Below are 144179 nucleotides of genomic sequence, written 5' to 3' on the forward strand. Positions count from 1 at the left end.
CAGCACCGAGGTGGTGGAGGAATCGCGGTGGGAGGAGGGGGGAAATTTACAGACCTCGGGCTGGGTAACTGGTTTCTATTTTTGCAATAGCTTTATCCTACCGTGCATCCCCTCTACATTCTTATGATTGCGGTTGTACTAATTCTTATTTCGCCATTTATAATGTGCAGCTTTTTTCTTTCTTGTTTCTCATTGTGGAAACGTAAGGCAAGAAATGTATATTTTTAAAATCAAAATGCCACAAACAGTGGGATGTAAAAAAGAAAAAAAAGAACAGTGTACAGTAGCTGCTGATACAGTTCTACAGAGGAATTATTGAGTCTGTCATCTGCACCTCCATAACTGTGTATTTTGGCTCTGCAACCAATCAAGACAGACAAAGACTTCAAGGGATAATTACAACTGCAGAAAAAACAATTGCTACTAATCTGCCTTGAGGACCTGTATACTGCATGAGCCAGAAAGAGGGCTGTGAAAATATCTAGACCTCTTGCATCCTGGACATAAAGTTTCAACTTCTACCCTCAAAACGATGTTATAGGGCAGGGGTCTCCAACCTTGGCAACTTTAAGCCTGGCGGACTTCAACTCCTAGAATTCCCCAACCAGCTTTGCACTGTAGCTTTGCTATACAGCTTTGCTATAGGGCACTCTACCTCAGAACAACTAAACACAAGAAGAGTTTCCCTCCCCATGCCATCACTCTGCTAAACAACTAATTCCCACAACACTGTCAAACTATCTAAAACGGCAATATTACCATCATTATTTTCATCTTCCCTATTCCCTCTCTTTTTTCTTATGACTATAACTTTGTTGCTTATCACTATTGTTGTATGTACATTGAGAGCTTATGCGCCAGAAACGAATTACTTGTGTGTCTAATCACACTTGGCCAATAAAGAATTCTATTCTATTCTATTCTGTTCTGTTCTATTCTGTAGTTAAGGACAGTTAGTACTTTTCTATCCTTTGCTGAAGTCTAAATGAAACAAAAACTGCTTATACAGCCAAACTCACTAGTCATATAGGACCTGCAAATATTGATGAAAACATCCCTGAAAACAGACAAAAAGTTCTTTCTGTAAACAGCCTAGAATGCCACTTCCCTACAAAGGAAGGAAAAGGTGCTGATGAGCTGACAGGACAATCAGCTTACCTATCTTGTTTTATTTTATTTACTTCTCTATCTGTTAAAAAATAAAAAATAAGAGAGTATTGATGCAGAAAAACCAGGGCATTTTACAAAACTACCCACTCAGGTTACTCAAATCTTGAGAAGACCACAGTGTTCTATGTTATTTATTGGCAAATAGTTTTTCATTCTTATTCATTCATGTCTTCTTTCTCTCTAATCTTTGCATTTGAGACATTGTGAAGCAGATGGTTCCAGCAGATGGGGGTTTTTTTGCTTGTTTATTTGTGGTTGTTTAAATTTTAAGCACAAAATGTCCTTAAAATTCAAGCAAAGCAGATATATGTGTAATATACATACAATGTACATATTTTACATGCTTTATTTATAATTACACCAAAGCAGGAAAGCAAGAAAATGAAACATACAAGAAATTATCCAAGTATTCTTTTGAATATTGTTGGGCTTTTGCTTAAATTAATTGTGTGACTCAAGTGTCTTTCAAGTCAGCAGTTGTGCTTTCATATGACTTTTATTGCACAATCAACTTGTATTATTCACAAGATGTTATAATGGCATTAGATTACATAAATAATGTGAAATCTTTCTGTATTTTTCCCATATTCCTGCCGTCCCTCTAAGAGCTATTCCCCACAGTTGACTAGGGGATGACTTTATTATATAGTAATTTGACAATATGTTCATTGAACATGAAAGTAAGTCAAGTTTGCCTTCAATATTATAAGCAGTCATGCCTTCAAGTAAATTTTACACACAAACTTGCTATTGAAGCAGTGAGGCCCTCTGCTGGCTGATCTTCCTAAGAGCAAATTGTTAAGAAATTTTTACAGTTTTACAAATAACTTGATTTGCACATCCCAATAAAACTAACCAATACCATAATTAGATTATGTAAATAGGTAGATTTCACCATAACCTTATCCTCCTCCCTTTAAATTGTTTACACTAATTTTCATAAGTGCATTTTTTGTTTTAATCTTAATTCTACTTTAGATAGAAAACCCTTTAGCTGAAAATTATTTTGGCATTGAATAGTATATGCATGAATTCTAGAGCAAAATGTTATTTTGGTCAGGGTAATTATTCAGAAAACATCCCTTTCCAAATTTCATGACCTCAATAAATATTAGGAACAATGCAGGTACAAAACATATTTTGATGTTTCAGCAACTTCTATTAACCAAAACCAATTACTCTTAATAAATATCATAGGATTTTTTAGCTTTAAAACAAAAGATGCATACAAGAAAAAATAGTATGTGAAAAATTATTAAAGAAAAAATGTATCTGCACAGTACCTACAATTAAGGTGTTAAAAATATCACCTTATATAATACTTCCAACAGATTTTATGAAATGAGCAGCATTCTTCTTTAACCAAAATTTGTTTCACAATTTTACAAAAGAAACAGTATTTTTGAATAAGTACATAAAACCTATTCTCAATTTTAACCAAGATATTATAAAGGATACATTGACAATTTTACAAATTAAAATTTGTTATTTGATTATTTTGTTTTCATATACTTATACAAGGCACAATTAAACATATAAGATTTATATTGTGATACAGTATTTGTCTGTAAAGAAATAGGAGCCACCCAGAGTTGTGTTTTGTACAAGATGGGTGGCCATATCTTTTAAATGAATGAACAAATAAATAAATAAGTAAAGACAGAGGCTGTCTATCTTGACATCAGTGGGACTAATGCTGGGGTAAATGTATATAGAAAGAGATAATTGTTGAGAGAATTTACAATATTTTTAAACTCATAATTAATTCTAATATAATAATAATTTATTAAACTTATATGCCACCTGATTCTCAAAACCTCTGGATGACTCACAACAATCAAAGAAATTATAATAGTATCAATAAAACATAAAAGATATAGATGATAAAAAATGTTAAATGTAACTGATAGATGAATATTGCGAAGGAGGCAGATATTACGGGAGACAGGCAATCCCACAGGTAACTGGGCCTTATGCTATGTAGGGTTTTATAATGTAGAAAGAGGCCCCTTCCCAGAATAAAATATTCCACATAATAAGAAAAGAAGCAGAATAGAATATTTCCCCTAAAGGAAAAGAGGAGAAAAATCTCCTTAACAAAGGCAGACACAACCAAGCAGAAAAAGAGGTGTTCAATCTAAAAGCAACCCAGCAACCTGAATTCACAACAAATTAGGATCTAAGTTCTTTGAACTATATCAAAGGTGGTGTTTACAGTAAACAGTACCTTTAGAAGGAAATTTCATCTCCTGGAGGCACTTTTCAGCAAATTCATATATTTAGCTATGAGTCAATGATAATAAAGTACATATGCATTGATCAGTCCACTGACACATATTGTCACACTATTTCTCAAATGCTGAACCTGAAGATTCATCTATACCAATTTCTCTTAAATTAGGACCTGCAAAGTAGATTCCTCATCTTCAAATTTAAATGTTTCATGAAGCATGCAGCCCCCTCAAATTATAGTTGAGAGGCTGAGCAGCCTACATGGAATTTTTCAGTGACTCACTCATAAATACCAAGTAAATCCAAGAGCTCAGAGTATCTCCTATCAAAGTGTAACCCGCACCTGTTCGGTTTAGGAACAATTTTTATATAGTAGTTAGTCTGCTGTTTAGGACATAATATTGTGCATATTTATGCAAATTTCAAAGTGATTTATGCTGTGACAGGATCTATTCTAATTGTTTAGGCTTGTAGCTTTAATATTTTGCTTGCTAATATTATGAATGAGTAGTTATAAGCTATTATTTTTATTCCTAGTATAATTGGCAGTTTGAAATGGTTTTTGGTGTATAAAAAAACTACAAAATGTCTTAGTTTTCCAAGGTGACTGTGAGAGATAAGGTTTTAAAATGCCTAGGTTTTAAAATAGACAATTTCTGATATTAATAACAGCTGAGAATGTTTAGAAAATGTACTTGCAATATGAGCAGAATAATCCATTTCTGTATGTAATAAAGTACTGTTTTTTATTTGGTTGAAAATATTACGTATCAAGAGGTTAGCTGTCCTTCGTTCTTTGAGTAATATTCACATCTGGGAATATATTGACAACCGTAACCCTCAAAAACTTGTGATTCTAAAGCTTGCCACTAATATAGTCCTGTTTTTATAACCAAATTTCATAATTCTCATATTTTTTTTATATCCTAAAGGTGCCTATAATGTATTACAAACAACAATCTTATTTTACAAGCTGAAGCCGCAAAGCCAGAGCTGCAAATGCTGCAACAGTGGTGCCCACATGTTTGCCTGACATGTGGCAGAACATTTCCTGCCTGTATAGGCCTTACCAGCCACCTGCGGACACATCGTGGACAGCCCACAACCTATTACATGTCAAGGTCCTTTTCGAACACAATGAACATCATCACAAGCTAAATTTAAAAAAAACAAGATAAAGTGTTTTATCTTAATTTTATGTTATTTTATGTTATAAAATTATGTTATGTTATAATTTTATGTTATAAAATTATGTTATAATTTTATGTTATAAAATTATGTTATAATTTTATAACATAATAAGAATGCTCTTTTAAATGTGCAGTTTGGTTCTGGCAATTATCCTTCAAAGCTTAGGTGAAAAAACATACTTTTAGCACATCTTTTACAGACAATACCATAGTTGGAGTGCTTCTCCTGAGACAGGGTTTACTCCTAATCATTGCACTGTGAGGAATTGGAAGCAAGTCACCCCTGCTGATCTCAGGACTCAGGTTGGTGGTAGTGACAGCAATAACACTTTGAATACTAATGCTGCTTGTAACTTTATATGAATATTTCCAACTTTTATTAACTAGATTAGTACCTGTAATTTACACTATCCTACTGTATTTGTTAAGACCAAATAATTATTTTCTTTCTATTTTATAAAAGAGATATTTTTTATAAAATATCTTGCTATTTTATAAAATAGATATTTGCAAAGACTCCAGAATCCTATTCAGTTCTTCTACCATTCATCAAAATTGTTTCACTGAATTATTTATTAACTATTACTTATAAAATCTATATGCTACTTATTGTGCCAATAAAGTGACTTTGGGTGGCTTATAAATTGGTAAAAAAGCTAAATATAAAAAGTTAAAATTAATAAGACTTAAATAAGAATTGATAATGAGATCTGATAATGCCCAATAAGCATTCTGATATTCCCTTTATTAATGAGCATCAGCTAAGGAACAGCTTTCACAAATATAATCTATGACCAGTGGTTCTGGAGAAGTTCTCAGTAAAAGGTGATTAATGTCAAAATTTGGGAAAACTTTAAAGATGGGTGTTTGCCCTGTGTGCAAATTAATGGGGACCAAAATCTCAGTGATATAACGTACATGCATGCCATCAGAATTTTCACCACTTTATAAGGAATTGAGGTCCACCATGATGCAGCAAATACTACTTGTATCATAACATTTAGCTAAAGGATAGAACATAAAAATGTAGATACTTGGTTGAATGTATATAAAATTACTTAGCTCTGAGCAAACTGAAAGCTGAAAATGTCTTCATCCTGAAATATGTATTGATGTAAACGAGTATTTAAACTCATTAAAGTTACCTCATGTTAAGTATTGTACTTTTGTTAAATTATACCTTGTTCAAACTTGTTATAAAACATCTCTTTGCTAACTAGTTTTAAGGGAGAATGAACTGGTGCCAAACAAATCTGTGACTGAATACTTTCCTTCTTTTACTAATTTTAAGCCCTTTAAAAATGGTACAAAAGTCTAGACTTGCCTTAATGTATTTGCTTTCAGGCTTCCTTTAAAAAGAGTATGTAGTTTGGCTCTTTCTTTGGCCTATTTAACAAAGCATTTCCTTTAGACCAGGACATCTAATGGGTTTCATTGATTGCAAATCAATTGTAAAAGATAATGGGAAAGGTTTCAGCTTTCAGTTTTGAGAGATAGGATCTTTCTAGATAAAAGCGCAAGAGAAATTTATATTCATCCTCCAGATGTGTTACTGAATGTGACTCACAATTAGACACTGTACTATAAAATAACACTAAACAACCATATTAAGTGTGATGAAGGCAGACAAGGACTATTACAGTAGCCTGCTTAGATGGACTCATACCTTTCTTTCCCCTCTCCTACTCCCCCAAGCCCTTATTATTAGCCCTGTCAGAAGAACTGTATTTGTTATGAGATAATATTGGTTGCATTTGATATTGTTTGTAATTGTTACTATATAAAGCAAGATACAAATAATTAAAAATAAATAATTCAGAGGGAAGGGACTGAAAAAGTTCTACCTCTTGTCACTGCTTACCAAACAGGAGCTCTTAAGCACATATCTTTCTGCTCACCTTATTTAGTTTAAGCAGGCTGGCTAGAAACATCAGAGCTCTGTTCATGTTTTCTTTTACTTCTGAAAAATGTCCAAGGACTGTATAGGATTCAGAGGCATTCAGACAAGAGAAATGAACAAGACAACTTGGACATTAGGGCTTCCAGTCATCCAAGAGTATGGTTGGTTGAATATATTGAGAAGAGAATATTTATTAAGGAACAATTTAGGATTATGTCCTGTCCAATGTTTTATCATTCCTAGTTCTGGATAATTGGTTTCATCCAATGGTGAAATCCCAAAATTTTCCCTACCGGTTCTATGGGTGTGGCTTGGTAGTCATGTGACCGGGTGGGCATGGCCAACTTGACGTTACTCACGTCACTTACTGTTAGAGCCAGGAGCTGCACATTCTGCCCTTCTGAAGCACTCAACGCTTTGAATTTCCCTCCGCCATCTGGCTTGACTGCCCAAGCGAATCTCGGAGCCTTCTTTTGCCCCGCTCTCCATCCCAGAGGCCCGCACACCCCCCCCTGCCAATCCTCCATACAAGCCACCTGCCCTATTTCTGCAGAGCCCCCCCCTTGCAGGGTGATCCAAAGAGGGGATGGAGATGCTGCAGAAAAGGCTTGGGGGTCCGAAACAACCTACTGGCTTCCCACCCAGCCACCTGCCTGCTTTCTTTGACCACCGACGCCACTCCGGGAACTCAGCCTGTGGAGTCCGGTGCTCTGGGGGAAGGAGGCTCAGCCACAGTGCCACTTTCCACTGGTGAAGTGGAGCGAGGTACAGAAGCGGCCGGTGGGGTGGCAGCTCCCCCATGCGGGAGAGGGCCAGGCCCTGTTGCGGAGCCCGTGGCACTTTCCCTTCAGCCTGGGCAGCGGCACTTACCCAGGCAAGCCAGTGCGGGTAACCCTTCATCTTGGCGCTCCCTTGCCCGCCACCTCCCTGAGCTGCACTTGGAAAGGGCCGCCGCCTCTCTCACTGCCCTCCCTCCCTGCCTGGCTGCAGACATCCGCCTTACTGAAGCAACCCCGCTGCTGTTCACTTTCGTTTTGTGGCGGGAGAAGGAAGAAAGCGAATGGCGGTGGCGCAACACATGCACCTGCGCATGTGCAGCAGCCCTGGGACGTCTGAGGCCTGCCTGCCCTCCCAGAGCACCACTCTGCCATCGCACTTTCTTCCTTCTCCCACCGTGAAACAAAAGTGAACAGCGGTGGGGTTGCTTTAGGAGGTTGCTTCGGGCAGGCAGATGTCTGCAGCCAGGCGGGGAGGGAGAGTGGTGATAGCGGTGGCCCCTTCCACGCGCAGCGCATGGAGGTGGCGAAGGCAGGCAAGGTGGCCCCGGCGCGCCTGTTGCTGGGAGGCGTGGCGATCTCTCAGCCAGGGTGGCCTCGGCAGGGGCTGCATCGGCCTCTCTGCCCACGCCATGTTCCGCTCCGACCGGCCGTGCGACGACCTGGTCTTCAGCAAGATGAAGGAGTACCCACAAGGGTGGGGCTCTGCCTTTGTAGAAACGGGGTGGGCGACCGGGGGACCTGTTCGGGGGTGTGGCCAACCAGTGGTTCAACAACCCAGACCACATGTCCGCTACTGGTTCATCTGAACCGGTAGCATTTCTCCCCTGGTTTCATCCAAAAAGTCCTACTCTCAATCAACACTGCTGTTTAAGTGGCTTGCTAACAGATGGCAAATTAGAAATCAATCAAAAAGTATCCATTAAGCTAAGAATCAAGATATATTTTTTCAAACATATTTTACTGTATATTAATGTGTGGACTTCAATTTCCAGAATTTCCCAGTCACCGGTGCTGATTGGGTATCTTGGAAGTTGAAGTCTATATATCAAAGTTTACAAGGTTGAGAAACACTGCATTAATGTTTAATTTCTGAATCATAATGATGAGCCCATGATTTATTGGCTATCACAATACTGTGACTACATTCCTTACCTTTCGCCTTGCTTCAGATGCAGTATGAGTACGCTGCAGGCTTCCATTTTACATACAACAGCAACACTTTTTTCTCATAGCAACATCTGCCAACTGAAGGAAAAGAACAGATGCTAAAGTATGCTAACCAATACCTCAGGGCTTCTAGCACAGCCTTTTTTCATCTTTTTCTCTTTGGAAGTATCCTTGAAATAATTTTCATGACTTAGGGAACTCCAATATAAAAAAAATAACAAAAACGCAAAATCTTCACAATACAATTAATTTCTAATCTACATAACCCATACTTTAATTAATTTAATTAATTAAATTTATATGCCGCCCCTGTCCGAAGACTCAGGGCGGCTCACAATACATTTTAAAAAATAATTATAAAAAAACATTGAAAAATTAAAAACATTAAAAACTCATTCACGCCATTCATGGCCGGATCTCGCCAGATCACAAGAGCGAGATCAACGGCCCCAGGACTGCCGGAAAAGCAAGGTCTTCACCGCTTTTCGGAAGGCCAATAGGGTGGAGATGGTCCGGACCTCAGGAGGTAACTGGGAGCTATGTGGCAGAAGGCGGTCTCGAAGATAACCTGGCCCTGAACCATGTAGGGCTTTAAAGGAAATAACCAACACCTTGAATTGTGACCGGAGGCCAATAGGGAGCCAATGCAGCTCGTGGAGAATTGGTGTAATGTGGGTGTACCTAGGTACATCCACGACAGCTCGCGCGGCTGCATTCTCGACCAACTGTAGTCTCCGAACACTTTTCAAGGGTAGCCCCATGTAGAGCATGTTGCAATAATCTAACCGTGAGGTGACAAGGGCATGAGTGACTGTGAGGAGAGCCTCCCGGTCCAAGTAGGGTCGCAATTAGTGCACCAGGCGAACTTGTGCAAAGGTCCCCCTAGCCACAGCTGTCAGATGTTGCTCTAATCTAAGCTGTGAGTCTAGGAGGACACCCAAATTGCAAGTCCTTTACAACATTTACAACAACAGAAAAGCAGCATCTGAGTTGTGGCACTAACAACTACCGGTATCATCACTGCAAGTGCTAGCATTGCAGCCTGTGATGGTTAAAAAGGGTTTTCTTTTAATCACCTCACACAAAACACTAATCCCAGTTGCTAGTGTAGGAAGTTAGCACCCATCCCTTTCCTAGAATGAAATATTTTAGGAAATATTAAAAGGGCAGAATATTATATTTCCCTGGATGAGAAATGGAGAAACATGTTTTAAAGACAAAGCAACTTCCTGCCTCCCCCCCACACACTTTTGTTAATGGGCCAGAGGCAGAAACTCAACCCTTTGTCAAAGGATCATCATTTGCAACACAATAGGACCCATCTAGGACAGAAACTCACCACATGGCACCTGGGAAGATTACATCAGCCAGCAAGGCTAGCTAAGACCCCCACCCCCTGGGAGTCTGACAACCAATCAGGATACTCTTTTGGGGCCCCAGGAAGTTCAAAGCCAGAGAGCATAAAACTCGGGGACTCGCTGTACCTCGCCCCTTTTTCTGTTCAGGAACTCAAGCCATGTGATCCTGTCCACCATTAAACCATCTTTCCAAGCAGTCTCCATGTTTCCAGTGTCTTTTTCCCCACTTGGAGCAGAACCCAGAAGGATACTTCTTCCTACACTAGGGCATCATAATTTCTATCAATTGACAATGCCACTGACTGAGGCATTATTTTTCATTCAGCCCTGGAGATGGGATGGAGGTGGTGCATTCATCCTTATCTCCTTGATCATTCTGCAGGTTCAGAAACTGTCAGCTGTGGTATATTGGTTGTCACTGCGTTCTTTTATTTACCAGCTGAGCTCTCATTTCTGGACTATCAGACTTTCCGTAGCTTGCCAAGAATCCTTATCAGTAACCTAAACCGCGCATGTACTCCACCCACATTCCTTCACACATCTTTCCTTTCTTCTCTTGCCAAGAAAGGTCTGGCTGAGAAATAGCCGGCACGAACTTTTTCAAAAATGTAACAATTAATTTTCTTAGTTAGTGAGATGTTTTATTCTCTTTATAACAAATAAATGAGTTTTCTTAGAAGATATATCTTTGGGTTTTGTTTTCTTAAAGTATGCTTGCAAGGAAAAGTCTCGATCCACTCCTCTTAATCAAGGTGCGATTATCCCAAAAGCAGAATGGGATTAATCAGCGCTCTGACACCTGGTAGCAGAGGATGGTTGAATTATGGCTTTTTCCTTGTTTGTTACTTTAATAAGACCTCTAGGTTAATTAGACAGATGATTATTTATTTTGTGACCGAGGAACGTTAATTGTCTGCTAAGATGCCGAGAAAGAAGAAAAAGGGCAAAATGAAACTCAGACCCGTGGGAGCCGTGGGAGGAGAAGAAACAGATGAAATGCTCTTACAAAAATGCTCTTTATCTTCAGAAGGAAGATAAAGGCGAAACACTACGACTGAGGTCAGTAACGCCCCCTTCCAATTATGCAGTTGCCCCAGAGCCTTCTGATTTTGTAATGCTTGGTCCAGAGCCAGATTCTCCACAAATGGCAAAGCCTTTTTATTCCCATGCAGAGAGAGAACCAATTTATTATCCCTCTCAAACCTTCAGGGTCACTCCTAAAGAGCAAGCTATAAGAAACTATCGTGACCAGATAGAAATTTTTGAACAGAAGGTATCCCAGGCAAAAATGGATTTATTTATGCTTGAGCAAGATAAGGGAGAATCTCGTGACTTCAAAATCTCTGAAAGCGCCATTTTGGCTCCTTCTTCTTCGGAGCGAAAGACACACCCCTTGGTGAATTTTGTGTCAGGCCAATCAGAACAGAGAGCTGTGCACATGTCACGTGAAATTCTCACTGATAAGATTAAAAGTGCCACATCTGCAGAAAGAGCTGAGCTGCCCGAAACTAAAGGTGCAGCACCATCTGCTGGCGAAAGTAATTTACTAGAGAAAGCTGAAATGCATCACAATTTGAGAGAGCAATTACAATTACTGCAGAAGACTCTGTTAGAGATGTCTTCAACTCACTCAGAAATTCAGGCTGCAATGCCACAAGTGTCTCCACAGGCTCAATCTCCAGCACCCCCTAGTGGTGCTGGTGTCCTTTTAGATGGAACACAACAAGGCTTAATGCAGCAAAGACAAATGACTGCGTCTCCAGCAGGTCATGCTAATATTGCAGCAAATGGCAACTGGAACACAGCAGATTCCAGTGCAACAGCCAGCATACCAAATGCATGTTCCTCACCAGGCATTTTCTGTTGCTCCACTGGCTGGTGAGTCCAAATTAAAGATGTCAGGACAGAATTATAAGGCCTGGGTCAGTGAGATTGGATTGTTAGTTCGCAGAGAAGGCACTCACTGTATGATTTTTAATCCGCCTGCTCAGCCATGGTCTCCTGCAATAAGAGATTTAGAAACTAAAGCTTGCACAACATTATTGATGTCCATGGATACTGAACTGCAGGTTACATTTTCGCCTGATGCAACAGCCCAACAAATTTGGGCCTAATTGGAAAACTGCTACAGGCCTGTTTCAATTGAATTTTCATGTTTGCTCATGTCTGAATTCCATGGTTCGAGATTGAAACCTGGTGAACGAATTGGAGGACATTTGACCAAACTGAAAGGACTGAGAAGAGAATTGAGAGAAAGAGGCTATAACATTGAAGATATTCAAATGATCAGCATTATAATTAACTCTTTGAACTATGAATGGAAAGATGCCATTGCAAAGATTAACCAAGTCCCTATTGCTCAACGCACAGTGGACAATGTTTGCAGACTTTTAATTGAAGAAGAAGCACTCATGTTAGCCATACCACACTTGAGAGGACCACCCGCATCAAGAGCTCCAGCCCCTTCCGAGGAAGGACCTATGCTCCAAGGATGCCAAGATGCTACATCTGTAACCATGTGGGACATGCCAATTGGGATTGTCCCCAACGAGTTCCAGCTCCCGTCACGTACCAGCCCAGAGGAACAGACTCCAGAGGCAGAGGCAGAGGCGGAAGACAAGGTCATCGTGGTCCCCAGCGTGATCCACAAGCTCCACTCGCCAGATTGGCTTTAACCAATGATCCACAACCTCAACCAGAGTACGACAGACGGCTCCTGTGGACTTTGGACAGTGGTGCAGCATTGCATGTTACCTACAAAAAGGAACTTTTTACAGAGATGCACGAGCCTGAACCTGAACTACGTGAACTTTATTCTTTTTCAAATCATCCTTGTCAGGTCAAAGGAAAAGGAACTGTTTATGTTGAAGAGCTCGATGCATTCATTCCTGATGTTTATTACATACCAACAGCAACTAGTAATTTGCTTAGTCAGTGTCACTTGTCTAGAGCATTAAAATTCCAGGTTCACCACCTTAAAAAAGCAAGTTACATAGTTAAAGATGGAGATATTGTTGCTGAAACCATATTAATTGGTGGTGTTTATTACTTAAAGCCAAAGCCTAAACCGCAAACACAGGCAAGTATACAAACTCCAAAAAGGGAGAGCACAGGCCCAGAGAGAGGTGTTCCAGTGAGAGATCCTGTTGCTGCTCCAAAGGCTCCTAAAGCCAACAAAAAGAAAATTAGGAAACAGGTTGCTCAGAGCAAGCCTGAGGTTCCTCATAAAACTGTTAATGTTGAAAATTCACTAACTGGTAAACCTTTGCATTCTAGGTGTATCCATAAGTGGCATAGAAGATTGGGGCATGCCAGTTTCCGTGTTCTTAGGAAGATGCCGGAGTTCGCAAAAGGTTTGTATCTAAAGGGGTGTAAGGTGTTTTTGGATTGTGCTGTCTGCAAAAAGGCCAAATCCAAAGCAGCAGCCATTTTCAAACGCGCTACATGCCTGTCAACACGCATTTTTGATTTGGTTCACACTGACATAGTTGGTCCTTTTCCGCCATCATTTGGTGGTAGAAAATATTTTCTAACAATTGTTGACAATTACTCTAGATATGGATATGTATATCTTATGAAAGAAAAATCTGAGACCTTTCAGATCTTTAAAGACTTTGCAGCCCTTGTTTCTACCCAACACCAAGTTCGCATCGCCAGAATCCAGTGATCGTGGTGCTGAATTCATGTCTCAGCGTTTCCAGGACTGGATGCGTAAGAATGGAATTCTTCATCAGACGTCGGCTCCTTAACACACCGGCTCACAATGGAGGGGTACTGCAAACCATGATGCATTGTCTCCTAGAAGACGCCAACCTTGATATGATATACTGGGGTGAAGCTATAAAATATGCAAATTACATTGTCAACCGTACTTGGAGCAGTGCAATGAATCAGACTCCTTTCATATTGTATGGCTACAAGCCCGATCTCAAAAACATACATATTTTTGGTTCATATGCTATGGTGAACATTCCCTTAGCTCAAAGAAGAAAAGGAGGTCCAGCAGCAAAGAGACTGAGATTTATGGGTATTGATGATAATTCAAAATGGAGCAAATTTATTGACTCTAAACATGTAATTGTAATTTCCCAATCTGCTAATTTTGAGGAAGATGTTGACTGGTCCAGGATTCATTCCAATGATCCTGGAGTTTATTTTCCTAGAGATGATACTGCTGATGCTACGCAGGTTGATAATCAAGATTCCACTGGTTCTTCTCAACCCGATGTTCCATCTTCACAAGCTGCGAATGCTGACGCTAGTGACGAATGTGAGGACGAGGACGAAGCAGAAGAAGAATGGACAGTTGTCCCGAGACGTTCCAAGAGGGCCACAAAAGGAATCCCTCCACAACGATATTCTTGGCAACTGACAAAAACACCCTTTTCCTTGATTTGCAATGTTACACTTCCACCTGATAATTTCACACAAATCAAACAGCTTCCTGATTCAGAGCAAGACAAATGGTATGATGCAATGCAGGTTGAAATGGACAGTCTAAAGAAACTTAAAAGTGTTTACACCTGCAAAACCTCCAGCAAACAAAAAGGTCATTGGCACTCGATGGGTCTACAGAATCAAAAAGAAACCAAATGGTGAGTCATTGTACAAGGCCAGACTTGTAGCTCAGGGTTTCGCTCAACGTTATCCTGAGGACTACACAAATACCTATTCACCAACAGTTCGAATTGAGGGTGTAAAAATTGCTTTAGCAACTGCAACTATTCTTGGTTTAGAAGTTTTCCAGTTCGATGTTGACACGGCTTATCTACATGCAGACCTAAATGAAGAGATCTACGTGAGAAGTCCTCCAGGATTCCGACAGCAAGCAGGGGATACCTGGTTTCTAAACACAAGTCTTTATGGTCTGAAACAGTCTGGTTTAATGTGGTACTTATGTCTTACTGACAAACTAAATTCAATGGGCTTTATTAAGTCCGAAACTGATGAGTGCGTGTTCACAAAAAGATCTAACAATGCATATGAGATAGTTCTTGTTTATGTTGATGATATTGTTTATATTGGTCCAAATAAGCAAATGAGTGAGATTTTTGCCAAAGCTTTGCAGAGATACTTCACATTGAAATCATTGGGTCATATTAGCATTTATTTAGGTGTCCAGATTGAAAAAACACAGAAGGGGTTTAGTCTTTCACAAGAAGATAAAATTGAACAAATTTTGCATCATTGCAACATGAAAGATGCTAACACAACAAAGACACCCATGCAAACAGATTTTCACAACTTGACACAAGAAGCAAGTCCTGAGTTCGAGGATCAAACGCTTTATCGTTCAGTTATTGGATCACTGTTGTACATTAGTAGTTGGACCAGATCCGACATTGCACTTAGTGTTAATCTCTTGTCTCGACACGTAGGTAAGGCAAAACAGTTTCATTGGACATGCATTAAGAAATTATTGAGATACCTAAAACACACCAAACACATGAAATTATTGTTAGAACCAACACATACTGATTATGCAGAATTATGTTGTTACGCAGATTCTGATTGGGCAAGTGATAAGAAATCACGTAAAAGTACTTCAGGTTATATGATGTTCTTAAATGGATGGTACCAATGCCAATGTTTATTGGCAAGTATGTAAACAGAATTTTGTTTCTTGTTCATCTACTGAAGCTGAATATGCTTGTGTTTCAGATGCATGTAATTCTCTAACTTGGTTTGATGCTTTAGTCACAGATATCTGGACACACCCGATCCAACCGATCACCATGATGGAAGACAATGAATCGGTGGTTTATATTTCTGAATCACATTTCACAGGTTCTAGGTCCAGACACCTTGACATCCGTTATCAAAACACAAAACATTTAGTGAAAAAAGGTTTTGTTAAAATGCAGCATATACACATGATCAAATTGCTGATATGCTCAACAAACCACTTCCAGCAGCTCAACACGAGTATCTGCGTAAGCAGATGTGCCTTATTTGATGATGTACCTGATATTCGCTCAACTGGCAAAAGAAGGGGATTGTCACTGCGTTCTTTTATTTACCAGCTGAGCTCTCATTTCTGGACTATCAGACTTTCCGTAGCTTGCCAAGAATCCTTATCAGTAAGCTAAATCGCGCATGTACTTCACCCACATTCCTTCACACATCTTTCCTTTTTTCTCTTGCCAAGAAAGGTCCGGCTGAGAAATAGCCGGCACGAACTTTTTCAAAAATGTAACAATTAATTTTCTTAGTTAGTGAGATGTTTTATTCTCTTTATAACAAATAAATGAGTTTTCTTAGAAGATATATCTTCGGGTTTTGTTTTCTTAAAGTATGCTGCAAGGAAAAGTCTCGATCCACTCCTCTTAATCAAGGTGCAATTATCCCAAAAGCAGAATGGGATTAATCAGCGCTCTGACATTGGGCAGGTCCTGTGCAGTGCAAATTTGGGGTACCATTTTCTCCTTTTTGGTACCATTTTATAGTGGCTCTATTCCCTAGGACTGGTTTCAGTGGTTGTTGGTTGAGGGGGAAGAGGTTGCTTTCTAGGCCCTTCCTTTGTGTTGCAGGATATACTCTCTCCTCTTATTCAACAGCTACATGAAAGCAGTGGGTGAAGTTATTTGTCAGTCTGAGGTCCAGTATCACCAATATTCTGATTTTACCCAATTTTATCTTTTGACCCCAAACTAGGCTAACCTCATCTTCATCTAGTGTAGCAGTTGTGCTCTATCCTAGATTGAGAAGCCTTTCAGCAGTCACTCATGCTCTAATCACCTTAGCTCAATTATTGCCATATTTATCCACAAGGAACTATTCTTGAAGACCATCCAGAAACTTCCATTGTCCAGAAAAATAATATATTTCCATGAATATTTTTTTTGCAATTTTTTTTATGCAAGAGTAACATTGCATAATATCACGTTAGATCCAAGATGCAAAGTGCTACCTATTAGTATGCCTTTTTCTTTAACGGAAGACGATAGTGTTTAGGAACATTTGGTTGCATAAATTCTCTATTTGCGATTACTGACAAAACTTTTTTTGCCGGAGCAATTGTATAGTTGAATCCTTTGATTCCACCTGCCTGATACCACCATTGCACAATCGGTTTCCCAGACCATTCTTTCATTAGCTCCATGAACTGGGTGTGCAACTGCTTTTTTACGCTTTGTTAATTAGCATCAGGTGGGAATTACAACCCCTGAAGTGCTGCTCGAGTTGACCTTATTTCAGTAAGTAAACGATCCTCTCTGCATGGGTTTCCAATTCCTACCGATCTCCGATCAGCATTTAAATTTGCCTTGTCCCTTTTATTTGCCCGCAAAGACGTCTGAAGTTCGGATTAAAACGTCGCAAATAAACTACGCACTAGATTCGAAGAATCTATACGTTTCATTTGTTCCGATGGAGCGCGAAAGCCGTTAAGAAAGCAAAGTGAACTTGAAAGGTTGTGCTCGGATATTAATAACAGCTCATGCCTCTTTCATTCCTCCTCTCCCCTTGCGTTGGGTGGGCCTAGGCCACGGTCTAGTGCGCACGCGTCAGTTTAGTCCGGCGGAGATCAAAGAGATAAGGAAAATGAAAGGTTCAGGCAGCTATTACTACCTGGTTTCAGTAGACACCAGTATAAGCACGGCGAATGAAAATGGGGAAATCTATTCTTTCTTAAAAAAATAAAAATGGATTAAAAACTTTCTCTTTGACAAATTTTGAAGCAATGTTTTCTACTGTGACGAAGTTCCCACTCCTTTCTCTGCAGTTCAAGCTAATTGAATGTCCGCTATTGGTAATTAGAATGTCAATCAAAAATCCAAGAAGCGAAGCATCCTATATCTACCTATGTTGGCCGTTATGATGCATTTAAAATCACGCTAATTATGTTAGGGGGAGGAGAAAGCTTTGAATCCTGTGACATAGCACATTCTTCTTATGCATTTCCAGCCCCCAACATGGCGGTAATTGCCAACGGCAGTAGCGGAACCAGAGTTCTAGTCGGGGAACCATTAAGACTATATCCCCTGGGCGGGGACAGAAACTCGGCGCGTGGGTAGGAAGCGGCCACGGCGGGTGTTGGAGGAGCAAAATGGCGGCGGCCACTGCCGCGCAGCTCACCGATGAGGAGCTTTTCACTGAACTGAAGCGACTCGGTTTCTCGCCGGGACCTGTGACGGAAAGCACCAGGCCAGTCTACATAAAAAAGCTAAAGAAGCTGCGAGAGGAAGAGCGGACGTCTGGGGCCCACGGCGTTGTCGCCAACAAGACCCGGAACAGTAACAACAATACACCGGGGGCTGGCGGTGGCGGTGGCGGCTTGGGAGCTTGGTTGGGCAGCCCCGACCTCTCGTCTTTGTCCGGAGTAATTGGCGGGGGTGGCGTCCGGGCCCGCGCAACTCCTTTCGGCGGAAGCGGTGGCAAAGTCCTGCTGGGCTTCAGTTCTGACGAATCGGATGTGGAGGCCAGTCCCAGGGGCCAGGCTGGCGCCGCTGCCAGCCGGAGGGAACGGGGTTCAGCCTCACGTCGGGACCCGAGGCCTGCAGGCGCGTCGGGCGCCGCCTGTCTCAATCATAGTGCCTTGGCAGAGTCGCCGGCTCGCAGGAAGCCCAATGCCTGGTGGGGAGCGACGGCTAGACGGGTGACGGTCACGGCGGGGACTCGGGAGCAGACGGAGGGCGGGAGAACGACCGGGGACTCGGAAGACGCCCAGAAAGAGGAGGCCGAACCGAGGCGGGAGCGATGCAAGAGCCGAGCAATGAACGGGAACAGGCTGCTCACCTCCGGCAGCGCAAATATGAGGGACAAGTATTCGGACTCGGAGGAAGAGGACGAGGTCGCGGCTACCCAGCAGGGGCTAAAGGAGGAGCCCCTTACTCGCCACTATGTCTGCAGGAAGAATCTTTGTAAATCGGTCAGCCCCTTCTCCGCTCGCAGAGGTGTTGCAGCCGGCGACGGCTTGCTGGAGGCGGGTCAAGGGCAAGGCTCTGCGGTTGGCAGTGGCTTTGCGGGGAATGCCAGGGCCGCCGGGGGTAGTAAAAACGCCGAAAGAGCGGACAGGCGAGAGGACGAGGACGAGGAGGAAGAAGAAATACTATCAGCCAGAGGAGACGGCGATTATCTGGACTCGAATCCACTTAGCCCCCGATACCGCGGCAGTTTTTCCAAGAAAGCCAATCAGCTGTTACTGCCGCCACTGCTACCTGACATAGATCATAGCAAAATAACTGATCCCTTAAGCAGTGGTAGGAAACCAGCCAACAATCATATTCTCCCTGATGCAATCGGGGGCTACAGTATTGAACCAAGCATTTACAGTGCTACCAGCAGCCTGGCTTCATGTGCTACCAGCTCAGCATCCACTAGAATCAATCACTCCAATCATACAGGTTCCAATCATACATATTTGAAAAATTCTTACAACCCAAAGCTTTCGGAACCTGAAGAGGATCTGTTGCAGCAGTTTAAGAGAGAAGAAATATCCACCACAGGAAGTTTCAGTGCTCATTATTTGTCCATGTTCCTCTTAACTGCTGCATGTTTGTTCTTTCTGGTGTTGGGATTCACTTACCTGAGAATGAGAGGTTCTGGAATAGCTGAGAATATGAGAATTGAGAGTAAGTATTAGGATGGAGAGCAATAGTTCCTTGCGACCTTACTTGCCATTTGAGTAAATACATGTGCTAAACATTAATTGGGAATCCTATTTGTATCCAAGTTACATATTTTATTATACTGACATTGACTTTTTAAAAAGTGTATATATACACAAAATATATATATTTTGTTGATGGTCTGCTTGGATCAAATAATGTGATCCAAAGATTGTGACTTTTTGACACTCAAAATATATTGGTTAATGTCATTTAGAAAGTTTTTCTTCATAAGATTTGCACTTGAAATATTTTAATTTATAAATGTATGAAAGAATTACATAGTATACATGTTTACATTGCAGTTGTATAATCAAACTACCAAAATCCTTGTACTCCTTATGTAGCACTTTGTAATGCATTAAATGATCTAGAAGCTAATAAGTTTAGAACTTATTCCTCTGACAACTCTCTATCCTTTGAAGTGCATTTTCACATAATTTTGATCATTAGTGACATAAGTTTGATTTTATTTGAAGGGTTTTAACAATGGAAGTTCTTGAGCAAAATGAACTACTTAAGTTAAAGCAGTACTTATATGTGTTTCGAATAAAGCACAGTTGACTTCAGTATATCTGAGCAGAAAAGTGTTTTCCTTTTCCCACTCAAGACAAAGCAGTATTCTCAAGTGAATTCTTACAATTGAGTATATTAATGGTCTAATTCTTGGTTTTGAAAATAGTAGTTTGCCTTTGATTTTTCCCCATGTGCTTTGCTTTATAATTTCAAGTTTTTAAATGTTGCTTCCTGATTAGGAAAATGCCTTGCTTCATTTTTAAATTTATGATTAGCATAGTGGAAAGATGACATAAAAGTGAAAGCACAGTTTTTAATTTGCTGTTTGAGTCTTCAGGTGCATAATTATTTACAGAGATGAAATTATATTTGGATTTTGCATTGCTATAAGCACTCACTTTAAATTATTACATATATCTTTCCTTAATCTAGAATCGCCTATCCAAAGTATTTGGTTTAATAAATGGGGTTTTAGAACTGTATTTGAATCTCTGTCTAGTTCAACTATGTCAGTTGAGACATGAAAATATTGTCTAATGCAGTAATGGATATTTATTACTTTCTTTCATGGGCTCTCCTCTGTTGTACTTCTTTCCTCCTGTCTGCATTTGAACTTATTTCTGTTTCAAAATGAGATATCCCCATATCACCACCTCCTTTCCCCCCCTTTCCTTTCTCTTATCTTGTGCTGTTATTACCTTCCTGTCTGGTGAATTGTTCTTTGTCCACTGGCAGTTTCCGAGACTGTTTTAATATTCTTTTTCATGATTTCTTGAAAGAAATGTTCTTGGATCCCTCTTTAACTTACTGTGCTCTTCCCCTATTTTATCCAGAGCTCTTAGTTGCCCTTCACAATTGATTTGTTATTTATCTTCTAGCGGCCTTCTGTCATGTTAGTCATGGTTGGACCAAGTCATTTAACTGAAAGCAGTTTTTCAAGTTCTTAATGAAGTTCTGGTGGCTGAGACCAGACACTTTATAATGGCCCTAATCCTTTTAGATTTGATTCACTTAAGCATCAGATATTGATGCCTAGGTCTTTGGAAACAATTGGCTAAGCACTTGAGTAGTTTGTCTTTGTCTTCCCATTTTTATTTTTTGCAGTACTAGGAGGATTAAATCCCAAGAATTTTATCTTGTAATGGGTATTTCACAAGGATCAGTCTTATTTCAATTATTTTTTATATTTTTGATTGTCCTGATTCATGATAAGGATTTTCAGTCTCATTCATACAGTGAGACTGTAACAGTGTTCCATTATGGTCAACCATGATGGTTTCCAAGATTCAACCAAGGTGAAACTATTTTACCTTGGTGCTCTCTTATTGCCTCCAGTTGATTATGGAAAATATAGAGATTATTGTCTTTCAACTCTTTCTCATTCTTTGCCTCAATTTCGTGTCCTCAATTTGTCTCCAGAACTCCTGGATTGTCCAATTTGTTTTAATTGAGATCTTGATTAACAATCAGCTGACAATGAAAGAACCAACTGAACAAAATCTCCCATACATATTCTTAACACACACACCCACACACAAAGTGGTCTATCCCAGCATCCCCAAGGCCTAGGGGAAAGGGGAAAAGTCAGGGTTTTTTTTAAAGAGACAATTGCAGTTAGGTAATGTGAGCAGTATGCTAATCTCCAGAGAAATGCTATTTTAAGGAGCAGGTGAAGCATCAGGGAAGGCTGTTTTCCTGGATCCCAATAGATGACATTTTGTCAGTGATGGGACACAAAACTAGCCAATCATATATAGGATGGATGGGTAGTGCTATGGGCCAGAGTAAATCATTCAATAGCTAGGCCCTATGCCATGTAAAACTTTATACATTATAACCAACATACTGAAGTCAAATGGTAACCACTGTAACTCATATAGCAATGATATATTGACATATAAGTAGTCTTCACTTATTGACTGCATTTGGGAGCAACAACTCAATCGTGACAGGGTTATAAAGTGAAAAAAAAACCTTGATCATGCCTGATATACATCAATCCCATTGTTAAGCAAATCATCATCATTAAGTGATGTCTTGTCAAAACTGGTGACTTTTCCCTGGCTTTCTCATTGACTTTGTCAGAAGCCAGCTGTGAAAGCTGCAGAAGGTGAATACATGACCATGGGATGCTGCAATCCTTATCAATGTGCACTAGTTTACAAATGCCCAAACCACAATCACATGACCAGAGGAATGCTGCAACACCTGCAAGTTCAAAGACTGGTTGTAATGTCCGTTTATTACCATTATAGTAAGCGAAGGCTACCTGCAGTGGGACTGCTAATGCTGCAATATTTTTATCATCTGTCACTTTTGAGTGGTTTTCAAAGGCAGTTCCATTTATAGATTTTTTTTTTTTTAATTTGATTTATATGCCGCCCTTCTCCGGAGACTCAGGGCGGCTTACAATGCGTTAAGCAATAGCCTTCATACTTTTGTATATTTATACAAAGTCAGCTTATAGCCCCCACAAACTGGGTCCTCATTTAACCTACCTTAGAAAGGATGGAAGGCTGAGTCAACCTTGAGCCTTGGCGAGATTCGAACCTGCAGAAATTGCAGGCAGCTGTGTTAATAACAGGGTGCATTAAACCACTGTACTACCAAGGCTCCATAATACTACCATATTGAAGCAACCCAACCATGGGGTGACCAAGTCATGAGTCACCATGAGGAAGGCTTTAATGCTGGAATGAGCATAACTGATAGAAAAGATGTACCTTTACAAGGCCTTCCTAGAATCCAGGAAGATTGCCAAATAGAGTCCCAATTCTAGAGTAGTTCAGAACCAAAGATGAAAGGCTGCCAGCATCAGGAAGGCTAAGTCAGTGTGGCAGGGATTTAATCAGAGGCTGTTCCTCCCCATTCAGGCACTGGAACAAGACTTTAATTGGACTCCTCCCTATAACCCTGCTTTGTTTTATATTTTATCAGGCAAAATTTTCTTTACTCTTTTCCAAGATCACAGACTCCAGGATTTCAGGGACTTGCCCCATCAATACTAAATTGACTCCTCCTTTCCTTTGACACAATGAGAGTCTGATGGCCTTTATAGGTGCTTTAAATACTATTTATTTGGCTAGTAGATTAGTGTGAGGCTTGATTATTTCGTTGTTTTATCATGATTGTGTTCAGATAAATATTTTGTATGATGGAGTATTGTAGGACATTTTTAAATATGTGCTGTGGTTCATTTGTTTTTTGTTGAAAATGTTTTATTGATTAGCTGATATAAATAATTTAATTGGAAAACATAATTATTGTGTTTCCTTTTTGATTTGTATTGAGTCTTGGTAAAAGTGCATAATAAATTATTACTAAATAAGATGTTTAACTGTAGGCTAGACTGAGAAAACAAAAATATGCTGGAAGAAGGCAATTGCAGTTTTGTCAAGAAAATAGAATGGGTGTGTTTATGAAATCACCAGCAGTTAAGCTTGTCTTTAAGGTGATTTTAAATGTATAATATGTTAAATTAACATATTAAATATGTTAATAGTTTTAACATTTTGAGTTCAAATTGTACACATTATGATTTTGCCAAACAGATAACTTGCATACAAAGCTGAACAGAAGAAGCCTTTCCTGAATTAACTTGCTATAATATCTGATAATTGCATTTTATGTTCACTTTTTAAATTTGTCTACATTAGAATAATCAAATATGACTGTTTATTACTATTTTAATTTAGACACCAAGAGTGAGAATTTGTATTGTCCTTGAGAATTACATCTGTGCAACTATATATGTGGTTATATTTTGCATGCTTTTAAACATTTTGACTTGTATGAGAACTTTTATTTACTAGCAATACATATTTTGCTATTTAAGTAAGGAGTACATAATGGAGGAAGTTACCAAGGTATACTACAGAGATGCTGGATATCATTAACACATCGACCTGTTTTGAATTCTGTAACTTCTGTTGCAAAACATGATGCTGCATTTAGGAGATTGCTGAATATTTCTGTAATATAATTACAATAGTTGGCATATTTAATATTTCGTTTTTCTTTTCATTTATAGATAATAATCCAACAGTTGGAGAACCCAATGTAGAAGTAAGTATGAATTAATAACTTTGGTAAGATTTATCATTCTTATTTAAATTACATAGATTATTGGCTTTAAAATTATTAAGTAAATTTACCCTACAAGTTTTGCTGTTTGTTTGATATATCAGTTATAAGGAATTTATATTTTTGACAATATTAATGACTACAGAAGTTGATATATCTCTCTGATAAGAATTTGGTTATGCACATTCTACAACTTAGTAATATTTTATGCACAAATCTTGGGCATGCATATACTTTGGAATGCACATCTTAGAACATCACTTAATCATTTTGTCTGGAATTTATCAAAATTCTATATTTCTGAAAGTTAAGGTACATCTCTTTAAAGTGGATAGCAGTTTCTGCTGCACTGTAGAACACATGAAGAATATGTATTTATTTAACTTATTACAGCAAAGAAAATCAATAAAAATAAAAGATGGCAAGTGTGATGTAGCAAGAATTCTCACACTCCCAACACTAAACGCGTGGGTGAAGAGCTCACTCATCACATACTATTAAAATCCTAGTTGAAAACGTCATTTTTAGATTTTAAACAGTCATAGATTATGAATGATTTCAGGCATTTAAAAAAAAACACTTTCAGAACAAAATATATTAATTCATTTTTTTTAATTCTTTAGGTAGACCAACCAATTCTCATGAACTGTTTATATAGACTTCATGAAAAGTTGGCACAAATGGCAGGTAAGTCTTTAAAATTAATACATAGTTTAATTAAAAACATTCAAATGTAAAACAGTACTTTGATACTTTCAGGAACAAAATATGAGACTAAACAATATGAATTTCTTACCTTTTTAAAAATAATTTTACTAAAGATAATTGCAAAAGTAAAAATACAAGGTAAAGAAGTAGAAAGAAAGTAAAACGTCAAAGGAAAAGAAAAAGAATAGAAAAAAGTATAAACAATTATAATAATTTTCACCACCTCTTAATTTACAACCAATGATCTCTTCATCCTATCTACCATCACATTTCAGTCCCGGGGTCAGCATAAGTACGTTAAGTATTGCCAGGAATAATATATTTATATATGTCTCAGTGTTGACAGATAAACTTGTTCCTTTTTTTCCAAAACATTTTTTGGACCCAGTCTATTCAGAGAAGCAAACATTACTATTGACATTATTGATATTAACTTCTAATTCTATTTTTTCAAAAGTATATTTTAATATTTCCATTGTTACCATATTTTGTATCATTCTGTAGCTTTTAATTAGATTATGTATTTTTCTCCTTTAATTAGAATATTTTTTTCTCTTGTCCATTTTTTAAAAATTGTTTATTTATTTTATGTTTTAGAATAAATTCAAAACAAGTTGACTTTTCCATGTGAAGGATTCTTTATAATTAATTCCAAAATCTTAATTTTAAACTTACCTGGGCCCTTAATCCATTTGTAACTTTCTAACTTCAATCTTAATTGACTTTTTCCTTATTTTACATTTTTTAAGTTCTTACTATGTAGTTAACATTTTCATTCAGGATTGAAGGCAGACTTACTTGGTGGATAGACTTGTCAATCCAAAGATTTCTAATAGCTGAAAAGTAATACTAAGCAATATCCAAATGTTATTAGAAAAGAAAATGTATGAACTCAATGTCATTTTAAAGTCACTGGCTGTGGTTTGAGTAAGATGACTTTTCCATCCTCTCCTAGTGCTCCAAACCCATTGTCTCACTGTCTCCTCATGAGGAGCAACTGTCTGGAGCACTTGTGGTGATTTCCCGTCCTCTCTTTGTCTGTAGAGATTCAAAGAGCCCATCAGTTTGCCAGCAATTTATACTTTGCAGTGGTCTCCAGCTCCATTTTTGTGACACTATCTTCAATCTTGAAAAGTCAAATTTCTTACTAAATTTTTGATGTAATACAAGACACATTTTTGTTAATTATATTATGAAAATGTAATCAAACATTTAAATGAAAATAAGGATTGAATTAAAGTGTATGTGTTGGATGGAGAAGAATATAGAAAGCTCAATCTTTAGTAAAGCACTCTTTTTATTACTACCAATTATCAATCCTTTTAAAGACTAATACCACTGACTATGAGTAAGAGCAATTCATCTCGTGCATGTAATATTTAGTTTGTTATGATTTACTTTATATATTACTTAGTTTAGTATTTAGTTCTTTTTAAAGAAAAATACTTTTCACTATTTTATTTTTTTGTTAATGCTGTTTATTCTACAGACATGAATTCCATTTTTTAAAAATTGTTTGTGTTACTTTGTTTTTTTAATTAACTGAAAGCATTATGTCATAGCAATTGATCAACCTATAGATGAAAAATGATTACAGTTATCTGCTTTTGAGTAAGAGATTGTGTAAGGTTGGTAAAAGAATGAAAGAATATACATAAACAAGTGAGCTAGCAGACACAAGTCAGGTCGTAGTTATCTCATAAACGCAACATAGCCCAAGTGGAATGTCTATGGAGATTATCATCTGTTTTGAAAAAGCATCTTTGGGAAAACTCAGATGGAAAGAAATCTGGAAAGAAGCATTTCAGATAATTTAAGAAATTTGACATTAAATAACTTACTATATACAAGAGTCAGGGGCAGGAAATTCTTGCAACTTTGAAGTTTTTACATTTACCACTGGCTAGCCTAAAGATTTACCTTACTGAAATTTGGACAACCTTTGTTTCTTTGATCTTGAATGATTGCTGGGGGCTTGACAATTATGGAATAGTTTAAAAATACATCTATTAGATATTTTGACAGAATTAAGTTTTCCTGTGCTTTTGTGTAACCAGATTAGCATGCTTTTATATTAATATCCAAACAGTTTGTGAACAATACCATATTACAGAACTACATTCAGATTTTCTGCACTGCAGGTAGAATTTGTAAACAGATAATATGCAGAATGAGTTTCCCAATTACTCCAATATGTATCCTAAATTTTCCCTGATAAGTTGCCCTCCCCTCCAAAAATGGTTTAGGAATATATAAAAATAGAGGGGGGGGGAAACTACCATATTAGATGGAACACCATTTTTCATTTTTATAGCATAGATTTTGTTCCTACATGTCTATGTGTAATATAAAACTGTGTGTGTGTGTGTGTTTTACATATAAAAATACAGTAAATGAAAATTTATTTTTCTCAGGTGATCATGAATGTGGAAATTCTGTAAAGAAGGGGCTTTCCATCCAAGAAGCAGCTACTTATTTAAAAGTAAGCAACTTAATTTTAAAATATATTTTCCACTCTTTAAAAATTATTTTAAGACTGTAGTTAAAAATATGATAGTATATTGCATGAATGTATTTCCTTGTAAGAAGTCATTTTGAATTTTTAAGTATTCATATTTAAGCACAAGAAATATTAAATGTAGAAGCTTTTTTTAAAAAAATTGTATGTTCTTGTCTGATCAATTTATTCATTATAACCTTTGGTATGATGATAAATTAATACGCCTTCTAAATTCTGCAAAACTTTTGATCTGTAGCTCTCTATATATTAAGTATGTGCAAGTATACTTCATTTTAAAGGATGAAAGCATTATTAAATACATTTCTATTCCTCCCATCTCACTATTACATTGATTCTAGATAGCTTACAATATAATAAAAAATTAAAAGGTGCTAAAAACAAAATTAGAATAAAATATTAAAAGTTAAGAGCCACGATGATGGACAACCTGGAGAATGAGAATCTTCTCTACCCCATTAGCCACCCTCAGTATAGCAGGCCCCTGTTGGGGGCCCAGGCCAAACAACTCCAGGCTCTTCCAGAAGGCCAGGAGTGTGGGGGTGGATCTTGCGTCTGATGGAAGACTATTCCAGAGGCTGGGGCCACAATAGAAAAGGTTGTTCTCCGAGATGCAACTAACCAAAATTCTGTGGTTGAAAGGTTCCAAAGTAGACCCTCCTTTCCACTGAAATGGGTGGGGCGGGTTATTCAGGGTAAGGTGGTTCCTTATTTTTTATTTTATTTTATATATACGTGTGTGTGTTTGTGTGTGTGTGTGTGTGTGTGTGTGTGTGTAATTATATGTGTGTGTGTGTGTGTGTATAATATATTATTATATCCTTATAATTTCATTCTCTAGATGAAGATAGGGACAGGATATACAAAATGTTTTACTGTATTTTGAGTGCAAAGTTTCACAGAACACCCTACTCTTGAGTACAAAATCCTATTTTAAGGACAAAGCAAATGTTTTGGAAACATTTGGACCTACTGTCCTTCCAGTTTGAAATAGCACTTCTACTTGCTTTGCCCTATAATGAGCAATTCCACCTTTAAAATATGATATTTTGTAAAAATCTATATCCCATACATTTCAAAATGAATCAGTTTGCACACCTTTGCCAGAAACACTAAAATCAAAGTCCATAATATTTTGGAATAAAAGCTGTCTGCTGTTTTCAGTCAAGAACCATGCAAACCTATGATTTATGGGAAAAGAGTGATAATCACAAATATAGAGCATTAAATAGAACAACCTAAAGCAATCACAGTTTCTTTGTGACACTTCACTATGACATACATACATTTTAGAAAATTGGAAGAGTGATGGAGTAATTTGAAAATCATTTTATTACCCCATGTTGTGTTAGCAATAATTCTTAGCAAAAACCTGTTGGTCAGGAATGTTCTTCAATCAAAATCTTTTGAGTCTGAAGTGGTTAGGAATAATTCAATCTCCAGCCCATGAAACTGCATTGTTACATTTTTGTCATCTTTTTCTATTTATAGTTTTCTTTTTTAATTGCTTTTGTTAGATTACAGGTTCAGTTAGCATAGCACATGTGAGCTCACAATAACTACAGTTAGGTCCTGGTCACTGTTGTCAGCTTTTATAACTGTAGTACTCACATTGATCCCTTTGTGCTTCATTGAACCTATTTTCACTCACTGACCTAGTTCTGCAAATCAGTTGAATGGTGATGAGCACAAAGAAATGGGGGCTATGAGCAGACTATGGTGATTGACAGTGAATACAGGAAGCTGAATTGGTCTTCTCAGATTGGTGATTTGCACCTAGGTCAGATTAGATAATGTTCAATGGCATTCAAAGGGAATCATATTAGCCTTGTGTCCAAACTAATTCCCCATTCGATTTTCCACTTGGCTCAGCCAGTCTCTCTCTGAGATGGATAGGGTTGTGCCAAAATTTTTAAGGCCTAATAGGACAGAAAGTGAAAGGGAACAGGGAAAAGGGAAAGAAAGAGAAAAAGGTCCCTTTCAGCATTAAAGTAAACTTGTCTGAAAAACAGCTAATTAATTGCATATTCACTATTCAATTAGAATAGATCATCACCAAGTTTAGCTACAGTATGTGTCTAATTCATCACTAAATTATCAGGTGGAATGGGTACAGTGTTTCTTGTTTCTTATAGGTTTCGTTGTCTCCTTCTAAAGCCCATGTCCAAATCATAATCTAGCATTTGTGCACACTGTTTTGCTCATTCCTATATTTATGATGAAATATTTGAAGTTAATGACAAAGTGACACTGGCTGATCCTCAAGAATCCTCAAACCCTCTTCCTGCCCTTTTGGAATTAACTGACAGAACTTTTCAAAAATATAGTTGATTTTTTTATGTGTGTTCATATTTATAGTTTTATTAGAATGCTTTATATAGCATTGTTACATTATACCAGCATTTATTTATTTTGGAAATTTGCAACATCTCTCATTACTGAATGTTTAGTATAGCGCAATGACTGGAGAAATCATGGTCTTCTTTATTTTTATTTGATTTCTTTGTTTCTCTTAGAGTTTAGGTCCAGAATATGAAAATGCATTTAATGAATCCCTGCAATGGTTATTAAATAGTGGAGAAGATGTTGGTATAAAGTAAGTCATTTTATTTTCTTTTTTTCTAGAAATAGTTTAATTATAGATTGTCTTTCATATCATAGAATAAGATTGTTATTAAACAGGAAAAGCCATAGAAGGGCGAGGGAGTGTACAACTCTGTAGCTTATTTATGGTCTGAATCATAAGTATGAGAAAAGATTAAATTATCTTTTATAGGTATGTTGGTAACAGCTCAGATGAAGAATCTATAACCGATACAACTGACATAAAATATCTAGTATCAACTAGGCCACAGATGACCCTTACATGTCGTTTTCGTCGTGCATTTATTACTGCAACCTGTAGATCATTCATTCTGCTGATAGGTGAGTATTATTTAGTATTTTATTCTGAAAGTTTAATTTATACTTGTGTGACATAACATTTCTTAAGAGTAGTGGTAATTGACAATTCAATTTTTTCAGTAGTTTCTGTACCCTCTATGAAAGTAGAGGAAATTGGTAAGCATTGTGTTGAAACATTATATTGTATAATGTGATAACTTACATCCAAATGCTAATATAAAAGGAAGGAATTATAAGGAAATAATCCACATAAATATCTTTTTAGTAGTTTGTAAAGTAGTACATATAATGATTGCTACCTGGATTAGTTGGGTAGAAATATATAATCTAAGTGTGTTTTGTACACTTAAAGATACAGATAACATATAGTTCTTGACTTAATGACCACAATTGAGCCCATATTTCTGTTGCTAAGTGAGACGCTTGTTAAGTGAATCTGGCCCCATTTTACGACCTTTCTTATCACAATTGTTAAGTGAATCACTGCAATTGTTAAGTTAGTAATATGCTTATTAAATGAATCTGGCTTCCCCCTTGACTTTGCTTGTCAGAAGGTTACAAAAGGTGATCATATAATCCCGGGACACTGCAATTATCATAAATATGAGTGAGTTGCCAAGCATCTGAATTTTGATCATGTGACCATGAGATACTGCAATGGTCATAAAGTGTGAAAAACATTCTCCATTGTGGGTGGAGACAGCAGCCAGGATGGGGTGTGGTCATCTGTTAGGCCGATAGACTGAGCCCATCAAATTTGCTAAGTCCCGCCCTTGTTACCGGGCAAACCCAGCTTTTGGCTCAGTCTGTCAGCCTAGACAGGCGTGTGGGACTGATCCTCTTGATCAATTTCTCCTTTCCTGACTGCTTTCTCAGCTTTTCCTAACTACTTTTCTGGTTTGACTTGGACTGTTTCTTGGATATCCTCTGGACTTCGATTTCAACTTGGCAGTAAGCAAATTCCTCAATAACTGGCTTTGCTGACTACTTGGGGGGGGACTCCTCTGCGCCCCTTCCCTTTCATTGGGGGGAACCCTGGGAGCATTGTGGAGTGATTGCGCTCCCCTTTTACCTCCACAGCTGGCCGTTTCGGGGCTTGGGGGCATTCCTAGGGTCTGTGGAGCTTCGCGCCCCCTTTTCAAACCTCCCGGCGGCCATTTTGAATTTTAAAAAGCTCCGTTTTTTTTTTTTTTCCTGTTCGCCGTTTGCCTCATTGTCAGCACTTTCGGCTGCTTCGTGGAGTTTAACTCTCCCAACGGCGTTGAGGGAAGCTCACAGACCTTCCCTGTGACCACTGCTGCCCTTAGTGGCCGATCCTACAGCGCAGTCCCTCCTAACGGCGCAAATCAGCTGGTGGAGCCCATCGGCTTAGGCGCCTCTCCCCACAGCGCTGCTTGAGCGGCTGGAAAGGTTTTTTGGCGCGAAAGTTGGTTGAGGGCCTAATCGGAGCTGCGCGCCATTCCCTGCTGCCATAGGGGCCCTTACTGACCTAAGTGAGTATTCCTTGCTGGTGGAGCTTTGCGCCCCCTCTCCCCTTTTAATCCTCCATTTGGTTACTGGACTGCTTGTGCCTGGGCTAAGGGAACTCGCTTGAGTGGGGTCTCGCGCCCCCCCTCCCCCCCGCCTGCCTTGTTCCTCCATTATATGTGGAGTGTCTGCGCTCCCTTTGTGATAACGGGTGCTGAGCCTCATTCACTGTTGGTGCCATCTTGTGCCTAGTTTGGGTCAACTACTGACAGTTTTCCCTCACTGTCATCATGCCTAAAGCTTCCCATAAATCCAAGCACTGTCACAAGGCCAGGAGCTCTGATAGTCATCATCATCATGGAGCCTCTCCTGCTACTAAAGAAGTCCCCTCTGGATCTTCTTCCAGACTAGGCCCTTCTGGCCTTTCTCAGCCGCTCAGCAAGGCACCCTCTCAATTGCTGCCTTCCCGTGCGGAGGCTCGCAGGGACAGGGTCCTGAAGAAAATTTGCGCCAAGGCCAGCGGCGCTCAGTCAGTAGGTAAGGAGGCTCCTTCGACCTCAACCCAAGCCCCTATGGATGCTGATGCCGCATCTCAAGGGGATCGTCTTTCCCTTCAGGACTGTCCTGCGGTCATTGCAGCGACGGATCTGTGGGGCTCAGCTGCACCTACGACCTCTGTTCCTCCTCCGGAAACATCCCCAGCTCGACCTGCTAGTGAGGCCGTTCCAACTGAGGCTCAACATCACACCTTCCCATCCACGGAACAGATATAGCAGATGATCGCTGCAGCAGTCCAACAGTCGTTGGCCTCACATTTTCAGTCCGCCAGCAGACCGGCTTCGGTGCGTTCCGTAGTCTCCCATTCTCGAGGGGATGGGGATCTGGATGATGCTTTGTCCATCGACGCCCCTGACTCACCCGTGTCTTCTATGGCCAGCAGATCTCCCTCGCATGCGGCTGATGACCCTCATGACCTGGAACTCACGGAGGATGATGACCTGCCTCCTGAACAACCCGCCTTTACGGGTATTTTTCCCCAGGCCTTGTTCAAATCCCTGCTGCATAAGGCCATTGCTACGGCGCAGCTTAGCTCCCCTTCGCCGCTACCGACTTCTGATTCTGCATCTAGGGGGCATTTAAGCCCTCTCTTTGCCGAACCAGCTAGGACTGTGGATACCATTTCTACTCCTCCTTTGTTTCTCGATGTTATCAAGAAGCAATGGTCTTCACCGGGCTCTGCTCCAACGCCTACGGCAGCGGATCGACGAAACTTCAGTATCGCTCCGGATCTAGATTCTCTTCTTCAGGTCCCGTCTGTGGACGCTCCTGTGGCGGCCCTCTTACCTCACTCAGCGGTTCCCGGTGACCCCGAGGAAGGCCTTCGTCCGGAGGAGCGCCGGGCTGAACACGTACTTCAACGAGCTCACCAAGGTGCTTCATGGGCCATCCGAGCAGCTTCTACTGCCTCCTTTTTTAATCGGACGACTCTCTTATGGCTTCAACATTTACAAGACTCGTTACCTATGGAGGACGTGCGAGTACGACAGGATTTACACAAGATTATTGCTGCCACACAGTTTTCGGCGGACGCTACTTTGAACGCCGCTCGTTTTGCGGCCAAGTCTCTAGCGTCTTCGGTTACTGCACGTCGATTAGTTTGGTTGCGCCATTGGCAGGCCGACGCCAGGCATAAATGGCGCCTGGCGTCTGTTCCTTTCGCGGGCTCCAAGCTTTTCGGGGATTCTTTGGACCCCTTCCTCTCCGAGACAAAGGACAAGAAGAAATTCCTGCCGGTTGTCTTTCGCATGGGGGATTCCAGGTTCCGCCCTTACGCTCCTTGCCCCCAATCTCGCCCGTATGACGGCTCTTCTTTCTCCCCTTCCCTTCCTAGGTCACAGGGGAATTTCCAACCTAGACAACGGGGCGGTCAGGACAGACCTTCCAGAGGTAGGACCTTTGCGACCAAACGGCCCTTTCGAGGGGGAGGAGGTCGTTTCTCCGGTCGCCGTCGCTAAGTGCATCCCGGACCCTCCCATAGGGGGCAGATTGGCTCTCTTCGCCCCTGTTTGGGAGGGCTCCACATCGGATAAATGGGTCCTGGCAACCTTAAGATCTGGGTTGGCCATTGAATTCCTTTCCCCTCCTCCGAGGTCCTTTGTACGCTGTCCGCTTTCTAATGACTTCCAGAAACGATCCCTTATGGATTCGGCGGTTAAGCACCTTCTATCTATCAGGGCTATTCAGCCGGTGCCCGTGAGTGACTGCGGCACGGGATTTTACTCCCGTGTCTTCCTCGTTCCCAAGTCCTCGGGGGGGGGGTGGAGACCCATTCTGGACCTTAAGCGTCTCAACCGGTATGTCTTATACCGGAAGTTTAAAATGCACTCCCTCAAATCTATCCTAGACGGTGTCAGGAGGGGCGATCTCCTCTCTTCTATAGACCTCACTGAGGCCTACCTCCACATCCCCATCCGTCCCTCCCATAGGAAGTTTTTTAGGTTCTGTTACGGGGGGCGCCATTTTCAGTATCGGGCCATGCCCTTTGGCCTTTCCTCGGCTCCCCGTACCTTTACCAAGGTACTAGCTGCCCTGGCAGCTTCCCTTAGGGCTAAGTCTATTCGTCTACAATGTTATCTAGACGATATTCTGATTTTGTCTTCTACTCCCCAACAAGCTGCCTCCGATCTCCAATTCACCCTCCATGCCCTCGCTGCCCATGGGTTCTCAGTTAATTTGGAGAAAAGCCAGTTAGTTCCTTCTACTAATCTGGTTCACTTGGGGGCCCTGATAGATTCCGTTGAGGGGAGAGTTTTCCTTTCGAGCGAGAGACAGGAGAGTTTAAGATCCCTTGTCTCCAGAGTTGAACGAGTTGCATCCTCCTCTCCCTTGATTCTGTCACAACTCCTGGGCAAGATGATTTCGGCCATTTCAATAGTTCCTTGGGCCCAGTTACACTCGAGGGAACTTCAGTGGTTCCTGTTGCCTCTGCAGAAAGCGGGTAGAGGTACCTCTCCTGTGAAGGTTTCTGTCCCTAGGAAGGTAATTAGGTCTTTACGGTGGTGGCGGTCTCCGGCACTTTCTCGAGGTTGTTTTTTCTTTGATCCGCAGAGATTGGTGGTGACAACGGACGCCAGTCTCCAGGGCTGGGGTGCTCATTGTCGGGGCCACCTGGCTCAAGGTGTCTGGACTGCCGTCGAATCCCATCGCTCCATCAACTGGTTGGAACTACGTGCGATCTACCTGGCACTTCGGGCCTTTCATCATCTTGTGTCCAACTCCCACGTTCTGGTCCTCACGGACAATATCACCGCAAAGGCCCATGTCAACCGTCAGGGAGGCACTCGGTCTCTCTCTCTGATGTCGGTAGCGTTACGGTTGGGTCTCTGGTCGGAAATCCATCTGGCTTCGTTGCGGGCAGAACACATCTCCGGTGTCACCAATCTGCAAGCCGACTGGCTCAGCCGTCAGCGGCTGGACCATGCGGAGTGGCGTCTCAGTCCTCGGCTCTTCCATCAGATCACGATGCGTTTCGGGATGCCGGTGATCGACCTTTTTGCCACGTCGGTCAATGCTCAACTACCGCGGTTCATCTCACAGTTCCCGTCGGCTCAGGCAGAGGCCGTCGATGCTCTCCGCTGCCCGTGGCCCCCAGGGCTCCTATACGCCTTTCCTCCAGTTTCTCTGCTTCCCCGGGTAGTTCGCAAGTTGTTGATGGAACAGGCGGAGATCATTCTGGTGGCTCCACATTGGCCACGCAGACCTTGGTTTGCGGACCTCGTGTCTTTGTCGATAGACCAACCTTGGCAACTGCCTCAACCGCAGGACGCTTTAACCCAAGGGACCTTAACGCACCCAGACCTACAGTGGCTCCGTCTGACCGCTTGGCGATTGAGCGGCATGCGCTTGGGAAGGTCAACGTTCCTGCAGACGTGATTTCCATTATTCAAGCGTCGCGAAGGCCGTCCACGGACCGGATTTATTCGGCCACTTGGAAGTCATTCTGTGCCTGGTGTGATCAGGCAGGGGTTTGTCCTCTCCAGGCCTCCATCGTAAATATTCTTGTCTTCTTAACGGAAGGTCTTCGCAAAGGGCTGTCCCCCAACACATTGTGGAGACAAGTGGCGGCAATTTCATCGGTCCTTACTGTTGGGTCTTTATCTTCTTTGTCACAACACCCTTTAATCCGCCGATTCCTGCGAGGGGCTACAAACCTTTCCCCTCCTGTGTTGCACAGATATCCAACTTGGGACCTTTCGGTTGTTCTAAATTCCCTTACGTCAGCTCCATACGAGCCTTTACGCACGACCAGCCTTCGCCTTTTGACATGCAAGGTCGCCTTTTTGGTTGCAATCACCTCGGCCCGACGCATTTCTGAATTAGCCGCTCTTTCAATTCGGGAGGACCTGTGTGTGTTCCATGCCGACCGTGTGGTTCTCCGCTTGGACCCAACCTTTGTACCTAAAGTGAATACCGCATTCCATCGTATGCAGGAACTTATCCTGCCCAACTTTTGTCCTCATCCAAACCACGGACTTGAACGACGGTGGCACTCCTTGGATGTCCGTCGGGCCCTACGGATCTATATTAAGCGGACGGCGGATTTCCGTAAAGCGGAGGCACTATTTGTCTCTTTCTTACCAGTGTCCTTGGGCTCCAAGGTGTCTTCATCGACCATTGGCCGGTGGATCCGGCAGACGATATCCAAAGCATACGAGTTACGATCTCTCCCGAGACCATCTCGATTGACGGCACATTCTACCCGCAGTGCTGCGACATCGGCAGCCTGGGCTACTCAGGCCTCATTGCTCGAAATATGCAGAGCGGCTACATGGACATCGCCTTCTCCATTCATTCAACACTATAAAATTGACAAATTTGCTTCAGCAGATGCCGCCTTTGGTCGTAGAGTATTACAACGAGTTGTCTCTGGGGGGGGGGTACTTCGGACCAGACTGGTCCCACCCAACTGTAGGGACGTGGATCTTTGGCATGTCCCATCCTGGCTGCTGTCTCCACCCACAATGGAGAAGGGGCGTTGGTCTTACCTGAGACGCACCTTCTCGTTGGGTGGAGACAGCAGCCAGACCCTCCCTCTCTTTCGCCAGTCTGGCCCTTTTTGGGTTTCTTACCTGTCTCCTTTTTCTCTACCATGTTCTTGGTGTCCCACACGCCGAGCCTGTCTTCTTGTCCTCGCCAAAAGCTGGGTTTGCCCGGTAACAAGGGCGGGACTTAGCAAATTTGATGGGCTCAGTCTATCGGCCTAACAGATGACCACACCCCATCCTGGCTGCTGTCTCCACCCAACGAGAAGGTGCGTCTCAGGTAAGACCAACGCCCCGTTTCTTTTTTGAGTCAGTGCTGTTGTAACTTTGAATGGTCATTAAATGAAGTGTTGCAAATCGAGGGCTACCTGTACTAATGCTGAAGAAATTTGATATTTTTACATTTAAATGTGATATTTAATGTCTAATATAATTCTTGATATATACAGTATTTATAATTTGTGCTGTTGTATGTAAAATACTTTCTTATGGAGTATGGATGAAGTGGAAAACTTGTTTTGAACTTGGGACATAGTTACATAAGTTACTTACTAAGAATGTTACATCAGAACATCTTAATTGTAACAAAAATGGCAAAAAAATAAATAAATCAGAATACTGACAGAATAAAAATTTGTATTCCTCCCACGAAGAGCCAATTCTCTCACATTCATTGATTAGCGTGAATCAATATCTCTCACCTTGGACATTCCACCCATTATTATGCTTTGGGTTTTCTTTAATTGTTTGCTGCCACTGTCGTTTACTGGTAGTGCCTAATTGGATGACTAGTGTTAATAAGTATTATAGCAGTATAAAAATCAATGCCATCTACTCCCACTGCTAATATTTTTGCAGACACTAGTATATTCATAGCTCATCATAAAAACAAATAAAACTATGCTCTATTTTTGACTAGCAACCAAACTAATACGATCCCTTTTAGTTTCTTATATGAATCCTTTGCTCTACATTAATAAAGCACAATGGCATGCAAAGAGTTTGTACTCAAAATGCAAATATAATTGCATTTTTAAATGTACTCTGAAAGTTTCACTTCAGGCATTAGAATATACACAAGTATATGCAAAAGACTACCATAATAAATCAATTATATCAGTATGATCCTTTTGCCATTTTAAATCTACTGTGACATTATTATATACACTAACAAAAGCCATAGCTATCCAAAACCAATATAATGAATATTTTTTGTGTGTGGAGAGGGACCCTTTGCCATGATATAAAATTGGAATTTTGTGAAGGTGAGCTTACTAGGTGAGAATATTCTGGGGAATCAGGTGTTAGGAAAGTGGAGTTCAGTGTTCCTTCTTTTCATAGACTGGTGAAAATAGCCACCATAGTATTTCTCCATATAGCACCATTGACAACTGTAGTGCCTCCTGGTATGATCTTGGCCTAGTCATTTTCAGATCAGATCATTTTGAATGAACAGCTTAAATGGGCAATCCATAAACTGCATCTCAGTCTTTTTTTTTTTTTATGTTGGTGCCACAATGAAGATCTGGCCATCCAGATGTCTTAATCACAATCACTTGATTTACTGTGTGAACGACGTTCTTATAGATAAGTAGTTCTAGCCCAAATTCTTCATCTGTGGGGTTCAGTAAGAGACTGTCTTGACTTGTCCCTGTATTGTGTGTGAATTAAATTTATGAGGTAGAAACTTGTGGTAGAACTTATCGTTATAGTATTCATGACACTTTTCACTTGGGTGGACACCTGCCTGATAGAAATAGGGAGCAAGGTACATTAGAGTAACCATTTAGAGAAGACACTGGAATCCAAAACTTTCCACTTTAAAAAGGGATAATCATAATCTCTGTGATCATTTATATCATGGCTAATGGTTTTGAATCATACTGTACTCAATAACTGCTTTAACTACTGTGCAGGCACTTTGCTGTCTCCCTGGACCTGTTACCTTTTGATTGGGCTTTTCCTTTGATTACCCCTCTTAACTCTTCCCCAGGCATAGTTTATTTGGATAGTAGGATTTTTATATGAATATGACCTAGAAATAAGGATAAATTTTCTAACGATGAGAACAATCAACCAATGGAACAGCTTGCCTTCAGAAGGCAGAAAAGAAAGAAATGTCCTTTTAAATTTTAAAATAGTTGAATTAAATAGCAGAAAGGTAGGTCATGTGAATCTTTTTCTGTGTCTATGGAGATTCTCAATCATCCAGGCCATGGTTGTCTCAAAGGTACTGTTCAAAAGGCAACTGGACTTTCTCTGTCTTTTTTTAATCCACATGTTCCATTAAGTTGCTTTAAATAAAAAATAAAGTCCAAAATTAAATTTCCCTAGGAGAGACCCTCAGGCAGCCAGACATACATGGGTTTCAGCACAATAGTGAGTTTAAGTGACAGGTTTCTTGCAGCTGTTCTCATGATAGGTCTAAATCTTTCATTAACAAGAATTATATTCAGAGTGATATCGATCATTTGCTGCTTACATGGCTACTTTCATCTCCCTGTTCCCTAGCACACCTTCCTCTTGATTATCCCACCCACCCTCAGTAAGCAAGGCCAAGGGATTTTTTTTAAACATTACAAAATGCAAGGCAAGACTCCAATAAATAGAGGAGAGAAACGTTAACATTTAAGTGGGGAAAATGCTTTCGATGTAGGGTAGGTGCATTTACTGTTACTCTTGGATGTTCTTTAAAGAAACTGCTTTTTCTTGGGTTCCTAAATGCTGCCAGCAGGTATAACAAGAGGGTCTATGTTGGATCCAAAGTGCCTTTCTCACTTTGGATCTAAATAGTGAACACCTTTAGTAATCCATATCTCCAAAACAGAATGGAATCCTCAAAGCATTGGCACTCAAACTAACAATGGTTTGTTCTAAGTAGGTGTTTTGACAATGGAATGCCAGAAATACTTGTTTCAAGCTAAAATGTCATTGAGTCCACATACTTTCTAAGCTAACTGGCAATTATAACATTTGAACTGTTAGTTAGATATTTCTGTTTTTATTTGACACAGGTATTGGAATGATTTGGGGAGTCATAAAATATATGAAGTATAGATGGTACAAAGAAGAGGAGGAGACCAGGCAGATGTATGACATGATTGTAAAAATTATAGGTAAGTTTTAACTAGGTTCTTAATTAATAGTGTGCTCACTATTGGTACCATGTCATATAAATAATTCTGAGACTTTTGAGAGGTTGGACTATGATACTTTGTTCCTCCCTATTAATACAGAAGATAATATGCGTTTTGGTAACCTTTGATTGTCAGGAGTGTAGTTAATGCCTAATCACAGAAAATGTAATTTGTGTTAACCTTAAATATTTTTCATTAGATAACTTAGCCAATTTGATGTAGCAATTAGTTAACACAATATTTTTCAGATGTTCTAAGATCTCACAATGAAGCATGTCAGGAAAACAAAGAATTACAACCATATATGCCTATCCCCCATGTTCGAGATTCTTTGATTGCACCAAAAGACAGGTATGTTCAAAGAATTAAAAATATTTACCAGTTTATTCAGACAACTTCAAAGATGAATGTTGGGGAAAGATTCTTAATACATGTTAATACACTTTTATTGCATATTTCAGGAAAAAAATGGAAAAAGTATGGAAAAGATCTGTTGATTTCCTTGCTGCTAATGAATCTAGAGTTCGCACAGAAACACGAAGAATAGGTGGTGCTGATTTTCTGGTATGGAAATGGATACAGCCATCTGCATCATGTGATAAAATGCTAATCATGCCATCTAAAGTGTGGCAAGGTCAAGGTATGCAATACTGTACATTTATACTTTGTGAAGTATTTTCTCTTTACTATAACTTTCAGTTAATGCTAACTCTAGTTTAATCAATTGTAATGATATTGATATAATTTTATATTTTTATATTCATCGTGTATGTTTCTTTAGTAGCCAGAAATGTAAATAACCATGGTGTATATGCAGTTTGAAAAATGATTTTTGTTGTCTTTGTTAGGTAAGTTGCCTGGCTTAGCGGGTTACTTCAGTAGATGTCTATGTCTAATTCCCATTATGGATATTCCTCTATCCAACAATATATTACAGAGCCACTATAGTATAGTTTATTTATTATCCTGTTAAAGCCACTATTTTTCCTACTAATGCTATAGGTTATATAGCATTAGGCTATAGTGATTGTAGTTTTTAATTAGAGTAACTGAAAATGTTTATTATATATTATATATAATCTTCCATCCTTCTAAAGTATTTGTTTTCAGAACAAATCTGTCATATCATATGTCATATCATATATCGTATTATATTTGAGATAGAACATAAGGCCTCTATCCATTTGAAAAAGAATACTTTCTGCATGTCTATTTTCTTTTAGATTCTTCTGCTTCTGTTTTAGTTCAAGTCATTTATAATAACATTTTATTATTATTTGCTATTATAAAGGATTGTTTCTTTCATATGCTAAAGTATATATATATATATATATATATATATATATATATATATATATATATATATATATATATTATTTATTTATTTTTAAATTTGTATACTGCCCTTCTCCCTGAGGACTCAGGGCGGTGAACAGCCAAATAAAAACGAAAACTGCAAACATTAAAATACAGTTAAAAAGATATATATAAATTTGGCCCCATGATTAAAAACAATAACAGACAATTAAAAACATTTTTAAAAAATGTTAGGCCAGCCCGGCTTGCTGGAAAAAGAAGGTTTTAAGGGCACGGTGGAAGGCACCGAGGTCTTGGATTCTCCTTATCTCTGGGGGCAGCTGATTCCAGAGGGTAGGTGCCCCCACAGAGAAGGCCCTCCCCCGGGGGTCACCAGCCTACATTGTTTGGCTGATGGCACCCCAAGGAGGCCCTCTCTGTGGGAGCGCACAGGTCGATGGGAGGCCGTCGATAGCAGCAGGCGGTCTCGAAGTTAAATAGGTCCTATGCCATGGAGCGCTTTAAAGGTGATAACCAACACCTTGAAGCGCACCCGGAAGACCACTGGGAGCCAGTGCAGCTCACGCAGGAGGGGTGTTGTATGGGAGCGCCATGCGGCTCCTGTGACTATCCACGCGGCCGCATTCTGGACCAGTTGGAGCCTCCGGGTGCTCTTCAAGGGGAGCCCCATGTAGAGAGCGTTGCAGTAGTCCAGGCGAGAGGTGACGAGGGCATGAGTGACTGTGCAGAGGGAATCCTGATCAAGAAAGGGCCGCAACTGGCGGATCAGGCAAACCTGACCAAACGTCCCCCTGGCAACAGCCATTAGATGTTCCTCCAAGGACAGCTGCGTATCCAGGAGGACTCCCAGATTGCGAGCCCTCTCCAAGGGGGCCAAAGACTAGCCCCCAATAGTCAGTGATGGAGTCAACTGACTATATCGGGATGCCGGGAACCACAGCCACTCAGTCTTGGAAGGGTTGAGCTTGAGCCTGTGTCTCCCCATCCAGATCCGCACAGCCTCCAGGCACCGGGACATCACTTCAAGGGCATCGTTGGGGTGGCCTGGGGTGGAGATGTACAGCTGGGTGTCATCAGCGTACTGATGGTACTTCACCCCAAAGCCACGGATGATCTCGCCCAGCGGCTTCACATAAATGTTGAACAGAAGGGGCGAGAGGACCGACCCCTGAGGCACTCCACATATAAGAGGCCTCGAGGTCAACCTCTGCCCCCCTGCCAACACAAACTGCTACTGGTCTGAGAGAAAGGAGGAGAACCACCGTAACACAGTGCCCCCCATCCCCAACTCTTCCAACTGGTGCAGCATGAAACCATGGTCGATGGTATCAAAAGCTGCTGAGAGGTCTAACAGGGCCAGAACAGAGGAGCAACCCCTGTCCCGAGCCCTCCAGAGATCATCTACCAATGTGACCAATGCCGTTTCCGTGCTGTGCCTGGGCCTGAAACCCGACTGGAACGGATCTAGATAAGACGTTTCCTCCAGGTACTGCGGAAACTGTCGTGCCACCACACTCTCGACAACCTTCGCCACAAAGCGAAGGTTGGAGACAGGATGATAGTTGGCTAATACTGCCGGGTCCAGGGAAGGAAAGCTGCGGTATACAGTACTATAGCCAATTTCCATTGTACCAAGGACTGTTTCATTAAATCACAACAATGCTATCTAATAGTGTTACTGAAAACTTAATAATATAGTTAATGACATGCATTCTAAAACTCTATGGAGGATAGTATTGTTTCTAGCAGTAATCTGAAATGTGTGTTATGGTAGTGAATTTCTATATTTATACAGTTTCATTAATTTAGTCTGCATTGTGCATTAGTCATCTTATAATTTATGTAACCAGTAAAGATTAGATTGGTTTTAAAATATTTGATATGGAAAAATATGATTTAATACTAACATATATATATATATATATATATATTTGGTAGCATTTCATTTAGATAGAAGAAATTCACCACCAAACAGCTTGACTCCTTGCTTAAAGATTCGCAATATGTTTGATCCAGTAATGTAAGTATATTCTTTTCTTTACATATAGAAAATTTTCACGTTTATTCAAATGGAATATCTATTTAAATATAGAATAAATTGTTTAGGAAAGGAGAGATAGAACAAAATTGTATTCTGATACCTTGCATTCATTTTTTTTACTGACCATACATACAATGGCAAAAAGTTTGTGAATCCTTTAGAACCGTGATGGCAAACCTATGGCACGTGTGCCCAAAGTGGCACACAGAGCCATGTCGCCTGGCACGCACCTTGCCCGTTCCTCTTCTGAGTTTCTGGCACTTGCAACAATCAGCTGGTTTTTTTGCGTGCGGCAGTGCTGGAAATTGGAAGAGCTGGTCTTCCATTTTCCTGTGTGAGCATGTGCGCTGGCCAGCTGATCATCATACACACATGCATGCCAGAAACCAGAAATTCATTTTTGGGGGTGTGCATATGACCTGGGAAGCTCCTCTTCCGGGTTGTGGCCCAGATGAACGCGCACATGCACTCCTTTTTCAGCAGTTGGTGCTGAAAAGGTTCACTAGCACTGCTTTAGAACTATCAGTACTTCTGCAATTCTGTGACCTACAATGTGAACTAAGTTTCATCTTGGCCCTAGATGAAGTATTTCTAGTTAAACAAAACTACCCTGTTTCCCCCAAAATAAGACATTCCCTGATAATAAGCCCAATCGGGCTTTTGAGCGCATGGCAATAAGGCCAAGTGCTTATTTCAGGATTCAAAAAAATATAAGACAGGGTCTTATTTTCAAGGAAACACAGTAATAGAGACTAATATGTGAATACAGAGTTAATATTAGTTCCCTTGTTGAAAAATGTATGCAAAGCTTTAGATTTAACAAACTTTACCTAAACCAAATCTTTCCTGGCCCTGGGTCAGTCCTGCACATTGACTTGGAGGAATTTTGGATTTGGAGGTATTTTGGTCCATTCCTCTTTAAATATTTTTTTTTCAATTCATGGATATGTTGGAATTCTCTTACATGCAGAGTTCTTACCAAGTCATGTGACAATACTGCAGTAGGGCTAAAGGGTAGGGCTTTCTTAATTCTCTTTGTGGGTGTGGGTGAATATGCAGATGTGTACATGCACAGAGGATACTTGACTCTGCATTCACCAACATGCCCAGACAATGAGAAATGCTTCCCATAGCTTTCACGAAGAACTGTTTGTTTGAACTAAAGTGCTTAGCAGAGTTTCTCTTTTTAATGTTTTGCACAGCCTTGCTTTTTATTATTTTGTCCCTACAAATTTCTTCTATCACCTAGTTAACAATTAATTTAATTAGCATTATAGTTTTTATTTTAGTTTAAGAATTAAAGATAGAACAATCTATTGAGTTAAATTACTGTTCCTTGTAGTTCAATGATTGTTATTCTGATTGGCAGGAACTTTCCTGAGTTGTAGCATTTTTCTTGCAACTCTCTGTTAAAATTATTTAAATGTTAACTATGTTAAAAATAATAAGCATTACAACCCCTACTGATAATGTAAAAGATGATGAAATATTTTTATTGAAAGGCAGAAGAAAAAATGTGAGATTTATTATGAGCAATATTCTGAAATCTATGAATCTTATCTTGAAAGTGAATATCAATATCTGATGGAAGTTATAGGACCTTTTGGCATGTACTGACATAGAAGTGATATTTTAATTGGGTTCGGTCTATTTGACTTATGTGAAAGGAATACAGTAGCCAGTTTTAGATAAAGAGGTCTGTAAAGTTCTTGGTAAATTGTACTTTAAAATAAAAGTACAATTTGTTTTACCTTTCAGAGTTGAAGATTTTTATCTTGCTTGCTTGAGATCAAAAACTTCTTGTCTGTAGAGGCATTAATAATTTTTGTTATAAGAAACTGGAAGTTGAGAGTCAAACTACCCTTTTCTTGATATGTTTATTAAATGTTGCAGATTTATGTGAATGCCACTGTCTTTTTATCTTTTTAATTGCTATCTATTGATGTCTATTTTAGTTTGCTGTATTATTTTGAATACATTAAGATACAAGCATTAATCAACTTTTGTATGTCGTGTTTTTAGGGAAATCGGTGATCATTGGCATTTGGCTATTCAAGAAGCAATCTTGGAAAAGTGCAGTGATAATGAGGGAATAGTTCACATAGCAGTGGACAAAAATTCACGGGAGGTAAAAAGTGATTTAAGATAGTATATATTTCATATATTCAGTTTTCCTACTGGATGTTAACCAAAATTTTATTTTTTCATCTAGGGTTGTGTGTATGTCAAGTGTTTATCTCCAGAATATGCTGGAAAAGCTTTTAAAGCATTGCATGGATCTTGGTTTGATGGTAAGAAATTTTCTTTACAAATAATTCAACAGCAAGCATCAGTAATTGTTAAATAAAAATATTGCATATGATAGTGTTTTTATAATGCTTGTAAAAATTAATTTTATTCACATTGTATTTTTTAAATATGTTTTAAATTATATTTTGCTCCAGGCAAGTTGGTAACAGTAAAGTATCTACGATTAGATCGGTATCATCATCGTTTTCCGCAGGCTATTGCTTGCAGTGCTCCTCTGAAGCCATCAAATACACATATGAACTCAATGTCTCATCTTCGTCTCCGGACAGGCACAGCCAACAACCAGGGAAACTCCTGAGACACTTATTGTACTAGAACTGTTGACTTGTAGCAGGAGGTTTTCCTGTCTGGCCTTGTCTTCCACTTTTACTACTTTTTGTATGTTAACATTTCCATTAATCATTTTTCAGTCTCATTTTTTAGAATGTCTGAGTAATGGGTAGTACTGAATTAAAAGAACATTGGCTATAAAATGTTTTAGAGTCCAAGCAAATCAACATATTATGTTTTGCATGACAAATGTTGAGTTTATTAAGCATTCTCAGATAATGGCTGAATTTTTGCACCAACAAGTGTATGATAACAGTCCAAAAGCATGGAGATAAACTGTATTTCCATAGTTTCCTGTGAAATAATCTTGTGGGTATTTTGTAACAAAAACCACCTACAATTTTTGATGGAAGATGTGTTAATTTCTGTCCAGTAATTAGTTTTTGTTGCTGTAAAACTTTATTTGTGTCAGTCTGGGAATGGGAAGAATGCTGGCTTTAGTAGTTTTAGAGCAGAAAACAACTGAATGCAGATGTGTTGGTTTTGTATATAAACATTGGTGGTGGCAGCACCAGCAAGTAACTTGTGAGGATGTCTGCTTCAAAGCAGTGAATAAGCTTCCTATTTTATTCATAACCAATGTTTATTTAATTTGGCTATATTATTATCCAAGGGCCAAATACCTTGAAGTTAGATACAATTTAAATATCTTTTGTAGGTTTTATATTAAAATATATGGTTATGATTTTTGTGTGAATGGTCTAATATTGTTACTGTGATAATGGATTCAAAATCATGTGAGCAATAAAGAAGTAATTGGCAGGTACTCACTTTGTGAAAAGTTATTTACTACAAAAGAAAATCTCTTACAATATACTAATGGGGAGTATATTTTCCATTAAAATTTGCTACCTAAATGTGCACAAATAAAAAAAATGCACATATTGGAAATAAATTCTTGATAGAGTGTAGAAATGCAGTACATAGAGATTTTTATATGTTCTATATTAAATGTGTGCATTGTTTACACCTTTAAAATTACAAAAAAATACAAAACATTTTGAAACATAACCAGAAAATATAAAATAATTTGATATAGTAATTCCTGTTGAAGCAACATAATGTGTTGATCCAGTTGAATATTATATAGGTGAAGGGATGGAAAACCATTTTAAAAAATAGTCCAGTTTTTATTGTAGATATGACCTTGCAGCATGAACTTGCACAAATAATGCACATTTTTTTTTATGGATAAATGAACATGACACACATTTGTGTAATGAAAAATCCTACTGTGCCTTATCCTTGTGCTTTTTTTGTGGGCAACATATTTAATAATGGACTGTTTCTTATCTGGAAAAAAATTTGGTCGGGTTTTGTCTCGAATGCTAACAAATATATGTAATATAATCAGCCACACAAAATTCTACTCTCAAAGAACAAGTACATATTTTTGACAAGAGAGTAGATTTTGACAGGTCTGTTAGGTTTTTCATGAAACTTACTATATACATATACAAATATGTATAATATACATGTATATGTATTTATGTGTATATAATCAGGTTTTGCTGTATTTGTGCATCATAGTGATTTATTGTTCTGATCTTAGTAACCATTTTGTGACCTATTGCAAGTGTGAATGTAAAATTAAATTGTGGCAGTTTAAAACGTTGCCTTTTGATGCAGATGCATCTTCTTCTAAACTATGTGTTAACCCTGTACATTTGTTATAGTAAACTGTACCATTATGTAGCCTATTTTACCTTTAAAATGTTGACCGGTTTTCCTCCCTGCAAGACAGATGGAAATGTGTATAATACCATGGACACTTCAGAAAGTCAGATGTTTGTAATTTGTCCTGTAAAAACATAAAAGCAAAACAAAACCAATTAAAGATTTATTAGGGCTTTTTACACCGTGTCAGTTCTTTAGGTCTTTTAACATCTGGGGATAATAATAGTTAAAATAGATTTTTTCAACTCTTGCACTGGTTGGAAGCACAGGAAAGTTGGATGATTGTTAAACACAAAACAACAACTACATTTTATCATGTGTATTTTAAGTGTGAACAGCTACTCTATTTATTGTATCTTCTAATTAAATGTCTATGGAGATTCTCAGTCATCCAGATCATGGTTGTCCCAAAGGTGCTTTTTTCAAGAACTGAGGGCTAGAATGGGACATTAAAAAAAATACCAGAAGAATGCAATGACAAGCACTTGGATATTGTGGGGAAAAACTCAGGAAATTGAGACACTTTGCTTTGTTTTAAACGGGATATGACTTTGGACTGGATTGCAATTAACCTGTGATACGTCGGGAGATAATCTCAAGAAGGGTGTAGGATCAGGAGAAAAACATTGGTTTAATGTAAAATTAATTAAAATTAAGTATTTAAATATGCAGAAGCTCCTTTTAAAGGAAACAGGTGTTTATGGCTTTGCCCTAAAATCTTACATGATAAGCATAAACCAGCCAACCCACTTCATGATTTATCACGGTGTTAACCCCCCCTCATGAATTGAATAAAAGTGTAGCCATAGTCTAGTCAGAGTAGATTAGGATGTGATTATAGGTAGTCCTTGAGTAAAGATCACAATTGAGCTCAAAATTTCTGTTAAGTGAGACAGTAGTTAAGCAAGTTTTGCCCCATTTTATGATCTTTCTTGCTACAGTTAAGTGAATCACTGAAGTTGATTAGTTAGTAATATGGTTGTTAACCGCATCTAGCTTTCTCATTGACTGCTTGTCAGAAGGTTGTATGAAGTGATCATATGACCTTGGGACAGCACAATGGTCAAAAATACAAAACAGTTGCCATGATCATGGGAATGCTACAAGGGTCGTAAACTGAAAAACAGTCATAAGTCACATTTTTCAGTGCCATTGTAACAACTCACTAAAGGAACTGTTGTAAGTTGAGAACTACCTATATTGCTTCCTGTGTCATGTCACTGAATTAGAAACATCTCTGAATTAAATGGACTTTGGTCAGATATTGGCAAAGTATCAGGAATTTGTGTGTTATATTTAGATGGAATCATACCTAGACCAAACTTATAGGGGGGGGGGAGAATTGATTTATTTTATTTATTTATTTAATTTATTTGTCAAGCATATATAAGATAACAGGTAAAAGTATAAACATAATTTGAATACATGAAAAGAGTAAGTAAAAAGGATTAGGACAGGGACGGTAGGCACGCTGGTGCACATGCACCATAATTATGATTCTACTGAATAATTATGATTCTACTCTATAAATTTCAATATGGGTTCTATGGACTCTCAGTTGCCGCAACTGAAGACAAAGGGAAAGCCTAAAGTAAAGTTTTGCTGGCGGACATGTACTTATAAAGTCCTGGAAACACGTACCCTTTCCTTCCGCCCCGTCCTGGGACGGCGGCGGTCTCTTTCGGCTCTATGCTCATATTTGGAGCTGATTGAGCAGCTGCCGCCCAAGGAATTTCCCGTCATGCCTTTTGGAGAGGCTGCTTGGCCTGTCCTTTTGCTGGACCGTGGGGGTGGAGGGCGCCTTTGGCCCGAGGCGGCTGCGGGAACAGTAGCTACCTTTTCTCCTGCCAAGGCTCGACTGTTTTATTTTTCTGCCTCGCCTCTCCATGTGCGCCGAGCTTCCCTTGCTCCTGAATTTATTCTGCGCGGCGGCAGCTCTTACGCAGATACCAGGTAGGGGAGCCGTAGTCCCTCGCAAAGGCAAGGTTGTCCTGCCGTCTCTTTATTCGGATTTCTAGATTGTTCGATCCGGCCTGCGGTGAGTTGAAAATTAAAGGGCGATGGCTTGGTGCAGGCGCTTTGTGGCAGGGATGAGCAAGGAAGAAAAAAAGGTGGAGGAGGACTTCTACTGCCGTGAAACGCGTATTCCGGCCAGCAGCAGTCCAGCACCGAGAGCTTTCCTTTAACCTCTGGTAGAATTAAGTAAGGTTGACTATCCAGATAGTTCCAACTAAAGTTGTAGTCGTTATGATGTACCTTGTCATTCGGGTCCAGCGCAGTCGAATAATCCACAACAAACTGTTATAAACGTGGTTTAATTTAAGGACATCTTTCTTCCTTATTACTCTGACCCCACTTGTTTCCGAGAACCCTGTCAATATCCACAGGACATACTTCTGCTTAGACAAGGATAAGATTGGGATGATACAAGCCTCCCATCTGTATTTTGAATGTATGTAATCAAGAGTACCTGTTCAGGATTAGGCTGAATCTGTCTGGGTGGTGGCTGCAACTAAATTCAGGTATTATGTGATGGTATTCAATATGTAACCAAAGTAGGAATCTTGGCTGCTTTTTTATATTCAGGTTGGGAATAGGGGGAGGAGTTCTTTAAGATTTTTTTTTCTAAATTAGTTTGCTTTTGGAAGCCAGCCCTCCTGCCTTTTGTTTTTTTTTAAATCATTTTCTTCTGGATGGGATTGGAAATGTTGCATCACTTTTAAAGCAAATAATCTCCTTAAAGGTTCATATAAAGTATTAGCATTTCACACACAGAAATAAGGCCACTTAAAATTTGCCAGGTTTGGAGGTGTGATGAGAGTGTGTTCCAACTAGCATGCTATTGTTTCCATTACATTAATGTGCAAAAGTTTATTAATCCAGCAATTTTTGCTTCTGGGGGGGGGTTAGAGATTAGAGTAAGTGTTTTAGAGTTCACAAATAAATGCATTTTTCTCTCAGGTTCTCTGTTAATGCAAGTTAACAAAGGAGATTTTTGTCTTAACAGAATCAACCTTTAATATAATCTAAATATGTTTAAGGTGGTTGGACCAACTTATATATTGCTTTCCAGTTCTCACATTGACCATCTGTTTTCTTCTGATACCTTAGGTTTACCAGAGATAATAATTTATAGTTTATATATAGTTTATAACTAGCATATTGTTTATAGCCATGTTTTGCTGGATAACCACAAGTGGCTGGCTTTGTACAACACAAACCATTATTTACAAACAGTAATAGATTCATTTAATGTGATATGGTGAAACCAAACCCACATGATGTCTTATGTAGGGTTAGGCAAATGTTTTGGGCCAGGACCTTATTTGATATTTTATAAATATTCAAATAGCCATAGAAAATATATTCAATATGCGAATAACATTTAATTTAATTTAATTTAATTTAATTTAATTTAATTTAATTTAATTTAATTTATCGCATTTCTATGCCGCCCAACTCCCAAGGGACTCTAGGGTATGATCAATTTCAGAGCAATCGATTTCTAGAATTCCATTGTTTTCTCAGGCTGTTCTGTTTAGTGTGGATGGATCTTTGCGAGGACAACATGCATTCTTGCAGCATTCCAAATTTCTATTTTTTTAAAAGTTAAAATATTTTTTTTAAAAAGAAATCCAGGTTGGAGAGGAAGAAACAGGGGCGGGTTTCAAAACCCATCACTACTGGTTCGCTTGTGGGTGTGCTTGTGCACGCGTGTGATGCTTCTGTGCATGCGCAGAAGTGTCCAGGCAGGCGGCCGGAGCCTGCCGCCACTGCTACGGGTTCGCCTGATCTGGGGCGAACTGGTAGCAACCTACCACTGGGAAGAAAGCCAAGTGATTACAAAGACAGCTTTCTGAATGCACATTAATATCTATGATAAGCATGTTGCTTATCTTTTGATTTAAGACTCTTATGCAAACTGAGTTTGTTTTGAAAAATGTTTTCTATAATTATATCATGCTGCTTCAAATGTATTTGGGAAAATGAAGTTCCAAAAATGCTCTTTGATGCTTGATAGTTTAACCAAAACATTATCATGTTATTTTAAAATTCTAGTTGTCTTTTATTGAATTATATTTCCAATAAAAATATAAAGGTTGTTGATAATTGGGTAATTTATTTATTAAATTTATATGCCACCAATCTCACTATTGAGCAACTCTGGGCAGTTTACAGTATCACAAATCAATTAAAGTTTAGAAACTATTCCCCCAACACAGATTTATGTTATAATTACCGGTAATCTTTAAGAGAGTACTAGATTTGTTTTTGTCAGTTCTTCAAACATCATATTCAGTGTAAACATCTTAAAAGACGTTTCCCTGGGTCTGAAAAAAAAGGTTGTGTTATGTTTTTTGCTCTAAATTGACAAACCAATGCAAAGCTATTTATTTTTATTATTGCATTGACAAACCAATGCAAAGCTATTTATTTTTCCTGTTTGGAGGTGAAGATCAGAGTTATAAATGCAGTTTTATGGCAGCCAACACTTATGTGTGATAAATTAACCAGTTACATTTGGAAATATGTCCAAAGCTAAATCTTCTTGCTACTACTGGTTTCTCCAAACTGCTAAAACTAAGATCTTATTTACTATTTATGAATTTATTTTATTTTATTATTTTATTTATTTTAGCTTTTGCTTTATTTCAAATCTTGTAGTGTTTTATTTATTTATTTTTTATTTTATTTTTTATTTTATTTTGAATTTGTATACCGCCCTTCTCCCTGAGGACTCAGGGCAGTGAACAGCCAAGTAAAAACATCAAATACAAATATTAAAATACAATTAAAAGTATATATAAATTTGGCCCCATTAATTAAAAACGATAAACAAAACACTTAAAAACACTTAAAAAATTAGGCCAGCCCGGCTTGCTGGAAAAGGAAGGTTTTAAGGGCACGGCGGAAGGCACTGAGGTCTTGGATTCTCCTTATCTCTGGAGGCAATTGATTCCAGAGGGTAGGTGCCCCCACAGAGAAGGCCCTCCCCCTGGGGGTCACCAGCCTGCACTGTTTGGCTGATGGCACCCCGAGGAGGCCCTCTCTGGGAGCGCACAGGTCGGTGGGAGGTCGTCGGTGGCAGCAGGCGGTCTCGAAGATAGCTAGGCCCTATGCCATGGAGCGCTTTAAAGGTGATAACCAACACCTTGAAGCGCACCCGGAAGACCACCGGGAGCCAGTGCAGCTCACACAGGAGCGGTGTTACATGGGAGCGCCATGGTGCTCCCGTCACTACCCGCGCTGCTGCGTTCTGGACCAGCTGGAGCCTCCGGTTGCTCTTCAAGGGGAGCCCCATGTAGAGAGCGTTGCAGTAGTCAAGGCGAGAGGTGACGAGGGCATGAGTGACTGTGCACAGGGAATCCCGATCAAGAAAGGGCCGCAACTGGCGAATCAGGCGAACCTGACAAAAGGACCCCTGGTCACAGCCGTCAGATGTTCCTCCAAGGACAGCTGCGTATCCAGGAGGACTCCCAGATTGCGAGCCCTCTCTGGGGGGGGGGGCATATGGGTTTTACCCATATGTCTTCTGCCAAGCAGAAAACTAGCCACTTGTTTAATTAAAAATGCAAGAATATTTTAGTTAAATTGAGGCTATAACAGTTGCTGTTGGTCATATAGTTTGTTCATGCACTGAGTGTGAAAAGCAGGCGATATAGCAATAGAAACCAACTTGCTTGGCAAGGGTACCCCTCCCATTGTGCCATCTATATGAAAAGCAGTGAGCTTTCCAAGCTACGAGTTTGTACTGTCTAAAAGTATTGTTGGGCACTTGCTTTGGTGTTCAGAGCAATGAAAAAGCTATTCCTGTGATTTGACTTGTTTACCAGCATCCAGCCCCTAAATGTCTCTATTCCTCTTTCTGCTTCTCCTTTGGGAGAAAATCTATGCTACAGCATCCATCATCAGCAACAAAAGTCTGCTGTTAATGCCTGAGATCCCAATTTTGCGTTTTGGAATTGTAATGATAAATTGTTCTGTAACTCCACCTTGGATAAAAGATATAAATAAGAGACTGACCTGCATGGGACACAATGTTTGTGTACACGGCTATTTACATCAGGCCACACCACTTGATATTATTAAATCTGCCAATCTTGGGGCCTGTTAAAAACAGGACGTGTAAGGTATGAGAAAGTAGCCCTTTTCTGTAATAGTCCCCACTTTATGGAATGCTTTACTTCCAGAAGTACATGTAATCCCCATTCTTTGTACAATTCCATAAACAGGTTGAAATTGTTTTATGCCTTTTGGATTGCAGTTGCCTATTTGGGGGTTAATCTTTTGTTTTTTTTATGGTTATTTTTGAGTTTTGATATTGATTTATTTATAGTTAACATATTTTTGGTTTTCTTGTTGATGAAGTCCTTTGCAACTGACACAGTTGTATGGCAAGAATAAATAATTCTTGCACATGCTTTGGTATATAGTTGATTAAAAAAAATCTCTGATTTAGAATAGGTTTAATGCAGGAGATGCCAATGATGTTAATTCTTTGGTATCTCCTGCATTAAATCTTACTCTAAATCAAAGATTTTTCTATCATCTAGCTGCCTATGTGCTTTCTGCCTTTACTACCCTTTTATAGAAGGAAGAAAAGTACTTTATTGGCCATATGAAATACAAGTGATAAGTTATAACTAAATCATTTTGTAAGTTTTTAAAGCACTGCTTGATCTTCCACGGTATTTATTATTCTTAGGTTACAGTTCTCCTGACACACAGTACCAATTCTCATTCCAGCTGCTGGTTGAGATAAGGCTTTCTGTAACTGTGCCAAGAACAGGCAGTATATCAGCTCTTATCCTTTGATGGAATGAGTGAATGTCTGAAAGTGAATGTAGGACGGAACACACACAGCAGTTTTAAAAGTTTCAAACAAAAGTTTTACTATTATATTTTCTTGCAGAATGATTTTTTCTAATTAGATATACAGTATATTAAATCCTCTGTAGGTAGCTCAGTAAAGTATTGCCATTAGGTTTTCCCTATTAGTTATTAGGTTTTTGTACTTGAATATAATAACAGAGCCAAGTGTATTGTCCTGTTTTAATTGTCAGTGTGACCCAAGATAATCTTAAAAGAGAAAAGTTACCCTTCTTCAAAATACTCCAAGCACATAACATCTATTAGAAAGTAACCAAAGTTACCATTTTGAAGCTGATATACGTAAAACTTGATAATTCTCCCAAGTCCTTGCAAATCTAGTTACTGTAAGCACTTTGATGCCAAACTGGGGATGTAGATAAGAAGGCCTTTTATACTTTTTCAGTTAGATAATCAGATTACCTCTATTCAGAAGTGATCTCTTTTTTGCTGCTGGAATGCATGAAGAAAAGGACATTTAAGATGTCTTTGTTTAAGATGCTTTGTTTTCAGGTTTTCAGGCTATTAGAAATCTCATAATATTAGGAAATGATTATGTATCAGAGTCAGCAGGCAGCATTGTATAATTTCACTCTACAGTGTGATTGCTGTTTTTTAAAAATATAATAATAAAAATGCTTCAAATTTTATATCATTAAGAAATGAAAATCTCAATAAATGCTAGCAATTTAAAATTCTGTAAGTTAAAAATGTTGAAATTGGGTTTTAAGGATTTGAAGTTATGATATCTGCTCCCCCCATTTTGAGCACTTGGTAACCAAACCGCATTTAGGGCTATTTGCAGTGCCCCACAGTCATGTGACTATACTTTATGTTTTTACCAGAAATTGGTATTTATTTCTGGTTTCTGGCCAAGTCTGCCCCCTAGTGAACAATCATTAATGCTTAATGATGCTTAATGACTGGCACTTAACAAGTGCAATGTTTGCTTAATGACTGGCACAAAAAAAGTAAATTCAGGCATGGTCACAGAGTGACCGACTTTATGACCGCCACGACTTACGACCAAAATTTTGAGCTCATTACAGTCATATGTTGACGACTACTTGTACTTGTCAGCTGTTTTCAGCTGTTGCCTGTTCCTGAGATAATTCTGATAAACTTTGATTTGTGTATGTTGGCAGCAATTGAGAAAGAGGCGGTCTTAAGACATGCCGTATAAGTCCTCATTTGGACAACTTTTAAGAGTGACTGTTTCCCGCTAGTGATAGGAATTCTATATTATGGGAGCCTATCTGACTACTATATCTTTTATCTGAGATTTCTTGCTATTGGAAATTGCTGCCTGAGACCTAAAGGCAGATCTTATTTTTATCTCCTGCCCAGATTATGTAACTGGGAAGATCAGTCTCCTTCCTGTTGACTTTTTCATGTCTAAGCCTAAGCTTTTGATCTTTTTTTACTGTATTGCTATGGGTTGCTTTAATTGTCTTGTTTTTAGCTGTTTCATGGGATTATGTGCTGAATTATACTGTTTTAACTTGTAATCATAAATTGCTTTTAACAATCTCAAGGGATAAATTATTTTATATTCCTTATATTAGCCAGTAAGGTCTTTACTCAAGGGAATCCTAACAATAATTCATGTCGTAAATCTGTATTATTTTCAAACATGGCAACTTTAAGATGCGTGGACTTCAACTCCCAGAATTCCCTATCCAGCATGTTCTAAATCAGGGGTGTCAAACTGGTGGCTGTGGGCCAGTTGCATCATGCACAGGCCACGCTCACCCCAGCTCTGTGAGGAGAAAACATTGTGTATAGTTTATTGAATAGCCCGAAGGCCTTTTCAAACAAAACAGAAAAGAAAAAGGGAAAAAGATAAAACAGTTACAAAAATAGCAATCTAAAAATATATGATAGATGACATTAAAATTTTACCATATCAAATTTCAATAGCTAAAGAAAACATTGTGAAACATCACATGATGGCAACGTGATGCCACAAGTTTGACACTCATGTTCTAAATTCTGCTCTGATACATCAGTATAGAGTAACGTTCTGTTTATGTACACTTCTCTTGCCTATTTTCCCCAAAACTTCTATGTTTTATATTTCATTACGTCTCTTAATGCATCTCCAAGGCTATTATATATATTTATATATATTTAAAATATAGTTTTCTGTTTCTATGCATAATTCTGTTCCATGTGATTGGAAAATGCATTATAATGTATAACTTGCCTTCAAATTTAATCATTAAGGTAGATTGTAAGAAAACATTAAGAAATTTAAAAATGTAGGTCATAATCTTACTTTAACTTTCATTGGCATAGCTTTATGCTGGAGAGTGGTTAGAATCTGAGAGAATCCTTTTCAAATGTCTGCAGGTATTGTATTTTCTGAAAATTTTAGAAAACTGTTAGTCTGGCAGAATATAGGTCTGGTGTATCTTTTCAGATTAAGAAATTTTGCTAAAAGACATAAGCTTTCATGAGAGAAAGTTGACTGTTTCCCTATGACTATCATTAAGTGTTGTACCTTATGATTCTTGAAGAATGTATCTTTTCTTTTATGTACTCCAAGAGTATATGCACCAAGACAAATTCCTTGTGTGTCCAATCTCTTGGCCAATAAAGAATTCTATTCTATTCTATTCTATTCTATTCTATTCTATTCTATTCTATTCTATTCTATTCTATTCTATTCCATTCCATTCCATTCCATTCCATTCCATTCCATTCCATTCCATTCTAGTTTGTAGACTATGCAATTTATGCATTTGATAAAATGAAGCAGTTCATGAAAGTTTATGACTTTTAACAAAATTTGTTAGTTGAAAAGATGCTTGTCAGACTTCTGATTTTTGATGCTTCTGAAGTCTGATGCTTATCAGACTTCTTGCAGTAATAGTAGTAGTTGCACATAACAGTTCAGCATAATCTGTTTTAAAACTAGGTGTGGGATTATTTTTAGGTGGGGAAGGATTTAAAACATTAACATCCACCTACAATCTGAAGTGGTATTACGTCATTAAAATGTTCAATTATCTTTCATCACAGGATGTATTCTATTTTTGAAACATTTAATTGTTTTCCCCATGGGCAAGTCAACCAACACTTTATTCTTTGTTTTGCATTGACTTGCAAAAGCTATTTTATCTAGCTTTAGCAACACAAGCTTGCTGTTTGCACTTTTTTGCCTGCTAACCACTAGGGGGTGGTCTGTTCCTGGTTTAATGGAGAGAACATCTTTAATCATAAATTGTTAAGTTAAAGTGTTCTAGAAACTCTCTCCTCCTGGGGCACCCACCTTTTTAGAGGTAGAATTCATCCTTGTTCTTTGCCTGACCTGAAGAGTGATATCACTGCCTTTCTCCCTGTTGCACTGTAGTTGCTTGAGTCACAGGCTTTGACACAAGCCAGATGGCTGCAATTGGTAGGCGTGCAGGCTGCCTGGTGCTACAGTTGATGAAACAGAATAGGAAGACCTTTTATGATCAGCTGCTGGAGCCCAGTAAGACTACAGCTTTGCTAGGTAATTACATTTTCACTGCACACTTCTCTTTCTCAAAGTGAAAATACATTTTTATTTGCTTGCTTGGAATGTGTAGGCTTTTTTTATTAGTTGACCGCCTTCTCCAAGGGAATGGTTTCTGTGCATGATTAGGAAACCGAAAATCATTGTGCAAGTCGTTCATCCAAATTACATCTTTAATCCTTTTTTTCAGGCTATTGATTTCAGGCTATTGTGGTGTTTATCTTTTCTTGCTCATTATTGTCTCCACGTCTGCTTCTATAAACATTTGGCTCTTGTACTTTGAAATAATTTAATCCAAGTAGTATTTTATTCAGATACACTCTAAAGCAAATTAGTAATTCAAGATATAATGAAAAATATATAGCATGAAACAAATTGAGGGATGTGGATGGCACTCCACATACCCATCCAGTACAGAGATTTGGACCTAAAGATGTATAATCAGAAGACCATCTATGCAATAGATTCCTGCTGTTTTTTCCCCAGAAATCTTCCCCAGAAGTTTTTGAGTAAACTTGTGGTAGATGCATAGGCTTCTGTACTATAATCAATATATTGATTTCCAGGAAATTTTTAAAAAGTCCAAATAGAGAGCAGCAAAATAAGTCAATAAAATAATGCTTTAATTATTCCTTGCCAGCAAAAAAGATTCCAGCTGCTAGTCTGCTCACAGCCAGTCAGGGACAGTTGTCAACAGAAAATAAACTGGTTGGGCTAGCCCAACAAGCTGTGCTTTCAAGATGTATGGGCACACACAGTGATGTCGCTATGAATACTGCACCTTTCATCAGTATCGTATTGCAGACACAGAAAGAAGGAGTTTATGTTATGATGTCATGCCAGGTACAGCCTATTCTGCTTTGTTGCTGACACTTCTGGGCAGATGAACTACAGTTGGAATGTGATCTGATCTACTATTGTTGGCATTTACTGATATTATTCTAGTGATTTTTTTTAACAGTCTTAGGCTGATTGTTGTATAGCAAGTTCAAGCTGAAGATACTCAGCTCACAGAACAGTACAAATGCAAGGTAAAAAAAGTTAGCTGCTTAGCTGGTAACAAGGCAGCTGCTGATCCCTTATCAATCACAGCTTGATAATGGAGGATTTTGGAATATCCTTTAATGTGTAGAAGGAAAAGCGTAACAAAAGTAATAATATAGCAAGGAAACAAAGTAAACAAATAGACAAGTATAAACAATTTTAGTATCTCTTCACTCCCTAATAGCTTAATGCAATCAAAGTCCACTGAGGTTTACCAGAAATAACATCTTAACTTTGATCAAATAAACTAATTTTATATTTCTTCTTTGTCCCTTCTCATAGTATTCCTCAAAACTTTAACAAGCCTCTTTTGTAAATCCTGTCTAAAAAAACATTCAGGTCATTCTTGATATATTATTGGTTTATAGCAGCTTTGCTGTTTACAGTGTCTATAAACCATATTTCTGTAGTGATTTGGCTTGGTCAATTATCCAATAAAAATTAGCAAGAGAAATTGATAGCACTTCCAAATAATATTTTTTTATATATATTATTTGATATATATTAATTTTTGATATAAATATAGTTGAAACTTTGTAATGCACTCTATTTTGAACAAACATTAAAGTAGATGGGTACAGCACAAGAAAATGTATATGATTCTGGCACAGTGTACTTGTCCACTAGATCAGGGGTTCCCAACCTGTGGGCCGCAGTCCACTATTGGGCCGCGGGCTAATCGCCACTGGGCCGCATGAGTGCCCGACCGGTGCACGTGCCTCCAAGTGTGCACACCACCCCATCAGCGTGAGCCTCGTCGCAGGTGCTTGCAGCCCCACTCACATGAGCCTCATCGTGGCTGCATTCACACAAGCCTCATCGTGGCCCCATTTGCGCAAGCCTCGTCATGGGTGCTTGCAGCCCCACTCAGGCGAGTGTCACTGCAAATGTTGCAGACACTGTACTTGCCCTTCCCACGCACATGCACTTGCCCCTCCCACAAAATCATCCCCTCTTTCCTCCCTCCCCCGCTCCGGGCTGCAGACCCAGAAAGTTGGGGGAATTCTGCACTAGATGTTTCTGATGGGTTCTCATCTTTGTTACCTTCATTATAAATTGTTTTAAAAATATGTAACTCAGCAAGTGGTCATTATATAGAACAGCTTTAATATGGGCCTCTTATATATCTTTCCTTAGATTGATTTTATCCATTCTTTTGAAGAGTCCAGTCTAATGCACATGGAGTTCTTTTTCATTTATAAAGAAAGGTTTTGCTGCATGCATAGTTGAAGAGGGTATTATTAAAAATTCAACTACTTTAAGGTACTAATTGTTTGTGTAATAGTAAGTTCCCTATTTTTAAAACTTTTAGAACTTAGATGCAAATTAACTATAAAATAATAAATGAATGAACAAAATACCATGTTTCTTTCTGAAATTTTTATGTGATCATTTTCAAATCATTTTCTTAAAATAATTGTGTATATATTTTTGTAAATTGCTTTATTTCTTGGGAATAATTGTTAGATTGTTGTGTAAGGAATGAGAGGAACTCATTTAATACATGTATTAAATGTATTTGTATTATTAAGCTTGTATGTTTCCTTTCAGAAAAAAGTCATAATCATCATTTTTGCTATGAATGTATCTGATTTTTTGAAGTTTTAATTTCATTTTCATCTTTTTTTTCCCCTTACTCAGCTCTTGCCCCTGTTCTTTGCCTCTGGTTGTGTTGGTGACGATATTACAGTGATGTCTGCATTCAACCTACTGCATTTGGTGACAAAGAGCCAGCCAGTGGCCCTGCAAGCCTGTGGGCTTCCCTCAGGTTGACTGGGTGCTACTTGTGGTTATGCATATGGAGGTTCTTTCTACTAGAGTAGGCATCTCTGCTACAGGAAATAATATTTATTATTTATTTATTTATTTATTAATGAGATTTATATGCCGCCCTATCTCCAGCCGGACTCAGTGCGGCTCACAACAGTAAAAAACATCTAATGAAAAAGTTAAAAAGAAATTAAATCCAAATCTCATAATTTAACAGTTAAAAGTGCAATTAAGACTAACAAGTTAAAAATTAAAACCCCATCAGTCAGTGTCAGTAATCAGTAATAGGCTGTGGTTTGCTAAGGAATCAGCTTTTTAAAGCCAACTAAGCTGAAAGTCTTTCAAACTATATTGTATATCACTGTTTTTTTAAAACAATAATTGGTAACAGGGTTTAGCATTTTAGCTTCTATATTATTTAGTTCATAAATAAATAGGCACTTTGCTTTCTTTAAATATAACAGTAGTCTTAAATAATCTAGCACTATATTTTTATCAAGGGATACTATAATCTGGTGGGGGCAATATATTTGATCTCAGGAAACATTCAGTGCTATTTTAGGAAGAAGAATAACAAATCAATTGAAGGCAAAGTTCTTACAAGGTGTTGCAAATGAAATTTTTCTTGTAAAATTATGTACTAATTTAGCCCACTATTTTGCTGTATTTCCACAATTTTTGGTCATAACTTTATCTTCGTATATGTTAGTTCTGCAAATCAAGCAGAAACCTTGAAATGCAAATGATAGCGATAAATAATAGTGCTGTTCAACATATTCATAAAGGGTAATCCAAAAGCACATTGGTGCATGTGAAGAATCACTCTTCAAAATATTGATGCAGCCTTAATTTCTGGAAGGCTTGTCATGGTTTTGGAAGCTTTCCCTCAATTTGCATGTCTGTGAGCATATATAGACAACATTTCCACTTGGACTACCAGTGAAGTAGCAAATAACATTTTTCTACCATGTTATCATGTTTGCAGTTCCAAATAAAAGTATGATATAAGAGTTCACTAATGGTGGAAGGAAAACAGGCAACATGTTTCACAGCAATAGAAAAAGCTCTCATCTATTTTATTTGTCAAATCTTTATGATGCCCATCTTCCCTACAAGACGACTCTGGATGGCTTATAAGTTATAAAACAAGTAAAAAATAATTAAAACATTAAAATCTACATAGATTAAAATATTATTAAAAACAGTACCAAAACTGAAATTAAGGGAGCTAAGAGATGATTGAGATGGGGATGAGGTCTTTTTACCCCATCAGCCACCTTTAGTGGTGAGCACTCCTTCGGGGCCCCAGACTAAGCAAAGTCAGGTTTTAATACTCTTAATTTAATTTAATTTAATTAATTCAATTTATATGCCGCCCCTCTCCGAAGACTCAGGGCGGCTCACAATACATTTTAAAAAATCATTATTAAAAAAACATTTAAAAATTAAAAACATTAAAAACATTAAAAACTCATTCACGCCATTCATGGCCGAATCTCACCAGATCACAAGAGCGAGATCAACGGCCCCAGGCCTGCCGGAAAAGCCAGGTCTTCACCGCTTTTCAGAAGGCCAATAGGGTGGGGATGGTCCGGACCTCAGGAGGTAACTGGTTCCAGAGAGCTGGGGCAGCCACAGAGAAGACCCTCCCCCGCGGGCCCGCCAGCCGGCATTGTTTAACTGACGGGACCCGGAGGAGACCAACTCTGTCGGATCTTACCAGTCGCTGGGAGCTATGCGGCAAAAGGCGGTCTCGAAGATAACCTGGCCCTGAGCCATGTAGGGCTTTAAAGGTAATAACCAACACCTTGAATTGTGACCGGAGACCAATAGGGAGCCATTCTTCCAGAATGCCAAAAGAGAGGGGGCAATTCTCACCTCTTGGGGTAAAATGTTTCACAGTGTTTGGCCCACAGGAAAAAGACACTTCTTCTTGACCTCGCCTGCTTCAATTCCTTAGCAGACAGGATCCATAGAGGGCCTCTTCTGTTGGCACAAGTGGAATGGGCTTGTCCCATTGGGGAGAGATGGCTTCTCAGATACCCTGCATCTCCTCTTTATGATATAAATAGTCATAAAGGCAATTTATTCAGAGATACTGGAACTGATTACTGACGTGGCCATGAAATTGGCTTAGGTAAGCACAATATATATTATTTATATATTTACAGTTTTTGAACTACCAGTAAGACATTAAGAATATATTTAACCATTTCATTTTAAATATGATGTATACATGTATATATTTTAGATGGCTTTAGAATTATCCATATAATACAGTATATCCTTAAAAAAAAGATAACACATTCATGTAAATAAATACATTTATCTTGTCCCAGGTTCACCATAATTTACACATTTTGTTTTCTTCCAAATGTTATTTAAAGTGCAAACAATTTTTATGTTATGCACTTATTTTTTAGAAATTCTTTTTTAATTGCTGGAATTTGAATACATACATATAAGAATAGATTATTTTACTATATGAGCTAGAGAAACTTCAGTTTAAAAGATAGTAGCTCTCAAATTCCAGTAGATGGCACTAATTAGGTATTCTTTTTCATATTACGGAAATACTGTTCTGTAATACCCAAATCTTAAGTCTGAAGATTTAAGTCTGAATATATTTTTTTGTATTTTAGATAGAAAATTTAATTTAGTGGTTTTAAAGATCTTGAAAAACAGCAAATTAATAAGTAGTATTACTAGTGAAGTGCCTTTAAAATAAATTTTAACAATACTAGTAAATTATTGATTCCTTATATTTGTTAACTTCGTAATTTGGAAGGTAAAAATCAAATATTTCCTCCTGTGATTTTGTCTTCCTGTAAACATCTATTTATTTTGATTTTATGCATAAACCTACAAACATTTTCTGTAGCAGAGTGCACATTTATATAGGAGAAAAACTTACTTTGCTTTGCTGTGAGTTTGTATTGCATGTGCTGATTCATCTCTAAAAATGTACCTTTTCCCCCTTTTAACACTGTTCTTTGCTTTCATCACTTCTTGCATGCAGTAGAATGCTTTCTTTTCCTGCTCTTTAAAACCTGGAAAAAGTAGTTACATAATTTTAATTAAATTAATGCTGAATATGTTTTGAAAGACACAAATGCTTTCTAACTCCAGAGTAATTGCTTTCTAAATAATTATTTGAATACAGTGTTGTGTATTTAATTGGCAGAATATTTATGTGCTGTTTGTAAAACATTTCTTGATGTTCACAGTTAAAATTGCAATACGTCTATAGGAAGGTACTGGGCATATCACGTTAATCATTTGATAGTATATATGTATTTAATATTGAATTTTATACCTATGCAATTTAATTATATTTCATCTATATAGTGCCCTTATCTATGGTTTTAAAATATACTATTATTTATTTTTAAATTTATTATTAATTGCATTTATGTCCCCATCTTTTATTAATACACCTCATGACAGTTACAACAATATTATATAGAACATTAATAAAACAAAAACGACTGGAATATTATTCCCCACCTCCCGCCCCAGTGAGATTGGCCTTCTGGAAGGCCCTCAAAACATGGATGTAACATTGGACTTGGGTACCCCAAGGAAGTGTGGAGCCCATTATATGGTTACAGTATATTGTACACTGCTCAAAAAAATAAAGGGAACACAAGCAGAAGACATCCAAGATCTGAATGAATGAAATAGCCTTATTAAATACTTTGTTCGTTACATACAGTAGTTTTGTGTTCCCTTTAGTTGTTTGAGCAGTGTATAAACTACTGTATGCAACGAACAAAGTATTTAATAAGGCTATTTCATTTATTCAGATCTCGGATGTCTTCTGATGTCTTGTGTTCCCTTTATTTTTTTGAGCAGTATATATAGTTAGAGTTCATTCTCCTCTGTCTTTTTATTGTTGTGTTTTAGATGTAGATTTTAATTTTTAATTGTTTTTAATAGTAGAAAATTATGGTTTTATTACACCACCCTAGAGTTCCATGCAAGTGAGATGGGCAGCCATATAATCAATAAATTAACAGGAACAAAAAAAGAGAGTTTTTTAACCATACTTATTATAATACCTATTGGCCCTTCTGAATACAACTATCTTTGCCCAATTCTGAAATGTCAGCAGAAGTGATACAGATAATAACCAAAATACATTTTTAGTGAATTTACTAGAGAATAGTGACATGGTTCAAATTAATAATAGCTGCATATTATGTTAGGATATTTCAAATTTTTATTCATTTATCAACAGAATTTACTCGTCTTTGTGCCTACCATAATGCTTATTGAACTGAGTGATGTGCATACAGTGGTACTTTGGTACTCATCGTTAATTGGTTCCAGGAAGCATGCTGAGTATCAAAAACAATGAGTACCAAACAAATTTTCTCCATAAGGATTAATGTAGTGAATCACAAGGCAGCCGACCCCGACAAGTTCAAGCTTGTGCGCTGAATACTAAACAAACAATGAGTACCGGAACAAAATTTTCATATCAAAATGTGTTGATTATCAAATTTGATGAGTTTCAAAGCAGTTGAGTACCAAGGTACCATTGTATTGGAATGTATGCTCTAGTTGAGAAGTCCTCAATGTCCTACATTCAGCTGGTTACTAGTGGTTATAGGAGCTTATGGCTTTCATATGCATTGCATCAACTGATTTTCATATCAAGTACATTCTTATGTATTCAAAATAGCTAAGGCTATTTTTTTTTTTTTTTGCTGGAAACTAAATCTGTAATATTATAAGAAATACATTTACATAGATTTAGTTAGATGGCATATATTTTGTATTGTATATTTCTTTAAAATATATTTATTCATGATGTTTGCAATAAGCCAAAATTCTTTATTTATTCACTTAAAGAACAAATCTTCATAAGCTTTAAAGTATATCTGAATGACTTTAGGAGTAAAGAGAGTAAAGAGAGTTCTAAGAGCTGTAGTGTGTCCAGAAAATCACTGAATCAAGGCAATTAACTATCTGCAAAAAAAACTCATCACTTATATCTTTCCTACATGTTTTACCACTATATTCTGTGCTTATGTGAACCTTTGCTAAACTTTTCCTCAGCATAGCACTCCCCAGTTGCCTTCCCAAAACATCATGATACCAGATTCTGCAAAGTAGCATGCACATAACTTCTCCTTTTCTTAAATTACCTTTAAATTACCTTTACCTTTTCTTAAATTTTCTTAAATTACCAAGAGCCTTGGTAGTACAGTGGTCTAAAGCACCCTGTTATTAAGATCAGCTGCCTGCAATTACTGCAGGTTCGAATCTCGCCAGGCTCAAGGTTGACTCAGCTTTCCATCCTTTCTAAGGTAGGTAAATTGAGGACCCAGTTGTGGGGGCAATAAGCTGACTTTGTATAAATATACAAAAGGATGAAGGCTATTGCTTAGTGCATTGTAAGCCGCCCTGAGTCTCCGGAGAAGGGCGGCATATAAATCAAATTAAAAAAAAATATCATCAGTATTGAATTTGAACTAATGTGTCATAACTTGAAAATATCTTGGTATATAATATAGAAAAGGTCAAACATTTTGCAGACTTTTAGAATAATATCTTAGCAGGTTGCAGCATTTAATTGAACTAACCAAGGTTGCCATCTAGCCATAAATTTAAAACAACATTGACTTAACTAATGCAATGATTCTCTTGGTTTCATATACTTGTTTTACCTGTGTTGAACTCTGTTGTAATGTGTCTGATATTTTGGTCTTTGCCTCTTAAAAAACCGTTAAATACTTGGATGGGAGAAAATACTAAGGTGATAAAAGAATTGAAAAAAATAACCTTTAGAAGGCATAAGATAATTACTTCTATTTTGTTGCCAAAAAACCCTACATGGATATTTTTATGGAAATCAAGAGTCAAGTGTGATTTGGGACTTTCAATTACTTTAAAAAAATAAACTAAAGCAGATTCAGTAATTAGTTCATTGTTTTGATCTCTTGAGCTATAAGGTTTATGTGCTTGTGAGTTCTTCAATGAGTTAACAAGTCTATGTTACAGAAGCTGCTCATATACTTGGAAGAAAGTGTTGGCTTATTCTCAATAGTAAATATTTAGCAGTAATTATTTACAGTTTTATAATCTTGAGTATAGTCTCAACTATAGTCTTTTGTGGAAACCATAGTTACCTTATTTGACCTCATTTACTTGGCTTTTATATTTGACTGAACTCAAATCTATATACAGGATTATAAATACATGGCAAGAAGAATTTTCAAATCCTCTTTCCCAGGAATTTAGCAAAGAACACTTTTCCATATTTCCCAAAGGGCCCCAAACGTGGTTTACAAATTTTTTAAAATTGGGAAAAAAACAAATTCTTTTTGGTTGACATGCAATCATAAAGTAATATTAAAAGCAGCAAATTGTTTCAGAGCTTGAGGATAATCTAAAATGTTACTATTCATAATTGGCTAGATTTGTTCTTTTACCTTAAGGTTTATTTTAGATTTTTTAAAAAGTAAAAGTATGTCACCAAAAACTGTAGTACAATTATTTCAGATAAGCATTTTTTTAAAAGAATAATTTTATTGTTCTGTTACCATTTGATTTCTTTGTCCCGTAAATGGTGCACTCTATTTGCCACAGCAAATAAGATAATATCCCCATGCTGCATTGGACTTTGTGTTTTTATTCATTAATTCCTCTCTGCTTTGTGCCCTGAAATAGAATAGACAATAAAAAATGAAACAAATAGACATGGTATATGATCAAGGACTGTAATGACTTAAATTCTGAAGTTTATATCATAACATTTGTGGGAATTTTAACATTGCCTTTCTAAACAGATCAATCTTTTTTGCTTTCAAATAAAAGAACGTTTCATAGTTTGAGGATATAGGTTTCCAATATTTGAGTTCTTAAAATAAGCAACTGAATATTTTAAAGCAGATACCTCATTTACTGTTAGGAAATTATGTTTATATTTTACATTCAGAAACCAGGATGTAGAAAAATTTCCTGATTTAGAAGCCGTGGCTTTCAAAGTCCTCCATTAAAATAAATTCTGCAGAAATAAATGTAGGCCTTACAGCAAAAAGATTACTTTTAAAGAATTCTTAAATCAAAACTAATGTATAGTCTGTGAAATAAAAGTGTCCCTTTTCAGGACTTTACAATCAACAGCTAAGGTTCTGGACTATTAAGAATTATGTGTACAGATAATGTGGTTAGTTGATAGAGACCAGTACTAACTATTTTTCTTTTTACATGGTATAAAGAGGTGGAAAAAAGAAACATCTTTACTTAAATTTAAAATTACTTTTTGTGAACACTCCTTAAGAATGATTGAGGGTTAAAAAGCAGAAAAGCGCCCAATGTTAGGAAATTGCAATTCAATACCATGTAATTTAAACCTGCCGTTTCTCTTCTTGTACTAAATGACATACAGATGGATTGCTCTGGTCATTCTACTTTGAGAATACAATTGTTTCTTTATGAGGGTATCTGTTGCTAAAAAAAAATCTTTGTAGAGTTGTAATCAAGCATAAATCCTTCAATAACTGGGAGAAAGAAAAGTTTATTTTGAAAAATGTTAATTGTTCATGCCAAATATAACTGCTGGATGTTAATCTCTTAAACACCTGTATACTTTAAGAAAAAATCACTATACATATTTTTAGCCTAAAACATTTGGAAATGATGAAACTAGGATGTTCAATATTTATTTGTGTTATATATCTGTTTACATTTGTAAGTCTGTAGCTACTCTTGTTGCCTTGCCAGACTAGCCCATATTTTGTTATTTATCAAATAATGAGAGAGAAATGTCTAAAATGAAAGAGCAATTTTAGAAATAATCTGTTTAAATTCAAAGCGATTTATATCTCAGATAATATGTAAAGGATTGCAATCTTAAAAGTGTAATAATAGTTTTTGTTTACAAATCATATGTTAACGAATTCATCTAAGATTCACAGCTTAACAAATGCAGAATTGCTGAACACTTTGGAAAAATGAAGAACAGATAACTTTTGCAGAATGAAAATATTTTATTTTCATTTTAAACGTGTTTTTAGCTATACAGCTGCCTCCATTAAATATTAGAAATATTTATATTAAATTTTTCATCTAGTATCTTAATAGCTTCCTCTATGTCCGTGATGGCGAACCTATGGCACGTGTGCCACAGGTGGCACGCAGAGCCATGTTGCCTGGCACGCACAGTGGTTCCCGGTCCTCTTCCGGGTTTCTGGCGCACGCATGCGCACCGGCCAGCTAGTCTTCTGGTTACTGGTGCGCATGCGCGTGCGACAATCAGCAGGACTTCACGCAGGCGGCTGTGTCAGAAACCAGAAGATCAGCTGGCTAGTTGATCGTCCCACATGCATGGTTGTCAGTAACCAGAAGACTAGGTGGCTGATGTGCATGCGCGAACCTGAAACCAGAAGTTTTATTTCCCGGCACATGCATGCCCACTGGGCAGCTTCTCTTAGTACGCATGCTCACCACCCATGCGATTGACAGTCGCTTCCTGGGATCCACATTGGAGGCCATTCGTGCTGGCAAGCCAGCTCTGCCTTTGCTCGAGGTTTGCCTTATGGGGGGGGGGAGAAAGAGGGGAATGCTCTTTGCAGAGTCGGAGGCTCCTCCTCCTCCTCCTGCCAGCTTCGCTGTTAATTTTGGGGTTTGCCTTGTGGGGGGGAAAGAAAGGTCCTAGTTCGGGGCAAATCCTCTTTGCAGATGCAGCAGCAGCTCCTCCTCCTCCCTCTGCCAGCCTCGCTGTAAATCTCAGGGTTTGCCTTACTGGGGGGGAAGAAGGGAGGGGCAAGAGAAAGGTGCTGGTGGGAGAGACGTCTGTGATGCCAGTGACTGCAGCCACGCTCCGGAAAAACCCTGTTGGAGCACCGATCAGCCGTGTGCAAGGTGGTGGCCAGAGCAAGAGAAGCAGAATGCCAGACGCTCAGCTCTGCAGACACAAGGAGCTGGGCCGTGGGGCTTCCCTATATAAATTTGCCGGCGCCACTGCCTCTTTGCTGGCACAAATGGCCTTCTGCCGCTAGCTCTTTGCCAGCAAAGTTATGTAGGCAAGCCCTGCGCCACGCCAATGCAGACCATGCTGGAAATTGCCTGACCGGCTCCAACGGGGCTTCTCCAGAGTGTGGCAGGATTCATTGGCACCACGGACGTTCCCCCCCCAATAAGGCAAACCCCGAGATTTACAATGAGGCTGCCAGAGGGAGGAGGAGCCGCCGTTGCCCTTCTTCTCTGGGTTGTCCGCGTCCCAAGGAGACACACACACACACACACACACACACACACACACACACGTTCTCAGCAGCCACTTCGGCTGCTGAGCACAGGGTTTGCTTGTGTCCCTGAGTCAACGCTGGGGAAGGAGCAGAAGTGTATTTGTGTCTATGTCTGTGTGTGTGTGTGTGTGTGTGTGTGTGTGTGTGTGTCTTCTTGGGACACGGAGAAGCCAGTTAGGTTTGGATCGTGGAATGCTGAAAAGTTAACCCTCGACTTTCTGTAGATCCCCCCCTACCCTCCCATCAGCGCCTGGATAGGGTTGCTGAAAGTAGAGGCGCCTGTACATTAAAGTGTGTTCACGTCTGAAAGATACTCAGGAGAGATCAGGACCGGGGTGCTTATTTGCTGAATCGATTTTTTGGGTGGAGGGGGATGAGGGAAGGGGGAGAGAGAGAGAGAGAGTTAACTTTTCAGCACCCCCCCATCCCGTGATCCAAACCCAACTGGCTTCTCCGCCCCACCTGAGCCATCTGTTGCAAGCCGAGGAGGATGCGGGAGATGATCGTGTCCCTGTCTTGAAATCCCCTCTCAACTCCAGACAGGTTTTGCAGTTGTATCCCTGAGTCAACGCCGGGGAAGGAGCAGAAGTGTGTGTGTGTGTGTGTGTGTGTGTGTGTGTGTGTGTGCTTGGGACGTGGAGAAGCCAGTTAGGTTTGGATCATGGAATGCTGAAAAGTAACCCTTGACTTTCCCTGGAGCCCCAAGGCATAGCAGCTGCCTGCTCCTTCTTCTCTGCCTCCCGCCCGCCCTCAGCCCCGTACCAAAGTTTGGGAAGCATGGGGAAGGTTTGTGCACTGCGCTCGGGGCATGAAACCAAGCCGCCGCTGTTGCCAGCAACATGGCGAGCAGGCCAGCTGGGTCAGAGGAGGCTGCCTGATCAGCTCTCTGCTTCTCCAGCAGCTCGCTTCTTCCCTGGAGAAGGGATGGTGGCATACAGCACAAGTGCTCTCGGCCCCAACCGTGCGGGCAGCTTGCTTGGGCTCCTCCCTGCTGGAAGCCACAGGCTGCAGGGGGAAGGGCAAGAGCGACCAGCCGGCTCACGAGGCAGCATTTTCTGGCTGGGCGGCTGGCTGCCCCGCCCACTGCTCCTTCCCCGGTGTTGGCTCAGCTGGCGGCGCAGCAGCAGGTGTGACGGAGGTCGGGTGATGGGCCCAACCGCAGGCAGCGTAGTGGTGGGGGTCAGGTGGGGGTGCCGCACTGAGCCAGGGAACGGCAGCTCCCAGCAGAAAGGAGCCCAGGCAAGCCGCACGTTCAGAGCTTCCCCAGCAGGGCACTTGGCCCCGCCATCTTGGCAGCGTTGAATGGCTGTCTCGCCATGGAACGGGCCGGTACTTATTTGTCCTCCGTTAAGAACACAGAGGGGGCATGTTCGGGGATGCGCATGCGCAGTGGGGGGCGCATGTGCAGGGGGAGGATGGGAGTGTGTCCTGTGCACGTGCAAATGGGGACGCGCATTGCATTATGGGTGCCGGCACGCGGGAGCGCGAAAGCGATCGCGGGCTCAGACTTTTGGCACGCAATGCCAAAAAGGTTCGCCATCACTGCTCTATGGAATAAATATTACTTTGAAACTATGTTGACATTATTTTATATATCAGTTATTTGATTCATTCTCCAAATCATATTGTCTTTTTCCATTTCAGCTAGAGTGCTGCATAAAATAAAGTATGTCAATTTCACATTCTGCTAGTTCTTTTCATTATGTTTGGAGATAAATGAAAGAGCTCATTCCTAAAATATTCTGCTGAGGAGCAGATATGTATAATCCTTCTCTGTGTACACTATGCCTTATCTATTTGCTGCTTGATTTTTAATTGGATTTAAAAAATGCAGATTATTGTGTCTTGGAGAGGAAGTAGAGCAGAGGAATGCATATTAGTTTCACTTCCTGCATATATGATCTTTAAATTGTTCCTTATCAGGAGTCAACTCAATAAGCTTCCTTAAAATTCTCTTAATCTATGTGTTGAGAGATCTTTCACATTAAATCTCTCCATATTATTCTGTTATACAGTAAATATATAATTAATAAACTTTTAAAAAAAACTTATTTAATCAAATTGTAGGCATTAAAAGGCATTCTTTAACTATTTTATGCTTATCAGTTTCATTGGTTAAAAAAAATTATTTTGTAAATCTTATTTTTAATACTTTACATAACTAATAGTTCTAGAAGAATTGTTTATTTGGCTTTTTCTACAAACAATATTTTTATATTAAGGATTATTACACATGTTCTTAAGTATCTACATTCTGTTTTGTTTTAAACCAATATACATTTTACTAAGCTCTAGAATTCTTAGTCTCTTAAATTCCTAATTTCTTAGCTGAATTTTCTGAATTCATGGCTATCATATTCATTGCCCTTATATCCAGGAATTTTGCCCCAGTTTTGCACCTATATTGCAGTCATCACAATATCTGCCTCAAATTTATTTATTTGTATGCCATTAAGAAAATTTCAGATTTTCATTAAGATTATGGTTATAAACCATAATCATAATAATTCAATAAAATAAAAATTGTAACAATTAAAATACAAACAATAATATAAATAAACTACATGGAGCAATAAGAAGATATTCTGGTTAACCGTAATATGCCCTTTACCTTTTACCTATTTACAGATGTCTTACAGGGTTTTAATACTAAAATGTATTTATTGAGAAGACCTGAGGAACACAATATTAGGCTCCAGATTTTACCTTTTTGCAAAGGATAATGTGACGGTCAGATCTCACAAATGTGTGTTGACTTTTCTGCATAGTGAAAGCTTTGGCTGCCTCACATTCTTTTCACATGGAGTCACCTGCTTGTGTACAACAGCCTTCTAAAAGTTGGGTTGATAGAACAATCCGCTGAACCTCTCTAATGCATTAGGATGCAGTCTAGCCATTGGAAAAGTGAATGTACAATGGAAGCTGTATTTGGCTAGCACGTAGTGATTCAGGATTTTAAACTGAAAAGACTCCTTTTTCCATATTTTATCTTTTTGCAGGGTCACGTAGGGAAAAAAAGAACTATAAGGTGACTTTTTCTCACGAAGAACTGAAAAAGCGGCTGACACCCTTGCAATACCATGTTACTCAGGAGAAAGGAACTGAAAGGTATAGCAAGGGGGTAGATGGTAATAAAAAATGGGGATTCTCCTTCTCTTTCATTATGTTGTAATTTTCTCTCAAGTGGTTTCAAGTAATTCTGTTTTAGAAAGCCAACAATTTGTAGCATGGACACTAAGTTCAGCAATTTGATCAATGTAACTTGGTTATTGTGACTTTATATTTATTTTACTTTACTACAACATTTGTGCAAATAGCACAGGTCATTTTTTGTTTTAGGGAAGGAGATTTGAATTATAGTGGAAATAATCTTTAAGGCAATATTTTTGAAGTGGTCATTATAAATATCAAAGAGAAAAGAGAATGTGGCATAATTTTATTTTTTCCATTCTGTTTTTTTTGTTAGTTTGTTTCTTTTCTTCGAAACTTCTGGATAGAAAATATTAATTGTGTCCTTAAGCAGCTTTTATATTCTGACAAGAGGGTAAAGTGAAAGAAAAAAGACAGATGGTTCTTTTTCAAGGATCAAATAATGAATGTAGTTTATTCCGTTTGATTCATGAAAAATAGATATCTCTGCTAAAATGGTTTTGAATTTTTTTTTTATTCAGTGAGCTTAATAATATGCTTAAATATTTAATTTACAATTAATTCATAATATTCTATTTTTAATTAAACTTGCTGAATAAAGATCTCTGGGTGCTAAAGCTTCCTATGCCTCTAGACATGGACTGTTGATCATGCACTTTCCATGACGTCAGCCAGGTCATTTTCTGTTGTGTAGCACAGTGATGTAGTACATGCAAACAATAAGATATTTGGTCACTTAAAAATAATTGTATAAAAAGGCACCCCATAAAAAGAATTGAAAGGATAATAAAAGCAAGCTGTAGAGCACTTAGATTTCTTGTTAGAGGAACACAGCTGATTTTTATTAGAACAATAACCTCCTAGCCCTTTAAATGGTTAACTTAGAAAAGTATTCTTAAAGCAGTAATGTTGTTTTTGAATTTAAAAATTCCTGACTTTCACCCAGCTTGGAATTCAGTTTCCCTCTCTCCCAGGCGATCATCATCCAACATTAAAATTTATTCTTTTGGTAGTATTATTACACACTGTCTTCCACTTGGATCTTACGCTACTGTATTATTTGATAAGGTATCAGATAAATATCAAAGCATGAAAATCTAATGATAAAAATAAATGGTTAATTCTTCTCTTTCTTTTTCTAGCTATAATTATGATGTATAATGGTATTTTCTCTAAAGCCTTAGTGAGTTACCTGACCTAAGAAAGTTTCATCTGTGCTAGCCACATGCAATTTTTAAAATTCCATTTTTAAATTATCTTTTATTTTTATGTTTTGTAAATCTGGTTAATGATCAAAATAAAATATTTTTACTTTGGTTTAACATAAGGTAAATAAAGTATGTTTCTAAAATGTTAATAGGATTTTAAAAAACAAATTTGCAGTGGAAATTTAAAAACTTAATTGAAAATGTGTTGAAGAAAAGTTTTTTTCATCCAGGAAGCATGTATGTTTATACTTTAAAGCACAAGCTTATAGTGAATGAAAAGAAATCTCATCCTCAAAGATTCAGACATAAAACAGTAAAGGGAAATTTATATCTCAGCTGTCAAATCTTATCTATAAATCTAGTAGTAGGTAGAGACAACCAGAGGTTCAGAAAAATCAAGCTCTAAAGAGCCAATTGGGAATAGAAAGATTTCAGATGGGTAATTTCATTTTGTCTGTCTTCAGTGTATTTTTTTCCCTTACAGGTAGAAGAATTGGAGCCAGGAAAGCAGAAATTTCAATCCCCAGAAATTTTAAGAGTGGAGATCCAGGAGAAATTATAGCAGTCTAGGGCAGGGGTGTCAAAATCGCATTATCACGGCAGTGTCATGTGACATATCAGGACTTTCCCCCCCCTTTGCTAAACCGGGCAGGGCCAGCATGTGACGCATCTAGCCTGCGTGCCGCAAGTTTGACACCTCTGGTCTAGGAGATAGTAGCACTAAATCTGTATTAGCATTTTTTTAAAAAAAATAAAAATTAGGAAAATAATTTGTGATCAGTGTCTATACAATTTATTCTGCTTATAAATCCGAAAGTTATTTCTATATTGGAAGCAACTTCTGAGATTAAATTTGCAGAATTATGGTTAAACTTCTCAGAATCTGCAATAACTATAAAACACATTTCTTTATAGATAGTCTTTAATTTATGACTGGTCACTTAACAACCATGCAACGGCCTGGAATGGATGCTTCATGGCTTGTATGGCACTTCTGGCCATCATAAAATGTAATGCCACACCTACTTCTCACAGTCATGTGACTGCATTCCAGAGCTTGTGAACCATCTCATCTTTATAGTTATAACCTGCAGCCATGAGATGTTTTCTGCTGGTTTTTGGCATTTTTTGCTGGTTTCTGCAAAAATTGCCCATTTAGAAGAATGTGTTTGCTCTTATGGTGACAGGTTCCCTTAATGACCATGATGATTTCACTTAATGACTGCTGCAAAAAATATCATAAAATTGTGTCCATGGTTGTCAGTGCCTCAGCTTAACTACCATAACAATTTATGAGTAGACATTCAGTGCCAATAGCAGTTGAAAGCCAAGAACTCTCTGTAGTTGATTATTTCTTATCTCTTTCATTTTGCATAAAGTTGCCTCGCCCAAAAGAAAATGTGAGTTTTGAGTTTGTAAGTATGCATGCTAAATAATTATTTCTATCTTGTGCTCTAGTGCCTTTGAAGGAGAATATACATATAATAAAGCCATTGGAATATACAAATGTGTTGTTTGTGGAAGTCCTTTATTCAAGTAAGTAGATGCAAATGTGCAGTTTGTGACATCTGACTAGTTTGGGAAAACATTACTCTTTGATTGTAGTTATTAGACAGAAGTGGGTAGATGTAATCTGTTCTTTTAAGCACTATTGGCTTAGAATTCTGGGTGCTTTGGTCAAGGGCAGAAACTATCAGAGATAGGGAGTCCCTCAAATAACTTGATCTATGCCTTGAAACTTTTTAACATTAGTAACCTACTTTTTAATTAGAGTTGAGTATATGGAGTACAGACTTTAGTTGTAGTAACAATTAAATTAAATGTATCAAATCTGATGGCTTGATCAGTGATGAAGTAGTTAAGATCCAAATTGTGTACTCAATGGTGGACAATGTTTTTGCTTACATGATTGAAAAAGGCCTATTGAAAATTGGCCTTCCTCACTTTTTAAAGCAGCATTCAACTTCATCTCTCTGACATTGTTATGGAGAAATCTTTCAGATACATAAATTGACAAACAACCTTTCTTAATCCAACAGTTGTCTTCAGACATTTAACTCAGGATGAGGTGTAACACTCAGAAAATGTTCTCGAATACTGTGTGCATTGAGAGTGTGATGGGACAGATTTATTCAACCTCTATAATTGAATTCCTAGACTCACCAGATTTCCACGCACCTAAGACTGTGGGTAGCAATATATGATTCTGTTTGGGCAACATAATAATTATTTCCTGCATGCATGTTGTGCTAAAACTTGTAATGAGGATCATTGTCTATTACTGCACCCTAAACAGTCTGGACATAAAATTACCAGGAATCTAAAATTATATTTTTTGCCAAGTACAGTATACTTTGGTACAAGGAATACAAACTAGAAGGAGAGGGTGCAATATGCAATATATATGAGGTTACTAGTATATTATGTTCTATGTTTATTAATCATTTTGATATGGAAAGATGGGAAAGAATGAGAGGGAGCACCAATATCATCGGTGGGCAGGGATTCTCTTATAGCCTAATTTATCTCACAATTGAGAGTTGCAATTGTGATGAAAAAATGAAGGGAGATAGCCAGTGGTGGGCTGCTGCAGGTTCAGACCAGTTCTAGCGAACTGCTAGTTCTGACAATCAGCTGGCCCTGCCCACCTGCCCCCGCTCTATCCTGTCCTATATTTCCTTTTTTCTGGCTCAGCTGATTCGCACAGCACAGCTGATTTCTGCACCTCCGCTGTTCTACTTACCAGGGCTGCCATAGAAGGTAAGCAGCTGAGCTTCAAATTGCTGTATTTTGAATGCTGCGCGCATGCATGAGCTTACAGAACCAGTTGTTAAATCGCTTGCAGCCCACCACTGGACATAGCTAGCATTGCATCCTTGGAGGAAAGGGATCATAGAAATCCCAACAAATACATAATAATTGAACCCTGCCACTAAAGACATCATTTTGTGCATTATTCATAAAATAATATTCATATCCCTTTATAATAGATGAGTTAGAAGATAGTTTATTTTTGTTCCTTTGCCATTAACTAATTTACTGCATTTTTGTAATTGGGTGTTTTAAAACAAAATAAGTAACAATAGTTAATTCGTTCTCGATCTAGAACCAGATTCTAAATGCCTTTTCTAATCTGCTTGTCATATTCCATATTTGCTTTGAATTCATTTTTATATTTAAAATGCACTGCTTTCATGTTAATGTGTATATTACATTTCTAGAAACATGGTAACACTACCAGGCCTTCAACCGAGAAGGGCATTCAGTTGTCATGGATATTGATTTTGTATTACTATATTCCTGTTATTTAGGATTATTAAAATGTGTTACTAGTTGAATGTTTGCTATTTGTGAATTGTGGAATATACTGAAATTTCTCTGGAAATGTCATGGAAAAAAACAACATGTTCTGGTTAGGTTGAAATGATGATTATTTATAGAATTTTAGCTTTTTATAATTATGTTTTTCTATATAATCACATCAAATATGTATATATAGATTGAAAGATTCTGCCATTTCCTGGGGACTTTGATGGCATTTCGTTTGAAAATACTCATTCTAAAGTAACATGCTCTTTATAGTTAGAAGCTTTAACCATAAAATGATAATTTTTTTCTTCTCTTCTGTCCCATATACAGGCATACTCCAATGGTTTTTATTTTGTGATATAAATCTGGCTGGAGCATGCCCACTAATTGGTTTGAGAATTAGATCTAGACAATGCTTCTTACAGCTTGTTCAGATAGGCCTTGTCATTCGGTTAGTTCTGCTTCGCAGCACTTCAGGAGCATCTTGAAAGTAATTGCCCAACTTACATTTTCCCATAGCTGATCTGACAACTTCAAAGGCATTTGAATTTAGGACTGTTATTAATCTATATCTGAAATATTCTTCGAAAGGCTAGTTTTACCTCTTTCTCCTTCTTCCTCACTATTAGAGTATAGTATAGTTTATTGAATAGCCCGAAAGCCTTTTCAAACAAAACAGAAAAGAAAAAGGGAAAAAGATAAAACAGTTACAAAAATAGCAATCTAAAAATATATGATAGATGACATTAAAATTTTACAATACCAAATTTCAATAGCTAAGTTGCCAAGACTAGATAACCCAAATAGGATAGCTCCTCTCTAACTGAGCTCATCTTCCTTACAATCGATAAATTTTTTTTTTGATATAACTGGCTCGTTTTGCCGTCATTCTTTTAAGGTATCGAGTGATCGCTCTTACCATATATATTATATATTTTTGGTCACACACACATGCATTTATTTTTCAGTAAAAAAAATCACAAGTAGGCTGATATTTTATCTGATAGGAAATAAACTTTTTTTCAGAATGGGCTTGATTAAAGAAACCAAATAAAATAACTATCAAATGATGATCTCCAAGGGAATCCTTATTACAAGTATAATAGTACAGTTTTAAAATATGCTATTTGTAATTTTGACATTGGATTTTTCACTTGGGTGTTTCTTGCTGCTTTTACCAATCTTGTAAATGAAAATATTTGTCAATATTTCTAGAATGAAAATAAATATATATTTGTGTCAAGTGTATTAACAAAAGATTCCATGGCTGTTGTTTGAGATTTATTGTAAGCGGGTTTTTTTAGCTAAAAAGCTTTTTATAGTTACAGACTGTAGAAATCATGTCTTTGTTTTGTTTTGTTTTGTTTTGTTTTAGATCTGAAACAAAGTTTGACTCTAATTCAGGTATGTTCAAAATCTTATGTAGAACATGCTGTTTTCATGTTCCAAAAGATGAATTTATCGGTTAATGTTTAGTCTTAACTTTAGATCTGGAGTACCCAATTTTAAACCAATATCAAGTTTCAGGATGCTGCAATAGATTTAATATGAGTGGATTTTTTTTGTTAGTTCCATAACCAAATCATTATTTAATTTTATGCTTTTATATTATATGACTCTGGGGAAACCATGTCAGTTCTTCATCAACTTTTGAGTGATATGAGGCTGAGACAAGTGAAGAGAGAGAGAGGGAGGGAGGGAGGGAGAGAGAGGGGGGGGCTTCAGGTTATAGCAATTAGGACAGGGATTGCCATTGCTAAGTGATGCAGTTGTAAAGTACAGTGTCACATGATTGCATCACTTAGCAACAGCAATGTAGGCAGTTCTGGTTGCTGTTGTAATCCCAAAATGTGCATGCTGTTTATTTATTTATTAGATTTTTATCTCACCTTTATTATTTAACTAGTTTCTGTTATTAAACTGAAGATTATAACATTTTTATTTAAAAAATTGCCTTGTGACCCGTCATTACCCACAAAAGCATTCTTTAAAAAAAAATAAAAAAATAGAAGTGGGTGGTTGCAACCCTGCCTATGGGTGAACAAATGTACCTATTTTTGGTCATCATAAATTAGGGTCTTATAAGTGGCCATACCTATCAAGGCAGACCAAAAGGTGCCCATTACTTTTTTATAGTGAAAAAACACTATAGTATCCACATTAGACAAATCAGTGCTATTTGGTCATCTGAGTTTCTATGAGAGCTGATAATGATGGAGAGAAGAGCTGCAGAGTAGATTCCTTCCATCTGGCCCATTTTTTATGAGCTGCAAGATAGACAATATATTTTGGGTTTTTACAAAGCCAAAGCTTTATCATATGTTGTCCAAAAGCATTTCTGGTGAGAATGGCAATGGTTGTTCTATTTTTATTGTATAGTATCGGAGTCCTATATCATTTTAATTGAAAATTTTCTTATTGAATGAAGTGTGTGTAAATAACTGTTTCAGTATTCTAGTCACAAGAAGTGCTTTTCTTTTCCCCTTAACTAATCCTTTGCAGAAAGGAAATCTCAGTGCTAATTATTATTATTTAGCGTAGATGAGAAAATGACAGAAAAGAAGTAAACATATATAAACTGTCCATATATAGAATCTCTAAGGGGGTGTGGCAGTGGCCTCATACCTGGATGTCCAATTCAGCTTTCCAGGCAATTTCCTGGGGCGTAGCTTCGTGCAGATCTTCTAGGAAACCAGAGAACACATGTTGTGGGCAATCTTGCACAATATGTTTAATAGTTTGCATATCAGGACCACAATCACAACAAGGGGAATCTTTCCATCCCCACTGATACAGGGCAGGGGGTCTTCTTCCAGTATCACACCTAATTCTGTTCAATTTCGACCAGACAGAGCGATGCAGGTCAAAACCAGGTGACTTGGTAGAGGAATCACTAATGATCAGGACACAAGAAGGCATCTTAGACCGTGGGTGTCAAACTTGATTGCGTCACGTAATGTATCACAACGGTTTCTGCCTTTGCTGAGCCAGGGTTCGCGTGGGCTGCGTGTGACAGATCCGGCACGCGGGCCACCAGTTTGACACCCCTGCCTTAGACCACTCCTCTCTCCAGGCATTCTCAGGGTTAAAGGGGCAGATGTTAAGTAAATAGCTGTTTTCCATGCTGGCCTATGGGATTTCAATCTTGTGATGGACTGAGTGTTGTCTGGGTGAATAGGGAGGGTCTTGTTCAGCATCTTTGACCAGAACCAAATGATAGTTTGTTGTCTTCTAATGAGGGGTAGTACAATATTGCTAAGTACTGGGAACCTGTGTACACAAGTGGGATGCAATGTGCCAGAAATGATAGGCATTGGACTGTTGGAGTTGGACATGAACCATTAAGCAACACACTGGCATGATATTTAGCTGTGGAATAAACCAAAGACAAGGCTATTGTTCATAGGATATTATTATCAGCACCCCAGTATGTTCCAGCCAATCTGTTCAGTAACTTGTTGCAGCTAGTCAATTTTATAGCTATTTTTTCCAGGTGTTGTCAGAAGATTAGTGATCTGTCCAGTATTACCCCCAGGTACTTTGGAGTTATTACATTGTAAAATACAGTTCTGGAACTACACTGAAGGCTGGTAATTTGCATACTTATTGCTGAGTGGAATGTGGCTACTTCTGTTTTTGTGTTAGGCTTGTTTGGAGGCACCATTTTTTGATGTAGTCATCCAGCTTCTGGAAATCTTGAAAGAGGATGCCCTCTGCATTATCTCAGTGCTGTTTTGTGAACATAATATGATTAACAACAATACAGGTTTATTTTCTTATAATGAAAGCATAACCTAGCATGGTTATTTATTAATTCTTCAGTTTGTTAATTTAACCATGAAATCTGGAAACATAGTACTAAAATAATGAGAAAAATATAGTTTTCTCAAACTGAATTGAACCTGAAAATCTGACTTCGAAGTAAAAACAACCATCAATAGTTATCATGCAAAGATATAACAAATAGCTGGTTATCATGTTTACTTTTGTAGCAGAGACATACATCTTTTGCTGAAAGAAGTTGCATATTGATATTTTTATGTGGAAAAAATATTTTCTGCTTTTAAAGTTTTTAGATGTTTGTATAATAAATGTGCATCTTAATAATATGAATCGCGTGGTAAAAAGTTGAATTAATTGGTATTCCATGAAGATCTGACACAGGGAAAAGTCTAATGTCTTCCGGGGGGGGGGGGGGAATTGAATTACTGTAAGTATACAATGAATCATTGTTGGCTAGCAGGAATTGTACTAATGAAATCTTATTTAGAATACAATGTTCCACACATCTTGCACTTATTATTTTACTTTGATTTTATTACTTATTATATCTCTTAAGTGTCATTAAACACAAGTTAGTATGAAATATTTTACAGTGGTGTAAGTGGGTAATATGAGTAGATTTATGTTTATTTCTCTCTAGATAGTGAAAGTCACTATCCTTAGACATCTGTCTTGATGAAAATAGGCAAAAAGTTATGGATATGTACTTTTAAAACAAAGGGAGCATTTCTATATTCATATGTGCTGCATTTTTCTGTTATTTTAAAATCATTAGGGGACAAGGATTAGCATTGTATAAAATGAAGCACATTTTGCACTAGAGACTTCATTGAAGAAATAAGCTACATCCTTTTCACAGCATAAATATATATGTATTTATTGAGATGGAGTGTGCAGCTGAAGGAGAAGTAGGGTGGAGGAATGTTGGTAGTAGCGCAGCAGCTTCCCAGGGAGGAGGCAGCACATTCCAAAGAGGGGCAAGAAACTGCACAGTTCTGAAATGGATGGTGGAGTGACAGTAGTCACACCCTAGAATCTACCAGGACATATCTGTTAGGTTAGAAGTTTATAGCTTTAGTCAGTCAAGATTCTGTCTATTAGGTGTAAGCAAATAAATATCTAGACTCAAGTAGATCTTGCTCTGGGACATGGAATTGGTATTTACTTAGCAGTAAATTCCGTTAGTCTAGTTGATCTTAATTGAAAACAAAATATAGTTTGTTGCATTTTGGGTAATAAAAGTAGTCTTTGACTTACAACTACAATTGACCCTGAAATTTATATTGTTAAGTGAGGCATTCGTTTTGCCCCATTGTATGACTTTTCTTCCCGCAGTTGTTAAGTGAATCACTGCAGTTGATAAGTTACTAACCTGTTTGTTAAGTGAATTGGGCTTCCCCATTGACTTTGCTTGTCAGAAGATTATAAAAAGTGATCACATGACTCTGGAATTGCAGCAAAGATCATAAATATGAACCAGTTTGTTTATTTATTTATTTATTTATTTATTTATTTATTTATTTATTTATTTATTTATTTATTTATTTATTACATTTCTATACCGCCTTTCTCCCATAGGACTCAAGGCGGTGTACAGTCAAGAAAAATATAGGCATACAAACATCATAAAATTGCTAATTAAAATTATTACTTAGTTTGGTCAATGAAATTATTCAGTTACCAAGCATCTGAATTTTGATCATATGATCATGGGGATGCTGCAAAGGCTGTAACTATGAAAAATGGTTAAAAGTCACATTTTCCAGTTCTTCTGTAACTTTGGTCACTAAATGAACTGTTGTAAATCAAGGCAGCCTGTAGATTTGGTAATAGTCCACAATAAAATTATAAATATGCTGTATTCTTACACAGAGCATTATTCTTGTGAAGTTAAATGTAAGTACATTATTGTGTTTCAGTCCATCCCTAAATCTGTATGTGGTTTCCTAAATTATGCAAAGAAGACAAAGAAGGTTCTTCCAGTACTTGCTGGAGTTTTGTTCAGAGTTTGTGTGTGCTGTGTTCTTTGGGATCCGTAGCTGGGGCAGAACAGAGACGTTATGGATTCTTAGGGGCAGGAGTGAATGTGTACATTATGCTTGTGAGGACTTACTTACATTTAAAAAAGTATTTATTGCTCATTGATTTATTTCTTTATTATATCTACTGTATTTTTCGGAGTATAAGACACACTTCCCCCCCTAAAAGAGGGGGAGAAATCTGAGTGCATCAAATGTTGCATGGGGGGGGAGGAGGTTGGTGCGGTGGTGGCAATGGCAACAGGCAGTTGATTGGGGTTGGATCGCTCTCCCAGAATATTGCCAATCGGAGAGGTGGGATTCAAACAGTTTGGCCGAACCGTTCGTTAAAGTGAGGAGAATTGGTTGATTCTACCAGTCGAGCAGTTAGCGGAAAACACCCTTCCACCACCTGCCGCACTGCCACTGGGCCTGCTGCACTGCCACTGCTGTTGCATCGCCGCTGAGCCTGCCACACTGCCCCATCGCACTGCCCCTGGGCCTGCCACACTGTTGCCACATACCACACCACCCCTGGGCCTGCAGTCCTGCCACTGCCCCGTCCCATCGTTGCTGGGCCTGCAGAAAAACCTCCTGACACTATATACCGGTACAAGGATGTCAAAGCAAAAAAGGCAAGCATATAAAATTTCTTTTAAGCTGGAAGTCATGAAATATGCTGAGGAACATGGAAACAGAGCAGCAGAGAAACATTTTGGACCACCTCCAACTGAAAAAATGATAAGAGAGTGAGGAAACAGGTGGATCAGCTGCAAAAAGTAAAAGATAAAAGCAAGCACAACTTTCGTGGGCTTCCTGCAAAGTGGCCACAGTTAGACAGGTGGAGATGAAAGACTGGATCACATGTCACCGGAATAATGACTTCTCAGTTTCCACAAAAATGGTGATATATGAAGCCAAACACATTGCTGTACAGAAAGGCATTCAGGATTTTATTGGATCACCATCATGGAGCTTCAGATTTATGAGGTGATATGGCCTTGCTATGTGCACCAAAACTAGAATTGCGCAAAAAATGCCAAAAGAGTATGAATCTAAGATTCTGTCTTTTCATACATTTGTGATAGACTCCAGGAAGAAAAATAATTTTGAAATTGGCCAGATTGGGAATATGGATGAAGTCCCACTAACCTTTGATGTGCCATCTAATAAGACTGTTGATGTGAAAGGTCCCAAAAGCATAACCATGAAAACTTCAGGACATGAGAAAACACATTACACAGTTGTGTTCTCCTGCTGTGCAGACGGCACCAAATTGCCACCGATGTTAATATTCAAAAGGAAAACCTTCCCAAAAGAAGTGATTCCAAGAAGTATTGTTGTACATATCTATGAGAAAGGATGGATGGACGAAAATGGGATGAAAGTATGGATTGAAAAAGTGTGGTCTAAACTTCCTTGAGGGCTTGTGAAAAAGCCTGCTTTATTAGTGCTCAATCAGTTTAGAGCACATATTAGCAAAACCACAAAGAAAAGAGCCTGGATTCCATCTTGTCCTTCCCTCCCCCTTAGTTCTTTGGCAAGTTGAAAAGTGAAATGTTTCCAACAGCATAAGCGCGCTTCAGTCTTAACACACTTTGCATGTAAAAGTGAAGTGGATACTCTAAGGCCGTGATGGCAAACCTATGGCACGCATGCCAGAGGTGGCACGCAGTGCCCTCTCTGATGGCACGTGAATCATCACTCCAATTCAGCTCCACTGAGCATGCGTGCGTGCCTCCCTGTGGCCAGCTGGTCTTCGGATCTCTGCCGCACATGCGCGGGGGCATGGCACATGCGGGGTCCATGTGCTCATGTGTGGGGGCAGGGCACATGCAGGGTGTGCATGGGCGGGGCGCATGCAGGGGGTGCTTGCGCATTGAATTTTGGGGGTTTGGGCATGCACGCACGCATTCAAGCACGCTTTGGGCACTCGGTCTGGAAAAGGTTAGCCATCACTGCTCTAAGGGATTGGGTATAAGAACACTTTGATGGAACTAATTATCTAGAGACTTTATGAACTTTATTAGATGAGTTCCCATGAAGGAAAATGTCCATTAGTTTAAATGCTTTAATTTGCAATCAGCAGAGAATTGGACTTAGTGGCATAAGTAGACCTTTCCAGTTCTGTAATTTATGTTTATGTGTACTTGAAACATTTTACTTAATGCCATCGCAATATGTGACCGTAATGGGAAGACTCCATTATGGTTGTATCGCAAGGTCTACCCATATAGCAATAAGTTAAAGGTAATAACTAATTTCTATTTTGAATGATAATTGCTCCTACAATGGAATTAGTTTAGGTACTGTATACCTCTGTTACTGTAGATATTTAATATTTCAAAATACAATATTATAAGAATGCTAACTTTTTAAAGCTCTCTTTCAAATGTTAATGATTTATTGTTCACTAACAATAAACAGCATTTCCGTTCTCTTTGTGGGCAGATTATTTTTAAATGGGTTGGAAAGGTATATTAAAAGCTGGAAACTTGTTACTTTCATTTCTGAGAAAACTTATTGCATCAGACTACATTGATGTTAAGCAACAACTCTGCAAGGTATTCATGGTCATCTCTGTAGATGTGATATTGCATGACTTCACAAGCATCTAACTTTAGGATAAATAGTCAATCTATAAACCAAATGCAGTTATATCTTCTTCCTTCTGTGTCCAGAGTACCCTGACATTATACCACTGAATTTTGAGGGCAAATGACCAGATTTTGGAGGGTTTTGACTGGCTTTAATTGGAATTTAATTCAATTAATTAATTTGAGAAGTTTGCTTTATGTCAGCTCAGCCTACAAGTTGCCTAGCCTGTTGAAGGCTTCAAAAATGATGACAGAATTTTTTTAAAATTTATTTTTAAAATATAGTTTATGTATAATTGTGTGTGAAAAAGATAAATATTTATATGGCCATGCATCTTGCAATAATAATTCTGGTAGCCACAATACTAAAACAATGTTTAATATACATTATGGTAGCCAACATAGTTTATGAATAATTATGCATCAGTCTCATGGGCTTAGTTAAATCCCTATGCCTGGGAAAATAACCATATTTTTAACCCTTTCCAAAATGCCAGTTGGGTTGGTGGTAGCTGAATTTTGGGCACGTAACAGCAAAGGCCAGCTTCCTAGGTCCTGCCAGGTCAAACAAGAAAGGCATCAGGGTGAATAAGAAAGAGACATAGACAAGAACCATGCAATGACTGTGTGGGAAGAGAGAAGCAGTGGTGGGAAACTACTAATGGAGAAATGGCAAATGAAGAGGAAGCCTGAAATATGGGAATGGTGAGTTACCTTATCTCTTTGCTGTTGTTAAAGAAATTTGACAGACAGCTTATGCACTCAAGCGGTGGGTGGGCTTGAGGAAAGAGAGATGTGGCAAAAAGTCATCAACAACCATGCCCAATTTTCTTTAGACAGCTTTACAAAGTTGCCACTTTGCAGTGTTCGAAAATGGTGTCTTTTGATATGTAAATGTTGGAAATGATTGCCAGGAGCATTTCAACAGTTCTTACTCATGCAATGAAATAATTTATGCTTGTACATAAGGCCAAAACTGCTGGCTATTATTGTCAGATATGAAGAACATTTGAATATAAGTGTTAGCTAATGAAGCTACACGTACATTTTTTAAAAATATATTTTTAAATTATAAAATATAACTTTGACAAGAAAAAGCTGCTTTGTTGACTCCATTTATCTGTTATCTCTATCTGATAGCAGAAGTCTATAAATACTGTTAGGAAGTTTCAGACTATTGTTGTGTTTTATGAAAATACACTAGAGGAAGAGAAGAGGTTTTTTTGGGGGGGGACAAAATAACAGAATCAACATTAACTTTAGTGATGTAACTAAACTGTGACTTTAGTGACGTATCAGAGTGAAAAAATGTTCTCTTATATTTTATGTTCAGTGTTTTAATAGATTTAAATTATAATTGAACTCTAAGAGCTGTGAGTTTTTTTCCCAATAGGAGACTGTTTCTTACTCCTGCAAATAAGTAATTTCTGCAAAGAAAGAAAAACTCTATGTGATACCCCATTATAGCATAATAGGGAACATCTTCTGATATGTGAACCCTTGGAATAAGGAGTTCAGCCTGTCTAAATCTTATGACTTAGAGATTTCTTCATCTACAGCTCCCACCATCTTATGGTGGTTGCTAATGATAGGAATTCTGTGGGAATCTTTATGTTGATGAAATCTGAATTAAATAATATGGGAAATCTGTTCAAATCATTTTGAGACTTGTCTACAAAAGCAGCAAAATGAGATGCCAGAATGTTGAGGTGGTCAAATGGCGCAAGGGTTTATAGCTACAGTTGCACCCCCACCCCCACCGCCATTCTGGTCTCTCACACACATACATACAACTGAAGAATCTTGTGAAACCTTAGAAGTAATAAATCTATTGCTACCTAAGCTTTAATGGATAGCAACTTATTTCATGAAGTGCATTATAAATAAGCACAGAAGGAGAGATAAGAGGAAAAGGAATGATGAAAGGAGAAGTGGAAATCAGAATGATTTCAGATAGTAATTATAAACAGCAGCAATTAGAACACAAACATTTGTGCACTGAATAACTAGCTAACATTATTACATTATTTCTTGTTTAGATTTTTTTTTATGCTCCATTATGCTGAAGAATTCCTTAAATTAGATCACCATAGCACATTGATTGAAGAATTTTTCTTCCTGTTTATTTGCAGGGAGTTTTGGTATAGCTTTATTAAGGAAGTCCACTGCAGTTGTAGTCTGTGACTACGGTAATATCAGTATTGTTGGAATTGTGTTACAGGCTCTTTTCATTATCTTAACCAGGAATGTTTCATAATTATTCAAATATTTCTGTATATGACAACACTTACAAAGTTAATTTAAATTGCTATAATAAACAGAAGTAAGCCTTTCACTTTAAGTTGCCTGAATGAATCAATCATGCATTAAAAATCTATGAAAAGATTATGGCTCGGTGTTATATTTTTCACACATTCTCTGAGAATCTTTCCATGGCAGATAAACGATGCTTCAATTATGGAAACGTATTGCACCCAAATGCATTTCTTTATAAAATGGATATTTTAAAAATTGTCTGAAGTATGCAAAGCTAGATGACTTCAAGGTTAGCTGCTAACATTTTGTGTGTGGTGTACTTAAGTATTTAAGCCATGAGTTTTGAAGGATCTTGTCACCAGGTGGAGACAAGAGTACAGATATGAAACGTTAGCCTTTTGATAGAACATTTGCTAGATTCCATTTAGTATTTAAGTTGTTGCCACCAGATGGAGGCATACTATGATAATTTAGATTTTCAGAAATGTAATAAACTTCCAGATGATACTACATACATTATTCCACTTGTAAGAAATAATTCCACAGCAAGAGTTAGAAATTAACACTGATGATGATTTCTTTTTTGAACCCTTTATTTTATTGTTAGAAGCTGCCATTACTTACCAGAAGCTAATTTGTAAATTTTACTTTCTTTCATTCCATTAGATTGTGAAAAAAACCTGTGGCCCTCTTAAATATTTCTGAATTTAGAGCTGTGGTTGTTCCTTCATCCCTTCCTTAAAAATAAAGTCAGATTAAAGATTAGTAAGAAAAAACAACAAAATGCAAAAAGATGATTCCTCTTAGCCTCAAGAAATTTATTAAGAAACTATTTACAAATATTGAATAAATGGGGTAGAAAGATAGTCCACCTTTTAAGATTGAAGATAGATGTTCCTTAGTGAAGCTCACAGATTTTACATCTGTAGATTCCATTCTAATGAAGGATTAAAATGATTTTGAAATCCAGAGAGATTTTTTCTTTTTTCACAGAGTTAAACAGGAGAGCTTTATCTATTCAAGATGTCATGAATTGTATGAGATATTCTTCACTATAGCTTTAGCATAATTTGTGTTTTATTTACTGAGAAAAATTATGTTTATTTTGCCACCAAGGTGTTCTACCATTGCTACTGAAACTGGAAAAATTTCAAAATATAAAATTGTTGAGGTGTTGCTTGCCATATATTTGGCATGGAAAGACCATTTATTTTTCCAATGTAAATTGGAGCTACCTATTATTGAAGTAGGATAATTTTGCAGTATTGGATTCTGAATCTGTTCTTTGGTTAGTCAATAGGTATGGTCTATATCTGTGATGGTGAACCTGTGGCACACGTGCCAGAGGTGGCACGCAGAGCCCTATTTGTGGGCACGCATGCTGTTGTCAGCTGCTCTTCGGGGTTCTGGCGCGCACATGTGTGCTGGAGCGCCGGAAAATGGCCAAAAAACCAGGACAGTTTTCGGGCCATTTTCCAGCATTCCAGTGATGAAACGCCCACAATTTCTGGAGGCAAACTGTTCCACTGGTTAATTGTCCTCACTGTCATGAAGTTCTTCTTTAATTCCAGGTCGCTTCTCTCTTTGATTAGTTTCCAACCATTGTTTCTTGCCCTCTGGTGCTTGGGAGATTAATTTGACCCCCTCTTCTTTGTGGCAGCCTCTCAAATATTGGAATACTGCTATCATGTTAACCCCTAATTCTTTTTTTCTTTAGATTAGCCAAACTCATATCCTGCAGCCGTTCTTCATACGTTTTAGTCTCCAGGCCTTTGATCATCTTAGTTGCTCTTCTCTGAATTTTTTTCCAAAGTCTCAACATCTTTTTTATAGTATGGTGACCAAAATTGGTTGCAGTATTCCAGGTGTGGTCTTACTAGGGTTGTATAAAGCGGTACGAATACTTCACGTGATATTGACTCTATGCCTCTGTTTAAACAACCCAAATTATATTAGCCTTTTTGGCTGCTGTTGCACACTGCTAGCTTATATTCAAGTGATCATCCACTAGGTCTCCAAGATCTCTCTCACAGTTACTGTTTTGGAGCCAGGTCTCGCCTAATCTCTGTTTATACCTTTGATTTTTCCTGCCTAAGTGTATAGCTTTGTTTTTCTCCGCACTGAAATTCATTTTGTTGGATAGGGCCCATTGTTCAACTCTGTCAAGATCTTTTTGGATCCTGAGCTTGTCTTTTGGTTAATTAAAAATTAGTTTTGTTAATTTCTAGTTATGATACCCACTTGACAGTATTCAAGTAGAAAGAAGTAACAAATACCATCTCTGCTTACAGAATGGAAGTGATCTGTACCTGGAGTTGATCTGGTAATAACTTGTAAATAAGTTCAAATGAATCATGTTGAAATTAATTTTGGAGTTGATACTGCATTTTATTGATAAAGTTCTATAAGCATAGATTTCAATAACTGCAGCAGGGCCTCCAGAGACAGTATTTTACTATGAACAATCTTAATTATACAGACTACACCCAGCTGTACATCTCCACCCCAGGCCACCCCAACGATGCCGTTGAAGTGATGTCTCAGTGCCTGAAGGCTGTGCGGATCTGGAAGGGGAGGAACAGGCTCAAGCTCAACCCTTCCAAGACTGAGTGGCTGTGGCTCCCGGCATCCCGATATAGTCAGTTGACTCCATCACTGACTATTGGGGGCGAGTCCTTGGCCCCCACAGAAAGGGCTCGCAATCTGGGAGTCCTCCTGGATATGCAGCTGTTCTTGGAGGAACATCTGACGGCTGTAACCAGGGGGGCCTTTTATCAGGTTCACCTGATTCGCCAGTTGCGGCCCTTTCTTGATCGGGATTCCCTGTGCACAGTCACTCACGCCCTCGTCACCTCTCGCCTTGACTACTGCAATGCTCTCTACATGGGGCTCCCCTTGAGGGGCACCCGGAGGCTCCAGCTGGTCCTGAACGCAGCAGCGCGGGTAGTGATGGGAGCAGCATGGCGCTCCCATGTAACACCGCTCCTGCGCGAGCTGCACTGGCTCCCGGTGGTCTTCTGGATGCGTTTCAAGGTGTTGGTTATCACCTTTAAAGCGCTCCATGGCATAGGACCTAGCTATCTTCGAGACCGCCTGCTGCTACCGACGACCTCCCAGCGACCTGTGCGCTCCCACAGAGAGGGCCTCCTCAGGGTGCCATCAGCCAAACAATGTAGGCTGGTGACCCCCAGGGGGAGAGCCTTCTCTGTGGGGGCACCTACCCTCTGGAATCAGCTGCCCCCAGAGATAAGGAGAATCCAAGACCTCAGTGCCTTCCGCCGTGCCCTTAAAACCCACTTTTTCCAGCAAGCTGGGCTGGCTTAGGAAGAAATTTTTTAAATTTTTAAATGTTTAATTGGTTTGTGGTTTTTTTAAATTTTGGGCCAAATTTATATAGATTTTAATTGTTTTAATATTTGTATTTCATGTTTTTAATTCTGGCTGTGCACCGCCCTGAGTCCTCAGGGAGAAGGGCGGTATATAAATTGAAAATAAATAAATAATAAATAAATAAATAAATAAATAAATAATAAAACATCCTGGAGCAAGATAGTAACTTGGACAGTATGTGAGATATTTTATTGAACTACATTCTGAGATAGCAACAAAAATATTATTCAAGATCAAATGCTTTAAGATTGAAGTTACTAGGTCGCTAGTAAATTCAAAAAAACTATCTGAAACATTTTTAAATGGCACTTCAAAATTATAAGGTTATAATTCTACACAATGCCATTCAATTCCTTTGATGCTGAAGATCTATAGTTAACTCACTTTTTTAGATCTAAAGTAACAGGCTATAAAGCAATAGTTTAGCTAGAATGAAGCAGGTTCAATAGCTTGCCTCAAATAGCATGTTAATATGTTGGAATGAACATAATCCTTTTATCCTATTATTTTGCAACATGCATAACATTTTGTTTTTAAAGCTAATTAATTAAAACATTAAAGCTTATTAAAGCTACTATATTGTTCATAACTTTATAAATATTAGTATTGTTAAGTGAAGATAAAGAATACATTTTCATTCTTCACGATTGTTCTTGCTGCTATTGTCAGCTTTACTTAATTAAAAGGCATATATAAATCTTCCATTTTAAAGTCCCTGATAACTATTTTAAAACAAGTTTAATTTTTTTTAAAAAATGAACTAACAATCCAGGCAAACTGTTTTTAATAGAATTTCTAATAGAAGTCCACAGCCATTTTTTTGGGTGTGCCGCAGGTCTTGGTACTCTCTCCTCTCCTTTTTAACATCTACATGAAATTGCTGGGTGAGATCATTCATCATCATAGATTGAAGGATCATCAATATGTGGATAATACTCAGTTCTATATTTCCACCCCTGGTGATCCAAATCATGGTTTTTACTGCCCCCTTATGGTGCCGGGAAGCTGCTGGAGTCTGGATGTGGGGCAACATTCTTCGACTGAACCCTGGCAAGCTTCTCTAATTCTGGATGGGTTTCACAACCCCAAACAGACCCAGTGTGCAACTTAGGTTCTCCTGGATTTATGATCTCTGATTGATAAGCAGGTGGCAGTTGTGACTGAGAACAACTTTGTGCAACTTCGTGTTGTGTGCCAGTGGTACCCTTTCCTGAATTGGGATACTCTGTGCTCTGTCTCTCAACTCTTGATCATGTCATGGTTGGACTATTGCAACACTTTCTACATGGGGCTACCTTTGAAGAGTACCCAGAAGTTGCAGCTGGTACAGTCATATGGGCAGTTCTTGAGGCCCTAGGACAGGGTTGTCAAACTCACGGCCCACAGACTGGATGCTGGCCCTGTCCTTGCCTGGTTTAGCAAAGGGGGGAAAAAAGTCCTGATAGTCATGTGACGCCGCGAGTTTGACACCCCTGTCCTAGGGTGACCCATGTTAGACCACTGTTGGTCTAACACTGTTGGTCTAACAGGCTGCCAGTTTGCTTCTGGGTCCAATTCAAGATTATCTTTAAAGCCTTTCATGGCATGGATATAGCAGGCAGGTTATCTAATGAATTGTCTCACCCTGATGAGATTAGCCTGCTCCACCCATGGTGGCAGAAGTGGCATCCTGTGGACCCTGTCAGTCAAGGAATTTTGGCTAGTGGGGGCCAGAAGAAGAGCCTTTTCTGCCATAGCAACACCCTCTGGAACATCTGCCCCCCCCAGGTAAGATCCACATATTTTGACCATCTGTACTATAACAATGAACAATAGTACAGCTAACATAATTTTTGTATGTTCTGTTCTTGTAAAATGAAAAAAAACAATAACAGATTGTGAATTATCAAATAATAATGGGAGTTTATAGTGCAGATTCATTGCCTAGATTTGTAATTTATTAATTTGTAATAATTAATAGAAATAGAAATGCACACACCAATATACATAAAAAAGGCAAACCACCTCTGTGTTATTGACCAGAAAGCTACCTAGAAATATTTATATAGCTACCAAGAGCTAGGATTGACTGGAAGGAGACTTTTTTATGAGTTTGACTTCAAAGCATATGATGGGATAGTAAATTTTTTAAAGGCTTGGGGTAGAATCCAAGTGGAAAAATCTGTAACAGACAGTGAGTAATTGATTATTAATATCAAAACTGGAAAGAAACTCATCTGAAGCATTTCTGTAATGTAATTTTTCTCATAAGGATATTTTTTCAATGTATTCATACTGGTTTTTGATGTTTGTCACTTATGTATAATGAAGACTTTTCAGTAAAATTTCTCAATATTGAACAAGTTTCAACCTGTTTACATGATAAAGCCATTCTTCTTCAAACATTGTTGTCTGTTTTAGCAATAGATAAGAGGATCAATCCAGAAGCAATTAATGATCCTTCTGAGAAATATAGAATTGCTTTTCCCTGGCTCTTTTCCATTGAGTTGGCAGGAATGGACACATCTCTAGTGCAGCTGTCCACAACCTGACAAATGTGTCATTTGGTCTTCGTCTTCAGTGATTTTATAGAATTCTATATCTCCTCATGAGATATACTTTGTAGGATACATTTTAGGCTGTAATCTTAAATCATTAGTTTTACATGACTGAGTAGGAATGCAGTGTTTCCATTAGATTTTGTATAGGAGCTATACTAACTTTCCCATGAGAATCTTTGTAGAAAAAAATGGTGAAGGTGAGTGGAAGATATGAAGCATGTAATTTACACTGTTTTTTCGTCTGTATTATATAAACCCAGTTCATATCAAAGTTGCAGTTAATGGATATAATGTTTTTAATTTTTTTGATAGAAGAGAAAAACAACTGTTCCCAATTAGCTCTTGTTAGAGAAATGTTGGTCCTTGACATTTTCCCATATAAAACATGCCAGAATGACATGCATTTCTAGTCATCCCCTATGAATAAGAGCACATACATGTGTATATGCTGCATCAGAAATCTTGTTTTTAAAAGTAGAAGGTGATGGAAAATTAATGGAGTGCTTGAGAAAACCCTTTTCTCTCACTTTGATAAGAATGCCTATGTTTTGGAGGCCTGTTAACTTTCGGTTTGTTGTTTAGATTCTTCAAAAGTGGGAAATTTAAAATGACAGTTATAAATGAATATAATTCTCCAGAGGGTTCACACATTTTAAGACTATATAGGATTATTTCCCTAGACAAGAATAAATAGTACCGTATTTCACAATGTGAAAACTTACTGTTTTCTTACTGAAAACAAGCTTTGCCTGTTCCATGTGCTCATTCAGAGTATAGCAAATGCCTGAGAATCATATTTGTGATTAAAACTGTCAGAAGTTTATTTAACTCTCAAATGATTCCTCAAATCATTCCTGATTAATTTCTTGTCCCTTTTTTATTTTTCAGGTTGGCCGTCATTCTATGATGTAATCAACTCTGACACAATTACATGTACTGATGACTTCTCATTTGGGATGCACAGGGTTGAAATAAGCTGCACTCAGGTCAGTTTAAAAACAACAAAAAAGCCATTCTAATGTTAAAAGATTTTTTTTTTAGAGCTCTAGTTCATCCATTTACATAGAAAGACTTAAGTTACCCCAAAATTAACTGTTGTCTGCTTGGTCATAAGAATGACAGCTGGTAGGTATAAAAAGTTAAAGTCTAATGAGAATCTATATTGTTATCTAGGTTAAACTTTATTTAACAGTGTGTACATAAGTGACCTAAATCAGAAGGCTTAGAAATTGTCCTTCAGGCAAACATCCTTTTGAGGTTCCCCTCTGACCTCTGCTCTCTTAAATCTAAATGCAAAATGTGGATAGTGGGTGTTACTTTCATCATTATGAATACTTGAGGAGCAGTACTGACAGAAATCCAGGAGTTATTCTCATGTATCTTACTGCTTATCTTCAAGTTCCTTCTGCCAAAATACTTGAGTGATCATGTTAAATACTGTTTTCCATTATATGTCTCATTCTAATTCCTTTTGACTGTTACTATCATCTGTCTTCCATAGCATTAATGGCTTAGTCCAGACTTATCAGGGAAAAAAGGTTATTGAGCAAAATAACAAATCCCAGAAACAGGAAGATATGGTTAATTATAAATGAACACAAAAGAAACTTGAAAGTCATAAGTAGAAATATTTAGAAAGGCAAATGCAATGGTGAATGAAAATTCTAACTCAGTTTTTTTTAACTGCAGTTGAACTAGTTTCAATTGAAATTTAAGTTCAATCTTGGTTTTGTTATACATTTTCTATATCGGTGTGCTAGAATTACTTTAAAATTGATATTAAGATAATCATTTGAACAAGCTAAAAAGTGGACTTACATATTATACAGTCATTTTCAGTTTTTCTTTTCAGAGCTTTTGTACTGGCAATCATCATAAACAAATCATAAATCATAAAATTGTTTTAGTGCTTATAGAACTGCATTCTGCAGGAAAAAGTCTACACGGGGAGCTCTGATGTACAAAGCATAATTGTATTTATCTTTTTCTTCTACTTAAGACCTTCAGTTAAATTACTTGTGAGTATATAGATAATTAACGACTTTCATATATTCCTGTTTCTGGGATTTGTTTTTCTGCTTTTCATTCCAAAGCAATCAAAAGGTAGCTTGCAATGGTATATAATAATAGTACATTATTATAATATGGTATTTAACAGGAGAGTAAATCATAAAGTATGAATTAGTAGATAGAAACATCAAGTAGAATTATTAAAGGATCTTATTAATTAAAAGCATAGATAATAAGATATATTTTGCATAATAGTATTCCGGGGGGAATAGAAGTCCAATATACCGGTTGCTAAAGTGAAAATGTTGTCTCGATAGAAAATAAATTTGCTAAACAATATACTGTAAGTATGTCTCTGGAGTGGCTATTCCTAGCTGGGAACTATAAAGGTTTTAATTATCTGAACAATACATATTAATGTGTCTCAAAACCACCTTTCTGTGTATCGTACAGTTCTTTATTGTAGTGGCAAAGTGATACGATGAACTATTTTGCCACAAAAAGACATACTATTTATAATTTTCTCTGTATAAAAGTTATCTTGAAGTTTTGAGTACTCAAGGATCTTCTTCAGAAATGATGTCTTGAATCCTGACAGAATTCTATTGAATAATCCTGCACTTCTTGTTCCAGCAGTTATTTTAGTTTTTGCAGGACCTCTTCGTAGAGTTAGTAAGTCACTTACAGGAAACATTTTTTAATATTGTAATGTTACATTATTACATTCTTGTAGTGTTTACTTACTGTAGTTAAACATCCTCTTCAGAATTAATTTCATTTGAAGAGGACAGAAAAGAATAATATGGCAATCTTAAACCAACTTTGCATCTTGCATTACTCTTTCATTTGTATTGCTAAAGATATGACCCTTCTATTTGATATGTGGATAAGCATATTCACTTTGTACAAATTGCAATCAAACTGTATGTATTTGAAGCACATTTGTTTAGAGTAAGTTTCTCAAAGGACTAAATAAAAAGGAATAATGACTGAAGCCAGCATTTTAAATCTCTAGATTAAATTAAATCCAATTTAACAATTTTAAAAATAAAGCCCATGTGTGTTAACTTTCAAATAACAATACATTTACCTTAAGTTTTCCCACTAGGTTTTCTATATTTAAAAATAAACACAAATTTTGTTCTTTTCTTTCAGTGTGGTGCTCATCTTGGCCATATATTTGATGATGGGCCACGTCCAACTGGAAAACGATATTGCATAAATTCAGCTTCATTAGTTTTTGAGCCTGAAGACAAGAATCATGCTGGAGAAGACAATGCTAGTTCTACATCTGCACAACCAGATAAGACAGAGTTGTAATGGGAATCTGTTGTTTTCCTAGATGACATGGAAAGAATAATTCTAAATGGTTTTCTATCTTACACACTATTTTTAAAATATACAAAGATGTTCTGCAGTATGAAGTTTTTTCCCTGATCAAAATGAGACATGCTAATTTCTTTTCTTATATAACCAGGCATAACTATTTCACAATTTCTGTGCTTTGATCCCATAACAAAATGTCTTTTGACACTATGGTGTTGATTACTTGCATATTTCTTATAGTAAGTCTGAATTATATTCCTTCATATTTTTCATTCTTTTCATTCAGTACACAACCATAGTAAGAAAACAGTTTTCTAATGGTACTTAGGTGATTTTGCTTTGATTTATACATATACATGGTTACGAGCATTCCCTTAGCAAACATTGGAAGTTACATGATAAGCGCCCCCTAGCGTTTATGAACAAGTTCTAAAACTATGAATGTTGTAGCACTACGGCAGCTGTTTGCCCTTACAAACAACTGCAGGGGCTCTGCAACATTCCTCCTGCAATTCCCCTCCCCCCTCCATGCCGAATCTTCATAGGCCTGTGCATACTTACCTTGCGAAGATCTAGAAACCTTTTGCTTTCCTGGCCTGTTTTGGCGCTTCAGGCCTTCGGTGAGTACACAGAGATTGAAGGCCTAAAGTACTGCAAGATCACGTGAGATCAGTATTGTGAGATCTCACGCTATTGATCTCTCATGGTCTCACAATACTTTAGACCTCTATTCTCTGAAAACAGAAGCCTGGATGAGATCTGCAGCAAAAGACTTTGCAAATCGAGGGAACCCCTGAAACATCAAAGCTTTCCCTCCATTTGCAAAGACTTTTGCCATCCTTGCAAAAAGCCTTTGCAACCCAAAATGGAGCTCCTCAGCTCCCTTTTGGTGTGTGCCGGCCTCGTCCAGCACTTTGCAGCCCGAAAGGGAGGTCCTTTGGGCTGTAAAGTGCCAGACAAGGCCTGTGCACACCAAAACGGAGTTTCAGAGGGGCGTGAGAGGCTGGAGAGGAGACAGCTTGCTAGATCTTCGCATAGAAAGTGACCCAGCATAGCAGGTTGGGTGGGAGGGAAAGCAATTGTGGGGATCATGAGGTATTTCAGTGGGTCAGGGAGGCGTTGGGTGGTCTTAAGCAGGTGACCTGTTCCATCACTAGGACCCCCCATGGCCTTTCTCATCCTGAAATACCTCATGTGTATTTAACGAACCGAGCATTCGATTAGCAAATGCGTGGGTGAAAGGAGGGCGTGAGCATGTTCAAGGTATGTGATTCACTCCCACGAATCTTCGGGTTACAAATGAAATGGGCAGGCTCCATTACATTTATAACTCGAGAACTACCTGTAGTCAACTAACTCTAATTATTGTACCATTCCATAAATGAGGCTGTATAATTTAGTATAATCAACCCAACTTTTGTCTTGGATTTCTGCAAAAGTATACAACTACATAAATGGCAACCATACATCCCTGCCTTCAGTTAGATAAATACTATTTTTTAAAAAAATTAAATAAGATGATACTTATATTGGACTGCCTAGATAAGATTACTCCTTTATGTAGCAGGTGGCTTTCCCTTAGAACAGCTTAAGATGCCAGAGTAGTCATAATATACTTTTAAAAGCTGTGGATGAAGACTGGTAATCATAGACCAGTTTCCTCATACTTGTAATGAGTGTTTTAAAAATCCTCAATCCTCAAAATGTATTTTTATCCTCAAAAAGTTAAAAGAGGACTCATAGACTAGTCTGCAAACGTGAGAGAGATTTTTATTATTATTATTTTGTGATCATATATAAATATAAAAACTCAGTATTGCCTTACCAATTAGTGTTGTCCTGGGAAACTTAATACCTCATTAAATGGTACAGATCTTCCTGAAATTTCCCTTACAATGTTTAAGCGGCAGTGTGTAGATAGGAAAGTCCTATTGTAAGCATCAAATTGCTGTGCCTATGTTATCTTTTTATTCCTTCTTGGGAGATAATCACTTAGGCTGTATTCTGTTACTCCTTTTCAACTTTTATATGAAGATCTACTATCCTCAGTGTCGGGTCCACTTGCATTAGAATAAAGAGACAATACTTCTTCATAAACAATAAAAACCATAGCAACGAATAGCCATATCCAGTGAAAGATAGTGGCCTATGGTAAAGTGTTAGTGTGAGATGCCTGGTTCTATTAAGAGTGAGCGAGTTTGCCTTAAAGAGGAAATGCCTCTTTATGTGTGGCCTTAACCCTAACCATTGGGTTTGCCATGGAACCTATCCTGGGTCTCCCAAAGTGGAGTGGGAACATGACACTGTCCTCACTGTTGATTAAAAAAACAATTAAAAGGTCAGTACAGTCAATCTCAGTATCTGTACTGGCAAGGAAACAACATTTTGTCCTTCGGCTGTGATGAACATATAATTTGTGAATTAGTCTCAGATTTTAGTATATGTATGACAGAAATCTCTTGCAAGGATATGACTACTTTCTACTTCATGTTACAAGGAAATTGGTGTGATTGCTGTGAAAATTAACTATCATGCTTGAGAATAACAGCATTTTATGAAGTATAACATTATCATACTATTTAATATAATTTTACCATAATTCATTATCTGTATCAAACAGATCACCTGTATCTGGCATACAAATAGTTAAAATTGCTATCTATTAGCCTCATGCCTCTTAATAGCAAAAAAAATTGAATTATAGATTGATATAGGACTTAGGAATGCAACCATATACATAAGAGTTATTTATAGCATTATTCTAAGGCATGTGATTACTTTCTCATTTGTTGGGTAAATCTTTCTGCCATTTGCCAAGAGATTGTATTTTTATTAGAAGTTAGTTTTCTCCAATCATATTTTCTGAAATGAAATCTCTGATTTGTAACATCAGCGAAAATATGGGGCATTAATTTTTGAGATAACTTGCAGTTAATGTTTCACTTTCAATCTATTTCTGTCTTCTTAAAGAAATGTATCCCTCAGACTCTAATAAGCAATAATGTAAGCTTTTCGTAACTTGATTTATATTTACAGTTTATGAAATGCAGTGAATTGAATCAGTATGGCCACATATATGTGTGCTGTCAGAGCATAACTTCATTAATAAACAGAAACCATGGGTATAGATTGTTTTCCATTAATATGTATTAGAAATAATGTGAGTGTAATGTGAGTCTTACAGTACTGCAGAGCCCAAAATATCATTTTGTTTATGGCTTTGCTATAATTTGGATATAATTGAGCGCAATATGTGACTGAGAAGTCCGTTAGTGTCTCCTGGATATTTTGTATTGTGTGACTGATATTACTGAATGCACATGTTTCAGTCTATATCAAGGGTGTCAAACTCACGTCACTGCAGCGTCACATGACATATCAGGACTTTTCCCTCTTTGGCTAAACCGGGCGTGGATGTGGCCAGCAAGTGATGCATCCAGCCCGCGGGCCGGGAGTTTGATAGCCCTGATCTATATTATATAAGAGTTTATACAAATATTGAAAGAAAAAGAAAATGATTATTTTAGTATATTTGGAACTTGCCATCAGAACTAGTTTTTTGCTTTTAAGACATTAGGTTTTATTCAGTGAAGATGCCTTTTAATATGTTTGCTGAACACAGATATATAATATATTTAATTTATAAATAAATATTTCTCTCTATATTCTTTGGTTTTGACTCATTATTTCTCACTCAAGGATGGTCTATATCTTAGGTCCCATGAGGGGAGGAGTGCGCTCTGATATTAAGCAGTTATTATAATGGTTGGGGAACAATATGACTTGTGGACTTCAACTCCCAGAGGGCCATCGTCACTACCCATGCAGGAAGAAAAGCAAATTGATAACATAGAATATAATTTTCTGCACATGCCATGATCCCAGGAATATATTTCATGTTTTTAGTTGTAGTTGAAGGGAGGAGCAATTGACAAAACTACTCTAATTTTATCTTGGAGTGGGAAAAATATACAAAATTAAGTTTCTTAGTTCCCACTGAAATCAAAATGAAAAGTTATTCATCAACTGATCAATGTAATTATCATAAATGGGATTTGATACTGCTCCTATAGCCAAAGAACCATTAAAAGATATCCTTATTATTTCTCAAATGCAGATACTTTCATTTTTATTATATAATCCTAGAGGTTTAGCTGAGATTCAGCCATGGACTTGGTAGAGAAACATGGTTTGTATAAAATTGCTGAATTAAAACTCCAAGAAATCCTAGCCAGATTTAATGGAATTTATTGTCAGCAACATCTGGAGGGTCACAGGTTTCTCATCGCGGCTCAATGAATTCAAAAGGATAGGATTGCTTAGTATTAAGTCCAAAAAGTTTGCTCAGCATTTCAAAAAAACAATTATTAGTATTAACATTTTCAGCAAGAATATCAAGTTTTGAAGAATAAGAAGCCAACTACAGGACATTTGTAAAAACAAATCTGGCATTGTTTACAGGTTAATGCTTTGTTATCCCTGAATCATCTGAAGGAATCACTATTTAAAAGGTTAGACATTAGCTAAGAATATACTTTCTGAGAAACAGATAATGTGGGTTCATATTGCACCCAACTTAAAAAATATATTTGAAGTGACAATTGGATTTGTTTTAGAAATTCTGTGGGATGTCTTCAGAATTATTCAAAGTAAAGCATAAATAACACTGTGAAATATTTTATGTTGGTTATTTTAAAAAAGTTCATGCAAAAGAACTAAACTATCAACTATAAGTATGTATGCTTTTCAAGAAGTTTTGTTCATCCTGGACAAATGTTTTCATAACTACAGTTATTGACCTCTCAAGGTTGTGTGCAAATAGTTGAAATACTTTCTAAAAATTCAATCATATAGTGTCAACTTTATAGCTTATTCATAGTTCTACATTTGAAATCTATGCAATGTTCATTTGTTAATATATTCATTATTGGCCTGAAAAATGGCCTGGAAACTGCCCGAAAAATGGCCAAAAAACAGGCATATGCGGGCCAGCCAACTGGTCTTCGGGTTTCTGGTGCTGCAGTGCATGCACATGCACACACGTTCTGGTTTGGGCACTCGGTGCCAAAAAGATTCACTATCACTGGTCTATATTGTATGCATATAATCTTTACCATACCAACTTCACGGGTGGTTATTTTTTTTAGGATATTTTTTTTGAAAAGCTTATGCATATTGTATTTTCATGGTTAACTCTTCTGTGCTATGAGGTTGTTCATACTCTGTTTCTTAATTTCATAATCAAAGTAGTCAGTTTTCATCTATATCACAAATTAGCTACCCATAATGAATAGAATAGAATAGAATAGAATAGAATAGAATAGAATAGAATAGAATAGAATAGAATAGAATAGAATAGAATAGAATAGAATAGGCTGGAAGGGACCTTTGAGGTCTTCTAGTCCAGCCCCCTGCTCAAGCAGGAGAACCTAAACCATTTCAGACAACTGACTGTCTAGACTCTTCTTAAAAACATACAGTGATGAAACGCTCACAATTTCTGGAGGCAAACTGTTCCACTGGTTAATTGTCCTCACTGTCATGAAGTTCTTCTTTAATTCCAGGTCGCTTCTCTCTTTGATTAGTTTCCAACCATTGTTTCTTGCCCTCTGGTGCTTGGGAGATTAATTTGACCCCCTCTTCTTTGTGGCAGCCTCTCAAATATTGGAATACTGCTATCATGTTAACCCCTAATTCTTTTTTTCTTTAGATTAGCCAAACTCATATCCTGCAGCCGTTCTTCATACGTTTTAGTCTCCAGGCCTTTGATCATCTTAGTTGCTCTTCTCTGAATTTTTTTCCAAAGTCTCAACATCTTTTTTATAGTATGGTGACCAAAATTGGTTGCAGTATTCCAGGTGTGGTCTTACTAGGATTGTATAAAGCGGTACGAATACTTCACGTGATATTGACTCTATGCCTCTGTTTAAGCAACCCAAATTGTATTAGCCTTTTTGGCTGCTGTTGCACACTGCTAGCTCATATTCAAGTGATCATCCACTAGGACTCCAAGGTCTCTCTCACAGTTACTGTTTTGGAGCCAGGTCTCACCTAATCTGTGCTTATACCTTTGATTTTTCCTGCCTAAGTGTATAGCTTTGTTTTTCTCCACACTGAAATTCATTTTGTTGGATAGGGCCCAATGTTCAACTCCGTCAAGATCTTTTTGGATCCTGAGCTTGTCTTTTGGTTAATTAAAAATTAGTTTTGTTAATTTCTAGTTATGATACCCATTTGGCAGTATTCAAGTAGAAAGAAGTAACAAATACCATCTCTGGAAGTGATCTGTACCTGGAGTTGATCTGGTAATGACTTGTGAATAAGTTCAAATGAATCATGTTGAAATTAATTTTAATACACTTCATATTTCAAAATTGCTCATCTTTCTGAGTTTTTGTTAGACCTGAAGTTTGAATTTCCACTGAATTAAACCAATAAATTATATGTTTGTAATTTTTAAATAAGTGGATCAATAAGAATAATGATTAATTTTGGCTAGAACATATTCTATCGCTACATAGAATAATTGCAATAATTTAAAAGGGAGAAATGTTGCATTCAGGTTAATGAGAACCATCCTTGCAAATTTTATAGCTTATTCATAGTTCTACATTTGAAATTTATGCAATGTTCATTTATTAATCTATTCATGAACTATGCCTGTATAATCATGAATGGTAAATATTATCATGATTTTCTAAAAGTCTGAAATGTTTTTGAACTTAAAGGTCTTGGGCAGGCAATTAAAATATATACTAAAATCAGAGTGGCATTTAAAATCCCAAGGAAGAAATAATTTATATTTATTTATTTATTTATTTATTTATTTATTTATTTATTTATTTATTTATTTATTTAATTTCTATACCGCCTTTCTCCCGTAGGACTCAAAGCGGTGTACAGTCAAGAAAAATATAGACACACAAACATCATAAAATTGCTAATTAAAATTATTACTTAGTTTGGTCAATTAAATAAAACCCAGAATTAGATAACATTTAAAAAATCATTCACATGTTCGTATGTTTAGCCCCGCCTGTTGGAACATCAGGGTCTTGAGGGCACAGCGGAAAGCACGGAGATCAGGGATATTCCGTATCTCCAGGGGCAGTTCATTCCAAAGGGTTGGAGCCCCCACAGAGAAGGCCCTCCCCCTGGGAGTCACCAGTCGACATAATTTGACTGATGGTACCCTGAGTAGTCCCTCCCTGTGAGAACGAACTGGTCGGTGGGAGGCTATTGGTGGCAAAAGACGGTCTCATAGGTACCCAGGTCCTAAGCCATGGAGCGCTTTAAAGGTGATAACTAACACCTTGAATCGCACCCGGAAGACCACCGGGAGCCAGTGCAGCTCGCGTAGGAGAGGTGTTACATGGGCATAACGAGCTGCGCCCATAATCATCAGCGCGGCTACGTTCTGGACCAGTTGGAGCCTCCGGGTGCTTTTCAAGGGGAGCCCCATGTAGAGAGCATTACAGTAGTCCATACGGGAGGTAACTAGGGCATGAGTGACCGTGCACAAGGCGTCCCGATCCAGAAAGGGACGCAACTGGCGGATCAGGCGAACCTGATAAAAGGCACCCCTGGCCACGGCCGTCAAATGATCTTCTAAAGATAACCGTGAATCCAGGAGGACACCCAAGTTGCGGGCCCTCTCTGTGGGGAGCAAGATCTCATCCCCTATTGTCAGTGATGGTACCAGCTGACTATACCGGGACGCCGGAAGCCACAGCCACTCGGTCTTGGAGGGGTTGAGTCTGAGCTTGTTTCTCCCCATCCAGATCCGCACGGCCTCCAGGCAACGGGACATCACAGCAAGGGCATCATTGGGGTGGTCTGGGGTGGAGATGTATAGCTGTGTGTCATCAGCATACTGATGAACACTCACCCCAAAACCACGGATGATCTTGCCTAGCGGTTTTACATAAATGTTGAACAGAAGGGGTGAGAGGACTGACCCTTGCGGCACCCCACAAATAAGGTGCCTCGAGGTCAACCTCTGCCCCCCTGCCAACACAAACTGTGAACGGTCAGAGAGGAAGGAGGAGAACCACCGAAGCACGGTGCCCCCTATTCCTAACCCCTCCAGCCGGTGCAGTAAGATACCATGGTCGATGGTATCAAAAGCCGCTGAGAGATCTAATAGGACCAGGATAGAGGAGCAACCTCTGTCCGAGCCTTCCAGAGATCATCCACCAATGCGACCAATGCCGTTTCCGTGCTGTATCGTGACCTGAAGCCCGACTGGAACGGATCCAGATAGACAACTTCATCCAGGTATCGGGGTAATTGTCGCGCCACCACACACTCAACAACCTTCGCAACAAAGCGAAGATTGGAGACTGGACAATAATTTGATAATATAGCCGGGTCCAGGGAAGGCTTCTTGAGGAGGGGCTTCACAACCGCCTCTTTCAAGGCGGCGGGAAAGACACCCTCACTCAGAGAAGCATTTATAATCCCCTGGAGCCAGCCTCGTGTAACCTCCCGGGAGGCCAGTACCAACCAGGAGGGACACGGGTCCAATAAACATGTGGCAGCGTTAAGCTTGCCCAGAATCCTGTCCACGTCCTCAGGGGCCACAGAGTCAAACTCTTCCCAGATAACGCTCTCAAGACCTGCCCCCGTCTCCTCCCCTGGATCTACCCAATCGGAGTCCAGGCCTTCCCGAATCTGAGCGACTTTATCATGCAGGAATTGTACAAAATCGTCAGCTCGACCCTTTAAGGGATCTTCCCGTACCTCCACCTGAAGTAGGGAGCGGGTCACCCTAAACAGCGCAGCTGGGCGGTTCTCTGCAGATGCAATAAGAGCGGAGAAGTAGCTAGACTTCGCCGCTGTTATCGCCACTAGGTAGGTCTTAATATAAGATCTCACCTGTGTTCGGTCAGATTCAGATCGGCTTGTCCTCCAATCGCTCTCCAGGCGTCTTTTCCGACGCTTCATCTCTCTCAGCTCCTCGGAAAACCAAGGAGCTAGATGAGATCGGCATTGGGTCAGAGGCCGCAAAGGCACAACGCGGTCCAAGGCCCCAGTAGCCACCCTGTCCCAGGCGACCACCAGGTCCTCAGTTGAGTTGTGAGCCAGAGTCTCAGGAAATGGCCCAAGCTCCATCAGGAACCTTTCAGGGTCCATCAGGCACCTGGGACGGAACCATTTGGTTGGTTCCGTCTCCCTGCGGTGGGTGGAAGTGACTTGAAAGTCCATGTGAAGGAGAGAATGATCAGACCATGACAAGGGCTTGATGTCTATATCCCCTATTCTTAGATCATTCAGCCACTGATCAGAGACAAAAATCAAGTCCAGAGTGTGATTCCCCAAGTGGGCGGGGCCCTGAACTACCTGGGTCAGGTCCATGGCCTTCATGGAAGCCATGAACTCCTGAGCCGTCTCCGACATCTCACCAGCGGATGGCAGGTTAAAATCCCCTATAACAATAAGTCTGGGGGTTTCCACCGCCACCCCGGCTATAATGTCGAGCAGCTCAGGCAGGACTGCTGTTACGTGGCAGGGAGCCAAGTACGCAATCAGTAGGCCCATCTGAATCCCCCGACCCCACTTCACAAGGAGGGACTCACATCCAGCTATCTGAGGAACAGTGGCTTCCCTCGGGCAAAGACTTTCTCTAATGATTGCTGCCACTCCCCCACCCCTTCCCTGAGTCCTTGGCTGATGGAATGCACGGAAACCTGGCGGGCACATTTCCACAAGGGGAACTCCTCCCTCCTGGCGTAACCTGGTCTCCGTAATTCCTGCCAGGTCAGCACCCCCCTCTGAAATAAGATCATGAATGAGGGGGGCTTTATTTACCACTGACCTGGCATTACATAACATCAGCCGTAGACCCAGGCTCTGAGACTCTGAACAACCCGGGAAACGAGCAGTGCTTTGGGGGTCGGAGTGGGCAATCGCTCGTAAACAACGAGTGTACACTCCCGAAACATAATATGGCCTCCTGCAGCCGTCATATCTGCCCCTCCCACTTACTATACTAATGCCCATCGCTTCATCCCCCTGCATCCTTGTCAGATTTCTGTCCCCATCCTCCCCACCATGATTATCAGACCCATTACCCCTTTCAGTGGATTTATGGATCCCCCCAGATCCATTCCCACAATCCCTCCCAGAACCCCTTAAAATAGAACTTAAAGATTTATCTAAAAACCCCCAAAGCCGTCGGTTATTTAATTATTAAATAAATAATTAATAATAATAATAATTATTATTATTAATTAAATAATTAAATTATTATTAAGTATTATTTAATTTAATACTTATTTTAAATACTTTGGAAAACCTTCTATTCTGAAAAGTGGCCATAATCTGAATGTTGTGCTGCACTGAATAAAGTGAGTAGCATAAGAATGTAGTTGCATTCCTTTGTTGGATTGGAATCTCAAAAATCAGCAAGCGAAGAAGGTGCCTCTAAAGAGATGAATACAATTTAGAATATAGACACAAAGTAATGTGATCACAAATTTCATTTTAAAAGTATTTCTAAATAGCTGTGCATTATTCTCCATAGTACTTGCAGGCACAGCCAAGCGTATTGGTACCTTTTCCCTAAAGAATCGCAATTTGCTGTGAAATAAATTGAAACTGACACAACTAAATGGTGGCCATCTTTCTTAATCCATAGTCCATAGAGAGATATTTTGCTTTTGATGGATGACTTAACATATTTCCTCTAAATAAAGAAATGCTTCATTAATCCCTGCCCAATAATGCCCAAATAGAGTACTGCAATGCCTTATATGTGGGTATATCTTTAAAGATGCTCTGGCAACTTGAATCAGTATAGCGTTATCTGAGTAAGAATGTTAACCAGAACTTTATGTCCATTTTATGCCAGTTCTGCAGTATCTTTCGTTGGTCCCAGTTCACTTGCAGACCAAATTCAAGTTGCTAGCATTAACCTAAAAATCCTTTGTGGCTTGGGGCCCCAGTATCTGAAGAAAACCACTTCCTGAAAATTCCAACCCAAACCCTAGAACTTGGCCAGGCACCAGCTCTCCTTTCTTGTTGAGGTTTGGAAGCAGCTGTACAGAAGGATGCCACCTTCTTAACTAGTTCCCAGTTTTCACATGCTTTCCTTTATAAGGGACATCCAGTGGCATATTTTTTTTCTAGGACTAGACAAAGATTAAAATAATTAATATATAACATATATGCAACATTCTGTAATAGAATTCTGTATCTAAGTATATTTATCTTACCTCTCTTTAATGTCTATCTGCTCTGTAGTTTTACCCAGTGTTTTTATTTAATATTTTATTGTCATTTTAAAGTGACTGCAAGTTGTTCAAGGAAAACATTTTTTAAAGGATGACAAGATATTTTAATAAGTAAAAATAACTAAGTATTTTTGCATCTACTATTAGGCAAAGTGAATATGCTTTGATTTGTATCATAAAAGGGTAGCAAATTTATTTGTAACTCTAAGGAGGTGGAGAATAAATTAGGATTCCAATACTTTCCATCTCTAATGCTAAAATAAATTAATAGCAATAGCACTGCTTCATTGCTTCACAATGCTTTACAGCCCTCTCTAAGCGAATTACAGAGTCATCATATTGCCCCCAACAATCTGGGTCCTCATTTTAACGGGCCTTCAATATTTCTTTCCTTATCTTGGATGGACATAACATTGTCTGTTGCTATGCAGAATATGTTGGGCTGATTAAACCAAAAATTTGGTAATATTTGAGAAGGGGAATTCGTAAACCTTTAACTATATTTTTATTTAGCTAGCAACTAATTTCAATTAAATCCTGAAAATTTTATCCTATTTTTTATAATTTCTAGAAAGTGAAATTATAAAAAAATAGGATAAAATCTTCAGGATTTCATTGAAATTGGTTGCTAGCTAAATAATAATGTAGTTAAAGGTTTACAAATTTAAAAGAAGGTGTTGCTGCTGTGATTTACAGTTTTATCTTTTTGGAACTGGAAATTCCAGTTGAGATGATACAGCTATGGGACATTGGCATTTCAGGCACCCTCTGCAATCTCTAGAGATTCTAAGTCATCCAGATCGTGATTGTCTCAAAGGTATTTTTTTCCAAAAGGCAACGAAGCTGCTTGGATGAGAAAACGTTTTCAAAGAAAAAAAATCAAAGTCCAGATGCCTTTTTGAAAAAGCTCCTTTGGGCCACCCCCTGAAGTATTTACATCATCATAATTGTGATATTAATTGGTACTACTGAGCCCTTAAATAGGCATCTCTTTTGATTAGAAGAGTGAGCCAGTCTTCTGCTACTATAGTCTCTCTTTAAGATGATTTCACAAAGATGAAATAGCTGTTGTTTTGGAGATGAGGGAAAATTGGAAAATTATCATTACTGTTAAGACTACAAGTACCAGACTGGACGTTGAGTGAATCAAAATATCTCAAGTGGAAGTTTGTGATGAGGTATATTTCAGCTAGAAGTTGCTCAGAAGGATAGATGTCTAAAGGCGAATACTGAGACTGAGTGGAGCTGCCAAGTTCAGAGAGAGTGGAAGATGATGTAGTCCTCAGCTTTGCACATCCCATAAACCTAGCAGCTCAGTTCCCTGACCCCAAGTCACAACCTGTGACACCACCAAATCAAAGAACAAAGGCTGGAGCAGTATCAGAGCTCCTAGCTAAGGGGCAGGCATCTTGGGAGAGATAGCTGCCTTCGCATTAACAAGCACCAGCTGGGCTAAAGAGGCACCAATTACATGGGCCTTGAAAAGCAGTAAAAATCACTAAGGTGTTCTGCTAGAGATGTTTGTTTCTCTCCCTTTCACTCCATGCTGATAACCTCTTGGAACAATCTGGTTTTCTCAGTCCAATCTCAGCTCCTGTGGGCTGCATTTTTACCTTTCCCTGTAGAATTTGATATTATACTTTGTTCTCTTTTTTTTCCTGCCCACTCGCTGAATATATCTCTGGGCTGTCAGCTGCAGTATATAAATTATTTGTCAGCAAGATTTTTCAAGCTAAAATCATATAGTTAAAATCTAAATCTTACTGGTCCAATCTGTATGTGATGAAAATTTTAAACACATTTCTAAAACAATCTTTGAATGCATCTACTGAATAATAAAGAATTTATTCAGCAGATAGAACAGACTTTTTTTTAAAGTAAAGGTAGAGGCTCCTGTGGAATTAATATGAAATCAACATTACTTGTCACATATAGATGAAAGAATAGCAATGATGAAATTTTGCTGTCATTTCCCCATCTTGCCCTTGTTCAACATTTTAATGTGGTCATCAGCTGAAATAAAGAATCTCAAAATTAAGCTTGGAAACTTAAGTGATTCAGCTGAAGTCTTGGCAACTATTGGGATCAATATACATTTGAAACCAGTTTCGGTGTGGTGTACAACAGATCCACTGAATTTACTGTGATTTAATTGTCATATTAATTTTGATGAAGCCTGGATCTAGTCCTCAAGTACCTAATTTTGTTCTTCAAGTACTTGTGCACAAATTTATACTGTACTGAGACTGCAACAGTTGTGTGCATTCTTGTTCCCTCTGGAGATATTTTGATAATATTCTATAGTATGTTGAACTTTCAATTAAAATTGAAATATAACAGCCCGTTTGCCTGTCTGATAACATCTAGACTTTAAACATGATATATTTAGGTGGATTTTGCTAAGACTACAATTATTTTCTTTCTATCTTCTTGAGATTTCAAATGGAAATAGCTGTGACTCTAATTATCTAATCTCAGAAAATTGTGATTTGCTTAATGAACTTTCCTGCACAACATAAAACTAAATCTGAGGGATTGAAAAGTAACTGGAAATATCATGTAACATATAATGCCAAATGGAGGAACCAGCCCTTGAGTCCTTTATGTATTAGCTTACTTTTCTGACAATTTCTACACTTTCAGAAGCTGTAGTCCATAAGGATAGAAATCTATTTAATTATACTGTCATACATGGAGTACTGTGTAGGTTTAAATAGCTATATCTTTTTTTAAAAAAAGGTTTAGTGCTGGAACAGCTGCAGAAGAAAGTTGGAGCAATTTAGAAAAAGTCATGATCTTTTGGTGCTTTGTAATTTGAAAGAGTTGACAACTATGTTGAGCATACGTGATATGGGTATAAAAGATTTTTCACAGTATGCAAAAGTGAATAGAAAGTTTTCTCCTTTTAAAAGAATTAGTAGAAACCAGTATTATTTTGGATTCAGAACAATATTGAAGACTGGCGAAAAGGTTGTGTATCTTGTCAGATTCTCTACAAGTACTTTTACTAATTTTATAGTAAGGAATTCTGGCACGTTAATTTTATATATTAAATTTATGACATTCACAACCACAGATGAGAAAATGACCACCTGCTATATGGCCATGAATTTAAACACTTTCATAAATTTATAAAATGATTTATGGCTATTTATAATTAGGACTTACCTCATTTTGAATGCCAGTAGTTGTAGAATCTAGTGGGTAGATGCTGTTATATTTATAATCTTCAGATGGATTTCCTAAGGCATCTGGTGAACTGCTGTAGGGAATGGAATGCTGGCCTAATCTCAGATTATTCTTCCCGTGTCCTTAGAAATGAGTAACTATTGATAAGGAATGCTGTTGGGAACATTTCAAACATTCAGAGCATGGTTCAGAGCAATGCTCTCTTGGAACGACTGCAACAGTCCCCGGGGCATGTCACACACATGCAAAAAAACCAAAACCAAAACAAAAGTAACTCTGCTTTCCATCTCTGGTCTATCCCTTCAGACTGCCTACTATCCAAGTTTGTCTTTGTTCTAGGTTAGTGAGAACAGTTTTAAAACAAAGTACTATATTATAGTTTCCATTTTTATTTTCTGTGAATGCCTAAATGCAAAAATGAGTGACAGGTTCAAAAGAAATTAGACTATTTATTTATTCCCATTCAAAAACAGTTGAAACTGGGCTGTATTCTGGCACCTACAGTTGCAAGAAAAAGTATGTGAACCCCTTGGGATTACGTGGAGTTTTGCATGAATTGGTCATAAAATGTGCTCTGAACTTCATCTAAGTCACAACAATAGAAAAACACAGTCTGCTTAAAATAATACTACACAAACATTAGATGTTGCCATGGTTTAATGGAACATAACATGTAAACATTCAGAGTGCAGGGAGGAAAAAGTATGTGAGCCCCTAGCCTAATGACTTCTCCAAGAGCTAATTGGAGCCAGAAGTGAGCCAACCTTGACTCCAATCAGTGTGATGATACTGGATGTGTTGCTGACAGCTGTCCTGCCCTTTAAAAACACACACCTGTTTTGGGGTTACTGGTTTCAAGAAGCACTGTCTGATGTGAACCATGCCTCACAGAAAAGAGCTCTCAGAAGACCTACGATCAAGAATTGTTGACTTGCATGAAGCTGGAAAGGGTTACAAAAGTATCTCCAAAAGCCTTGATGTTCATGTGTCCACGGTGAGACAGACTGTCTACAAATGGAGAAAGTTTAGCACTGTTGCTACTCTCCCTAGGCGTGGTCGTCCTGTAAAAATGACTGCAAGAGCACAGCGCAGAATGCTTCATGAGGTAAAGAAGAATCCTAGAGTGTCAGCTAAAGACCTACAGAAATCTCTGGCACATGCTAACATTTTTGTTGACACATCTACAATAAGGAAAACATTAAACAAGAATGGAGTACATGGGAGGACACCATGGAGGAAGCCATTGCTGTCCAAAACAAATATTGCAGCACGTTTGAAGTTTGCAAAAGAGCACCTGGATGTTCCACAGCACTACTGGCAAAATATACTGTCGACAGATGAAACCAAAATTGAGTTGTTTGGGAAGAACACACAACACTATGTGTGGAGAAAAAAAGGCACAGCACACCAACATCAAAACCTCATCCCCACTGTAAAACATGGCGGAGGGAGCATCATGGTTTGGGGCTGCTTTGCTGCCTCAAGGCTTGGACAGATTGTTGTCATTGATGGGAAAATGAATTCCAGAGTTTATCAAGACATTTTGCAGGAAAACGTACGACCATCTGTCCGCCAACTGAAGCTCCACAGAGGATGGGTGATGCAACAGGACAATGACCCAAAGCATACAAGTAATTCAACAAAAAAAATGGCTTCAACAGCACAGAATATGCCTTCTGGAGTGGCCCAGTCAGAGTCCTGACCTCAACCCGATTGAAATGCTGTGGCATGACCTTAAGAGAGCGATTCACACCAGACATCCCAAGAATATTGCGACACTGAAACAGTTTTGTGAAGAGGAGTGGTCCAAAATTACTCCAGATCGTTGTGCAGGTCTGATCTGCAACTACAGGAAACGTTTGGTTGAGGTTATTGCTGCCAGTTATTAAGTCCAAAGGTTCACATACTTTTTCCTCCCTGCACTGTGAATGTTTACATGTTATGTTCAATTAAACCATGGCAACATCTAATGTTTGTGTAGTATTATTTTAAGCAGACTGTGTTTTTCTATTGTTGTGACTTAGATGAAGTTCAGAGCACATTTTATGACCAATTCATGCAAAACTCCACGTAATCCCAAGGGGTTCACATACTTTTTCTTGCAACTGTATTCTATTTACTTTATGCCTGCTGCAAACCTGGTCAAGATCACTATTCTATGTTGGTACATAATTTGCTGGTCTGGTTGCATGCAGTATGCCCATTCTTTTATTTCTCAAATGAGCCTCAGATGTTGATTCAGGTCACTTTTTGTATTATGGAGATAAGTGCCTCATAATCACTACAATAAAAGTAGCTGTGTTCTTTCAAAAATATAGATATAAAAATATCATTTGTGCAAAATTGATGACATTAGCATTAATCAAAAGAAGTCTCAATTATTTGGAAGTCTCTTTCCAGGCACTGACACCTGGGAACAGTATGTATGTGGCCCAATATCTGGCAAATATTGCTTTGCATTTTATCCTTTCTCCTCCAGGAATGGCAATAACCAGTTAAGCAATTAGGCAGCAGTTGAGATCTATATAACCAAGATATGAACCATTTAATCTAAGGCACACAGATTTGTAAAGTTTACAATGTGAGCCGTTATGGAGCTATTCAAACAAAAAGTTTACCATCTTCATTATGTATGCCCCACAGTGTATCGGTGTCCTTAAAGCTGGATTCTCACCTGGTTTTGATAAAGGCCTCAATGAGGGTTCTGCTGCCTTGAAATACTGTCTCTCAGCCTTCTTGAGTCATTGGGATCCTCGTGGGCATCTGGGATAAATTCCAGCATAAAATCTATGGCTTTTCCAGTCACTATCAGAGCTCAATTGGTTGAGAGAACCCTGCTGGAGCTGAATAGTGGGATTTTGACTAAGATTTACAGAAAGATCTGAGCCCTAGCTAAAAATGGTATAGTATGAAAGCAGTACATTGAGATGGTTTGTCATACAGAGTGAATGTATGAGGATCAAATCATAAAATAAATATATGAAGGAAAAACGAATGGCTTGAGAGGAAGAGAAAGACAATCGAAGGAGCAAAGATAGTTTCCAGGGACAGAAGATAGGGAGAGAGATAATGACCACTGCTGAAATATACTAGACTTACTTGGATTTCCTTTTATCTCCTTCGTTATTTTGCTTACTGATTCTTACTTTCACCCTATACTTTAGCTAATATGCTTACCCTAAAAAGTGTAGCATGATATATATGAATATTTGAATCGTGATATTTGCAGACAATAGTTGCATCAATATGTATAATGATGTTTAATATTTTGCTAAATGTTCATAAAAGACAACTTGGTTTATATATCTGAATGCAGAACCACTTAATTTATTGATAAATGATTTCAGATGTCAGTTAGTAAACTTCTCTCAGTTGTTCTGAGTCTTTTTCTTATGCTGCCTTCCACCCTCAACTGAATAATCTCTTTAGTAATGATCCTGTTTCATCCCTTAACTGTCTTAGAGCCTTTCTATTTCCAACTGGGCATTCCATCACAAGAACTGTTTTAATTCTTAAAAGTTATTTCATGGGCAGGAATTTTCACACTGCTTTATGGTATGTTCATGCTGCTATACCAAATGTTTACTTCAGCAATTGTGGTAAAACAGGAAAAGTAGTTTGGGATTGGATTTACTCCTTTTTTTGCTAAATAGGCTGGTATTCATACTCCACTCCTCACAGACAACAGTTAACAACGAAGTTAATTATTTTGAATAATATGAGTTCCATATATGCCCTGTAGCAACTGTGCATTGCTATAAAGACAGATTACTAAATAATTTCTTAGGAAATTACAAAAAAAGTTTTGAGGAGAGATACAGATAGAATTTGCCCCTTTCAACGTTTTACAGATTTTTATATTTTACGATTATAAATTATCTTTGTCTTAAGGAATTAAGGAAATTACGGTATTTAGATGATGAAAATACTGTTATCTTTCCATATGCAAAGAAGATACTCCAAGGAAACTGACATTAAATACTAAAACCAACAGTTTAATTTTTGATATGTACAAAACACACATAGATTTCAATCTCATTTATAGCAGGAGACAGATGGCTGTGGCTTCTTCCTTGAATACTGTTTGCCATCTTTTTATTCATTTTAAAGCTCAGCAGATTGTAGAGTGTGACTGATTTTGGCTGACTTAAAAAACTAAGCAGAATTGGGCCAGGCTACCATCTGGATGGGGGACCACCACCTCGGAAGAGCAAAACTGTAGGCCAGACTAAGAAATAATGCAGGACAGTCCATGCTTCTTGTTGTAGTTTATGATGATGCCAGCTTTATGGTTGTCATTTGAGGGGAGGATTATTTTCTATTGTATTTTCTTTGCAGAAACTAGATTTTCAGGATGAAACAATGAAGGTCCATAGAAGAGTTGGAGAAAAAATGCCTCCACTTCCATAACAAGAAAAAAAATCCTTGAAATGACCACTTTTGTTAGTTGTTTGGCATTATCCACAAATCCAGTGGTGGGTTTCAAAAATTTTTTACCGGTTCTATGGGTGTGGCTTGGTGGGCATGGCAGGGGGAGGATACTGTAAAATCTCTATTCCCTTCCCACTCCAGGGGAAGGTTACTGCAAAATCCCCATTTCCTCCCAATCAGCTGGGACTCGGGAGGCAGAGAATAGATGGGGGTGGGGCCAGTCTAGAGGTGGTATTTACTGGTTCTCCAAACTACTCAAAATTTCCGCTACCGGTTCTCCAGAACTGGTCAGAACCTGCTGAAACCCACCTCTACACAAATCTGATTAGTTCTCTGCTTCAAGTATGAGTTAAAAGCACCAGTTATAATACAATTTTTGGGGATTCTTGACTTCTTCCCTGATTGTATTGAGAAAATGACTAATTTATTCCTATTCTTTGCTATCGTCTTTTAAGAGCTTGAAATAGTTATAAAGCAAGGCCCTCTGATTCTAAGACTTCTGAGTTTACTCAAGAACCTTTGATGAAGAACTCTCTAAAATACATTTTGAAAGTCCAAGCGTTTGGTGTGGACAGGGCTGCCTTCATTCATGTTCTTGTTGACATGAATGAACTTCTTTATAAATTTGATGAGGCAGGATTTACATTTTATGGGATCCATGCTAATTTCCTTTTTTTGCAAGGCTTAGTCTTTTATATGATCAATTATTCTAATTTTGAAAGCAACTTCTAGCAGATTTCTAGCACATGTATTTATTTAAACAATATATCATTTCCTGGATCTTCCTTGGGTCCGTGTTCAAAAATTTGTGTCGTGGTAGATGACCTGCAGTCCTTTTGCTAGCAAGCCCTGTCTGATGGACAAATTATATCTTTTTTTGCTAAGAAGAGAGCAATTTTACATTTTTTTAAGGATTCCCAGGTGGGCACTATCAATGCTTCATGATGTACACTTTCTAAATACAGCCTACTGTAGAATATCTCAGTTTTCTTCAGATACATTCCTTTTTTGAAAATGTCTACATAGGCTTAAGAATTTGTCCTGTATTTTTAGCAAAGACAGAATAAATTCAGGTTCTCTGCAAACTATTATTTAATAATCTCTCTGTGTGTGTGTGTGTGTGAGAGAGAGAGAGAGAGAGAGAGAGAGAGAGGGAGAGAGAGAGAGAGTTCACAAATAAATCTGGATGGCATAAACAAAGTTAAAAACAAAATATACTAATTAAAGTTAATATTGTTAATATTAAAAATGTTAAATTATAAAAAGCACAAAAAAACCACCCCAGAATAAAAAAAGATTAAGCAAAAAGAAAGTGTTAATTATCCAGAGCCATTGCAATATTTCACCAGACCCCTGGGATTGCTGATTCAACAATATTTCACCAGTTCCCTGCTGATACAACCAGATCTTGGAGGAACTTCTGGATAGCTAAAAGGGGTGAAGCTAATTTCACCTTGGGGGAAAATATATTCTATAAAGTGTGGGGCACAGCAGAAAAGTCTGCATCTTCCTTGACTATTCCTTTTACTTCTTCATGATCTAACAGCCTAACTTCTTCCCTGGTTGGTTGGTTTTATGCGTTGAATCAATTTAAAGGATCTTATTGTTTATCTCCATGAGTTTTACCATATGCTCCTCAGATTTATATTCTCTCTCTTCCCTCTCTCTCTGCATTTCTTAAACTTTTAAAACCTGATTTTTTTTTTTCCTGCCAGAGCTTATGTTCCTTTCTGTTCTTCTGGTTATGTCAGGCCTTCCATTTCCTGAATAAAATCTTTGGAACTTTTATAGCTTCCTGGACACTAGCAGAAAGTTATGCTGGCTTTTGCCTTGATTTAGTTGTCCCTTTTTTCCATTATAGAATACATTGTACTTCAGCTTCAATTACTGTGGGGTTTACATAAAAATAAATAAAATTTTAATATCAATATACAGTTATTGAAATGTGCATCTGTTGTAAAAATGTTTTGCCAAGTGCAACCATCCCATTCACACGATGGTGTTATTCATGCACAGAAACTGACTGCATGGGATCAAGTTACCCCCATATGGCTGCCATATGGCTCTGGCTGCAAATGTCTACAAATAAAAAGCAGCAGTTTGATTGAAAAGCAGAGCTGAAAGTTCTAACTGGAAGAATTAGCTGAAATGAATGGGTAAGATAAGAACAGGAGAGAGACCAAAGACTGCCCAAACGCACTGCTTAGTTTTGGAAAATTAATAAACTTGATCAGACCCACCCATACAACCTTTTAAAACACATGAACAAAAATGTAGCCTCTCACAACAGATTATGTTAAAGTTTATACTGAAGTGAGAGACCTTAATGAACTTTACTACAAGCCAAGAGAATGGAAGGCAGCCATCATTCCAGAAGTTCCTCCATCAGTGAGTGTCAGAGGGAAAAAAAACTGTTCTCATGTTCCTGATAAGCAAAGGTCTATAAGGGGGGTGGGTCAGGAGGATCCTGACATCCTATCAAGACTTTTGCTGCATGACTTAATAACCAGACAAGAGCACTTTAGTGCTGCAGAATCTGTGGTCCTCTGGATGTATTGAATTTTCTGTGCTGAGGTTCAACTGGCATGGCAAAAGAGGAAGAGTATTTCCATTTCATAATTGTCTGGACAGCCACAGGTTCTCCATCCCTTACCAGGCTACTTAGGGCTTTAAAAAGTAATACTAAAGTTGTGTTTTGCAGGAAATGGCCATGGACTCTCACACTGTTTTAAAAAGATTTCCACAGGGATGTGGAGAGCAACAGTATCTAATAACCAATGAACAGCTGCTATGAATTTGCATTTTGTTCTATACATTATTTATGAAGTGAGCTAAATTTTTGTGGCTTGTGGCTGCATTTTTGGAAGGGAATTATTTTCAGTTCTTAGGAGCCAAAAAGGAGGTACAGTGATCTCATGACATTACAAAGGAAGTAGAGTTAATGTTCAGGTTAGTTGGCTGGTTGGTAATTGGGAGGTTCCATTTGTTTGAGGCTCCAGGTATATTTACCAGTGAATTTTGGTGCATGATTCTGGGAGTCTAGTGGGAGGAGGTGCAAAAAATCTGTTCAGAGCCATTGTGTAAGACATTAATGACAGGTTGTTCATCTTTACATTACTTCAGTTATGCAGAATGTTCCAATAACTCATTCTAATGCTCTGTGAGACTGATGGAACAAGTTTGGAGTTTAATATTTAATTCCTTGAGTGTATATGAGCCTGATTTTAAAAGGGTTGAAATTTCTGGAACTATTAAGAAGAGTTCTAAAAATAACACCCCACATGATGCTGTCTATGGTGGTGGTTGTATTGCTATTCTTTATTTGACTTAATGTATATGTTATTTTTCCATGGATATTTTAGTTGATCTGTAATTGTTGTATACCAGGGGTTCCCAACCTTTTGACTCCATGGACCGGTGATGGCCGTTACTTCGGCAGCAGAGGGAATGATTTCATGCTCACAAATCCTGTGTGTGCATAAATGAAGCTTTGCATGCTGGCCCACCACTTCAGCAGCCCGGTACCTAATGAGCCGCGACCCAGTAGTGATCTGCAGCCCGGGAGTTGGGGACCCCTGTTGTATACCACTGTTATGTACTGCTTTAAAATTCACCAGAACTATTTTCTAGGGTCTGACCATATTGGTCAGACCAAATTGGCGAAACATACTAAACTTATTAAAATTTGGCTGCCAATTGCATTGATTTTACTTCAGGGGTGAAATGTAAAATTTGTTACTACTGGTTCTGTGGGCGTGGCTTGGTGGGGGGGGTAAGGTGACTGGGTGGGTGTGGCCAACTTTTTAAAAAAAAAACTTTTCAAAGCATTTTTTCTAATGCTTTGAAAAGCCTCTGCCGATCAGGCAGCTCAGCTGGGATCATCAAAGACTTTTCAAAGCATTTTTTTACCACCTCTTCGGCCAAGAGGTTGCAGAAAAAAATGCTTTGAAAAGCCTCTGATGATCCCAGCTGAGCTGTGTGTTTTTTGTCAGAAGAGGTTGTAGAAAAAATGCTTTTAAAAATAAAATAAAATAAAATAAAGCCTCTGATGATCGTGCGGCTCAGCTGGGCATGGGGGGGGGGGGCGTAGAGATTTTTGCTACCGGTTCTCCGAACCACCTGCAGCCATCACTACCGGATTGGGCGATACAGTCCAAAACGGGAGCATTTCACCCGTTTTACTTCATTTACAAGGCAGAATAAGCAATCATGTTTCAATTTACTGTGTTTCGAAGTTCTGAAGACATACAGTACATCTACAAATAAAGAATAGCTCTATGAGTGAGAGAATAAACGAACAGCCGGGGTACACGATGTAATATCATAAAAAGTGTGATAGAAAAAAAATAGCTCTTCTATGTGTTACAATTTATAAGACTAAGATCAAAAACTGTGTACAGAATATAGAAAAATCAGTCTCAAAGTGCATTCTTCAATATGTCTCTAATCACTCAAGAAGCATTTTATTATTCTGCTTGAACAATGTCAATGTGGACTTCCTCACTAACTTAAAAATAAACACATCTTTTTTTCTCCATCAAATCAAAAATGTGAAAATATTTTATCTACATTAGTTCAACTTGAATAGTTCCATTAGGTTTAGTTGATCAATGCTGCAAATGTCAACATCTGCACTTTGATACCATCTGAGCAGAGCAGGAATGCCCGGATGGAACATTTCCACCATAATCAGACAGGTTTTACAATTAACCAAGAGAAGAGCACTAGAAGATTTTTTGTGTATTCTTCCTGTGAATATATTCACTGTGGGTGGCTTAATTTAACAAAGAGGCTTGGGTAGAGCTGAGAAGCTACCAAGGGTATGCTTGCTGCCAGTATATCAGAGTTTAAAGTTAACATCATTAGTTCTTCCTTTGTATATTGTAGGTCCCAAACAATCTCCTACAAAATGAAAAGGTCCTGTTTTCAATCAAAGGGTAGTTAAAACTCTGTACAGTCACAAGCAAAACACTGAGATGGATGCTTTTATATCTTGGACATACAATCTGTCATTGCAGTAGTTGCTTGCAATTTGCAATTTGGGAACTCAGCAGCAGCACCTTCATCAAGTATGGCAAGACACTGGGGTTTCTCTGTGGCTTAGTTAACCAGCTCTGTCTCCTAGCTGTCATCCTTGCATTTATTCTCTGCCTTACTGTCTCATCCTTCTTGCCGTTACCTAACCACCATCTGCCATCATAAAAAAATTGATGTGCTGGGCTGGCCAGATGGCTGTAGCTGCAGCCGCTTGTGCATCAGTTTAAAATTAAATATATTCTTTTAGCCTAGCTGTGATCAATCAGCCACACCCTTGAGTGAGCACTGGCTGATGAGAGACCTGTCCCCCTTTTGCCCTAGTGTTCTCATAATTGGCTAGATACCCCCAAAATATCAGCTGATTTGGCCACAGCCTTAACTAAGTATTGTGTTCAGAAAATCACCTTAAAGGCTACAAATCACCCACAATTCTGCCACAGCACTGTTCCTGAGGGAAAAAATGTCCTCCATGTTGGACATTTAACTTCCATCTGTTACCATCAATATATGGTCAAAATGTTAGATGTCAAACAACATCTGAAAAGCCACGGATTGTTCCCTTCTATAGTAAAGTGTATGCAAGCAAATACTATACAATAGTGACAGACAAGGTTTGCAGGATTTTAAGAGCAAGAGATCCTGTTTTATATACATACATACATATATACATACATACATACATACATACATACATACATACATACATACTATGAAATTTTCCATATATAATGAGATCTTGGCATATCGAGTAACAAATATTAATGTGAAGATGATCTCAGAGCCATTGTGTATGTTCTACAGACATCTGATTTTCTAACATTACAGAGCGCGCTCTTCTGTGCGTGGGCTGTTTTCTTGCCTATATTTGCAAAAACACAAGCAAGGAAAAGTAAATTCTGCCTTGAAAATAAAGGATGTTTTGGGGGAGAGAGGAATAGTAGGTGGAAAAGGGAATTTTTAAAATTGTTCTTGGCCCAAATTTGTTCACTATAAACAAGTTTTCAAGATAAAAACTGTATTATTTTCTTCAACCATTTTGCAAATATGAAAGCTTTGTCCATTTAATTTTTTCTAGACATTTATTTCAAATTCAGAAAATTGATGGAAAGATTTTGTTGGTAACAATCACTACCAGGAGCCTTAGATAAAGAATATTTGTCTTTTACTAAAAAGAAGAATTACACTTACAATCCTACAACTACCTGTATCCATCTCTCTCACACACATACTGTAGGCATTAAGAAAATATACTGCAAAGAGATCTATCTGTAATGTCTACTGTGAATCAATCAGAATCAAGACAAGATAGATATAGGAGTCTCAAATACCTTGTGGGAATTGAAAATCATATTCCAAAGTAATGGGATGACCATGGAGCTAATTTATTATCTTAAATGCAGCTCAGGAAACTCAAGGGAAGGATTTTTAACAGGGCCTCCTTGGGCATTCAGAAACTGGCAGAGTCAATTCTGCCAAAATAGTACCTGCTGTATGCTTGAACTGTGCTTCACAGGGTTTTAAAACTTTGAACAGGGTTATGAAACCTCCTGGCAATAGTTAAATAATCTTAAAATATTTGCTACCCTGCACACTTCAGCTGCCACATTGTGTACTAGATATAGTTTTTGGATTATGCGCAAGAAACCTCACGTAGAACCTGCAACAGTAATCCAAGGAAAAGGACCTCAGGCTATAAATTTCCAGGGCATAACCTGCACACCAGCCAAGTCTAGGCAAAAACCACTCTGATCATGACTTTCACTTGTTTATGCAGAAGTTTAAATCCAGGCAGACTCTCAAGTCACAAACAAAAATTGTTTAATGTGTATATTAAATACATTATATATGTAAAAAAGATGGGAGGGATTTCACTAATACAGTCCTGTTCATCATCTTGACCCCCTTCCCCGCCCTGCCCTGGATTCTTCTCTCTGTCACTTTTGTTCTGTCCGTGACCACCTGGACTTCACTCGACCCCATAAGACTGGATTCAACTGTCTCTGTAAATTATATGGTACAATAAATGTTAAAACATTCAGAAGGCCAGCAGTTACCAGTGTGGAATTTTACTTCCCAGCTATTACAGGTATTTATCTTTCATTGTATCCAATTCACAGGGAGATCTTTCTTAGCAGTCATCACAAGTGATAAATACAATGGATTTTGTTGCTTAAGTAATTCTTTTAGATGAGATGACAGGTTTCAGACATTCCTTTTCTTTCCAGAAGTTGAAACACTGTTGTTCAAGGGATATGCTTGCTATTGGATTCCACTGTGAATGCTAGGATCATTAAGGACTATGCTATTTCACGGTGAACAATTTGAACCACTACTTAATTTACATTCTTAATATGATTTGGAAGTGACAGTTCACAGAATCACTTGCTAGAGTTGAAGTATCCCATCCTACAGCCATTCCAGATGTGTTAGACTATAACTCTCATCTTTCAAGTCAATGTGAACTTTGCAGTCTACAGGATCACCAAGTTACAGACCCATTGTGGACTAATCGTTAGAGTGCTGATTTAGAATTGGGGAAATCAGATTCAGATTTCCACTTAATAATTAAGCTCACTTAGTGTTTTGTAACTGAATAACACATTATAATAAATTAGGAGGGAGCTTGGATATAATTTAGTCTAACACTTTACCTATTGCTTAAATGCATCCGTCAACCTAAGTTACTTCACAGAATTTATAAAATATACTGAGTGAAGGGAAGGCAAGATCTCATTGCAAGGGTTTCAGACACTAGAAATGTAATAGAAGAAATGTTTCTGTCACTCAAAACTAACCCATGAAACCAGGTAAGAGACAGGGACATCTGAAATCCATAAAAAACGTACTTTAAAGAACCAAACCAGAGTTTGCTTTTGTCTTTTATTTCCATTAGACATTTTCTCCATAGCAAACTGAAGGCTCTGTCCATAGAGATGTGGATTTTGGAGATCAGAGAATTATATACTAATCTAAGGACAAGTAAAGCTATAGGAGATTAGATTAAAGGAAGGATGGATTTAAGAAGAAAGGAGGGCTATCAAGAAAAAAGACAGAATTTGAAATGCTCTTACAAAAATAACAATCTGTTAGGGCACATATGTAACTTTTTTCTTAGACATGATACAAAGACAGACCAAAAAAAAAACCCTATATGATAAAATGAACACAACTTTTAAAAAAAATGATCACAGCACAACAATGGGAATAATTATAGATTAAATTTATAACATTTACATCAAGTTATAATTTAAAGGAAAACTAGTACAAAATATTCTACAGATGACATACAACTATATCAATAATATCTAAGACAGAAAAATCATATAGTAATAAATGTTGGCAATGTTACAAAACAGAAGGAACATTGTATCGTATGTGGTGGACATGTAAAACAATCCCAAATACTAGAAAGATATACATAGTACAATGCAGAAAATTTTGGAATTCAAATCTGGGGAAGCCACACCATACATATATGGACTCCCCAAAATCCACAAAGAGAGAACTCCATGCACATCAATTGTCAGCAGCATCAACTCTGTCACCTACAACATTGCAAAGCATCTAACCACCTTTATATATATATATATAATTTTATTTATAAGGGTTTTTTTGACATACATACAGTAAGTGCTTAGTGAACAGTGTATTGTCTGGGTCAATTTATACACACATAATAATAATACTATTTAGGTATACATCTTTCAACTTCTAACATTTTATGTATACATAGTAATTATAATACATTATGTAGCAGTATACATAATATTTTCCTAATTTCTAATTTCTACCTCTATTTTCTAACCCTTAATAAAACAAATCCCATATTAAGAAGTATACTGTATCTATCCATCATCTATTGCCCTTTTTAGTATTTCAACTCTTATTGACTTTTTGACAAATCTCCCATGCTCCTCCCTTGGGATCTTGTATCCCCTTACATCACTCATATTTAGTCTATTTCATCTGCCTCAACATCTACCTCTTGCTGTCGATCTCTAGAGCACCCATAAATAACTCTTTCATCACTTCTGGGAGATCTTTCTCTTTTTCCTCTTCTATATTTTGACCTCTTAAAGAGTAATCTACCTGCTTCATTTCAAGAATTTTTATTATCTCTTCTGTATTTTTATCTGTTTGTGTCATTGTTGATTTATCTCCTCTATTCTTTCCTCTGCTCCTTCTAATTTCTCCTCTATTTTCTGAATTTTTTGTTCATTTTCTATTGTCATTTTCCATTGTCATTTTTCATTGAGGGTTTCCTAGTTTCACATCTGTATCATGCATAAGTTTCTTCATCTCCCTATGGTTCCTTGTCATAGCTTCCTGAGTACGTTGAAGCTTCAATAGCATTTCTTTTTGAAGTGTATTTGTTTTTTCTTGTTGTAACATTTTGCTTTAATTTAATGGGCTAAAAGTTACTTAATAATCCACCAAAATCCCAATGTTCCAACTGACCAGAACACCAAAAAGCCAATATTAGAAGAATTTGCTCAATCCCGGAACTGTTCCTCAGAATCCACAATATTTATAGTCCTCGAAATCTGCCAATTTACTCCCTCTGACTTATCCAGATTTTTAAGAAAGAACTTTTCTTCTTTCACCTTATAAGATGTTCTATCATCCAGAATGGCCCACCAAATTTCCCCATGTCTCATTAATCCACAGAGTCAAATGTTCAGTTTCGAGGGCAATTCCTATTATTTATAATCCCCACTTCTTTGAAGATCTTCAAAAGGCTCACCAGCTACTCCCAAACAGCCAGAAAGCAAATAGATGTAGAACAAAAAACAAAAAGATGGCCTTCCAGGTGTTGTTTGCCTTTCACTTTGTTTCCCTTTTTATCAATTTTGGTTTCCTGTCAAGGTCTTCTCCAACCATGTAGTGGTATAGTATCTTTTTTCACCAGTAAGTGGCACCCCAGCTCTAAGTTCCAGCATTAAAATGAAGCGGAAGATATAAAAGCTGATTGTCAAATGATCAAAAGGTCCATAGTCAAAACAATATTATCAGCAAATTAAAATCACTTTTCACAATACTGCAAGTTTCAGTTCAGTCTTTCTATATTTTAAAACTTCATAGTCTTCCATTAAAATTTCATTTCTCTTTTGGGTCTATAATCTATCTCCATATGTTAACTCGCCGCTTTTTCAGCACTTTGGAGAGACTTTCTTTCAAAAATTCCCTTACTTGGGGTTGAATTTCTAATATAGAAGTTGAAAATCATCTCACCCAGTTCCAGTCCTCGGTTCACGAACCGCTCCAGTTCATTAGTATTTCTTCTTTGGTTGCTACAGCTTCGGTGCGGCCATAATGGCCGTCTCTCTTCTTCGTTGGTCGGGAGGGTGTCTCAGATTGAGTAGGAGAGCCACTGCTCTCCTGGAATCAGCAAGGTGTCCCTTCTTTCTTTGTCACCCCTCCAGGGTAATTTTACCCTTTAGGGCCTTCTAATGAAGAAGGGTCAGCTGGGATTCAGAAAGCCCCGCTATCCATGACCATCTCACCACGACATTAAACCAGAAGTCCAACATCTAACCACCTTATTAGCTCCTCTAACAACAACACCCATCACATCAACAATTCATAGGTCAGTAAGGTTTGGAAGCTAAAACTGGACCTATTAAGTGACTTCCCTCTCCACCTACATTCCAACAACTGAAACTGTCACGGTAATGAACCAGCTGAATACCACCACTGATTAAAAGGAGTCTGTTTTGGAATTGCTTTTCATTCTTAGGTGCTTAACTTTCTGCAGATTAAAATTCTTTATTGGCCAAGTATGATTGGACACACAAGGAATTTGTCTTTGGTGCATAAGCTCTCAGTGTACATACAAAATACATTCATCAAGACTCATGAGATACAATACTTAGTGATAGTCATAGGATACTAAATAAGCAATCAAATCATACTAGGAAACTAAATAAAACAATATCAATCATAAAGATACAAGCAACAAGATTATAGTCATAAGTAGGAGGAGATGTAATTGATGAATAATGATGGCTGATATTTGCCGAATAGCTGTATTACTACAGTAATAGTCAAGATATTTCTTCAGTTCAGTTCTGGAAAAGTTGAGTGGATGGTTCATTCCCATGAGGTGTTCATGTGATTGTTTTAAATCTCTAGAGATTCCTGATGAGGCTTTTCTATCTTGCTTCTTTCACAAGATTTTACATGACATTCATACAACCATCTCTGCCTGTTGCAACTCTCCCACTTTCTGTCTTCCCCACATAGTGAACAGACATCTCATAAAAAGTGAGATTGATAGCTTAATTGTATAATATATTTTGACTGATCTTAAATTATCTTTTCTACTTTTAGGAGACATGTAATTGCAATGAAGAGATTTCAAATACACAATCCTTTCTCCTGTCTGCTCTTTTGCCAATACAGCAGGTTAGAAGATTGAGCAGTTGTCTGGATGTCCTTCCATTGAGAAAAAATACCATAACAACATAATGTTTACAAAATGTTTACAATCATAATGGACTTTTCTTAGCTTCTCTTCTCTTATTTTCTACTAATTTTAGCTCAGATTACATGTAGGAATTAATTCCTTAAGGGTACATATTCATTTTTACAATTTGTCAGAAGTTAAGGAATTTTCTTTCAAAGCAGAATATCTCTTTGATTTTATATAGTTGCATATTTCTAGAATGGACTGGACTTGGGTGAAGTAATCACAATGTGTACAGCTTATGAGTTGCTATGGTCATATCCATTACCAAAGCCACCTGAAATATCATCTGAGCCAAAATAGCATTTTAGTTAAAATGGTGGGAATCCTCCCCCCTCTCGTCTGCCTTCATTCTCTTCATTTGTTTGCTCAAATTCTCCTTATTTAATCATGAAGCAATGTGCCCAAAAAAATTGGGTAGTAATTCCTCAATAAATCAATCCAGATACATTCCTAATGTATGGCAAACTTTAAAAAATGGTTTTAAGCTCAGAAATTCTCCTAGGATATTTGGTTCTCAGTTGCAAGCAACCTTTCTCTGTTGCAAATAGGAGAATACTGTAGTAAACTTGGAATCCTGAGTTTGCTCTCAGAAATAGATCTCTTTCTTTCTTTTTTTTCCTTTTTCTTTCTCGTATCTAGCATGCATTCTTAAAATATGATTCACTTTTTCCATTTCATTTACTTGCAGAGGAAAATTTTCCAGTTCAATATAGTTTCATTATGGATTTTGTTCCCATAAATCAAAGGTCTTCCCCCCTACAATAGAGATGGTAATATGGCTCCTCTTAAGGGACCTTCCTTGGAATCACTTATTGCTGTCTTGCCTGCAACATCCCATTTTTTGGTAAGATTGCTGTGAAGGTGATGTGGCTTTAGTTACACCCAGAGGAATAGGTCACAGTCACAATCACAGGATAGAAATGGCATTGGACACTCTGGTATGCCAGGAATGTATCCCTCCTACTTTTGGGGATTTCACCATAGCAGTTAGTACCATTCAAAATGAGATATTTCTGATCAGTCTAAGAGGATCAGGAATCAAGCCCACAGTTTTGCAGTGATTCTGCTCCTTTTAAACTAATGTTTACAGTTGGTGTTGATGAAGGATGAAAGGTTTCACTTCCTTGGGAAGGGATGGCAGGGGCTTGGTTGTCTCTTCTTTGCAGTTTAGTATATCTCTCTATTTACCTGCTGAAAGACACCCATCCATCAGTTCAGGGTGAAAGATGATCAACATACTGATGATGTTGAGCTGTATACCCCAGGGCAGATCAAAGAAGCTGTGGAAATGTTGATCTGGAATGGAACTGCTCCCTAACTATCTGATGTTGCCATGAAAATTATAGGGCAAACCAGACTGTAGGGCAAACTCTGAAGCAAAAGAGAAGACTAAAATTATCATTAACCATAATATTGGTTTGCTGCCCAGAGTTATTGTTTAAGTTTATTTTATTTACTAAATTTGTTTGCTACCCATCTCAATGCAAAGTTACTCTTGTTTAAGATGGGTGGCTATAGAAATCGAACAAACAAAAAATAAATAAATATCTCTATATAAATACTCATTCTGACTTTGGGTTTAACTAAAAGTCTTAAATTAAATGAAACCCAAAGTCTAAGGTTATATCTCCCATGAAAATAATAGGCAAACCAAGCTCCAGAACAGCAATAGAAATAGCATTTATCTTATATACCACTTCACAGTGCTTTACAGTCCTCTCTAAGCGGTTTACAGAGTCAGCATATTGCACCCAACAATCTGGCACTCATTTTATCGACCTCAGAACAATGGAAGGCTGAATCAACCTTGAGCCAGTGAAGATCGGACTCCTGGCAGCGAGCTGCATTAGCCTGCAATACTGCATTATAATCACTGTACCACCATGGCTCCTGAGAATAAACTAGCAGCCCCCCAAAAGATGTCCAGGAACCATAAACTTATATCTAAGGCTTCATTCTTCATATTCATATGACTGTAGGCCAAAAGATAATGTAACCCAAACCCTACGTTCACTATATCTCCAGTAGTAATTGTAAAGTAAAAGAAACCTAGAACAAACTCTGAAACAAAATATAAATTTAAGACATCCACTAACTCTGCACTTGTATTGTTCTATAACATTTGACATTGGTTTTAACCAGCACCCTTAATGAAACAGAGCAATAACTGTAGCTTCAAATATTTGAATTTCAAATTATAGGGCAAAACAAATTTCAGAACAAATTCTGAAAGAAAGGAAAACTTTCATTAACTATAAAACTGTATCCCTGTATTCTCATTCTGATACAGGATTTAACCAATGAACTCAGTGAAATTTAACCTACCTTTATCATGTCATAATTGAAAAATACAGGATGAAGAAAACTGGAAATGATTCTAAAACAAAATATAAATATGTAGCACTAAAGATAAAACAATATCTAAACTCATCCTGATGTTACTTTAAACCAGAACATTCAACAAAAAATAACCCTAACCTAAACTTTGTAATCATCAGTACAAATTATATAGCAAAACCAAACCCTAGAAAAAACTCTGAACCAAACATTAATCTAAAATATCCACTAACTATATAATCATACCTTAATATTATTTCCAACATAAATTCTAAACAAGTGTCCTTGTACTCATCCTGACATAATTTTAAATAATTCCCTCACTCTAATATAACTTTAGTTCTATCAAAATTACATTCAATTTGCTATAAGAATACTGCAGGCTATTTTGGCAGTTCGAGTCTCATGGATTCAAGGTTGACTCAGCCTTCCATCCTTCAGAGATTGGTGAAATGAGGACCCAGATTGTTGAGAGTAATATGCTGACCCCGTAAATGGCTTACAGAGGGCTGTAAAGCACTGTGAAGCGGTATATAAATCTAAGTGCTATTGCTATTAGTGTCAGCTTAGATTTATGCATTGGTTCGGGGATTGTTTTGTGGCTCCTTTTATTGCACCCTTTCCCCTGAAGATATAGATAAAGGCTATGTCTCTTCTAAATTTAGCACAGGTTGAGCATGCTTATTTTTTGTTTCAGAGGCTTGTTTTGCCTTATAATTCAATTGTAAGATACAGTGAATTAGAGTTAGGATACCTTATAAGACTAATGTCAGGATAAGTTAACAATTTTATGGTTCATAGTCATATGAGACATTTGGTTTCATTCAAAGAGTTCAGAGAATTGTTTTGCTATATAATTTGTATATACTGGATGATGACCTTAGGGTGAGTATTATGTTTCATTGAGGACTTTCATTAAAATTTACTGTTTGAAGTTGTATTATGATGATAATATATGGTTAATAGTACTTTTACATTGGGGTTCAAATCTAAGAGTTTGGGGAGAGGTTGGTTTTCCCTATAATATCCAACGGAGTTAAGGTGAGCTTAGATTATTTATTTATTTATTTTATTTTATTTATTTGATTTGTATACCGCCCTACTCCCGAAGGACTCAGGGCGGTGAACAGCCAAGCAATAAGATACATAAATACAAAAATTTAAAAAACCAGTTAAAATCGAATTAAATCATTTTTTGGCCCAGACAAATTAAAACACCCCAATAATTTAAGAACAGATTTAAAATTTATATATTAAAAGAGGGAGGAGATTAGGCCAAGCCTGCTTGATGGAATAAAAGAGTCTTCACAGCGCGGCGGAAGGTGCGCAGATCCGGGATCCTCCGTATCTCTGGGGGGAGCTCATTCCAGACGGTAGGTGCCCCCACAGAGAAGGCTCTCCCCCTAGGGGTCGCCAGCCGACATTGTTTGGCTGACGGCACCCGGAGGAGTCCCTCTCTATGAGAGCGTACTGGCCGGTGGGAGGCTATTGGTGGTAGTAGGCGGTCCCGTAAATAACCAGGTCCTAAGCCATGGAGCGCTTTAAAGGTGGTAACCAAAACCTTGAAGCGCACCCGGAAGACCACCGGGAGCCAGTGCAGCTCGCGCAGGAGAGGTGTCACATGGGAGCGCCATGACGCTCCCATTACCACCCGCGCGGCCGCACTCTGCGCCAGTTGGAGCCTCCGGGTGCTCCTCAAGGGGAGCCCCATGTAGAGAGCATTACAATAGTCCAGGCGGGAGGTGACGAGGGCATGAGTGACTGTGCGTAACGAGTCCCGATCCAGAAAGGGACGCAACTGGCGAATCAGGCGAACCTGATAGAAAATCCTCCCGGTCACGGCCGTCAAGTGCTCTTCTAAAGACAGCCGTGAATCCAGGAGGACGCCCAAGTTGCGAGCCCTCTCCGTGGGGGCCAGTGATTCGCCCCCAATAGTCAGAGATGGCGTCAACTGACTATATCGGGACGTCGGAAACCACAGCCACTCGGTCTTGGATGGGTTGAGCCTGAGCCTGTTCCTCCCCATCCAGATCCGTACGGCCTCCAGGCACCGGGACATCACTTCAAGGGCATCGTTGGGGTGATCTGGGGTGGAGATGTACAGCTGGGTATCGTCAGCGTACTGATGGTACTCCACCCCGAAACCACGGATGATCTCGCCCAGCGGCTTCACATAAATGTTGAACAGGAGAGGCGAGAGGACCGACCCTTGCGGCACCCCACATATGAGGGGCCTCGGGGTCGACCTCTGTCCCCCTGTCAACACAGACTGCAACCGGTCAGAGAGAAAGGAGGAGAACCACCGCAACACAGTGCCTCCCACTCCTAACTCTTCCAACCGGTGCAGCATGATACCATGGTCGATGGTATCAAAAGCCGCTGAGAGATCTAACAGGACCAGGACAGAGGAGCACCCCCTGTCCCGAGCCCTCCAGAGATCATCAACCAACGCGACCAATGCCGTTTCCGTGCTGTACCCGGGCCTGAAGCCCGACTGGAACGGATCCAGATACGTTGTTTCATCCAGGTGCTGGGGGAACTGTTTCGCGACCACACTCTCAACAACCTTCGCCACAAAACGAAGGTTGGAGACCGGACGATAATTTACCAACATTGCCGGGTCCAGGGATGGCTTCTTGAGGAGAGGCCTCACCACCGCCTCTTTCAAGGCGGCAGGAAAGACACCCTCACCCAACGAAGCATTTATAATCCCCTGGAACCAGCCTCGTGTCACCTCCCGAGAAGCCAGCACTAACCAGGAGGGACACGGGTCCAATAAACAAGTGGTCGCGTTCAGTCTACCCAGAATCCTGTCCACATCCTCAGGGGTCACAGGATCAAACTCATCCCAGATAACATTCTCAAGACCTGCCCCTGTCCCTCCTCCTGAGACTACCCAGTCGGAGTCCAGATCTTCCCGAATCTGAGTGATTTTGTCATACAGATATTGAACAAAATCCTCGGCTCTACCCTCCAAGGGGTCCTCCCGCGCTTCCTGGTGGAGCAGGGAGCGGGTCACCCTGAACGATTATCATGTTACAAGAAGAGCACTGATTAACACTAATGTCATTATGAGTATTAGAGCATGATTTTATGACTCATGGTCATTTTAGGTTTCTGTTTCATTTCGATTCAGAGTTTTCCATACCATTTGCATTTCTGGAGAATTTAACATTTCTTCTGCTCTTCACTTTGATTGAGATGAGAATTAGAGAAATATTTTTTTTATGAATTTTAATTCAGAGTTAATGATCAGTTGATTTTATCCAATAATTTGCACTGAAGAATACCTGTTAAAATTGTCAGGAAGACTATAAAAATGTGATTTTATATGAAGTACCGTAATCAACTTAGATTTAGAAATTTTGATTCAGGGTTTGTTCTAAAATTCCTTCTACAGTGTAGATTGTATAGGATTAATTTAGGGTTACGGATACATTATTTGAGGTCTCATCTTAAAACTCATATTGTAAAGACTATTACAGTGTAATTTTAGGGCTAGCTAGTGGATATATTGGATGTACAGTCTGTTGTCTTTTGCACTTCAATTTCTTATGTAATATGCATTGGAGATCTGATGAATTTAAGTTTAGGCTTACGATAAGTGAGGGCACTGGTTAAAACTGATGTAACGAAAAGTATTAAGGCATGACTTTACAGTTAGTGAATAGCTTAGGTGTATATTTTGGTCCAGGACTTGTTTTATGGTTTGCCCTGTATTGCAGATAAGGTGAGGTTGGGTTAGGATTATGTTTCTCTGCGGTCAGCATGAATTTTATGGTTTAATTTTGGCTTATTTACAGAGTTGATTATTAACCTATAAAGTGTTTCTCCAGAAAGGATAGGAAAAAAATGTTGTAAAATAACTCCAATTATTTTCTATTTATGCAACTGTGAAAAGTAAGAACAGTAAAGGAGCCTGAAAATGAGGCAAAACTGACATGCCTAAAGAATGTATAATATTAACTTTATACAGTTAAAACGTTATAAAAGCTTGGCACTTTAAAATTATCCAGTAACATTTCTTTTAATTCCTATTTGTTTTATACTAGGGAATAATATATATCTTATCTATGGAGCATATAGCATGTTTAAAATAAGAGAGATTTAGTTGTATGAATTTATTTATTGATTAGCCCTTGGGCCATATCAAAGTGCAGAGTTCCAGAAACAAATCATTACAAAAGTTTGGTAAAACAATTTAAATGAAATTGGAATAACGCACGATTAAAAATGCAATTAGAATAAAATACGATCTAAAATGAAATCGGAATAAAATACAATCATTTGAGATACAATTTAAATATGATTAAAATTATATTATAATGTCACCCCTGCATCTACCCAATCAGTCTTAAAACTACTGTTAAAATTACATTATTAGATCAAATGGTCTTTCCTACAATCTGCCACATTCTGTTGCACCAACTTTGTCCTTTTTTCCATCAACTTTACCACAAATTTGGCAATCCATTTCACCAACTGCAAGTTAGAACCTAACAGACAATGTTGCAAGAAGAGCTCTTTAGATTTAGGGGTGCTGGTATAAAAGATTGTGCCCAATTGATGTTCCCTCAAATCTGAGTACAGGGGGCAATCAAAAATTACATGGGATGTTGTTTCAACTTCCCCTGTCCCACATAAACAGACTCTTTCTCTTACAGGGATACCCTTATACCTACCCCAAAGCATGTTTGTTTGAAGTTGGTCTAATCTCAATTTGGTAAAAAATATCCTTATGACGGGAAATAAAGGCACAGTTAAATATTTTTCTATTTTAAAAGTTTGTTTATTGGCTAATAACCAGGGGCAAACTTTTACTGCTGTCACCTGTGCAATATCGGATTGGAGACTTATGTCCTTAAATCTCTGTGCAATCCAATTTCGGATCTACCTATGATCGTACTGCTGCCAATTTAAAGGAATACCAGAGCTAGATACCTGCTTCAGAACTCTTGATAACCAGTTATTTTTATTACTTGAGATAGTCTGCTCCATTAGTGCTAATTTTGGTAACCTCCCTTCCTCCATCTCGATTATTCTTAACCAATAATAAACAGTCTTCAACAAGGCCCTAGTGCCAATCGCATGGACTCCCGTTTCTGCCCTTACTACACATGGTGGGGTTCCAGGGGACACTGCCAAAATTCTCCTCAGGAACTTATTTTGAGGAGTTTCCAGCCCAGGCAACTTAACCGACCCCCATATTTCTGCTCCATAGGTAAATACTGGTTCAATTTTCACCTGGAAGACCTTTAGCACTGGGATTAATGAAGATGGAGTTTTCTCTAAAATAAGTTTGTTTAATTGAGCCATCCGAGCCATGGCCTTCTGAGCTCCGGATTTTACCTGCTTGTTCCATTTGCCATTTGTCTGAAATACTAGCCCTAAATAGGTAAATGACTGAACTTGTTCTATTCTTCTGTCATTTAAAACCCATCTCCTCATATTTTGTTGCCTGCTAAATATCATTACCTTTGATTTCTCTATGTTAATTGTCAAGGGATTTTTTATACAATAGATTTAGTTGTGTGTTTATACCAATCCAAAATTGGAAGATGAAATACATACCTAGAGGATTACAGTAGCAGAAAACACCTTTTATAGAAAAGCAAATCACATGAATCACTTTGGGGAGTGGAGGTGGAAGTGTTACCGTGCTAAACAAGTGGTTTCCTGAGTGCTGTTGTTAATTATACATGGATTTTATGAGAATTGAGACAAGTTAAGGCTCATACAATGTTATTATAAAGCAAATATTTAAAGAGAGAATAATAGAAGTCATGAAAGTTTGTTGACCTTAAATGATTTTTTTTATAGGCATACTAAAGACTGCAGCTATGTTTTCTATTTCACCAGCTCACACTATTCATTGGTGATTTTATATTTTTAAGCACAATTCGATATTGCTATATTCCAGATACTGCATTGTACTTTATCATTATTATATTAATCTTTTCAAGAAATGTCACAAAAACTTATTGTGTCACAATGACATATTGTAAAGGCCACAATTCACAAAAATCAATTATTTCAAGGTAAATAATTTGAAATCTAAGATTATTTAACAGAAACCTGATAAAAGTAAAAGCAATTTATTTAACAATTTAAAATAGCCACATTGAAAGTTACTGAAATTTGACTGAATGTCTTGTATTCTACAACCTGGTGCCTTCTGGTTACATTCGAATCCAACTTCTACTGTATAGATCCACTATGAACATGATGAATAGGCATTACGGCATCATGCTGCCGGAATAGGGATGGGTAAATCTAATGTTTCAGGATTTCTCAGTTTTTCATTTCTACAAATCTATTAGGATTTTTCACATTTAATTTTGATGGACATGTATACAATCTTAGATTTTAAAAAATTAATTAATTAAAAAGTTAAAGAATGAATGCGTTTTGATCAGTGGTGGAATTTAAATTTTTTTACTACTGGTTCTGTGGGCGTGGCATGATGGGCATGGCTTGGTGGGCGTGACAGGGGAAGGATACTGCAAAATCTCCATTCCCACCCCACTTTGGGGCCAGCCAGAGGTGGTATTTGCCAGTTCTCCGAACTACTCAAAATTTCCGCTACCGGTTTTCCCAAACCTGTCAGAACCTGCTTAATTTCACCCCTGGTTTTGATGTACATTTCTCCAAACATCTGCATATTGACTTCCAATTTTGCATAACATGCAAAGTTAATGCAAACAATATTTTGTAATACGTATTACACATTATTGTCATTAATGCTTGAATTTTTTGTACATACTTCCTCAAATACACATTTTGTACTGTATTGCAAACTTTGGATAAGTATGAATTTATAAATTCATTTATTGAGTCTAAAATATTCCGTTCAGATTCAAATGCAAACTAAATTATTTTCCATTCTTAATTTGGTGGTCACCAAGTTAATGAAGACTAATTTAGTTCCAACTTAAATATAATTGAAGATCATATCATTAAGCAGTTCCAAATCAGGAGAGATCCCAATATCAGACAAATATACATGCCAACTTATTTCTTTCTGGTACCTCTTCCCAATGCATTCTTTTCTTCTGAGTTTGAAATAAAAAATATTGTCAAGCATATTTCTAACATAGCATACATATCTATGTCATGACATCACTACTGATCCAGTATAGGTATTGCTCTGGTTTTAAAAACTGTGATAGAATTGTATACAAAGCTGAGCAATATTGATTAATGTCTGCAGCCTCATTTCAGAAGAGCAATTTCCCATGGGCCACCCAGAGGGAAATAAAGCATAATCTAACTGTTCCATGTCAGTTTCTTCAATTGGGCATAGCTCTGATTGCACATACTGTTGAAGAGACAGCTGTCAACTCTGCAAGCCAATTCAATTCTAAATGTTTCCAGTTACAAGGAAGTTTTCAACTGACTCTGCTGCCTGAAACTGATAGCTATGGGTTTACAACTCAGCTTTTGCTTTTCTATTTCAATGACAAGATCTTCAAAAGTCCTTGTGTCTTCAAACTTAGCGTTGTCACTTCACTTCATGGCACAACTGGGCCTCTTTAAAAAAAAATTAAAAGTATCTACTTATCGCATAGGGATATCCAAATGGACGGGTTATCTGGAAGCAGAAATCACATTTAAATATTTCTGTTCTATATATCTGAGGTATTATATTATGTTATGTGTTGTGTTATGTTGTGTTGTATTGTATTGTATTGTACTGTACTGTACTGTATTCATTACATTACATTACATTGCCTGAGGTAGTAGTTAAGACACCAGTTACAAATCAGGAGATTGGAGTTCTTCAATCTTAGGGATGACGTCAATTCAGTTTCAGGCATCAGGCAAGCTCTCTCTCTTTCTCTCTCTCAATTAATTTAAAGCTTTGACTATTTTGTTAAAAATAATGTTCAAAATATCACATTAGGATATTTTTACTATGCTTTGATATTTCCTCAAGGAAAAGTCTAGCAAGTTCTGTCAGAGAAACACATTTTTCAAAAACGAGTAAATGTAATCAGACCCAATACCAGCAGACACATTAGGTACAAAACCAATTGAATGCTATCCTTCTTGAATTTCCTATCACTAACCTGTGCAGAGAGAAATCATGTATGTATCTAATGATCCCAAATAGCAGATCTCATATCATGTAAATCAATAATAGGCCTTTTGCATATTGAACTATAGGTATGAACTATCAATCTGCATAATTGTCCTTTCCCTCTAAAAACAATGATTATTTCTAACTATGCGTTGATATTGATAGATCAACATATATAAATAATGCCAATTAAATGGAGATAAAATCTTCACTTGCCATGAGTCAGAAGATGATTAGAGGCTGGGGTTTTTTCCCCTCTAGGTCAGATTATAATAGATAAATGTGATGACTGATTTCTTTATATCTCTATCATCTATCTATCTATCTATCTATCTATCTATCTATCTATCTATCTATCTAAATACAGCACTGTGTTGAGGGCATCCTTTAAATCTAAATATTAAGCAGTTAGAACAAAATCCAACAGCTCCATGCAGGTGCCAATCAAGGACAACATGTGTAATCTCCGCACAGCTCCATCAGTGAGCTCTCTATACAGTTGTCTGAGTCACGGGTTAAGCAAATTACAGGGGTTATAGCCCCCGCCCTGAAGTTTCCATTAGCTTCCTATGCAAGGGTTGTAACATGAGATTCAGCTCTAAAATCAAAGTTTTAAGTTTAGTCAGACCACCTTTGCCTCATAAAGAATGCATTATATGTGATTCAAACACTTGTGATTTTATTTAAGTAACTGGCATTGATCCATTGAAGGATACCATTGAACTTATTTTATGGCTATAATTTTTTCCATGCATGAATCATAGACTGATATCCTTTCTGGAAGGAAATACATATAGCAATTATCATACCTTTAGCTTTTTGTGGATTTTCTGTGATCTCCATGCTATATGTCTAAGTAGAAGACTACAGCTAATTGCAAAACTTTCCAGGATGAATTCTGACATGCAGGCCTGAAGTTCCCAGCTGCTTTGGTGAAATGTTGAAAAATCTAACAAAAATAGAGGACTTCATCTGAATGGTTGTAATGTCATTCAAGATAAACCTTTTAACCATTGCATTGATTCAGTGACCTGGATCCAGGCTTACTCTAACAAGCATTAAAATAAATGAATTAACTTAAATCCAAACTATTTCAACAAGTCCACTTTAGCATTATTACATTTGGATTTGATCTGTAATTTGCAGGGTGGATAAAAATCAATGATTTTTTTAAAAAATCAAAAAAATCAGATTTTTTTTATTTAAATCGGATTTTTTTTACTTTTATCGAATTTATTTTAATAAAAAACTTTTGGAGTAAAAATCTATCGTAAGATAGTTTTCTATTTAAGATACATAAATAATTTAGTTTATTTAGCATGAAATGGAGCTTAGTTATGTAGCATGGGGCTGTATATTCTGCAACACTGGGACTATCGGTGAGTCAACAGTGGGTCAAAGGAGTAGCAGAGATGACAGTTGCTCTTTAAAAATTATGATTTAAATCGAGTTGATTTAAATCAAGCCTTTTTACTAGTGATTTAAATCATGATTTAAATTGTGATTTAAATCAACTCGATTTAAATCAAATCCACCCTGGTAATCTGAGCAGTAAACTGGATAATTTTGGCTAAGTTTCTGCTTTTGGGAGAATATTAGAAGAAATCCAATAATTTAGAGTGCATAGATTAGAGATTTTTGAAGAATTGAATTTTTTGTGAATTTATTTTAATTGGACTGATTTGAGCCTACCAGCTTCTTCTTTTTTTATATAATATTTTTATTGAAATTTATTATAATACAATACAATACAATACTGTTAGAGAGTACACAGATTAGATCAATTCTTCCTTTATGTTTCATAGTTCCAAATTCATATATGTATCTTAAAATTTGTATTAACTTTCATCTATTTTTTATTCAATTATCAATCCACCTGTACCAGTCATCCCACACCGTATAGTATTCTGTATCCTCTTAATTTGTTTATTTCGGCACATTCTAAAACTTTCTGAATAATAAGTTTCTCTGGTGGTGTATCCTTTCATTTCCAATATTGGGCATATGCTATTCTCGCTGCAGTGAGTATATGTATAATTAAACATCTTCTTTTTTCCCCATATTTAGTCTTTAGTATTCCCAGGAGAAATGTTTCAGGTATCAATTCAATTTTTTCATTAGTTGATTCTTGTGGCCAATTTTGTATTTTTCTCCAATACCTCTTCACTTCGGAACAGGACCACCATATATGAAAGAAGGTACCTTGGGGATATCCACACTTCCAACATTTGGGGCTTACATTTGGATAAATTTTTGTTGAACCTACCAGCTTCATATGCCAATAAAGTTTTCAAACCTTCCATATTTCAATGCAGTTGTGATCTTTATTATAATACATGAAAATTGCTTTCACATATATTAACCCATAGTTTATTTTAGCCAGTTTGACAAGCTAGAATCAGTCTTGTAAAGAAGCAAAGTGATCATAACCAAAGCCTGTTTCTTTGCTTTTTATGTCCTTATTTGGTCAATTCCAAATCTCTGTTCCAGATCATTATACTATGCCACTCTGTGAATTAATTAGAAGCTTCTACAGATTAAAAATCGAATTATGTATTTCTATTTGTCCTCATATTCAGTCACAGTTATGATCAATAAGCAACAAAAACTATAGTTCCAACCTTTAATTTAATTTTCTCCAAATAATAAAAACAAATATCCTAATTTCCCATTTACATTTCAGGTAAACCACAAACAATAAACAAATCACAGTGTTTAGAGAGCCAGCTAGTGCAATGCTTTTAAACTACATATTTAAGAAAAATATATTTTCAAAGACATATTTAAATACAAAATTTGATATAATTTAATTTGTGTGGGAAAGTATAGAAGATTTTCAAAACCCAGATGAGAAAATAATATATACCAGAAATTGGCTGATTGTAGCTTCTCCTAGCTGTCCTTGACTGATCATAGAGAATTAACCAGAGGCAAAACTGATTAAAACTACATGGGAAGTCACTAGGTTGTAAACTAGATTAGGAAGTAAATAAAAATGTAATGATAAACGACATCTAAATTGTTATCCAGAAAATGCCATGGATATATTCATAAAAAATAAAATCACCCGGTGTTGAGTTTAACTCCAGAGGATCTTAGAAATATGGTTTATTTAGTCAATGACCAGTAAAATTTAAAAAAAATACAACACAAAAGTGAAATCAATTAAATATATTTAATACTGTTTTAAGGGATATTTTAACTTTATCTTTACAAGTTGCTAATCCATTAAGGAAATGGGCAGCAGATAGTTTATAAATATAGGTAAATAAATAAAACTCAATCGATTGATTGTATTGGGCAGCACTCTAGGCTTTGGCCTCCCGGAGGTGGATAGAGGTGTTTCCATCTTTCAAATGTCATAGGTTGGTATCTAGCAGCTGTACTTTTTTGCAGTGGTAATACTCAGATAAAGCCTGTCACACCTCATTAGCAAACAAGGAACAAAATAAACAGCTTCTTTGTTTTGTTGCTTGGTTGGTTGACATGTGAAAAGAAAAAATATTCAAGGGCACAAAAGGTCATTCATCTCTTCATCATTAGTTTTCTTTTTTGGTGATGAAAATGTTCATCCTTAGAACATTTTCCCAAAAAGAAATAATTAAAGCAGGGTTTACATAAAACTTACCTAATGACTGGGATCTCTAGTTAATTTAAGAACACAAAAAAAGTCTCCCATCTCTTATTTCTGTTTGTAACCACTTATAACTAAGAGGGGGGGATGCAGGAAAATGGCAAATAATTGAAAAATTGAGATTCTTGCCCAGGAGATACCTATTACAAATAAGTAGGGCCAGAAAACTCTCCTTCTATAAATGTCTTTAATTTAGGATACAATTTGATATAGAATTATTCCACCATCTTCAACAATATTCATGATTTGGATTTGGACTTCTATTCCTTGCTTTATAATTTAAAATTCATATTACATAAAGATGATCTCATCTGGGGCTAAAGACATATTAAGGATGTAAATACACAATTTACAAAGCCAAGGGACTCTTAAGAAAGACTTGGTAAAGAATTTGAAAATGTCACATTGTTTCTCAGTTTCCTCAGGTTTTTTTTTATTAACATGAGTTTTTTAGAGTTGAAACGGGTCATTTGGATAGTTATTTTGGTTAAAACAGGTGGATTGCTTCCAAAGCGATGACTTCCATTTATGGTTTTTGAGATGGAAGGCAAATTTGAACAATCATTTAAAATATGTTCATAAAAGCTAAAATTTTAGCTAACGATAGCCAGAATTCCACTTTCAGTGTCTTTGAAAGGGAAGTTATTATTTCATTTAACCATTTTGTTATTATACATTTATGTTTAGGGAAGATCCAAAATTACCCAGGGACAAACCTTAATATGAATTTCATTTTCCAGGTAGCACTACTGAACAAATTACAAAGTATTTGTTTGTTGTTGTAACTGTTGAAAAAGATAAATATCTGTTTTGGAATACCTCTCAATTAACTTTTTCATTACTATATTTATTAATATGGAACATTACTCTGATTTCACTGATTATTGTATTTCTCTGAATCTAGGATAAATTCCCATTTGAAAAACAAATTATTTTAAAATAATATGCTTCAAATAAATTTAGGAATCAGGGTGTAATTAATTAATTTTAATAATGATCAACGTATAGTTTGTGCTCAATAAAGAACACCAGTACTGTTATAATCCATTGAAATGATGTAGAATTAATGCAAACTCTAATTAATCTAATTAACTCTATTAAATGGCTCTTCTTATTTCACATTTGCTGTTCATGTAAGAATTAGAGCAATAGCAAAAGTTAATAATATCTATATAGGGCAGGATTAGCTATATAAAATCTCATTGTCTAATGATGGATTTACACAGTTAGTCCTAGTGATCCCCACATTATCTGAATAGGGGAAGGAGAGGGGAAACTAGTGATTACTGCTTCACAATAATTTATTGGATGGCAGTGTGAAGTAAAAATGAAAGAAGCACCCAACTTCAGAGATTATTTTCCTTTTATATATATATCAATAGGCCATATATTTAAGCCCTAATAACAGTAACTTGCAAAAATTTGTAAAAATTCCAAAAGTGGGTAAATATGTTTTCACAAAATTGCAGTTATCTAAAAATTCTTGCCCTAACGTACAGATCCCCATCCAAAAGGAAGAGCAGCTGTTTCTATTTGGGATAAAATATGATTGATTAATAAGTTCAGTGGTACAACAAACTTACAATGTCTCAGATCTTAGAGAATATTAAAAGTTAGAGAAATATTGAGAATATTGAATATTGAATACACTTTTGTATGTTGCAGTGGCCAATGGGTAATGTTCTAGCCTCACTACATGTTGCTCTGTGTGCAGCTTGACATGCAACTAAACTTATCCAGTGGAGGGATTCAAATAATTTAACAACCGCTTCTCTGCCCTAATGACTAGCTGGGTAGGCATGGCTGGGTAGGTGTGGCTGGGTGGTCATGTGACTGGGTGGCATGGCCAACTTGACATCACTCACCATGCCTGGCCCCGCCTCCCAGCCGCTCGCCTCAAAGACCTCAACAAAATACAACCTCTATTTATTTACTACTACTGAACATCACTGAACTGTGGCAAATCGGTGGAAAATCACAAAATGGATCAAAACTCACTTAAATCTTGCTTAGCAATGGAAATTTTGACTCAGTTGTGGCCATAAGTCGAGGACTACCCCTAATGAGAATGTGTAAGAACACTTCTTGCAGAAAAATGCCCAGAGAAAAAGCTCATTTTGCTGGGAAGGGAGAAGGTGGAAGCTAGGCAGGCCGAGGACCTTCAGGGCACTGAAGTACAGTACTGTACAGTACAGTACTGACTCTGCGCTCCCTAAGAAAGGATTTCTAAGAGCCCAAGTGGGGAAAAGAGGCAGGGAGAGGAACTGCTCACATGGGAGCC

General features: G+C 37.9%; 2 protein-coding genes across 5 annotated transcripts; both read left to right on the top strand.

The window, feature by feature from the left end:
• The first annotated feature begins 17746 nt into the window (after window positions 1–17746).
• Window positions 17747–47633, top strand: LEMD3 (LEM domain containing 3). Its single transcript, XM_070947382.1, has 13 exons — window positions 17747–19368; window positions 23951–23985; window positions 24627–24690; window positions 27126–27193; window positions 29746–29825; window positions 30006–30154; window positions 39657–39758; window positions 40028–40130; window positions 40241–40419; window positions 43035–43116; window positions 45160–45265; window positions 45350–45428; window positions 45582–47633. Exons 1-13 carry the CDS (start codon window positions 17844–17846, stop codon window positions 45743–45745), a joined length of 2736 nt encoding a protein of 911 aa, XP_070803483.1. The 5' UTR covers window positions 17747–17843; the 3' UTR covers window positions 45746–47633.
• A 1606-nt stretch (window positions 47634–49239) lies between these two features.
• Window positions 49240–101152, top strand: MSRB3 (methionine sulfoxide reductase B3). Of its 4 annotated transcripts, none has more exons than XM_070947022.1 (7): window positions 49240–49407; window positions 60512–60638; window positions 72900–73008; window positions 75717–75794; window positions 78943–78971; window positions 95040–95137; window positions 97317–101152. In XM_070947022.1, the coding sequence occupies exons 2-7, from the start codon at window positions 60563–60565 to the stop codon at window positions 97479–97481; spliced, it is 555 nt and encodes a 184-aa protein (XP_070803123.1). In that variant the 5' UTR covers window positions 49240–49407; window positions 60512–60562; the 3' UTR covers window positions 97482–101152. The 4 variants fall into 4 exon arrangements, with proteins under 4 accessions (XP_070803123.1, XP_070803124.1, XP_070803121.1 ...); XM_070947020.1 differs by lacking the exon at window positions 49240–49407 and adding an exon at window positions 57735–57823; XM_070947021.1 differs by lacking the exon at window positions 49240–49407 and adding an exon at window positions 60024–60133.
• Window positions 101153–144179: the final 43027 nt, after the last annotated feature.

This window comes from Pituophis catenifer, unplaced genomic scaffold, assembly GCF_029215685.1.
Source record: "Pituophis catenifer annectens isolate HBS135680 unplaced genomic scaffold, rPitCat1.0.hap2 SCAF_7, whole genome shotgun sequence".
NCBI lineage: Eukaryota > Metazoa > Chordata > Lepidosauria > Squamata > Colubridae > Pituophis > Pituophis catenifer.

What these genes read in the sequence shown, in the direction of transcription:
- LEMD3 (XM_070947382.1), top strand. Translation starts at nt 17,844, where the DNA reads ATGGCGGCGGCCACTGCCGCGCAGCTCACCGATGAGGAGCTTTTCACT. An exon ending in AAGCAGCTACTTATTTAAAA is followed by an intron (nt 27,194 to 29,745) that starts GTAAGCAACTTA and finishes TGTTTCTCTTAG; the next exon opens with AGTTTAGGTCCAGAATATGA. An exon ending in ATCATTCATTCTGCTGATAG is followed by an intron (nt 30,155 to 39,656) that starts GTGAGTATTATT and finishes TATTTGACACAG; the next exon opens with GTATTGGAATGATTTGGGGA.
- MSRB3 (XM_070947022.1), top strand. Translation starts at nt 60,563, where the DNA reads ATGTCTGCATTCAACCTACTGCATTTGGTGACAAAGAGCCAGCCAGTG. An exon ending in CAGGAGAAAGGAACTGAAAG is followed by an intron (nt 73,009 to 75,716) that starts GTATAGCAAGGG and finishes CTTGTGCTCTAG; the next exon opens with TGCCTTTGAAGGAGAATATA. An exon ending in TTGAAATAAGCTGCACTCAG is followed by an intron (nt 95,138 to 97,316) that starts GTCAGTTTAAAA and finishes CTTTTCTTTCAG; the next exon opens with TGTGGTGCTCATCTTGGCCA.